At 41.7% G+C, this 104,935-nt stretch overlaps 5 protein-coding genes across 12 annotated transcripts; 4 read left to right on the top strand and 1 right to left on the bottom strand.

Moving 5' to 3' along the window:
• The first annotated feature begins 1,924 nt into the window (after nt 1-1,924).
• Nucleotides 1,925-5,534, top strand: acp5a (acid phosphatase 5a, tartrate resistant). The gene is made up of 6 exons (XM_083766188.1): nt 1,925-2,018; nt 2,922-3,012; nt 3,115-3,314; nt 3,444-3,568; nt 4,348-4,693; nt 5,197-5,534. The coding sequence occupies exons 2-6, from the start codon at nt 2,922-2,924 to the stop codon at nt 5,458-5,460; spliced, it is 1,026 nt and encodes a 341-aa protein (XP_083622314.1). The 5' UTR covers nt 1,925-2,018; the 3' UTR covers nt 5,461-5,534.
• A 13,609-nt stretch (nt 5,535-19,143) lies between these two features.
• On the top strand, nt 19,144-22,108 carry syce2 (synaptonemal complex central element protein 2). The gene is made up of 4 exons (XM_083764898.1): nt 19,144-19,249; nt 20,026-20,137; nt 21,142-21,256; nt 21,821-22,108. The coding sequence occupies exons 3-4, from the start codon at nt 21,170-21,172 to the stop codon at nt 22,007-22,009; spliced, it is 276 nt and encodes a 91-aa protein (XP_083621024.1). The 5' UTR covers nt 19,144-19,249; nt 20,026-20,137; nt 21,142-21,169; the 3' UTR covers nt 22,010-22,108.
• Nucleotides 22,109-22,479: 371 nt separating this feature from the next.
• gcdha (glutaryl-CoA dehydrogenase a) lies at nt 22,480-30,032 on the bottom strand. The gene is made up of 12 exons (XM_083765859.1): nt 29,946-30,032; nt 29,440-29,548; nt 28,737-28,772; nt 28,413-28,553; nt 28,038-28,100; nt 27,584-27,754; nt 27,146-27,275; nt 25,788-26,004; nt 24,741-24,844; nt 24,495-24,620; nt 23,794-23,954; nt 22,480-23,056 (listed from the first exon to the last, which is right to left on the bottom strand). Exons 2-12 carry the CDS (start codon nt 29,540-29,542, stop codon nt 22,983-22,985), a joined length of 1,326 nt encoding a protein of 441 aa, XP_083621985.1. The 5' UTR covers nt 29,543-29,548; nt 29,946-30,032; the 3' UTR covers nt 22,480-22,982.
• A 2,738-nt stretch (nt 30,033-32,770) lies between these two features.
• On the top strand, nt 32,771-60,526 carry slc44a2 (solute carrier family 44 member 2 (CTL2 blood group)). 3 transcript variants are annotated; one of them, XM_083765854.1, is made up of 22 exons: nt 32,771-32,923; nt 39,417-39,465; nt 41,008-41,081; nt 41,951-42,035; nt 43,182-43,266; nt 43,955-44,080; nt 44,251-44,311; nt 44,923-45,049; nt 45,592-45,675; nt 46,569-46,681; nt 46,849-46,980; nt 49,238-49,337; nt 49,618-49,710; nt 51,135-51,219; nt 51,592-51,854; nt 52,275-52,369; nt 53,826-53,929; nt 54,009-54,082; nt 54,613-54,683; nt 55,683-55,771; nt 56,460-56,544; nt 59,433-60,526. In XM_083765854.1, the coding sequence occupies exons 1-22, from the start codon at nt 32,887-32,889 to the stop codon at nt 59,543-59,545; spliced, it is 2,145 nt and encodes a 714-aa protein (XP_083621980.1). In that variant the 5' UTR covers nt 32,771-32,886; the 3' UTR covers nt 59,546-60,526. The 3 variants fall into 3 exon arrangements, with proteins under 3 accessions (XP_083621980.1, XP_083621982.1, XP_083621981.1); XM_083765856.1 differs by lacking the exon at nt 59,433-60,526 and adding an exon at nt 56,922-57,538; XM_083765855.1 differs by lacking the exon at nt 32,771-32,923 and adding an exon at nt 36,580-36,655.
• A 5,455-nt stretch (nt 60,527-65,981) lies between these two features.
• Nucleotides 65,982-93,684, top strand: LOC310859359 (ral guanine nucleotide dissociation stimulator-like 1). 6 transcript variants are annotated; one of them, XR_014569294.1, is made up of 20 exons: nt 65,982-66,117; nt 66,949-67,192; nt 73,514-73,806; nt 75,251-75,307; nt 76,732-76,776; nt 77,325-77,494; nt 77,605-77,762; nt 78,438-78,749; nt 79,473-79,576; nt 80,811-80,895; nt 83,086-83,160; nt 84,180-84,266; nt 85,320-85,352; nt 85,474-85,595; nt 85,792-85,887; nt 86,646-86,781; nt 88,503-88,757; nt 89,227-89,341; nt 90,524-90,815; nt 90,898-93,684. XR_014569294.1 is itself a non-coding variant. In XM_083765849.1 (19 exons), exons 2-19 carry the CDS (start codon nt 67,043-67,045, stop codon nt 90,679-90,681), a joined length of 2,451 nt encoding a protein of 816 aa, XP_083621975.1. In that variant the 5' UTR covers nt 65,982-66,117; nt 66,949-67,042; the 3' UTR covers nt 90,682-93,684. The 6 variants fall into 6 exon arrangements, 5 of the variants coding, with proteins under 5 accessions (XP_083621975.1, XP_083621978.1, XP_083621976.1 ...); XM_083765849.1 differs by having other exon boundaries at nt 90,524-93,684; XM_083765850.1 differs by having other exon boundaries at nt 65,993-66,122; nt 90,524-93,684.
• The last annotated feature ends 11,251 nt before the right edge of the window (nt 93,685-104,935 follow it).

The following is a 104,935-nucleotide window of genomic DNA, read 5'->3' as shown; positions in this document are numbered from 1 at the left end:
CATTTGCACTCGCTGCCCCTTCCATTTGTGGGGCACATGGCTCGGACATCTCACTAGCCAGCCTAGAATGCATGCAGTATGATGGATTGGTCAGTCAACAAACTACTGCTATGCACAGCTTTGTGCAGCAAAGCAAGGGGTGGTGGTGGAAGTGATGGCACTCTTGGCAAAAAGGCTAAGCAAAATGTAGGTTGGTTGCGCAGGACAAATGATAGATTAATGGAAATGTCCTGCACATGGACAGAAATAGTCTACTTCGTCGTACAATAAAAGGGATTTGTTAACAATCTAGTGCTAAGCACAAAAGTGTGGTTCACTGCACCTGTGTGTGTGGGATGCTGGTGTGGAATATCTGCTTGCTGGCAGAATCTGCCAATGCTTTTCAATGGGAATGCCATTTGCAGATTTCGGCAATCACTATGTTGAGAATATAAGTTTGTATCCTGAATGTTCACAAAGAATGTGCTATGGTTTTATACAATGCTATTAAACTACATTAGCAAATTAACTGGCCAAACTAATGGTTGATTGAGCTTTCACATTTTTACAAATGGTTGGAATGTCAACGTAATTTAGATTAACACTGTAGAAAACATGACATGGAATCATGTTTTGATGAGGGTTTCGGCCAATTCTTTTTCAATTTAACTTGCAATCAACAATGGATTTACTATATATATTAGTATATTGTGTTAATTGTCTCCACCAGGCCGAAGGCATGGGGGGAGAGTATGTTTTGCACTCCGTCCGTCCGTGTGTGTGTCCGTCCGTCCGTCCGTCCGTCCGTCCGTGTGTGTGTCCGTGAGCAGCTAATCTCGGCCACCGTTAACCCGGTCGATGCCAAAATTTGCACACACACTCCCTGGATGCCATCGATGAACCTCTGCCCCAAACTTTCCAGAACGGCCTGTTATAGCGCCACCAGGAGGCCGCTTTGTGCAAAACAAGTTTTTGCACAGTACACCTACAGATTTTGTCCAAACATCACGCAAATTGGTACACAGTCTCTCTACAGCCATTCAACGAAACCGGTCTTTCAGATTTCTCAGACTCCATCCTGATTGGTTAAGATTGGCTTCCAAAGTTCACAGGAGTGCTCAGTTTCAAACAAAATGCTGCAAATCATGAACACATCGCGTGATTTCTGTGAAATTGTGCACCCACATTCCCACTAGGCCGAGGACGAAATGCCACATGAACAATTTCAACTCAGCCTCAAGGTGGCGCTATAACTGGCCGAAAAGTGTTTTTACCTCTAACTGCACGGATCTGTGGATAACTTTGTATGCCAACTCCTAGGCAAGCTGCAATGTCCTACATTCCTATCCTGGTGGAGACCTGTGCCCAGAAGGGCACTTTTTCTAGTTAACACACTGTGTTAATGCCCTCATGTTCACAATCTAATAACATTTGAGCAGCAAAACATAGGCCTATTGTATATAAAACACCTTGAACTTACACTTAACATATAGCTGAGGCTTCATCGATGTCCATCTTTGACACTAAAAGGAACTGACTGAACTGCAAAGTGGTCATTTAAACTCTGAGTATAAAAAAATGCTATTGGCGTCGCAAAAGAGCCCAAATCCAATGAAGGTACAACCAGGACTACCAAAGTATGAAGTTGGCCATGTCTTGACCAGCTTTTATCACAAATACTGACTCATTGAAATAAAATAGAATTAGCACACGTGCATGCATGCATACATACCCAACCATGGAAATGAAGGAAAATAAACACAATGATCAACACTAAGGTGGAAAAAGTTGAGTGTGGACACTAACTATTATAACCACTGTAGGTCACATGTAGATGACCCTATTGTGCTTAGAGTGAATCAGGGTGTGAGCAATGCTCATGCACCACTGGCGTGGCGTGTGTGTGTGTGGCCTGGGACTGGCCCGCCATGGGGCCGCTTTCTTCTCCTGGGACAGACGATAAAAGCAAGACAAGTTGGAGAGGCGGTGCAGACCGAGGGCCCCTGCAGCCATCCCGAGGACACTCAGCATTGTCAACAGTGAGTGTTATATTCCTTATACACCTGCTCTCTTTATTTACCTCCAGCACATGCATGGTTCACTCAGCTTGGTATTGTGGCTGCTTTGGAGAGGTTATCCTTTAAGATGAATAATCAGTTGGATAAATATCCCTGATGTGATCCATGGTCAGGGCATCAGGCAATGCCCTTTTGATTGTTTACTGTATACATATGATACAGTTGATGATGCTGCGTGTTTGGTCGTGTAAACTAATTTAAACTTTTAATTTGATTTATTTGTATTTATATTTGTTTATCTTGTCTATCCTTGTTTTATATTATGTTTCTGTGTTCATATATATAATGTCCATGCATACGTATTCTGTTGTTGTTGTTTGTGTTTGTTTTTTCTGTTTTCTGTATTTGTAAAAAATCCAAATAAAGTACAGATCATAAAAAAACTAAAAAACTGTGAGTGTTACCTCAAACAAAGACTCAAACTATTCATGCTTCTGATTTAGTTGTCCGGTGTCTCACTTTCAATTCTCAATTTTGTTGTTGTTTGTTGTTTAATGCTCGTTCTACTTTTGGCTTTCACGAGCTGTACTGTATAGTTGTTCACTGAATGCATGTCTGATTTGTAGACCCAGCTGCCCTCTTATCTTGTGAGGTGTAGGGACTGATGTCTGTGCCCATGGTTTGCAATTGCTTTGATTAGGCTTGATTGGCTCCATCTGGGATCTGTCAATTTCCTGCAACCAGACAAGGCATTTAAAGCCAGGGCTTGTACTACTGCCAGGTAGAAGGGGAAATACCTACAGGACAGTATGGTGTGTTAAGATTTTGAGAAGCACTGCAGTATAGTGTATTCCTTTGACTGAATGAATGTGTATACACACACCTTAAAATGCCTTCTATTACTTATTGTGCTTTGTGTTACAGATGGCACTCACCCTGTTGACCACACTATGTACCATCCTGTCTGTGGTTTACTGCTATCCAACTGCCTTTCAGGACCTGGAAGAAAGTTCTAGTAAGTAACGCTTTCCTGCAAACTGAACTAGAATGTGGACATGACGGTTGCACTGAAATTCAGAGGATCCAAATGTTTGGTCTTTGTTCTCCCTACCTACAGGAAACAGAAGTTCTATCAAGTTCCTGGCAGTGGGAGACTGGGGTGGAGTGCCCCATCCCCCTTACATCACCCCTGTGGAGAAGGCCACGGCCCTGGAAATGGGTAGAGTTGCCGAGCAGATGGGTGCAGATTTTGTTCTTGCCCTTGGTGACAACTTCTACTACACAGGCGTGGACAGCGTAGATTCTCCTAGGTTCAAGGTTAGAAGCACCCCCCCCCCCCCCCCCCCCCCAGAAAAAAATAATTCTCTTCCAAGACAAAATGCATGTGTTAATTGTGATAACGTCTCAATTATTTTTCTTGTTTTTTCTCTCCATCTTTCAACATAGGACACTTATGAGTCTGTATATACAGCAAAGTCTCTTCAAATCCCCTGGTACGTGCTTGCTGGCAATCATGACCATGCAGGAAATGTCCGAGCGCAGATGGAGTACAGCCGCAGGTCTGACAGATGGTGAGTAATATTTAGCCAATTTCTTAAGACCTGAGGCTGATTCTAAAAAAAAAAAAAAAAAAAAAAAAAGGCTTCTAAATTGAAACCTATGCTTCTATGTCAGTGGTGCTGAACCTTTTTCATGTCAAGGACCCCCAGAATTGTCTGTATTTGGCTGTCGACCCCCATCTGAAAATGTGATTGTCCAGGGACCTCCCAGAAGCAAAGACTTGAGCACGGCCATTGCTACGAGATGGATAATTGATGTGATAATTGTGATTAGAAATCTCAGGTTTTGTCTGACTGCAGCAGTACTGTTTTTGGCAGCAAATTTAGGTTTTAGATGTAGTCTCTTGAATAGTTAGTAGTTTTAGTCTACTAAATATCATAAGATTTGAGTCTACTAAATGTACAAGTGATTTAGTCGACTGAAATGTATTTTGGTGGGCCTTGATGGCGTCGTAATGACTGTTTTTATTTTTACATTTGCTGAAAATAGCTGATCTACAAGCTCACAACACGTCGCAGCGTGATGTGTTGTGAGCTTGTAGTTCTGCTATTTTCAGCATGCAACCAAGTGTAAAATGACTTGTACTGGATCTCTTGTCCACTAGTCTCTTCCTATCATTTTTGTCTAGTTTTATTGACTATTGTCAATATATTTTAGTTTTAGTCATCATAGCTGAGTTTTTATCTAGTTTCCATTTTAGTCGACAAAATCGACACTGGACCGCAGCCCATCATTGTTCCTTGACTGTGTTTATTTTGACATTTGGCTGCACTTAAATACCTTCTCACAGGCGCTTCCCTTATTACTATTACGAGCTGAACTTCCGCATCCCAAAAGTGAACAAGACCCTGAGCATAATCATGCTGGACACGATCATGCTCTGCGGCAACTCTGATGACTACGAGGACGAGAAGCCCAGGGGTCCACTGCGCGCGGTGGACGCCAACCGCCAGCTCATCTGGCTGCAGGAGAGGATGGCCCAGAACAAAGCTGACTTCCTGCTGTTGGCGGGCCACTACCCGGTGTGGTCCGTGTCGGAGCACGGCCCCACGGACTGCCTTCTGCAGAAGCTACGGCCCCTGCTGGTCAAGTACAAGGCTACCGCCTACTTCTGTGGTCACGACCACAATCTGCAGGTGGGTCAGTGGATTGTCTAAATCAGTCATTTTCAACCTTTGAGTGGTGCAACCACTCTATAGACAGCGCTGTGTGTGTGTGTGTGTGTGTGTGTGTGGCTGTGTCCTGCCCCTTTGTCTGCGTTATAGCGTTTGTTCACAAAGTGTCACTGTTGCACAGCCTGACACTGAGGCCAGGGAGGAGGGCTTGTACAATACAGTACAGCACCACTCACTTCAGACGGGTCTGATTTTTCATATCAAGGCCCATTATTTTATTTGGCATTTGATCCACAGACCACCATTTGACGATTTAGCCTGGCAGACCCAAAACTGAAGAATACTTTATTATCGTTGGCTTAGCCTTTGTCCACAATTCAATGCGGTTGGCAAACATTGATCAAAATAACAATTCTTCTAAATGTTCTAATTGTATAGACTTCTTGTAAATTAAGTAATGCTGATGTTTGACAATGTAATTTGTATGTGCTGCATAGATGACTCGAGTTGTGTTTTTGTTTTAGTACATCAAAGAAGCTGGTGTGGGATACGTAGTGAGCGGTGCTGGAAACTTCTTGGATCCCGATGTCCGTCACTGGCACCACGTTCCCAAAGATACTGTGAAGTTCTTCACTGGCCAGGCGTCCACACTCGGTGGCTTTGTCCATGCGGAAGTCACCAAAAACGAGATGGTACTGACCTTCATCCAGGCCAGGGGTACCTCTCTGTACCGCACTGTGCTGCCACGTCGGAAGATGGAAGAGATTGGCCAAGTATTAGAACTCTAGTGTATTGAAGAACCGGCATTAGCACTTAACATAAAATGTGATTTTTATTAAATTGTTTTAGATAATATTTGCATGAGAAAAATATTGATTGATAAGAATTTTGTCTTCAATAAATTGGTATGTCACACTTTATATCCATATCCTGTGTTTGTTTGTTTTTGCACATCAGTTGCCCTGATAAATGTGTCACATCCACTATGGGGTCAAGTGTTACATATTGTTTTCTCACCGCCTGGCTTGTCATAAAAGGATTAAACTGGCTGACTGCAGATTGTCATTGAAAGTTAAATTTAGCCAGGGCTGGCTAAATTTAACATGGCTCCATTGAAAATTGACTTTAGAGGCACATGGCCTCTACAGTGTTGCATAAGTGACACTAGTGAAGCATGTTTATTATTATTGCTGTACAAATTGAACTGCTTTTCCATGTGCTGTTGTCTCAGCTCTGATATGTCATCATCTCATCTTTAACTTTAGCCAATTGGGATGGGTTACTGTCTGAGTATCGTGTGTGTAGGCTCTAAGCTTAACAGACCAGGAAGGTCAGGAACGGGTCAGGTGGTGAGACTCACTGAGTCACTAATCATTGGCCATGGTCAAGGACGGGTATGACCTCCTAACCTGGCTGACGTAAGCACATGGTCCAAGATGAACTCTGAGTCTCTCATCCAATCACACGCATGTTTTGAGGTATGCAATGGGAGTGTGGTCTAGCCAGCCAATGGGTTGCTGTTGAGTGATCAGTGAACTTGAGGAACTTGAAGATTTGAGTGTCGTCTTCAGACTTGGTGATTATTATAGGACCGTTTTCTCTTCACATGACCTATTTCTGGGCGGGTAACTTGTCTCTACAATACATGGCAAAATATCTCATCTGCACCTAGATGGTAATTTCCGGTTGCTCTGGCTTTCATTCCTCCACTCTGATTGTCCTGTGTGATCATCTGATTCCCTTGCTCAAAGTAATAAAAGGATGTTCGCTGTATAAGACGTTAAGCTGCATGCTTAATCTTCTCTCCCTAATCCCTCCACCAATCCCTCACAAAATAAAGTTGTATAATCGACATGGTTAAGAACTTGGCTGAAAGAAAAGTCCCCCAAATTTAAAAACAAGTAAATAAAAATATGACTTGACACTTAACCATACATTTTGGTTTGAGGGGCAGAGTAAGAGATAACGAAGCACGAGAGAGAGACAAAGCTGGAGAGCAATAAGTGAGAACAAATGTGTATATAATATACCGGTATTTTATATACACAATGCAGGAGGCAGCAGGACGTTCCATTATTGAAAACAAGCGCTTCCAAACTTTGACACTTGGAAAAATTAATCACCTGCACAGAATTTCTTGACAAAGTACCTCAACATGTCTATGGTGGATTTTGTATGAAAAAATACTTTGCCACTCAGGCGTTCCTGTATAACTTCAGGGTACGATGACGTCACACGCATATAGCCTCTATTTCTACAAGGGCAGCACGGCCATGGAGGTCTCACAACTCACATTTAAGATGCTCCAGTCCAAACTTTATACAAAACGGCATAAAACTATACGCTTTGCCCTTGCAGTCTTCTTCGGGTCAACAGGTGCACATGTTAACCTAAAGAAGACCGTGTCTGTTTACTTCCGGTCTAATAAGATTTGGAGCGCCTTCAAACTGAGCCCTTTCTTCCTGAACTTAGAACAACAGCTATTACTTTTGCTCAAGTCAGCCTTACCTGTCCTTGAGTCATCTCCACTAATTGAATTAACACCACAGTATCAGCAGTTAATTAGCTGACTCAATCCTCCTAAGGCCTGGAAGTAACTTTAGTAGATCAGAATAAGCCACGGCCATCAGGAAACAGTATGTCACACTAGTCTGTCACACAATAGTGTAATACGTCTTCAATCAAGTGAGGTGTGTAAAACAAAAAAGAAAACAAATAGCAAAGACGTGAATGGTATGAAGTACTGATGCCTGGGCACGTCACATTAATAATGTGTGACTCTGGACACCCAGTCCGAATGTCATGTATTTGGTGTATAGTATGTGCAGTGCACTATAGACCAGTGCAGTGGTTCCCAAACTTTTTAGCTCAAGACCCCAAACATTATTTTCCCAATCCAGTGAAAATAGCAGATCTACAAGCTCACAACGTGTCGCTTGTAGATCGCCTATTTTCACTACTTCTTAAACATTTGTTTTCTAATTTATGGAATTTCTTAGATTTTTCTTTCATTTCTTCATGAAATTACTGGAAAAACAAATCATTGATTTTTTTTTGTAAAGTTTAAAAAAAATGTTTTGTAATAATAATGATTAAAACTTAAATGTAGGAAAGTCTATTGCAGTGTATACAGAGACAGCCTCGGGGATGGGCTTCATTGGCGTCTTTGGGGGTGGCTGATTGTAGCAGGGGCTGTTGAGGCCGCCGGGGAAGAAAGAAGGCATGTATGGGATGACCGCCAGCAGAGGGCTGGCCATGGGGCTCTCGTTTGGGGTGTCCATGATGGGAATGATCACAGCGTCCTGGTCCCACACATGGAAGGCGTTGGGGTAGGAGTGCGTGAGAGCAGGGGGTATGTGCACTTTGTGCAGTGGGGAGACACCACCATCCGACCTGTCGTCTTTCTTCAGGTCCTCTTCAAGGGGACCCAGCAAACAGTCTGTTGAAAGGAGAGATAACGGCCATATAAGCATTATACATTAAAGCAAATGGCGCAAGCAGAAGAATATTCCAGACATAAGTATAAAAAGCAGTGGTCCGGAATTCAAAATGTACTTGAAATAAATAGTGGAGTATGTACAATATTTGGATCCGAGATGTAGTGGAGTAGAAGTAAAAGTACAGAAAATTGGAAATACTCAAGTAAAGTAAAAAAAAAAAAAAATCAAAAAGCTACTTAAGTACATTACTTGAGTAAATGTACTTACTTTCCACCACTGCTTAAAAGCAGGGTTTGGACATCATGAAAATCGGGACAAAAGATTTTTGTAAAGCTTGACCAACCAAATCCAGATGTCATGATATTGTGGGATATCTTTCTCGTGACATCTGTTGGCCAAGTCAAAGTTTGGTGTTAACGTTTTGTGACACCCACCCATCCCACATGCCAATTTGAATACAGATTTTACACACCATATTGCTCCATAGAGTTAAGGTATTCTAAAGTCTATGGGTCTGGACGATAAAGGCATGGAGAGTGGAATACCTGTCATATCCAGCATGAGGTCCTTGATGAGATGACCAACTATTGCATAAGCCACAGCAACCACTACAATGGCAGCCATCAAAAGGTAAAGAACGGGTTTGGGGAAGTGAATAACGTCCTTAGGAGGAGGCTTATATTCCTTATACAGAGGCTCCAAACTGTGGACCGAATATTGGAATGAATGTCCTCCAACATCTGTGTAATTAAAGCTGTCCATGCTCTCGCTCAGTGTTAAAGACTCCCACTTCCTTTGGCTGATTGTCGTTCCATTGTTGTATCCAGAGAAAGGGTATATGGATCACACCAGATGATTAATCCTCTTTAGGAAGATAACGGACCTAAATTCACAGCAGAATGAATGTTAGTTCGTCTGCAAACAAATCCCTGTTTATTACTGTTGTTATTTAGGTTATTTAAGTTATTCTTTTGTGATCAAGTTATTATTTTATTTTCTGTTAAAAAGGTTTCCCCTGGACCGGGCCGGCCTAGCGGTCCAGGCACCTAGGTTGGTAATCCAGTCTGACAGTGTGTTGCGGGTTCGAGTCCCGATCCTTTGCTTCCCACATCTCTCTCCCCGTATCCTGTCAACCTACTGTATAGCTATCAATTAAGGTAAAAGTAAGCCCCAAAATATCCTAAAAAAAAGGTTTCCACTATACCCCCACCATACAATGCCCACAGATTGAACAAGCATAGACAGGAATTGTATTTGTGAGTGACTGATGGAATCTCACTGGAGGCAGGCATTGTCCAAAACACAAGCAATATGAAAATGTAAGTAGCCTAATGTATAGATGCTTTTCCGTCAGACTGTGTGGATTTTGCAGGCTACTACATCAAGTAGTTGAGTATGCTTTGAATAGCTACAGCTAAAATATCTGACACAGTATAGGCACCAATAAGGAGAAAATAAATCAACTTACATATCAAAGGGTAATAATTCCATCAATGAGATGAAGGCACAGCTATTTTCAAAGTAGGCTATAAACTGTGATAAACATAAACATGCACTTGATAGATAATGTCTTGTTTCTGTGTCATCTTTCTGTCAATCTGCCTTCGAACCCCTCACTGAGCTGTAAATAGAGCGCTTTGAGGTTGGTTGCTGACTGACTGCTGTCCACGGTTCTGAACTAATCTGGTCTGTGTGTGTCATGTCATGTGTGTGTGTCTGAGGGGGGGAGTTAATCCTGGGCGCGATCAACCTGACAGAGATGATGAGATAGGCATCCCATATATACCAACTTAATCCGTTGCAAACAATCAACCTCCTCACCCACCTCACCTCTGCCCATTTTGACAGACTGGAATGGCTTAGGGTTGACGAGTACAGCATCTTGCAATGGGTCTGGTCGACAAGATTTGCTACACCACCAAGATAAAGATACCCATGTACCTGTCTTAAAACTTCCTTAATGTTAGGCTACGGAGCCCTATATGTAATGGCATTTCTATGGGACCCCAATTTATATTGTAAAATCAATGTTAATTTAACTATAGGGTCCATTTGGTTCCCTTTGTACACTGTCTGAGCCATAAGTGTCTGTAATTCCCTCAAGGACCCGTGGGGGTCCCCGGGCCCCACCACTGGCTTAGAGGAGGAAAGTTACTAGCCATGATTATGACAGTCATGTTTCAGGGCTAGAACTATAACTAAAAATGCATCGCATGGATGCACCTGGGACGTATCCTCAGTGATGTTTCCTGAGGTCAACAGGGTTTCGGGTCTACCAACATCATACCCCTCACTCAGGCGACCCAGCGGCAGCCGGGGTTGATCAAATCCTGACTTACGTCCCAGTAGCTATACCCTCGATCAGTCCATCAGGGAATGAGCAAGGCCACACAATCCGTTGCTCCGGAACTACTCTGCCGGGACTGGGAGAACCAAATTCTGGGGCGTGGAAGGACTAGGCTCTGTGGGTTGACTCCATAGAGCAGGGGTACAGCAAAAAGTCTGGTGTTGAATTGACTCTCACAGAGTCCATTTCAACTCTTTTTCAGACTCTATATATGTCCACACTGTCTAGAGTTAAATTAACACTTTGGAAATAGTTCAACATTTAACACTAGCCCAAGAGTTCCTTCTTTAACTCTTTATCAGAGTTAAAGTGTTTTGACAAATAACACTGTGCTGAGTTAAAGGTTTACTCTATATCAGAGTTAGATAACACTGCTCTGAGTTAAAGGTTTACTCTGTACCAGAGTTGGATAACACTGCTCTGAGTTAAAGGTTTACTCTGTACCAGAGTTAGATAACACTGCTCTGAGTTAAAGGTTTACTCTGTACCAGAGTTAGATAACACTGCTCTGAGTTAAATGTTTACTCTGTACCAGAGTTAGATAACACTGCTCTGAGTTAAAGGTTTACTCTGTACCAGAGTTAGATAACACTGCTCTGAGTTAAAGGTTTACTCTGTACCAGAGTTAATGAATTGACTCTCACAGAGTCAATTTCAACTCATTTTCAGACTCTATATATGTCCACACTGTCTAGAGTTAAATTAACACTTTGGAAATAGTTCAACATTTAACACTAGCCCAAGAGTTCCTTCTTCTTGAAGTAATTAGACAAATAACACTTTAAATCAGTTTAAAACATTTATTAATTGTCATTCATTCCAACATTATAAACACTATTTAAGCACTTGAAGCATCACTTTATGATCTATTATCCTTCTATTAGGACAACTGGCCCATTTACAGCATACTGTTGTGTATGAGGTCTGAAGCTAAACACAAGATTATAAAAATAAAATATATAACAAAATCACTGGCTAAAATGCATGATATGGCCCTTGTGCATTACGGGGAAACCTCCTTTTTTCCCTCAGTGGTGAGAATGGGGTTAACAATGAAAATCTATGGTTTCTTGGGTTGAACTTGAGTGTCGAGTAGACAACTGGACATTTATTGTTTGTCATGCAAGCTATTTACAGAGAAGTTTTGATGAGCATCATGCATTCAGAGTATCAAGAAGTGAGGCAAGGTGTATAATGAAACTGTCTGAGCTGAAATGTTCTACACCGTTTGATGTTCGGGTACAGTGTTTCAGATGAAGGTTTGTATATATATATATATATATATATATATATATATATATATATAACTTCATTCGTAATGTTTGAATGATGCTCAAACTTCTCTGTAAATAGCTTGACAAAAATAAATGTGGTCTTTTCTCAACACTATGAACAATGTAAAAACCTGCATGTCAGCCTGGCTGAGAATAACTTTACCCACTTCAATTCAAAGAATGCCATTATGGTCTGGTTCAGCAGCAGGGCTCTCAGTTCCACAACTCTGGGTGTCTCTCATTTTCCCATCATCGTCTTCAGGAATGTGTAGAAGATCACAAATACAGCATAGTAAGACTCAGTATAAAATAGCCTGTATCCTGCATCCTAGACTCACTAAATTGAGAAAGGATGCAATCATGTCACCCTCCAGGGGTCCTGGGATGCAATACTGTACTCTGTCGTCATTGAAGTCGGACACATGACATGTCCCTGGGAAAAAGACCACCCGAGGCCCCGGCACCCATTACATTGAAAAACTATTTAAATCACTGAAGACACATTAAACACAAAATGTGCTTTGAAAGTTCAAATGTCCCGAGTGAACGGTTTGCCTGGCATGGGATGAGGTGCTGATCCATGACGATGTAGAAGCTGCCGATCTTGCTCTTCTGACGCCCAACAGCAAGGAGGTACTGCCGTGCATTCTCCTGGTTGCGTAGATGCTCTTCCAAACTGCAGCATAACTAGGGTTGAGATAAGGAAACATTAGACACGAGCTAAGGTGCAGATGTGAATATCTTGCCACTCTCTCTATAGTAGGCTACATCGCACTCTGCGAGTTGACATACTACCAATATGCTAGACAGTAGACACAGATGATAGTGTAACAGGGCTGTTATAAACCAAGAATGAAACACAGCAGTGAAGTCTAGGAAAAGCAGCATTTCTCAGAAGAGAAGAGGAGGAATTACTTTTACATGAATGAAAATCACATCCCTGAAGACTGACATTATTATTATTTTTAAATCTCCATAATATCATTACCTTAAAGACATCACAGGGATTGACCTTTGGAGACTTCGGGCCCCAAGGTGATGGTGGAAGAAGATGAAGCAGCATCATCATCAGGGAGGCCATTTCTGGGCCGTAGGCTAAGGACAGTCACAACAGAGAGAACCAGAGAATTAGTTGAGGAAGAGTTCATGCTTTCACATCACGCCTAGCCGACAAGCAAGATTACACAAAATACCAAACCTATTTTATTTTTATGATTGAATCGCATGGTAAATGGTGCATTTATATAGCGCCTTTGTCCAAGGTGCTTTTATTACATTCACCCATTCACACACATTCATACACCGATTGCGGCGGAAGCCATGCAAGGCACCAACCAGCACATCGGGAGCAATTTGGGGTTCAGCGTCTTGCCCAAGGACACTTTGACATGTAGACAGGACACAGGAGGAGCCGGGATTCGAACCGCCGACCCATGGATCATTGAGCCACAGTCGCCACAATGGGCCATAACATTTTGGAGCCGTTCCGACGGGTCACCACATCTAGCCAAATCAATCATATAGTGATGGAATCTGTAACTGCAATTATTGCAAATAAGTTAAAAGAATACAACTCACTTGATGCAGCATCAGGATCACTTCCTGGGAGACCTGTGTTGCTGTGGGCATCATAGAAGTGTTCCTGAAAATGAATAAATACGTGGCTCATAAGAAATCTCAGAACTTAAACTGTCAATGTCATGCACACAGCTTTATGTTACATCATGCAAGGAGGACATGCTAGTGTCATGCAAATTACTATTATAGCCTGTATGTGGTCCAGCTAAAATAAACCTAGAACATGTTCCCTTACAAAACCCATCCCCAGGACTAGGAGTTCAAATTTGATGTGCCAAGCCCATGATATGCGTAACCGTAATGTTACCTTCCTTCATGGAACTGCAGAAAATCAAGCAGTCCTTCAACTTTATCCAATTTCACATACTTCTGCATTTGTCTGTACCTGGACCAGCATTTTTTATCAGACCTGCAATAAAATATATAGTAAATGAACACAACTACAAATGAAGCTTAGAAATATATGCAGTATAGTAGGCTACCAAAAACTGCTTTTGTTTTCTCCCTTGTGAATTGCAAAACCGTCATGATGGTAAATCATCATGATAAAGTTGGAGACTACCGGTACATTAGAAAAGTACCATAACAGTATCTTATCTTAAAGTAGCAACAACATCCTACCTTACCACTACCACCAGAAGATCAGTCAGGGTCTAATTTTAATGTTCAGTGATTCTTCTACACAGAAGGCAACACAATGAGAATTCTAGAGTGAATAAGAATAATGTAATGTTCACTGTTTGTAGCCTTTACAGTTTACAGCATAAACTTGTATTTTTGGCACCAAACGGCCAGTCGGGCCAGACCATGGACTCCATGGTTTGTGTAACATATTCACCATTAAGTCAAGACAAACATTTTGTAAAACCTACAGGCCTACAGTCTCCTACATCTCCGTGGATGTTTCCTTGTAGCTACATTAATGCAGTCTGCAGCACACATTTGTAATTATTTCAATAAGTCTGCACTTACCATGAAATCATGTTAGAAGAACACACATTGAAGAAAATGTGACTTGTCCACCATGCATGTCTGTTGCTGTTCTCTCTGTGTTCTGTGTAACTAACTGTTCTCTTCATCAATCAATTCAAACTGAAATGCAGGTGTGGGCAGGAGGAGCTTAATTACATCTCTGATGAGTTGGGTTAACACTTGTGTGAACACCATTTAAATCAGAAAATGTTGAAATTACACTTTGGGAGTGGAAATCAACTCTGGATATAATCAACTATTTAAAACAACTCCAAACACTTAACCATTACACCAGATAGTGTTAAAATTACACTTTTTGAGTGGAATTAACTCACTGAGTTGGGTAACAAATTTCAATTCTCCAATTTTTGCTATAGGGCCTACTAAAACAACATTTGTTTAAGCTGATTTTATGAATATGCAGAAAATTCATGTCAATTGGTCAATGTGGAGAATCACCTCCAGGGTAACGTGGGCACTTTTACAACTGGGCCCAGCTTACAGTACAGTATTGTATCATACATTACAGTACAGTACAGAAAAGTAGAGTAGCATTTTCTGGAACTAATAGCTCCATATATTTTTTTTAAATCTGAAACTTCACTTAATCCATATTGAGAGTAAGCCGGATGTAATGGCAACGGGCCTGATTTTTTAGGACACTGATAAAGGTCAAAGGTCAGCAAAAAGACTGCAAAGCTGACCATTTTCTGGAACTAATCACTCCAGATATTTTTTTTAAATCTGAAACTTCACCCAATCCATATTGAGAGTAAGCCGGATGTAATGGCACTGGGCCTGATTTTTTAGGACACTTATAAAGGTCAAAGGTCAGCAAAAAGACTGCAAAGCGGGCAATCTTTCCCTCTCAATAACTCCACAACGATAAAGACTTGGGGTCTAATTTTGATATATGTTGTTCAGTTTTTCGAGACGATCAAGTGGATATCTTGTTTGTCCTGGTACGACACTTTTCAAAACTTCAGATCTTACTTCAGGATGGTGTTAGGTTGTACACCTATATGTACCTTCCGAAAGTGGAGGAAGCCAACTTAGGAGTGGCGTACCGGGACAACCAAGATATCCCCTTGTTCGTCTCAAAAAACTGAACAACATATCTCGAAATCGGAATCCAACTCTTAATCGTTTTCGAGTTATTAAGCGAGATAGTGAACCTGTAACCCTAATCAATTAAGAGAACCGTATGTCCGTGTGGGAGGAAACTTATATTGGTGTTTTCAGCGGAACGAGCTGATCAAGAATCTGGTCTCGGTTTTGCTCTACGACCTCGGCAACCCTATAACCCTAACCCTAGCACGTTTTGGTGGCTGTGTTAGGGTTAGAGAACAGTAAGACCGTGTGTGAAGAGAGTTATATTGACGCGTTCAGGGCGACGCGCTGATCAATAATCTGGTGTTTGATTTGGTTTTCGACCCTTACTTTTCCCTGTAGATACATATTTATGATTATCTCTAAGACGATTTGACAAAACTTTACAATTCTGACATATGTCAGTCTACCCACCGATACGAATCGGTCGGTACCAGGCCCGAACCGGTGGCATGCACGGTTTGTGCGTGATCTTAAAAAAGCAAATATTAAAAATAAATATAGAGCAGGCTTCAATTTGAGGCCTTCTGCATCAAGTGAGACCCCCCTCCCCCCAACAAGAAAAAAAGAAAAGAAATTTAAATCAGAAAATGTTGAAATTACACTTTGGGAGTGGAAATCAACTCTGGATTTAATCAACTATTTAAAACAACTCCAAACACTTAACCATTACACCAGATAGTGTTAAAACTACACTTTTGGGGTGAAATTAACTCTAGGCTGAGTTTGGTAACACTGGCGTGATCAACTCTTTCAAATGACTCCAACACTGAACCCAATTTAAATCTGAAGGTGTTAAAATGACACTTTGGGAGTTGAAATCAACTCTGCAATGTTTAACCCTGGAATTTTAACTCTCCAATTTTTGCTGTGGGTAGGCAACCTTTATTATCAGAAGAGCCATTTTGGCCCAAAAACGTATTACAATTCTATCTGGAGCCGCAAAATTATGTTTGCTTTAATGAAGCAAACTTTAATTATTTGGGTTTTTTCTGGTCTTTCAATATTACATTTTATTGTTTGCTAATTTCTCAAAGCATATCAAGTATACTGTACCAGGCAGTATGCCAGCAGCATTGGTGGTGAAAGAATAACTTTATGCTTCCTACAAATAAATTATGATTACATGTAAAAAAGAAAAAAAAAAAAAAAAGAAAAAAGAAAACCTCTTATTCCTTTTCATACTTTTTTGCCGTAGCAACTGGGAGCCACGGGAGGAGGGCCTATAAGAGCCACATGTGGCTCTAGCCGGTTGCCTACCCCTGCCATAGACTCATGAGTATGGTTGACTCCTGTCCGGCCCCTCCTACGTCCACTCCTGCTCTCACCAGGCCCAGGACCTGTGCGAAAGTTACATAACATGAACAGGCTATATCAATCTAATAAAATTAGCCAAAAGGTTTTGCAAGATTATTATTATTTTTTTGTAATTAAATCTATGGTTTTGTTTTGGGGTGTGTGTGTAATTACTAATTAGCCTACTTTATTATTTTTTATATTTTTTATTTTGGCGGAAATGGATTCATCCAGAAGAGTAGAAAAATATCAGACCTACAAGCTCACCGTCGTGGAGCCTGTAGTGTAGATCCATAGAGACATATGTGTAGATCTGCTCGGCTTCAGGCGCGCGCGACACCGTCTGTCAACACCATCGATGATCGATCTGGCGCTCAATGTACACATTATCTGTTTGTTGTGGAGAGGTCAGCTACATCAAACCTGTTCATTTAGTTTTAAAGTAGCTAAATACAGTAAGTGCGTGCATTTATAATGGCCTTTATTCTTCCCACCGTAGGCCTACAGCATATTGTGACGATAGTTGTTATATTTTAATTAAGCTAATGTGTGAAGTTTTTTGTAAGCATGTACAACACACAGTGACACACTGACGTTAACTTTATGCGTTTGCTTTACGTTAGCTTCAAGCTAACTAATATGTATTGCTTTGCTCCCGATGAAACATGATGTAGGCGGCGGCCTAAAAACTTTACATTTAGTATAACCTCAGCTAAAATGTGCTCTACCTGGCTCTAATTCTGATTAATTGAAAATGGTGGACCCTGTTGTAAACAAGTGTAATGCTTTATGGTGTCGTCCACAATTAACAGTTTTTGTATTGAGTTGTGCTTGAAATTACTGCAATTCTGCAAACTGTTAAATCAATCAATCAAAACAGCATGCTGATTAAATCACATCAGTTGATGAAATTGAACTGAATATTAAAAATATATAATAGGAAATAGGCTATATCTTTACTAGCTTACTTTTGTTCTGTCAAACAGGTGGATCATCCCAGCAAGACATATTTTCTCAGGTTATAAGGCGAAACTTCCATAGTTGTGGAGGGAAAATGGACTTTTTTGCACCTTCTTCAAGTTCAACTCCTACTACTATGCACGATATTGAGGTTAACGTTTGTATAAAAATATCAATAATAGTTACTAGGCTCATTAAGTTAATTTAATAGCAGACATAGATGAATAGATGAATAATAAATGTGTTCTGTTCTGGTTTATTTTTATTGATTTTGTATTCTTGTCTTTTCAGGCACACACACTCACACAGGCAACACAGGATGAGAGTCTGTGCACTGAGCAAGATTTAACAAGACGGCGGTTTTCATCCATGAGCATGCCAGACACTCAAGACCAGCAAATGAGGTATCATGTCATTTCCATCCATTAACCCCCTGCAGGGGTCCTTGAGGGAGTTCCAGGGGGTACCCAGCTGATAGTTAGGAACCCTTATGGGTCTGTAAATCTGGGAGTTGTACAAATGGAACCAAATGGACCCATTCCATTTGTACACTCTCAGAGTTAAATTAACATTGATTTTACAATATAAATTGGGGTTTCAGAGATAGAAATGCCATTTAATGGGGGTCCATAGCCTAATTCATGTCAAACTGGGGGTCCTTGAAATAAAACGGGTTGAGAATCACTGCTAGAGTCGTAAAAACATCTGCTCTTATGGGTGTCACTGGAATATCTCTTCAAATGGGGGTCCGCGGCCTAATTGGTGTCAATTTGGGGATCCTTGACATGAAATAGTTTGGGAACCACTGGCATATACTGTACATGTAGTCTTTTAAATTATGTCATTTTATGATTGTATTAAATTCCAACCATACCATACCAAAATGCATAGGTACCTCATAATTGTTGTACAGTACATCTTATCTGCACATAATCATTCAATAATCATTAATTTGTGCTCTACATTTACCCATCATACATATCGTTGCTGTCGTTGCATAACTCAATATTTGAGGTTTTTGGCATAAATCAGTGCTATTGAACACCCTTTGCATCTATGTGTTGTTTCGAAAATATTGAACCAATAGAAAGTAGTAAAAAGTGCTTTGGACAAAACCTCTTAACTCCATTGGACCCTCAAAATGTCTTCTAAAGCAACTCCACCACTTCTCCCCCTCTCATGGAAGTAATTGACAATATATAAAGTTAATTTCCTGAAAAATGAACATTTTGGAGTTATGAGGTTTCTTCCCGACAGATATATATTGGGAGCAGTGGCTGCCATTATTACAACACCTGGGTAGTTGGGGGTTAAGTATCTTGTTCAATGCTCAGGCACACTTCGACATATAGACTGGGTGAGTCAGGGTAAAGTGCTTCTGAATGGTCAGTTATCTTGCTCATCATGAGATTAAATTTGGTGCAGGTGTGTTACTGTACATGTAGATATATTTAATTTATACTATATCGTTTCTTTTAATGATTGCAGTACAAAGATCGATATCATCAGCAGCAAAATGCAGGACCTGGTTTATGAGATCAACGAGAGCCGCACCAATGAACTGAAGATGGACAGCTTTAAGGACATGATTATGGCGAAGGTGACATCAACTTTCTTTTGTTCTTCAGAAGCTATACTGCCCAGTATTGCCATAGTATTGCCCAGTATTGCCATATACCCAGTATTGTCATAGATTCTATTACATAATGCATCAATTAATTCCCATTTTATGTATATTATTTAATCCTCAATTCTTCTGGACTACGCTCTACAGCTGCATCCATACTATTTTCCACACTGCTCAAACGCATATACTGTAGCTATTGCATTCAGAATGTACCTTGGCTTGCACTATATGTTGAGTTTGTCCTTGTACCGTGTCAATTTATGTATACTGTTAGTATGTCTCCACTTCAATGGCACCAAATACCAATACATTTTGTTTAGTGAGTATTGCAGTGCTCTGATTCTGAAGACTGCCATTTTGGTCAAAGCATATATAGACATTAACCCATTCTGGGTGGGAACCCCTTTTGGTGTTTTAGCTGTTGAAAAATAGCAGATCTACAAGCTCATAGTGCGGCACCAAGTGAAAATGTGGCGCAAATCTTTGAATATATATTCTTTCAGAGAGAACGTTTTTAACTCAAATCTTTGCTTCTGGGAGGTCACTGGAACAACATATTTTGAGATGGGGGTCGGCGGCCAAATACATATAATTCTAGGGGTCCTTGACATGAAATAGTTTGAGAACCACTGACATGGAAACATAGGGTTTTTCAGAAAACTGCCAGGATTTAGAAGACATTTGTAGAATCATCCTCAGGTCTAAATGGGTTTAAGTAAGCATTTTTCCCCCTCCCCGTCTCCACTCAGGTGACAGACAAGTGCGCGGAGATGAAGGAACACATGTACGCAGTGTATGAGGTGAACAGCCATGACATGAAAGTCAAACTGCAGGAGCTGTCAGAGGTGCTGGAGAGCTGCAGTAAGCTCAATGAAGAGCTCCAGGAGGCCAGCCAGGCGCTGGCGAGTCTCAGAAAGGGCCTTGACCTTGTCCCGACACCAGAACACCAGGCAACACAGAATGAGAGGTCTCAGAGATAGAAATGCCATTTAATGGGGGTCCATAGCCTAATTCATGTCAAACTGGGGGTCCTTGAAATTAAACGGGTTGAGAATCACTGCTAAAGTCGAAAAAACATCTTCTCTTATGGGTGTCACTGGAATATCTCTTCAAATGGGGGTCCGCGGCCTAATTGGTGTCAATTTGGGGATCCTTGAAATAGTTTGGGAATCACTTGCATATACTGTATGTGTTCTGTATGTAGTCTTTTAAATTATGTCATTTTATGATTGTATTAAATTCCAACCATACCATACCATACCAAAATGCATAGGTACCTCATAATTGTCATAAGTATTGTACTACTCTGTTTTTAGGTTATAGATTTTTTTTGGCATAAATCAGTGCTATTGAACACACCAATATTGAACCAATGGAAAGTACTGTAGTAAAAAGTGCTTTGGACAAAACCTCTTAACTCCATTGGACCCTCACCACTTCTCCCCCTCTCATGGAAGTAATTGACAATATATAAAGTTACAACAACAACTTTGATGAGGCAGTATTGCTTTGTTTTAAAAATATAAGGTTTTCTTAATTTCCTGAAAAATGAACATTTTGGAGTTAAGAGGTTTCCTCCCGACAGATATATATTGGGAGCAGTGGCTGCCATTATTACAACACCCGGGTAGTTGGGGGTTAAGTATCTTGTTCAATGCTCAGGCACACTTCGACATATAGACTGGGTGAGTCAGGATAAAGTGCTTCTGAATGGTCAGTTATCTTGCTCATCATGAGATTAAATTTGGTGCAGGTGTGTTACTGTGTAGAAGTCATCCTTCCGTTTCATGAAATCGATTATGTATTGTTTATATCATGTAGATATATTTAATTTATACTATGTCGTTTCGTTCAAATGATTGCAGTACAAAGATCGATATCATCAGCAGCAAAATGCAGGACCTGGTTTATGAGATCAACGAGAGCCGCACCAATGAACTGAAGATGATGGACAGCTTTAAGGACATGATTCTGGCGAAGGTGACATCAACTTTCTTTTGTTCTTCAGAAGCTATACTGCCCAGTATTGCCATAGATTTTATTACATAATGCATCAATTCATTCACATTTTATGTATATTTAATCCTCAATTCTTCTGGACTACCCTCTACAGCTGCGTCCATACTATTTACCACACTGCTCAAACGCATATAGCTATTGCATTCAGAATTCCTGTACCTTATTGGCTTGCACTATATGTTGAATTTGTCCTTGTACCGTGTCAATTTATGTATGCTGTTAGTATGTCTCCACTTCAATGGCACCAAATACCAATAATTCTGTTTAGTGATTATTGCAGTGCTCTGAGCGAAAGTTTTTAACTCAAATCTTTGCTTCTGGGAGGTCACTGGAACAACATATTTTGAGTTGGGGGACGGCGGCCAAATACATATAATTCTAGGGGTCCTTGACATGAAATAGTTTGAGAACCACTGACATGGGGTTTTTCAGAAAACTGTCAGGATTTAGAAGACATTTGTAGAATCGTCCTCAGGTCTAAATGGGTTTAAGTAAGCATTTTCCCCCCTCCCCGTCTCCACTCAGGTGACAGACAAGTGCGCGGAGATGAAGGAACCGATGTACGCAGTGTATGAGGCGAACAGCCATGACATGAAAGTCAAACTGCAGGAGCTGTCAGAGGTGCTGGAGAGCTGCAGTAAGCTCAATGAAGAGCTCCAGGAGGCCAGCCAGGCGCTGGCGAGTCTTGACCTTGTCCCAACACCAGAACAGTAATGTTTTCATGTTTCTGAGTTATGAAATGCACATTAGCTGTGCTTTTTCTGTTCATGGGCTTCTTATGCCAGATAAGTTTCTGCCTTTTTGAATCTTTGAATTGACCTCTCTCGCTCTCTCTGGTGTTGTCACTGCACAGCGGTAATTGCCATTTGTTTGTATACAATGTTTTATACACTACCCCTTACTGAACTTATACTGGCAATATGATTTTGCTTTATATATACGTTTGGCCTTTGTCTTGTCACAGTTTAAAGTTTAAACCGTGAAAAACTTTAAACTAATTAAAGTATGTGTTAATGTACTTGAGTGTATTACTTTATTAAAAAGAAATGCACTACAACTTGTAAGGAGGAATGCGAGTACAATTTTTAAGAGCCTTTATTGTGAAGAGATTACAAAAAAAAACACCAAGCTGAATCCTATGCTGCACACGATGGTCACAGATGGGATAAACTTAACACAATTAAAGTTTGTATTCAATGTGCAAACTCCAATTCGGTCTCTGACATTTAGACGTCATATTTGTGCAATGCCATATTCTACTAAAGTTGATTAACTTTAAATAATGATCCACACATAACCATATACAGTATCTCAGCTACATTCACTTAAACTTTTTGCATCCATTAATCTACAGTAGGCTACAAAGAATTACATAAATCAATCAAACCTTCTCAATCAGCATGCCACACTTTTGAAATGCACGTTGTTTTAACCCTTGACTCAAATGACACTACAAAATGAATATCACGCTTGGACCCATTGCCTTGTTAGATTGACCCCCCTTTAACATAAATAGAGGACACACCACACGTAAGGAACTAAGGATTACACATCTCCAACAACAGCAGCTTGAAAATGCACAACTGAGGTATTGTTTATATAAATAAGCCTACAAAAAATGACCTTACATATCCCAGGTAACATTTGCCCAAACCAGTCCATTTCCGTGAGAGGAGATTGGAAGGGTTTACTTCCCGACAGTGAAAGACTGCAGTCCAGTGATGGCTCTGCCAAGAATCAAGGCATGAATGTCATGCGTTCCTGTGGAAATAAGACAACATAATGATCAGGTTACATTTTTAGTACAAAGATACAGAGATCATACATTTAAACATGCTTTATTCAATCGTAAAGCTATCATCTTCATTTCTCCAGCAGCAAGTATCAGCCTTCAATATTTTGAACACTGCTGACCCCTAGTGGACCTTGTACTACACTGGTATTATGACGGTTTTTATTGACAATTTGATTTGATTGACAAATATTGACACAATGATATAGTTTCATCCAGGGGTCTTCAACAGGGGGGTCTGGGACCCGTCCTCATAGTACAATACAAGGGGGTCTCCAAATCTCCAAAACTTTTGTGTGACTTTATTGTGGGACTTTATTTTTTTAACCCTCGCATCCCTATTCTGAGGGCATTAGCCAAAAATAGCAGATCTACAGACATGTGAGCTTGCAGATCAGCTATTTTCTTTAAAGTGGCTTGGTGTACAAGGTAAAAAGAGCGGACCAAGTACCAAGCCAAAGGTCACATTTACATTACATTACACAAGTATTGAAGGTTTAAGTGGTTAAATGTTTGAAAACACACATTTAACATGAATCCAATGTGTAGTGGGGGTCCCTGCTTCATCTCTCTCAGCTAAGAGGTCCTTGGCCTGAAAACGTTGAAGACCCCTGGACTAAACTGTGAATAGATGCACTTGACTACCGGTAAATGATAAAGATGGTTAATATATCATTATTCCTGCATGCATTAGTTTTTTGCATACCCTCGTACGTGTTGACGGCCTCTAAGTTCATCACATGTCGGATGATGTGGTACTCGTCTGCAATGCCGTTTCCTCCCAGCATGTCTCTGGCCTGTCTGGCAATGTCCAGAGACTTACCACAGCTGTTCCTCTTAAGCATGGAGATCATGTCTGGATGTGCTCTGTTAGAAGTGCAGAAAACATCTGCATTACTTAACTTACAAGAAGTCTATACAATTAGAGAATGTAGCAGAATTGTTATTTTGATAAATGTTTTGACTGTTATCTCTCCTACTGGTACCAACATCAATACAGCACGGAATTGTGGACAAAATCTTATCCAACGACAACAAAATATTCTTTAGTTTTGTGTCTGAGAGGCTAAATCTCATCAAATGGTGGTCCGTGGCTCAACTGCCAAATAATGGGCTGTGATATGAAAAGGGATGAAAACCACTGATTTATTGTGAAGCAAACACAGTGTCCCTTGTAGAAAACATGGAACACAGAACACACCAATGTTGAGGAGGTGCTGACCATGAGAGAAAACAGTAGTTTAGGAAAAGCAGTCGCACACTCCCGCGCATTTATCACAAGCCAACATTTTGGCTTTTGATAAATAATGTTTTGTGCAAGTACTTTCCCTGAATTACATTCATTACATACAGTCTGACGATGAATAACAAAGCTACATTCACATTGGCATCATGAGAGAGACTCACTTCTTCTCATCAATCAGTCTGCCTAGTGCTAGACAAGACTGCAGCCCGATGGTGATCTCTGTCAACATATCTGCCATCTTTTTCTGCATCAGCTGGTTCCTGGCCAGTGGCACTCCGAACTGGATTCTAAACAGACCATATTATAGACGGTGAGCTCCCAACCATTTCTGTTCAGCTCGGGCCACAATATCTGGGGTATGTTATTTAATAGTTTTTCCAACACGATATTACTTTAATGTCATGTACCTATCCAGAGTGTATTGTCTGGCAGCATGGAAACAAAATTCAGCAGCTCCAAGAGCTCCCCAGGCAATGCCGTAACGGGCATTGTTCAGACAACCAAATGGACCCTGGCAGTGGGGAAGGTTACACAAGACAACACGGAAAACAAAAACAGATCAAACAACTGGATTTAGACAGAATTGGAATGCCCTGAGCTACTATACTTAAGCACATGTGTATGAGCCATGAAGGGACTTGGGCGGCGGTGGATCAGGGGTAGAGTGGATGGATGGTAACCGTAAGGTTGCCAGTTTGAACCCGGGCTCCTCCAAAGTTACTGTCGAAGTGGCCTTGAGCAAGACACTGAACCCCTAATTGCTGCTGATGTGCTAGTTGGTGCCTTGCATGGTTTCCGCTGCCATCGGTGTGTGAATGTGTGTGTGAATGGGTGAATGTAATGCACAATCTATGTAAAGCGCCTTGGATAAAGGCGCTATATAAATGCACCATTTACCATTTTATATAAATGCACCATTTACCAAGGGTGTTTATTTGTATATGTGCACTGGATTGGATCATTGATCATTGATAATGTAATGCATGGAGGCACCGCATTGGCACTGTGCTGGTGGGAGTGTCTTTGTGGGTGGCCTCCAGCGGCTATACATAATGACCCTCACCTGCTCACCTGATGGCTGGGTTTACTGTAGTAGGGTGAGCTGGGAGAGGTTAAGAGGTATATATTCTGTTGTCTGCAATTTGCATTTGCTCACTGTTTGACTTACAGTATCTCTCTGCACATATGTATATATTCATTAGAAATTGTATTGAAATATTTGGTGCACTGAAAGAGAAGTAAATAATTGTAAACTTATGAGCTAGAGTGCTAGACTGTTGGATGTGAGTCTTTTTAGTTGCATGTCATTACAGTTTTTATCTCCCAGGCTTATCCTGCCGGCTGATTATTCACTGGGGATTGCTATGAGCCACTATAACATGTTTTTCTTTTTTTTTAAACAGCATCTTTCTGTGTGTGCGCCCTTTACACAAGAAATATTTACAGTGACTTACAGCCAGGCCTGAAACATTGGGCAACAGGTTCTCCTGGGGAACCTCCACGTCGTCCATCACGATCATTCCAGTAGCAGAAGCCCTCAGGGAGAATTTGCCCTCAATCTTAGGTGTGGAGAAGCCCTTCATTCCACGCTCTAGAATGAAACCCCGCACCCTGCCATCCTCACACTTGGCCCAGACCACTGCGATATCTGCCACAGGAGAGTTGGTGATCCTAGCAGCGCAGACAAGCGGGATGGTAAGCATCATACGGTCAAAGAGACTCTGTCATTACGAATTATAAACAGATTTGTTGGTGACAGCTTGATGGGTTATGGGTTTTGATTGAATCATTGGGCACGCCATTTACAAAGGGGTCACGTGGTGTTGGTGCTACGTCACTCAATTTAGTATCAAAGCCAGCTGTTCACCTGCGATGGGTTTCATGAATGGAATGGAGAGGGGGTGAACGGGGGACAACTACATTGTTCACTTTTGTATTCTTTTTTTTATAGTTCATAGTAGCTGGTCTCTGCCAACTAGTATTCATAGTTGTAGTGCTCAGAGTGAATGACCCTTAAAGCTGCTATAAGCAATAATCTGTCCAAAAAAAAAAGCTACGAGCTTGTAGGTCTGCTATTTTTGAAAAATCTTGAAAATGTGGCACAAATCTTTGAATATATATTCTTTCAGAGAGAACGTTTTTAACTCAAATCTTTGCTTCTGGGGGAGTCTCTGGAACAACATATTTTCAGATAGGGGTCGGCGGCCAAATACATGAAAAAGGTTGAGCACCACTGACAGATAGAAACACAGGTTTTTCAGAAAACTGTGATGATTTAATTTTTTTTAATTTTGACGTCAGGCCTAAATGGGTTAAGCCTTAACCGTTAAAGAAGGGGTCATATAGTACTGGTGTGGAGTTACGGCTTCTATATATGGATTTCTATGGAAGCTATTTTAGTAGCTCTTTTCTTACATAATGCGTTGCTGTATACCAAACCTTCACGTGTAGCACAGGTCAAGGTCCCGACTCCCCACCCGTAGACAAACAGAAGTGCAATGTTGTAGCTACCTGTCGTTCTTTTCACAGAGATGAGCAAACTATGTGTGTCTGGAAATGTAAATGATTCCTAGTTTTTTCCATCATGCTGTGGTGTATTTTTAGTCAAATCGGCCCCATCAAACATCCACATTTCGAGAGCACATTGTCTAGGACCGATATCCATCTATAATAAAGTCATGAGGACACGTTTTGTCCTTGGCCCATTCTAAATCAATGCACAGCTTTTAGTAAATTAAGCTACCGGTACTGTCTACATGAGTGACTGTCTACCTACCAGGTCTAGACTCTAGACTCTAGACTGTCTACCTACCAGGTCTTGGCCCCATTGATGGTGAAGGTGCCACTGGAGGGGTTGTATTTGGCCTTGGTCTCCATACCACCGGGGTCACTACCATGGTTGGGTTCTGTCAAACCAAAGCAGCCCAAGATCTCTCCACAGGCTACACACACGCACACACAGACAGACAGACAGACAGACAGACAGACAGACAGACAGACAGACAGACAGAAACAAGCAACAGAAGCAGATCGTTTTGTGTTTGTGTTGTATTGTGACAATGATTAGGCCTATAGTCCCATACCATTATCAACAATGCAACAGGTTTTTTTTTTAAAGAGGGAACTTGGAGAAAAGGAAAAACAGGAAACACAATAAGGGATGCTATAGCCAGGCACTCTGAATTATGCAATATTTAATAGACTTGGATATCCGACCAACTGCATATCATTAACTTCCCTATAGTCTTACCTAGTCTTGGCAGGTACTTGTCCTTCTGTGCATCTGTTCCATAGGCGTTGATGGGGTGCATGACAAGGGAGGACTGAACGCTCATGACTGATCTGTAGCCACTGTCCACTCTTTCAACCTCTCTGGCGATCAGACCATATGCCACATAGCTGGTGCCAGCACAACCGTACCCTGAATGACAGGCAGAGCAGAGGAGGTTAGGACTGAGACCAGATTCTACAAATGTCTTCTAAATCATGACAGTTTTCTGAAAAACGAGACCCATAAATGTACAGTAATTGGCCGCCGACCTCCAATTTGCGCAACAATTTATACAAACTCGTAGCGCGGCCCTCAGTGCTGCACTAGAATTAATTAGTTGTATATCCATAATATTAACATTAATATAACATAATATTGTTTATTCAGTATATTTCATGAATGAGATACAGTTATATCTCTTGATTTTCTATACCTTTGATCGTTGGGCCCAAGACACCCAATTCTCCCATCTCTGAGACAATCTCACGGTGGAAATCTGTGGGTGGGGGAGCAAGATTCAAACACTCAGTGAAGCAATGTACAAAAAGAGCACAAGTCAGGTTCGATTGTGTGAAGGTTGAGTTGCCTTGATTCTCTTTCGAATGCATTACGTCATTAAAGGTATAAACTAAAGCCTACGGTAATTATTTTATATGTCCGTGTCCCTTGACGGAAATAGAAAATTGCTTATTTACTTCCATTGAGCGACACGGTTGTATTGTATGATAATTAGGCTTGAGACACCTTAATATGACTTGCTCCATGTAAGTCCAAACCAGGCATATCTGTTTTGAATAAGAGAACTCACGTTCATTTCTGTTGGCCATGAGAATGCGGGGCATTAGTTTATCCTGGCAGTAGTCGCGGAAGGAGTCTCGGATCATAACCTCCTCTTCCGTCAGCTGGCCGTCCAGGTCCAGGGCGTCACGCCAGTTAAACGCCACCTTAGCTGCAGGGGGACAAAAGCAACTGTTGTCAGCTATAGTTTTGAACTGGGTTATTGTTAGGCCTGACGTCAAACTTTTAAAAATGCCTTCTAAATCCTGACAGTTTTCTGAAATACCTATGTTTCTATATCGGTGGTTCTCAATATTTCATGTCAAGGACCCCAAAAAAATGTTTATATACTTACCAGGCTTGGGTGGCATTTTGACTTCTTCTTCACCTTCTAAAGGAGGAATAATAAATTATAATCATAATTTCAAGAAGACAAACCTTTGAAGAGTATATAAAATGCTGCTATATTTACTATTAGAAACTGAGAGTCTACCTTCCTGGAATACTTTAATTTTCTCTAGATTACTATAGTCTATATTGGTGAGACTCCTATATAGTTTAGATGGCCGTGTGTTATATGTTTAACCACATACACCAATAGGTGTATATCTATACTATTCTGGGGACGAACCAAACGCTCAGAGAAAATATCTGCTATCAAGCTCAGTTGTGAGCTTACGAAAATGAAAGCCTGCATGGTACCGCGGCTATTGTAGATCTCATATATCCGGCAAAGAGATCCGGGGCTATATCTTGCGCCACCCCTTAACCCTTATCCCTAAACTTATTTGCCATTTTTTTACTATTTAAAAAAACCCTTTTAAAATAGTTCAAATAGCTGATCTACAAGCTCACAACATGTAGATGTAGATTGACTATTTTTAAATGATTTTCAAAATAGTAAAAAATGGCAAATAAGTTTAGGGATAAGGGTGGCGCAAGATGGAGCCCCTGGTGTAGAGGGAAAATGAGGGGACAAGTAGACCCTGTGGTTTAAGTGGTTAAGAGACGACTGCCTCAGTCCAGCATGTTCATATAATTTCTGACTGAAAACCGACCTTTCTGGGCTGGTGCAGCTGTGCCATGTGCTCGGGATGCAGTGATGGTGACACATTTCTGTGTGTTGGATAGCAGCCGAGAGACAGCACTTCTGACAGCCATGGATCTCTGACAGTGACATGGGATGAGGTGATTAAAGTAGCCTAATTATGCATCTAGATCAAATGTTAAATATCAATAACTCAATCAGAAACATGTTGAGGAAATGTATACCTATATATGTTCAAAATGAGATGATTCTGTTTTCTGATCTTTTTTAATTTCATATGCTTACTTTATTTTGTAGGCTATATCATTAAATGACGAGGGGGGACTTTAGTGACATAGGATGGTTATAATAAAATTTGCTTCAACAGCATAGAGCAAACGAACATTTTGTACTTTTTTTGTGTGTGTTATAGCCTACATGACGATTTAGACAGCAAACAATCCTGCAGTAATGCATGCATTTGGCATAGGCAGATAATTAATACAACAATTAAGAATATTAATAATAATATGCTACCTTTTTTCTTTAGTTTCTTCAGTGAGCTCGCAAAGTCGCAAGTTTCGCTTATGACAAGTTGCCAATCCCGAGCAACTTTCAAAGTTGTTAAAGTAACAAGTCGAGTCAGACTACGTCAAACCGGTAATATGACAAGCATAGTAACTTTTTTCCTCCATGATGGCTGAGGCAAGAGGAACATTAACTCAGACTATAATATTATGCAATGCAAACTAAATAGAGTTAGCGTAGGCTACTTCATTACATGATTATACTGTGTAGCCTATGTCTTCTTGACTGTTTAATTTGTTATGTCATGCATATATTGCACATTTAAAAATGTAAATAGCCTATTTGCATATCTGGAATTTACTTTGAAAACTATCCTCACTCAAAATGGCTTTTCTACATTGACGTGTGGGCAGCATATGAGAGGGGTGTTGACTCACGCCCACGTCGTCTATTGGCCTGTAATAATAGCGGTTCACATGTTCAGAATGTTTGGATGCATGCATGTGTAGTGTACTAGTGTTATGTACATATGATACATCTTTGGTAAGTGACATTGCAGCAACTGCAAGTAAAGACATGTGACAACAGAGGCCGATCGTTTTGTGTTTATTTTGGCCAGACAAAGATAATGTTTCAGCTTTAGTGGCCTTGATCGTCAGAGCATGTGTCAAGAGTTTATATATTAATTGGGTTTCATCATGGTGATTGAATCACCAGCTGTTGTGGCTGTGAGGGCAGTCAATCAATGATCTGATTCTACAAAACCATGGCAACCAATTCTTTAAGGTCTTCTTAAAGAGACAACACAGACCAGTCTAAGAAAACTGCACAAAAGTGAAATATCAGTACAGCTTACTACAATTTCTGAAGTAATTAAGCGAAGATCAATGTACAGAATACACTTTAGATTATTTAGAATATTATAATGGTAGGCCTACTGGGGAGATAATTGGTGAAAAATCTCAAACAGAACTAAACAAACAAACAAAAAACAAACAAACAATAATGTGTCTTTGCATAATCGTCTTTAAGTTTGATGGTTATATAGGCTATTAAGCATATGTGTCTGTCTGGAGACATAGTAGAGTAAATCTATCATATTCTATTGATAAAGCAGATAAACATGTTAATAATATTGCTTTTATCGTGTTGTCAAAGGCAGACATTATTTCCTTTTGAAACCTGACGACCACCCGAAACAATTGTGTGGTTCAAACTGATGTATTATTTATCTACAAAGGACGGGCTATGCTATCATGCACATGACACCTGGCTCAAAATAGGACGAGGTATTATCATACGCAGTGTTGGGGAGTATTAAGCTACATGTAGCTGAGCTACGTAGCTGAGCTACATTTTGCTGTAGCTTGTGGTATTTTAGCTACATTCATATTTGTGTACCTCGTCAAGTAGCTCAGCTACCTTTTGGGTCATTTTTTGTAGCTTAGCTACTCAAGTTACAAGCTACAATTTTGGGCAATAACATGAAAGAAATATATTAATTTTGACCATTGGTTGCTGTGTTAATTCTTGTACTAGAACCCCCTTTGAAAAATCAAGGACTGTTCCTTTTTCTGATTGCTTTGAGGGCATATCAGCACTTGACAGCTGCCTCTAATTGGCCTCTGATTGGCCCTGGTATCACAGGGTGGGAGGGGTCTCCCAGGGGGGAGCAGGGGTCTCCTAGAGGGGAGGAGGGGTCTCCCAGAGGGGAGCAGGGGGAGGAGGGGTCTCCCAGAGGGGAGCAGGGTGGGGGGGTCTCCCAGAGGGGAGCAGGGGGAGGAGGGGTCTCCCAGAGGGGAGCAGGGTGGGTGGGTCTCCCAGAGGGGAGCAGGGTGAGGAGGGGTCTCCCAGAGGGGAGCAGGGTGGGGGGGTCTCCCAGAGGGGAGTAGGGTGAGGAGGGGTCTCCCAGAGGGGAGCAGGGTGGAGGGGTCTCCCAGAGGGGAGCAGGGTGAGGAGGGGTCTTCCAGAGGGGAGCAGGGTGGGGGGGTCTCCCAGAGGGGAGCAGGATGAGGAGGGGTCTCCCAGAGGGGAGCAGGGTGGGGGGGTCTCCCAGAGGGGAGCAGGGGGAGGAGGGGTCTCCCAGAGGGGAGCAGGGTGGGAGGGGAATCCCAGAGGGGAGCAGGGGGAGGAGGGGTCTCCCCGAGGGGAGCAGGGTGGGAGGGGTCTCCCAGAGGGGAGGAGGGGTCTCCCAGAGGGGAGGAGGGGTCTCCCGCATGTACATTCTCAATTTAACGCTGAAAAATAAAAAGTAGCTGAGCTACTTTGAGCTACTTTTTCCATGTAGCTGTAGCTTTACAAGCTACATCTCTCCAGGGGTAGCTATGTAGCTTGATCAAGCTACTGCCATGGTGAGCTACTTGTAGCTTTACAAGCTACGCTTTCAAAGTAACTTGCCCAACACTGATCATACGTTATGTCACACACTGACAATGTAGTGTAGGCTATACTGCTGTGCTGTCACAGCAACATATTCTGCATAATTAATTAATTCAAAGCTCAAAGGTGATCATTATCATATGACTCACTCTTCTGACTTCTCATCCCTCATCTGTTGCGTTTTTGTTCGTAACATACTTCTAATAAATATTGTAATAATAGTATAAAATATATATAATAGATTATTTGGATGATGATTGATGAATCCAGTTCTCATCCACACATTCCTTCAAAGTGTCGGTGAATTAACAATATTGACGTTGTGGCTCCGCCTTTGTGCAGCATGATAGGCCAGCACAGATGTCAATTAAGGACTTCTTGGTTCTTATTGGCTCCCTCCCCACTTTCCCATAGATTGGAACGCTCTGGGTCTGCTCCGGGGAGGGGAACACATTGGAGGCTTGGAGCAGTTTATTGATGCATTTTCCCCCACAACATTTCCATGGTAACTAGTCTAGCTGTCCCGTCCAAGATTATATCAACGATTTGAAGCCAAAGTATAGTAACGAGAATGGAAATGGAGGAGAAGACCCCCGACCCTAAATATGGTAAGAAGAATGCGTTTCTTCATTCACTGTTCCTTTGCTTTTTCCTGTGAAAACGACTGGAGAAAGAAATGGAAACAATGAGTGTAGTGGATGGATTTATGGGTGTGGACCGCATGGATCTGACTAAAACTGGTCAAGTGGGCATCCTCACCCACACCCAGTCTTACGTTTGTGTTTTTACTTTCTCTAGTAGTGATTTTAATCTGTAATCTTGGATCATTTGCATACCGATTGACTGTATATTTTCATTCGCCAACTGTAATGAATTAAGATGAGACGGATTCCGCACGGAGACGAAATTGTGGTCGTATTGCCTCTCTGTGTAACGGCCGCCTATGCAGCAAACACAACGGCGAAGCAGTAACATAAAACCATATTATAGTTCTGTCTTTTTCTGCAACATTTTGTGTAAATCACGATCACGTACGTTATAACAGTGACTGAAGTGGCATATTTTGTGGAACTTGAAGTAGTTCGCATTTCTTCGTCTCGTCTGTGTAGAGTGTAGACTATATTGATTGAGGCCGGCCTTATATTTACACTGTTTATTACAATTAGGTTTACATCGTTTTCAGATTAGCTATTCAGTAAATCAACACTTGTTACAGAGAAAGTGTTACTCTAGCTCAAATATATCCTTATACACTTATCTTAGCCATATTATGTGCTGTTGTGCATCTCCCTCCCTCTGACAAAAAATAAATAAATGCTGTAAGGTAATTTCAAACACACATAGGCAGGCTACCCCTTTTGCTCACATCCAAGTTTTTACATATAGGCTATATTACGCCAAAATTAATATTCTGTAATAGCCATGACATTGTAGAACATTAGTAACACACTACACACATGTATGGGTCACTCATGCATGCAAGGCTCTTATCTCCTAAGAAGATCCATGACACTCAGCAGCCCACCACAGCAGCATCAGCCAGTGGTTTGTGTGTGTGTGTGTGTGTGTGTGTGTGTGTGTGTGTGTGTGTGTGTCTGGGCAGGGCTGCTGGTTATCATATGAACTGTTGAGTCATGGAGTTTCCTAACTCGTGTTTTTCTTGGCTTAATACTCACGTCATTGTCATTACATGTTAGCATTACCGGCCCCTTACCACAGAGCGCTCTACAGTAACCCAGTCTCACCAACAGTACTAGCTACTCTGCCAGAGTTGTTGTTATTATTATTTCAGACACTCAATATACTCCAGTCCAGACTCACACTTAATCCAAGTTACGAGCACATCCTTTCTGGATGTTCTTTGATGGTCCGTGTGTGGAATTTGTCCGTGTTCATATGTCTGTTACCACGTAAACATGATTGTTTTACACCGCCACCCGTCTCCCTCCCTCCAGAGATCTGTGTGAAGGTCTCTGTAGAATACAGACAGGCAGCAGCAACTACAACTCTCTCACAATTGAATTGAATGTTATGATTGCAAACATCCAGTTTTAGCCATTTTTCACAAGCCTGCATCTACAGAAGAGGAACTAATGCATTATGCAGGAGAATGACTCATAGTCAGAGCTTGCCTTTGAAATTACGCTGTGCTGTTATGATTGTACTACATTGTTGATACAATTGGCCTGTCCCTTTTTTACACTCTCAGGCAGAGTTACAGTACCGTATATTGGCACTAACATTTTCCTAATTTGGTAGGTTCTCCCTGGCAGGGGCGTCATTTGGGTCATCAGGGCATGGCGATTGCCACCTCCTAGTCTTCAACATTTAACCTCAAATTCCCCGTTATTGTCCTCGATTCTGAATAGCTTTTGCAGATTAATATGATTTCATCCTAATTGATACCCATCCATCTGTATGTGACACGAGTTATAATAATTTACATAAGCATTTCATCGTATGCAACCATTCACTTATTAACCACTTTCAACCGTGGCATCTCAATTTCGGCAATTGTCATTATAGGCGAACATCTTCAAACATTTTCTCTTTTCGTCCCAAACAAATAGCAAACAAATTAGCAATTTTAGAAATGGGGCTTAAATGGTAAGTTAACCTATTTTTTTGTTTGCCACCCCCTATTTCTTCCTGATATTACGCCTCTCCCTGGCTAGGCGTGGCGAGGCTGGGGCAGATTAGAGCCAGGCAGGCTGCTGCTTGCACAGAGCTCACAGTGTCTCTCCTTGCCCACTCTACCCACTCAACAGCCTGAGTCAAGGGCCATCCAGTCAGCTCCAAGCTGGCAGTGGCAAACACTTGGATACATTACAATATACACACACACACACACACTTGCACAATCAATTAGTGTGTGTATGTGCAGTTTGTGCACACATTCGTTGCACTTGCGCGCACGCACGCACACTCGCACAAACATAATACGATTCCACATTGGCCACACAACAACCCATTAAAGTAGACAGGGAAGGGGCCATCTGATAAGTCCTGTGGACCCATTAGTTCACACACATCAGTCATTCATGACATCATCACTTCCCTTAAAGCACGCACGCACAGTCGCACAGACACACAGACACACACACACACACACACACACAGTCACACACAGTCACACCTCCTAACTGTCAGTCAGCGCCGGAGGAGGACGATGGTCAAGTAACCAGCACTGTCCTGTATGGAATGGCGAATCGTATCATGTCACATGGCAGTAGAGGTGGGCATGCCACATTGCCAACATTGTATCAGCATGATGTGCTTTGAGTGAACATTTAGGATGGTGTTATCTCACATGCATCAAACCGTATAGCTCAGCATGCCGCCTCTTAAGTGTCACTCACTCACGCACATAGCAAAATAATCAAGTCATTGTCTTACAAATGCTGAAAAAAACTGTCTTTTTTCATAGGTTTTTTTCTTTGACCCTGATGGACTGAGTATGTTTAACTAAACGTGAATTACATCAATTGTAAATTGAAGGTGACTGCATGCGATGGCACTTGAAGCTGAGGGATATTGGGCCAAATTACATGCGTCTACGAGTAGAATGTCTTGACTCTAAGATTAGAAACCAGAAGTTGAGAATACACTATGAGAAGCCCCATATGTCACTCTCGATGGACAAAGACTTAGCTAAAGTCTGTCTTCCTGTTACATGGTCCTGTTACGTCTAGTACTATGATGACTGATGATTGTGCCAGTTTTAAAGAATGTATAGCTTCAGGCCTTGCGTTTCTAGCTCAGCTGAGTACATTTTCCCCACTGATGACTTGACTACACCCGGCTCTAATTAGAGCCATGACACTGACACATGATTTGTGTATATGAATATTGAGCTAGTTGACAACAGAGAGAGTTTAAGAGCCTTATATTTACTGACAAAGAAGCCACCAATCTTTGTATTAAGGCCTCCCTCTCTACTCTCAATTCCCCCCGCGCAATACTCCTCTGTGTGTGTGTGTGTGTGTGTGTGTGTGTGTGTGTGTGTGTGTGTGTGTGTGTGTGTGTGTCACAACAACTCCCCTGACAAAAATTTAGTTGAGAGAGGAAGAAATGACACCAAACGAAAGGAAGAAAGATAGAAACAGATAGAAGGCGGACTGATACTTGAAGTGTGAAATAGTTTTTTGACTGAGAGGAAAAAGGAAGTGAAGAACTGAGGGCAAAGTGGCAAACTATACAGGAAATGAGACATTAGAGAAAAAAATAGCTCTCTATATAACAACACAACACGCTGAGGAAGCTCCAAATCTGTTCATGAAACACGCTGAGAGAGAGAAATAATAGTGGCTGCCTGGCTGGCACGATGAAAGGCAAGAAAGGTACCGTATAAGAGTCTTTAAGAATTCTGTAGGTTGGCTGGTTGAACTAGGATGTTGTTGGTCTTTTTTTCTTTTTTACATAGTTAGGACTTGTGATATTATATACCAGTGGTTTTCAACCAGTAGTCTGGGGACCACCAGTGGTCCCTGAGGGGGTTCCAGGTGGTCCCCAGCTAAATGATGGAAAGTTAGTAACCAAATGGATCCTTATAGACGTTAATATTATGGTACAGTTTCCAGTAAGCCTTCTTTCTTCTCCAAAAATGTATCCGATGGGGGTAAATGAAACCGTTATTGTTATGTTATGCCAGTAATGCCACTGAGGGCGTGTATGCAGGCTAGGGGAGTGTGACTCATTGACTAAATGTTATACTGTATCTCTCTCTGTGACAGTGGATTATGGGATGTCGACAGCTACATTAGTGGTCACTTGGCCTTTAAGATTACAGTCACAGGGAGGACAGTATTATAAGATGCAGTCTCAGCACGTTGAAATGTGTAAATTTAAACGTGACATGACATTACAGTGTGACATAGTGTTATTATGGCAGTCTAGCAGGATCACACCAAGACCACATCATTTACATATTATGTTCAGTTTCAGTTGTGCAGCTGTGCCATCATTATGTGCCATTTTCTATATGTTATAGATAAAATGTTGCACACATTACACATTTAATGTGACGATTAATTGTCGCACAAATAATTGCGATTATTAACACTAGAACACTAGAACGTATGAATACAAATCTAATTTCTGTTTGGGTTCTTAGGCTTCACAAAGATTATTATTTTTGGGAAATGTTTGAAAATGTATGAAACATTTTCAACGTGGAAACGATTATGACGATTATGCAAAAATAATTGCCAGGCATTATGTCAAATAATTGTGATTAGGTCAGTGGTTTTCAACCAGTGGTGGCCAGTGGAGAGTTGGTATTAAATGGAGTGGATCTTTAACTCGTGAGAGTGTAAAATGAAACCAAATGGACTTGGTTTCATTGTACTCTCAAGAGTTAAGTTGTTGTTAAACAAATGCATTCCTTAATTTGCAATAAGTCTACACAGAATGTAGAAGAATTGTCATTTCTGTATTGATGGTACCACATCAATACGGCATTGAATTGTTTATCTAACCACAACAAAATATTCAAAGTATTGGGTTTAAGAGTCTAAATGTCATCAAATGGTGGCCCGCGGGTCAAATGCTGAATAAATAATGGGCCTTGACAGATTAAAATAGGGTGCATTTTTCATCCCAAAACGCAGTTTATAGTTAACCAATTCTGGGCGGGAACCCCTTTTGGTGTTTTACCCCCTCAGGCCGGGAACCCATTTTTGGGTTCTGTACAGTATGTACAGTATTCAAAAATGTTTTAAAAATATATGCTGCTATATCAATATTTGAAGTTTTTCAGAAAACTTAGGTCAGGATTTAGAGGCGTTTTTAGAATCGGTCTCAGGCCTAAAACAACGACCTCTGCAAGTCTGCATCCACGGTATGCACTACTGTACTGTTTTTTATTCTAGTTTATTTTGCTAGCTTTAGTTATAATAATCATTTCTTCTTCTGTTCTCTACATGAATGTAACCACATTATAACCATATAAAATGAAATGAGAGTTAAATGCTGCAATTTGTAAAAAAAGAAAGAAAAAAAAGGCAAAATATGACTCCTAACGTCGTTGAAGTGGGATGACCCTGGGACTCATCTAAAAGACCATCCCGGGACTCATTTAATTGAAAACCTATTTACATGACTGCCTTGATATGAAAATGGTTGAAAACCACTGGATTATAGGTGATTATGACAGGCCTAACCGTTGTGTGACATATAGTATGGTGTGACTTTGCTCCTCTCCTCTGTGCGAGGTGTTACCATGGTGGCAGGGAATGTTCACCGGGAGCTGTTGGTCTCCAGGGAGTCATTCTGTGGGTTGCTAAGCATGTCAGTCTGATGGGAGAATCCTTTTGTTGTGGAAAAGGTCCTTGCTTTTGGAGCCGTAACTATTGATTACATTTCTTAGTGATTATTCTATTGATTACTTTTTCGATTAATCAATAAAAAAAATAGTAAAATACGTAAACAAATCAGCACGATGAAATTCTGATTGTCTATCTATAAATGCACCAAGTCTCTGTATGTACGGTCGTCTGTAATCCACAACGTAACTCGTAAACCGTTCGACCCACCGACTTTAAAGTTGACACACCCGTTCCACACCACCACAGGGTGTGGTGCCCGGTGTCGAGTACGTCGGATCGCCGGTTGTCCAGAACGCTGGTTGATTCTCAACCCGTTTAATTTCAAGGACCCCCAGTTTGACATGCATATTATCTACAGAACCCCATTTAATGGCAATTCTATCTCTGAGACCCCAATTTATATTGTAAAATCAATGTTAATTTAACTCTGAGAGTGTACAAACGGAACCAAATGGACCCTAACGCGTCACTCTCAGAGTTACAAACCCATAATGGTCCATTTGGTTGAGGTTCCTAACTATCATTTAGCTGGGGACCCCCTGGAACTCCCTCAAGGACCCCTGGGGGTCCCCGGACCCCACTTTGGGAACCACTGCTGTAAAACTGCAAACTGGACGCGTCTTTCGGAAAACCGGCGGAATAACGCAGCTAAAGAAATCTGAAAAACGCAGCAGTGTGGAGGGACCATACGTGTTGGTTACAGGTTGAAATAGTGGCTTACTGTATACTTTATAGTGGACAATAACAAAACATGTCATTTCTTTTCCGAAAACAGGGGATTCCAGGAAGTTTGACCCTACCTTCAAGGGACCCATTAACAACAGGTAGAGTGTCTCTATTCTCAATTTCTCATGTTATGTCTCCATCTCTTCACCTAGAAAAGTATGATGCCATTGACTGTGTTCACATCTATCTTGTCACCATGTCAACTTCCCTTGTCTCAATGCAAATAGTGACAATCTTTTAACAACATTAACTCGGGCGTTCCTATTTTGGGCAAATTTGGGCCTGATTCACTAAGATGTTCGTAAATAGCGTGTAAATAAAGTGATAAGCACAAACTGACGTGCCATTCACAAAACAGCGATACAGTATGTATGCGTTAATGAAGTAAATAATAGCCGACACTCACATGTAATGAGAATAAGAAGTTTGTTTACTAAGTTTAACCTCATGAGTCATGACCAAAGGCTAATAAAACATGGAATGGATATTATTGAATCCGCCAATATCCTTTTATCAGAGCTTTATTGATTACTGAGGGAAATTTTTTCCTTTGGACGAACCCTCCACTGTCCTACATCGGAATTGGAAATGGAGTAATGGACTCAAAATGGACCCAGCTAGATTTCATCCATGCTGTGTCCTGTGTCTCAGCAAGTGGATTTCACGTGTAACATGACATTACAGTGTGACATAGTGTTATTATGGCAGTCTAGCAGGATGTTGGTCACACCAAGACCACATAATTTACAGTACATATTACTGTTCAGTTTCAGTTGTGCAGCTGTGCCATCATTATGTTTCTGTATGTTATAGATAAAATGTTGCACACATTACACATTTAATGTGACGATTAATTGTCGCACAAATAATTGCGATTATTAACAATTTAAGTTTTTGGCAGAGAACACTAGAACGTATGCATACAAACCTAATTTCTGTTTTGGTTCTTAGGGCCGATTCATACTCCTATTTGTGTAAGCCAGGCTTTTCTCAAATATCAATATAGGATAGTAGGCCTACTGCTGGTGCTGGTATAGAGTGGATGAACAGATAGATCTGGGTCGATGGCTCGGGAATATATCTTTTATCTTGTTCCCTCTTTGGATTGCAATTTATGAATCACGTCCCTTCGGTCGCTCTTGATATCATTTCGTTTCTCCATTATCTCAGATGAATGAGAATAGCATGACTTGGTTCTCCTATTTATTATTTAGCAATTGAAGAACATACCACATGAAGTCATCAAGCATGCCATTTCGCTACTGTATTTTTGTGTGTGTGTGTGTGTGTGTGTGTTGAAAAATGTTGGGCACATAAATATTTTATTGGAGGTTTATTGGCCAAACTTTGGCACTAATGTAATTGATTGTGCGTGATTCTAATGACATACGCAAGCCGTGGTGCCATGCATGTCTGCCCCTGAGCTATAATAACAGACCAAGATGTAAAGAAATTTGTGACAATTTGTCTTGCCATCATCATTCATTCTCTTTGCAGTTTCCACATTAACCCTGCCGTCCCTATTATATTTACTATGCTGTACTGGACTTTAAAAACACAAATGCTAATTGTTTTTTCTCCCATTTCTCGTCTCTCTCTCTCTGCTCTCTCTGTGCTCTCTCTATCTTGTGCTTTGCCAGGGGTTGCACAGATGTCTTCTGCTGTCTTCTCTTCATTATAGCCTTACTAGGCTACTTTGCTGTGGGCATTGTTGGTGAGTCCTCTACCTCGCTAATGATTTCTGATACGATACCCATACAGTAAACCTGTGTTTGCTTATAGTCTATATGAATTACATGTTGAGAGCTTGCATAGCCTACTTAGCATACACAACCTTTAAAATGAACCTTGTGATGATTACATGTAATGATTAATAGTTTTTATTTTCTATATTTATATTTTATCAGCTTCCCATCTCAATTTAGCAATTCTGACATTTTCCAAGTCCCCTTGTACTGTAGTCCCTAGTCACTGCTGACCGGGTGGCAGTGGTTTTATCAACCCTTTTCATATCATGGTCCATTATGTATTATGCATTTGAGCCACGGACCACCAAGTTGTTTTAAAAAACAACTTAATACATACCTAAGTATGATATGAGCATCAAAGCAATATTTTAATTACTTTGTAACATGCATTCCATAAATTCCATAGGGCTGGACCACACATGGACATATTCCATCATCCACTAGCAATGGGAGTTGTTGACTTTGAGTGAAAGTCTTAAATGTTTTAAAGATTTATTTATTTGTTCATCCCATTCTGGGCGGGATTATGTTATACTTTAGCTATTGAAAAATAGCAGATCTACAAGCTCATAGCGCGGCACCGAGTGCCGTGCTACGAGCTTGAAGATCTGCTATTTCTGAAAAATCGTGAAAATGTGAATAGGGTTTTTCAGAAAACAGGATTTAGAAGACATTTGTAGAATTGTCCTCAGGTCTAAATGGGTTATTTAACTAAAATGTATTTGATTTTTAGTTAAAGATGGCAATTATAATGTGTTAAAATGCATATTTGTCTTATAGCCACGGATCCTTTAAAAAAAAAAAAAGCACACTCATGTTTGTCTTCCATGTATAGCCTGGTCCCAGGGTGACCCTAGGAAGGTCATCTACCCCACAGACAGCAGGGGACAGTTCTGTGGCCAGGAGGGAACGCCTCTAGAGTAAGTTCTCTCATCTTTAGACCTGTGTTTAATTTTTTTAAGTGGTGCAAACCACTTCCTTAAGTGATTATGTGTGTGGGTCTCTGCCTGGCTGGGTCTCTGCCTGGGTATGTGTGAGCACGAAAACAGAATGATTGTTTTTCACCACCTGTGCGCAACCTAACACACACACACACACAAACACACACGCACATATTAACTGTATATATGGTGATTTCAGGTGTGCCGGTACAGTACAGTGACAGTACAGTACAGTACAGTAGAGGGACCCCCACACAGTAACTCTGTCATTTCTCAACCGTTTCGGACGCGGGGCGGCTCGCCGGAATCGGGCCAGCACCCTGGGTGTGTTCCTGTGGGTCTGGAACTCCCCCCCGGGGACCCCCACACAGAGTTGCACCACTTACTTAAAAAAAAAAAAAGATAATTCTATGGTTTATTAGACCTGTCCTAAAATGTACTATTAGCAGCAATTTAGGCCTTGAGATTGAATCAATGCATACTGTACAGTACTTCTGATGCCTCCTATGTAAAAGTAGGGATGGAGCTCGTTAATTTATATTGATAAGGAGCACCTTATCGTCGATCTTGCTTCTTGATCCGAGCTTTTATCGAGACCACTATTGAGCGTAATATTTGTGGAAAGACGTGAGACGACAAATTCTGAACAAAACTGGTATGCTGACCACCACAACCATCTAAAATTCAATGATGGTGACAAAAGTTACAAATATTTTTGCTTATCATTAACTCAACCATTCATTAATGTGCAATAACTGTTAAATGGCTTTATATTATGAATAGTACTGTAATAATTAAGTTATAATCTCCATGTCTCTTCAGCTCTTTATAAACAGAAAATGCATGTTTATTTAACCAAAAGAAACATCACTTGCTCTACATTTTACTAGGCCTTCAAATACAGTACTTTTCTAACAGATGGAAGGCAAATTACCTTTTAACTTTCGGAAAAGTATATTGAAGAAACTGTCATTTTGTTTCCCCGGGCAGCCGCTGGTTGGCAGGTATCAATACACTTTTAAACCGACATGTTTGTGCCAACGTTGTGTGATTAGATTTATGACGTCATTGGCCGCTATGCTCCATCCCTATTTAAAAGTGTTCTCTGTCATTCCTGCTCAACAGGAAGAAGCACCTGCTGTTCTATTTCAACATCCTGAAGTGTGCCAGTCCCCTGACGTTGCTTGAGTTCCAGTGTCCTACCACACAGGTCAGACATGCCCCTACACCAGTGGTTCCCAAACTTATTCATGTCAAGGACCCCCACATTGATACTAACTAGACTACGGACCCCCCATTTGAAAATATATGCCAGGGACCCCCATAAGAGAAGATTTCTACGGCTCTAGCAGCGATTCTCAACCTTTTTTATTTCAAGCACTAGCAGTTTGAGACATGCATTAGGCTACGGACCCCTATGTTTAATGGCATTTTTATCTCTGGGACCCCAATGTATTGTAAAATCAATGTTAATTTAACTCTGAGAGTTTACAAATGGAACCAAACGGACCCGTTAGGGTCTGTTTGTACACTAAAGGCTCATACATAGTCTGGATTTTCGGTGGTGGGGTGACCACCGAACTACAACATGACGTCACGAGCCGCGATGAAGAGCAAACCACCGCCACCGCTCCAGCCCTGCTCTCTGTTTTTACTCACCACCGCTCAACGTTATTTTAGCTCCGGTGGTCAGCTCACCACCGGAGCGGTGGTCACCTCACCACCGAAAATCCAGACTATGAATAGGCCTTCAGAGTTACAGACCCACTACTGAGTTACAAACCCACTACTACTACTACTACTACTACTACTAATGATATCTATCTATCTATCTATCTATCTATCTATCTATCTATCTATCTATCTATCTATCTATCTATCTATCTATCTGCATACAGTTATGTGTGGAAAAATGTCCTACGAAGCACCTCACATTGCTCAAAGCGGTCTCACAATTAAGCACGGCAGAAGACCAGGAGTATTACAAACAATTCTGTAAGGAAGGTGTGGACTTCACCAAATTGGTGAGTTACATAAAAAAAGAAATGATGGTGGGTTATGTGCTATTAAAAATACAAATATGTTTGATGTTCTGGGGTGTGAGACTGTAAAAGGTTACATGTTTAATGACGCCTACACAGTTTTGCTGTGTACAGTATGATTCCTCCTGATGTGCGTCTGGTGTGTATTTCAGAGTGTACCTGAGATCCTTAGGGATGGCCTCTGCCCCGCCATGCTCATGCCCAGTAAACCCTGTGAGTAAAATTCCATGTCACCAGTCACCTGCGTATCGTCAGTCACTGTTGGGCATAAAACCTGTATCCCCGTATTTCATCTTTTTTTTTTTTTTTTTAAGATATTTTTTTGCGGCTTACGCCTTTATTGATTTTTTAAAGGATAGAAAGTAGGCTGACAGGAAACGGGAGAGAGATGGGGGGGATGACATGCGGTAAAGGCCGTGTCGGGTCCGGGAGTCGAACCCGCGGCACACCGCGACTGGATCACCAGCCCGGTGCCCAGACCGTTACGCTACGGCCTGGGCCCGTATTTAATCTTTTTATGTTTCGGGGGTAAATCAATGGCGTGTCATGCACAAGTATTTCAAGTAATGGAAGTAGCAATCAATAGCATCAATCTACAACCTCACAACATGTTGCGATGTTAGCTATTTTTATATATATTATATTTTTTGAAACATTTTTAAAGTGAATGTGGTTAGGTCCGTCAGTGGGATTTAAAAATATACCGGTACATGCTTTATGCCCGATAGCAATAATATTTACTCATACTGTATCATACACTCGCTGTGTACTGTGTACAGGTATATGGTGCTATTGTTTATCTGTGAAACGTCTTTCCTCCCCAGTCACACGTCGCTGCCTCCCTGCGTTGGGAACGATGAAGGGCGGGGTGGTGGTGGTGGGCAACGAGACCATGTTGAATGACGGAGAGGGGAAGAATGTCAGCGCCACTGATCTGCTCGACGCATCAAAGTGAGTCGTGGTTACAGTTACACACCCGTACGGGGCCATTTGGAACCCACTCTGGACACTTTGAGACCCACTGGTGTAGCAGTGTTTCCAGTGAGCCAACACGCTCAATAGCAGCACCCTGACCCACTGGTGTAGCAGTGTTTCCAGTGAGCCAACACGCTCAATAGCAGCACCCTGACTCTTGTTTGACCAGAATGGAACAGAGCCTTCATTAGTATCATGGGTAACACCTGTGCTGCCTGTCGCTGCGCTATCGCCTCCTACAGGTTAGTCTGCCTGTTCAGCAGAGAGCGAACTGGGAAGGATAGCATGTTCCTTCACAAGCGTGAGGTATCTGTTTTAGAGTGCTATTTACAACCACAGAGGTTGTAAATATGCAATATTGAATGCCCTCTAGAGATCAGTGGTTCTCAAACTAACAACCCCTAAAATTATGAAAATTGCCTGTGAACCACTGTTTTAGATGAACCTTGAAATTAAACATCTCTCATATCTTCCGAAGTTGGAACTGGGAAATATCTTGCATTTCTTTTCCTCCACAGGAAGTCCAATGTGGTTGTTGAAGCTCGCCAGGTGGCCATGAGGATCTTTGAAGACTACACTCAGTCCTGGCATTGGATTCTGCTGTGAGTCTCATCATTCTTTGGACTTTAAAGGATGACACTGGTGGTCTGGCATGCTTAGCCCATTGATTAGAAGTGTATTTGACATTACTGACGACCATGTTCCAATCCATACCTTGGTTTGTTTGATTTCCGAGGAAGCCACTGGATTCTGTTAATTGCTGTACAGAATTGATAACTACTTGCAAAGATTTGAAATTGGCTTAACCCATTTTGACCTGAGATCAGATTCTAAAATTGTCTTCTAAATCCTGACAGTTTTCTGAAAAAGCTATGTTTCTATGTCAGTCGTTCTTTGATTTTTCAAAAATAGCAGACCTACAAGCTCGTAGCGCGCCACTCGGTGGCGCGCTATGAGCTTGTAGATCTGCTATTTTTCAATAGCTATATTATAACATAATGCTAACACCAAAAGGGGTTCCCGCCCAAACTGGCTTAAAGAAAAGTAATTAAACAACACTAAATATCATTGCACCGTTACACATTTTAAATTATTTATTTAGACTTTAGATTCTGCTGACCTGACAGGAAGTCTAGATTAACCACAACCTTTTTTTTGTCATAATGCAATGTAAAGTTGACCACTCCCTTACGCCCTAGACTGTATACTTCGTCGTGAGATGAATGGTGATAATATCCGATCTACAAGCACACAGCGCTTGTTGGGCTATGTATGAAAAGGCCTTCTTGCATTTCTTTTACGTTTTTGATGAAACTGGGTTGAAAGTGGTTAAAACCCCTGTGTTTGTGTCCACTCTCCACAGTGGTCTGCTCATAGCCATGATAGTCGGCCTGGTTAAAACCCCTGTGTTTGTGTCCACTCTCCACAGTGGTCTGCTCATAGCCATGATAGTCGGCCTGGTTAAAACCCCTGTGTTTGTGTCCACTCTCCACAGTGGTCTGCTCATAGCCATGATAGTCAGCCTGATCTTCATTGTCCTGCTGCGGTTCCTGGCCGGTGTCATGATCTGGGTGATGATTGTATCGGTCATTCTCGTCATTGGTTATGGTAAGTCTCATATGTCTGGGCATGTATATAAAAAAAACACATTCTTTTCTCTTTAGCATGTCCAAAATAACATGCAAAGTATAGTTTTTGCTTAGACTGATCTGCCCTCCAAATGTCATGACAATTATATATTTTTTAACTTGGATATCATTATGTGTGTGTTTCAGGTATTTTCCACTGCTTCATGGAGTACAGGAGTCTGAATGGAGGGCCTGGAGCTGACGTTACCATCCGTGACCTAGGCGTGCAGACGGACTTCTCTGTCTACCTGCAGATCAGACAGACCTGGCTGGCCTTCAGTAAGCATTCTGTCACTCTATGGACGTCAGACCAAATCCAACACTTAACCGCCATTGACGGCCCCCAGGACGTCAGAACCGCGTTTTTCAGTGGTCAGAAGATCGCTCTCTGCCAACATATGAATGGTTCTAGGTTTGCTAGGAGACTGATAGAACCGGGAATGGACCGGCAGTGAAAGGTCCGTCTAAGTCCGCTTCAATGTAAATTGATTTCCAAAAACGCATTGACCTCAGGACTATTTTCCAAGATTGCATTTTTGGTCAAAATAAAGCAATAAGCCACGAGAGGTCTCAGGTTTATAATGGCTGAGAGGCGTGGTGAGTCTCCAACCCTCTCAGACATTATAGAATACATGGTAAGCTGGGACATCGTGTGGCTTATTGCTTTTCTAAAACGGTTACAAACAATAAGCAATATTAACATCATGAAACTATTCCTAATTCACAAAAGTGGTTACCGGTACACTTTGCGCCCACCAGAGAGAGCCGCTTCCTTGTTTACTCAGGGAGTCCAGCCAGCCAGCCAGGAATAGGAGGCGCTTGCTGTCTTTACAAGGCTGCCCGGAGACACACATTCACAGTCATATTAGCGCGAGCGGTGCTTAGACGCCCGCATGGCCAGAGTTTGTAAAGCAATCAAGCGCTTCCCTTCCCTAGTTCACTAACGCACCTGGGATTGATATGAACTGATTTAAGGTGTAGATTATTGTGAGATTTACTACGTGGTCTAATGAGAAATCATTAGAAATCAGAATCAAAGTATTGGGACTAACCGTTTTAGAACAAGCTTTATTCAACGGCCCGTAACTAAAGAACTGATGATTCGCATCACAAAATGTATTTGCTGTGTGGAAGAAATGACGAATCGGCAGTCTCTACATGGCATTTGTTTACATCCGGTTCACGCCTCGGGTCCCAGAGGCCTTCAAAACACCTGATTTTATTTTTGGAGAATTGTACCATGTGACTCTAAATATGTTCCATGCATCTCTGTACTGTACCACTACTATTGTAGCCTCGGAAACCCAGACGTTTTTATTTCTGGGACCAAGTAGCGCAAACGTCGATCACTCTCTGCTGATTTCTGATCGTCTGCACCTTAGTTATTTTTTTATTTTGTTTATATATATTTTTTATCCCACGATTTTGTAACCCACTTTTCACCCCTGTGTCAATCATCTAATGTGATCCTGGGCTCTACACACCCTCCACCAACCTAGTCCCCCATATATGGGGGACAAGGGGAGAGCAACGGACTTGAACTCATGCTTCCTTCATGCCTGAGTGTCCAAGTTGCTCCTTTACACCTGACAGGGGGGAGTTTCCCTGGTTGGACGTAGCACGTGGAAGGAACACATTATTCCAACCAGTTCCTTTCACCTCCATCAGGCGCCCCGGCTGGCCAGGGGGAGGCAGTTTAGTGACCAGGATTACTGCATGTTTTTTGTGAGGGTACCTACCCTAGGGGACACGGGGAGAACATGCAAACTCCACACAGAAAGGCCCTTTCGCCAACCGGCCTTCGGGTATGGGCACTGATGACGCGGAGGAGGAAACACACCGCCAGCACCCACAGCGTCCCAAGCGGGAATCGAACCCAGGACCTTCTAGCTGTGAGGCGACGGCACTACCAACTGTGCCACCGTGCCTTGCACCTTTGTTAAATTGACGCACATACGTACACTCCTCTCTCTCTCTGTCGCTCTAATTAATTAGTCTCATGTCACGCAGCTGCGTCTAGATTCTCCCTGCGGATCCTGCCGGGAGCTGCCTATGCCATAGAAAGCATAGGTGGACCCCAGGCTACAACTATTGTAACTCGTGCCACATTGTTAATAAAAACCTAAACTATTCCTTCGACGTGCCTTTGGGTGGGAGAAGAGAGTTCCGACAACGACAACCTACCTCAAACCCTGCCAATCTTAATCCGGTCGTTTTCCACATATCAGACCAATGACTGGTTGGAAAAGGCGTACGGAGCCCAATGACATCACTGTCCTTTTTGCAATGACGCTTGTTTTTTTTGTTTTTTTAAGATATTTTTTTGCGGCTTACGCCTTTTATTGATTTTTGAAGGGACAGACAGTAGGCTGACAGGAAACGGGAGAGAGATGGGGGGATGACATGCAGTAAAGGCCGTGTCGGGTCCGGGAGTCGAACCCGCGGCACACTGCGACTGGATTACCAGTCCGGTGCCCAGACCGTTACGCTACGGCCTGGGCCTGCAATGACGCTTGTTGTTCTTCTTTTTGCCCAGTGATCATCTTGGCGATTGTGGAAGGGGTGATCATCCTGTTGCTCATCTTCCTCCGGAAGAGAGTGCTCATTGCGATCGCCCTCATCAAGGAAGCCAGCAGGTCAGTCTCATACAAGCCTTTACTACCAACTGTAGTTCTACACAAATTATATACTACAACTGAACAAATGTGAACGGTCAGAACCTCAATGAAAAATATCTGAAAAAATAAATTACCTTGTACAAGCTCATAGATCTATTTTGTATACTTGTTGTACAACGAAATATATAGGGCTTTAGTGGTTAAACATTGTGTTTGCTTGTTTGTTTGTTTTGAAGAGAGCCATTGATTCACAAAACCACCAAGTATCATCATTCTGTTGTTCTGTTTTCTCTTGCAGAGCTGTCGGGAATGTGATGTCATCGTTGTTCTACCCACTGCTGACCTTTGCCCTCCTGGCTCTCGTGATCGCCTATTGGGCCATCACTGCAGTGTATCCTAATGTTGTGAAAAGAGATGCAACGCACTGCTACCCAAAGTGGGGTTCGGGGACACCCAGGGGTCCTTGAGGGAGTTCCAGGGGGTCCCCAGCTAAATGATAGTTTAGAACCAAATTGACGCTTATGGGTTTGTAACTCTGAGAATGGACCCTAACGGGTCCATTTGGTTCCATTTGTACACTCAGTTAAACTAACAGTTATTTTGCAATATAAATTGGGGGTCCCAGAGATAGAAATGCCATTAAATGTGGGGTCCGTAGACTAATGCATGACAAACTGGGGGTCCTTGAAATTAAACGGGTTGAGAATCACTGCTAGAGCCGTAAAAAATCTTCTCTTATGTGGCTCAAATGGGGGTCCATGGGCTGATTAGTGTCAATTTGGGGGTCCTTCACATGAAATGGTTTGGGAACCCCTGCTGTAATGTACTGGTTCACATTTTAGCTCGAGAACCAAAAGAGAAATTAGACGTTTGCAACCGGACCAAAACTAGTGAAAATAGCCGATCTACAAGAGCAAATGTTGTGAGCTTGTAGATCGGCTATTTTCACTACTACTTAACATTTGTTGTTCTAATTTATTAGATCTTTCTTTTATTTCTTAAAAGAATTACTGAAAAAATAAAAATAGAAATTAGTTTTTAATGCATGAACATTTTAGCTTGAAACTATTTTGAAATAATAATAATAAACACAATGTATGAAACAAAAGATAAACCACCGACCCAATGTTTGGGCAAATCGAGTGGCAAAGTGACTTTAACGTAGTTTAACGTTGTATAATAATGCAATGCAGATAGGAATCATCCTATGACGTCATGCGCATACCGTCTACACTACAGTTATGTAAGCTTACCGGCATGAACATTATAATTATTCCTTAGTTTGGCAGTCTTATATGTACGTACATCCTGTGGGTTTATAGAGGAACTGAACTTTGTCGTCACTTGCATGGGAGGGGGAGGGGAAGGGGTTGACCTAGTTTCTGAGCCAAATGTTGCACATTTTGGTTTGGTTAACCACCCAAATGCAGTAATGCATTTTCCATACCGCCGCAGTCCTATGTACTGTACAAAGCTATTGGCGGATGCTTAAATGTAAACTGCATTGAAGCGCAAAGAGTGTTTTCATTTTTAGCACAGGGGGGCCCAAGAGAGAATCAATACCCTCAACGCTGATATATTGTTAATGCCCTGCTCTTTGAGTCATGCAGGACAATCAGTGTTGATTTTGCCGACTAAAACTATGACGATTTTATTTTTCACTGAGGCAAACTAAATAAAGAACTAAGCTACGGTGACTAAAACTGAGTCTAAATATACTGACAATTTTCTAATTTTGCTGTCAAAATCAACACTTCTAAGTACTACAGTATCCTCTAGTGAGATGAAATGATCCTTGACCCGTGCTGTGACCAGCTTCCTGTCCACCTCCAACGAGCAGGTCTACAAAGTGTTCAACACCTCTGAATGCGAGTTCTCCAGAGACACCTGCGATCCCAAGGTATGCCACTAGATGTGTATGTGTAATGGATGTGTAACTAAACTAGACTAAATTTGACTGAGGGACTGCAATTAGAGTGGGAATCATAGCTTCAAATTGACATATTGGTTGTTCAGTTTGACCCACCAGTTTTGGAGATATGGCTTATAGAGTAATGTCTTGCAGAAAACAGCGAGTTGAGAAAACAGTCTTGAAAGGTTTACTTTTTCTTTTTTTATCCACCAAAATCACAAAGGCTAATTTGATCTTTGGGACACACAAATAAGTCTGTGTGTCCAAAAAGTAAAACGTAGTTAGTTACTGCACCTTGGCTTTGTAGGGCAGTATATATATACTCAACATCATTCATATTTTCCCTTGTCTTTCCTCCAGACATTCAACACCTCCAACATCTCAGCCCAGTGCACTGACGCAGAGTGCCTGTTTGCCTTTTACGGCGGCGAGACGCTCTACCACAAATACCTCATCCTGTTCCAGTTCTACAACATCTTCCTCTTCTTCTGGTGTGCCAACTTTGTGACGGCCCTGGGTCAGGTGACGCTGGCCGGCGCCTTCGCCTCCTACTACTGGGCCTTCAAGAAGCCCGACGACATCCCCGCCTATCCCATCTTCTCCTCCCTGGGAAGGGCTCTCAGGTAGGCCGTGTGCGTGTGTGCGTAACTTTGTAACATCTTGTAACTTTGTCTTAACCCATTCAGGACGGGAACCCCTTCTGGTGTTTTGACTTTTAAGCATTTTTATGTTATACTTTAGCTATTTTTGAAAAATTGTGAAATTGTGCCGCAAATCTTTGAATATATATTCTTTCAGAGCAAACGTTTTTAACTCAAATCTTTGCTTCTGGGGGGGTCCCTGGAAAAAAACATATTTTCAGATGGGGGCCCGCGGCCAAATACAGATAATTCTTGGGGTCCTTGACATGATAAAGGTTGAGAACCACTGACAGAAACTTAGGGTTTTTCAGAAAACTTTTAGGATTTAGAAGACTTTTTTATTTTTAGCATCGGCCTCAGGTCTAAAGGGGTTTTTAAACTGTTCTGTTTTTTGCCCTCCAGGTATCACACAGGCTCTCTGGCTTTCGGCTCCCTCATTCTGTCTCTGGTGCAGGTCGTCAGGGTCATCTTAGAATACCTGGATCACAAGTTGAAAGGTAAGCTGGCATTAATGTAGATTCTGTGTTGTGAACTTGTAGATCAGCTGTTTTGACTCATTGACTCGGATCCACAAGGGTTACAGTAGGATAAGATCAGAGCCATCTAATAGAAGAGTTACGATATTGGGGGTAGTGTTGTTTTTGGCAGAAAAGTGAGATTTTAGTTTTAGTCGTAGTCTCTTGAATGGTTTTAATTTAGTTTTAGTCACATTTTAGTCACCCAGAATGTTTTAGTGTTTTAGCCAACTAAATATCATAAGATTTTAGTCGACTAAATCTACAGGTGATTTAGTCGACATTTTTTTTTATTTTAGCTGTTGCCTGAGTCCAATGCATTTCTGCCTAATTCCGGTCCAGGACTTAATTGTCCCTATTTGTTGTCCCCATTCACAATAGAAGTCTATGTAGGAGACTGGCTGGCCCCTTGAAGTGAAAGGAGTTTGCGTAACTCTGTCTATATATATACTCTGGATAAGATAAGATAAGATCAACCTTTCTTGATCCCCGGGGGCAAGATTCGGTGTCATAATAGCAAAAGCACTGAGCCTGAAACACAGGAGAGATACAGGTCAATGTACTGTAGGTTTGTAGATTCTGTGTTGTGAGCGTGTAGATCAGCTGTTTTCGGCAAAGAGATGTGGTGTAGCACCACAGTGCCAATTCAGATTCAGAGCTACGCTATTCTGAATCATTCAGAACGTGCATACATTGTTGTTAGTGGGAATGAAAACATTGGCGCCCCACCGGAAGAGGAGGGCCTAAGGCGGAAACAAACGGGCCAACCATAGTTATTTAAAAAAAACAGATGCCTCATTGGCCGCAGCAGTTCATTGGAGCGACGTGTCTCCATTGAAGGCAGGAAGTCAAGCGGAAGTGCTGAAGGCATTTGCTGAAGGCACACTGCATCGCTGCCCAGAGTGGAATAGTACGACACTAGTGTTGACTCCCATTCTAATAATGGTATACGGAAGTGCTCATTCTATCTCAATGGGATAGTTCCAATGTTTGGAACTATAGCCCCGCTTTGTGGCGAGATCAAAGCGTGTCGCCACTCTTACTATTCCACTCGGTCGCTGCCCAAGTGACCTGCTCATGCGACTCCTCCATGTCTCTCGCTGCCACTAAAGTGACTACTGTAGTGTCCAATCACAACGTGTCTTTTCCGGGACTTCTGTTACGCACGCAAGGAATCTCTGGAATATTGTGCCTTCAATTTTGACACGCGCCCCATATGTCTATGGGGCGAACATCCTGCTATCCACATTCAGTTTGGTGCCGCTGCCCCCAGAGGCAAATTCAAAGGAAAACAGAGCGCTGTCTTTGTTTTGCCGGTGGGTTCCCAGATTGCTCCAGGGTTAATTGACTGCATAGATTTGTGGTGTGATTGATTGTGTTCTAATAAATAATACATGGTCACACAATGCATTATTGTTGCTTTTACCTCTTTGCCCAGGTGCTGAGAACAAGTGTGCCAAGTTCCTGCTGAGTTGCTTAAAGTGCTGCTTCTGGTGCCTGGAGAAGTGTATCAAGTTCATCAACAGAAATGCATACATTATGGTGAGGGTTTTGGACTTTTTGTATTATAGAAAAGCCAAGTTTATATTTGTACAATTGACATGAATTACTTTCTCTCTAGGTTGCCATCTATGGCAAAAGCTTCTGTACCTCAGCACGAGACGCCTTCTTCCTTCTCATGAGGAACATTGTCAGGTAGGGTTCCTCCTCCTCTGCAAGAGGATCTATCACCTTCAAGCTTTGGTTTAAATCAGTGGTTTTCATACCAAGGTCTATTATTATTAGTGTGGTTGCCAGACTATAGTTATTGTCACACTTTCTTATTTTTCTTTTTCTGGAGTAACCTACCTAACTTCTGCTGTGATGCTCCAAGCTTTGCATAATGTTTGTAGTAGCTAATTGGCTGTTGTTGGTTATGTAACCAATCTATGTTTTAGACAATATTAGTGGGAGGAGCCTATGTAAGCGACTGCGGCAACCACACTTTGCAATTTTTCAAAATTGCGACTTTTCTAGTTTATCTCATGATTTAGCTGGGGACCACCTGGAACCCCCTCAAGGACCACTGGTGGTCCCCGGACCACTGGTTGAAAACCACTGGTTTAAATTAATATGAATTAATCTTTAACATGCAATTTAATCAGAATGTATTTCCTTTGTTTGTTTGTTTTCCTATTGTTTTCCTAATCTGTTTTACTTTCATTTGAATTTAATCTTGTATGCAGGGTGGCTGTTTTAGACAAAGTGACTGACTTTCTGCTGTTCCTTGGAAAGCTCCTCATTGTTGGAATTGTGGGTAAGGAAATACTTAGTGTAATGGTGTTGTCTATAAATTATGTCAAAGTAGGAAATCTACCGTATTGTGAGAAGCTTTAGAATTATTCCTATTTCTAATTCAAAAAGCCTCTACACACTAGTTTACACTTCACTCTCCCTGTACGCCTTCTAATTCCCGCCACCTTCTGTCTCAGTTGCGAGCACCGATTTCACCCCGGATTTGCACCAAAGGGGTCACGACTCGAGCTTGACGTGCTACTATGAGTGACACGTAAAACCCTAATAGGGCTGTATTTTGCGTGTCTTAAGTACCAGGTCTTATTACTTAACTTGAGTAAACTAAAGACCTGGATGCGTGATCAATGCTCTTTGGCCACTCGGAATAGCCAAATGGCATTGATCACGCCTCCAGGTCTTTAGTTTACTCAAGTTAAGTAATAAGACCTGGTACTTAAGACACGCAAAATACAGCACGCTGCAACTCTATCATTTGTTACCTGTCAATAAATTAAATGCATTATTCTTCCAAAGCCAAAGTGCAGTAACTGCGTAAATAATTTAACTGATGTAAATCGCAGGCAGTGCTAAATTGGCTACTTAGGCCAGTGTGTCGAAAAACGTAGTTACTTTGGCTTTGTAGGGCAGGATTGAGAGCCCTTTGTTGACCTCCAGACGGGAATTAATGTCATGGAACTACACGCCAGTAGCAAAGGGTAGGCCTACACAATTTATTAGGTGTGTGTTTGTATTTTCATTTGCAAGATCCCATAATTGATATCCACATGAAATACGTTACATTTTTTAGTTGATCCATTACAGTAGGCCTGCAAGGTGTAGTTATTAATAAACGGTCGATATTTGTACTGTACGGGCGTGACCATTTGGGGCAAACCCGGGCCGATATGAGTACTCGTGTTTCAGTTGATGCGAGTGATTGACCAACATATGGCTACCATGGCGGACACCCTGGATAAGAGACAAAATGCCTAAAATTGTGTTTGTAATTGTTTCGATACAGGGGTCTTCTCTTTCTTCTTCTTCTCTGGAAGGATTAAAGCCGTAGAAGATGCCGCTCCGTCTCTCAACTACTACTGGGTGCCCATATTGGTGAGAAACGTCTCTTTTGGTTCAAGACTCTGCTATGGAGATTTAGCCGTAGACAACCAGAGAACAAGATGCCTCTATTCCATCTCTGTCAACTGTGTAAAACAGAGCAGCAGCTTTCTTTTAACACATTAGGACCTGCTTCTACAAATGTCTTCTATATGTCAGTGGTTCTCAAGCCTTTTTATGCCAAGGACCCCCAGAATGATATGTATTTGGTCACCAAACCCCATCTGAACAAATGTTGTTCCAGGGACCCCCAGAAGCAAAGATTTTACTTAAAAAGGTTGCTGTGAAAGAATTTATATTCAAAGATTTGCACACATTTTCAAAAATAGCAGATCTGACCTTGTATATCTGCTACTTTCAAATTTTAAAATAATGGTTAATATGGTTAAAAGCTAAGGTGACACAGATGCGTTCCAGGTCTTAATGGGGTAATGTAACACTGTGATGGAGACAGTGGCCTTGAAAACTGAAACTGAAACTGGGAAGTCAGGGTTCGATCTCCGGCCGGGTCATACCAAAGACTGTAAAAATGGGACCCAATGCCTCCCTGCTTGGCACTCAATGGGTTGGTTTGGGGGGGTCAAATCAACTTGGCTCCGCTCCAGGAGATGGGTCAAATTTCACTGCGGTAACGTGTGTGACAAATCGTACGACTTTGACTTTGATTCTTGTGTGATTCCAGACGGTCGTGGTGGGCTCCTACCTCATCGCCCATGGCTTCTTCAGTGTGTATGCCATGTGTGTGGACACGCTCTTCCTCTGCTTCTGTAAGTGACTCCTTCATAGTCATTGATTGATTGTTTGAAGTCATCGGAGAACAACTACGGTGTTTTAGTGTGAAATCCTTTTCCTTCCGCAGAGTGATCTTAATATCGGCCTCTGTGCTTTTTAATCACTGCTTTGGTCTCCGTTTGTTCCTGACATGTTTCTGACTTCTCTTCTCTTTGTCTTATCTCTCCCTTCCATGTGATCACATTCTCTTCTCTTTATTTCCACACCTTTATTCCCGCTTTATTTTTACATTTTCCTCCACATCATTTTGTTCCGTTCTGAATTTTTACGTTGGCTCAATCAATCAATACACTGACACACACACACACACGCACACACATACACGCGCACACACACACGCGCACTCAAAAAGGTGAGGACCTGGAGAGAAACGATGGCTCCGCTGCGAGGCCTTACTTCATGTCGCCCAAGCTCCTGGAGATCCTCTCTAAAAGCAGGGGGGTGGATGAGGAGGACGGAGGCGCGCAGGCGGCGGAGGCTGCGGAACGGGCCGAGGAAGACACCCCTCTCCAGCAACAGGACAGCGAGATCCAGATGAAAACGCAGGCCGTCCTCGGGCAAGACAACCCCGACGAGGAGCAACCCCTGAAGTCCAACGCAGAGACCGACAGCCCTCGCAAGGAGGAGGAGGAGGAGAGCCAGACGAAGCCGGAGGAGGTCGTTCTTGCGGTGGAGGAAGAAGACCTCGACGACAACAAACAGGACGTCCCAGAGATCACGCAGCTCGTGGAGGAGGAGGAGTCCAAGGAGAAGGAGGCTAAGCCGGAGGTTCCTCCTCCGCCTGGAGAACCTGGAAAAGAAGAGACGGATGAGAAGAAAGACGAGAAGTTGGAAGCTAAAGAAGAGGATCCTCCCACTGCGCCGCAAGAGTAGACAAATGGGGGTCTCTCAACATACGTTATATGCTGAGTGGAACAGCTGTATACGTACCCGACCAACGATGTGATATGGACCCGTTGAGTGTAGGCTATTGATCATTTGCAGACCGCGGCCATGTTTCCATCACGCAGGGCAGTTGAGTGATATCTAACAAGCACTTCCAAACTCCAGCACTTAGAAAAAGAATCACCTGCAAGGACACAAAGTAGCTCATAACATGTATACAGTGGATTTTTATGAAACAAACACTTTGAGGATAGTTCAAGCTTTCCGTACAGCTGGTGTTGGTGAGTTTGACGTTGTTTAATACAATCAGACAGGACTTTTCTGTTTGGATGTATGGGCTGCCAATGGAAGTTGCACCTAGGTAGCACCTCGCCATTAACTTATATGGTAAGATGGCCGCGGTCTGCATATGGAGAATACAAACAGCTTCGATACATATCACCTTTGCTATTATGCCAACGGTTGGCCTCAGTGCTCGTTCCGTTTCGGTGATGGCTGTCGTGGCGTGATTGTTTCGAGTTGCAAGTCAAAATCCCTCTGGTGCATCTCTGTAGCTTGAAAAAAATATTGTTCTGTGATGTTGGTCCGTATGTAGACAGTGTTGGTTTTTATATTGTGAGAACCTATAGAATATTGTTAAGTGCTGACTCTGTGCCTGACTAACTATCATTAATCTTAAACCTGTCAATTGAATGCACTACAGAACCGTGATATACCATGTTTACACTCTTAAGCAACACATTTCAATCCACGGCGAATATCTCTCACTGTTTGCCGTAATGCCAGCTAATGCCAAAAGGTTACCAACACGTTTCCTATACTTTATAAATATTAGATATTGTACAATAATTGCTCTGAACCTGAATTGTATTTACTTATTTATTTACGTAGCTTCAGTCTTGTAGAGTGGTTCTCAAACTTTTTCATGTCAAGGACCCCCAAATTGACACTAATTAGCCCGCAGACCCCCATTTGAAAAGACATGCCAGGGACCATCATAAAAGAAGATTTTTACGGCTCTAGCAGTGATTCTCAACCGTTTAATTTCAAGGACCCCCAGTTTGACATGCATTAGTCTAGGAACGCCCATTTAATGGCATTTCTATCTCTGGGACCCCCAATTTATATTGTAAAATCAATATTAATTTAACTCTGAGAGTGTACAAATGGTTTCATTTGTACACTCAGAGTTACAGACCCATAAGGGTCCAATTGGTTCCAGACTATCATTTAGCTGGGCACACCCTGGAACTCCCTCAAGGACCCCTTTGGGGTGTCCCGGACCCCACTTTGGGAACCACTGTTGTAGAGACCCCCGGCCAAAGGTTACTTGCCTGGCTGGGATTCCCGGTATTGTATTGCCACCTACTTGCCTTGGTATTTCAGTCAGACTGGTGCAAAGTGCTGTGACTGTGTTGCCACGACGATGCAACCATGCTGACCTCTTAAGACTGCAAACCCCTGTTTACCAACCCTACTTGCCTTGGTATCTCTTTCTCTGTCATTTTCTCTCTTTTTGTCTCTCTCTCTCTGTCTCAGACAGTGCTGCATGGTGCGTGAAACATTGCCTATACTAACTTCTCCGTTACTAACATCTGATATGCTTTTGTACAGTTTTGTCGTTCGTCAACATTGTGAGCGTTGTAAGTAGATTTTTCACTGACACTTAGATGACATTCCATATTTATTGGTTGTAGTTTCTTGATTAAAGGTACTTGTATTAATCACAATAGTTCTGTTATGTATGTGTAACATGGATGAACGTCTTGATATTTGGCATTTTGGATGAAGGCAACAGGTGAGTTCAGATATCCAATTTAGCTTTCTTTAAACTTTTTATTTCCTAATGTCATAGAAAACAAAATGTACTCTAAATAGAAATAAATGAATACAAGCAAAGCCGAGTTGATTATAATGCTACTTGGTGGTTGAGAACTCTGTTCAGTCTCCCCTCTCATTGGTTTTCTGTCTGTCACAGTGGAAGACTTGGAGCGCAATGACGGATCAGCAGAGAGGCCATACTTTATGAACCAGAATCTGCTCAGCGTACTGAACAAGAAAAATGAAGATCAGGCAAAAACTGTGGAATAATAAATATTACCACGTAAAATCCCCATGTTAATTTACCTCTGAAGAGTGATTACGGGTCAATTTAGTTCCATTTGTATACTCTTCTGAGTTAGATTAACAAAGGATTTTACTGTGTATACCTGAGAGAGAGAGTGTGTGTGTGTGTGTGTGTGTGTGTGTGTGTGTGTGTGTGTGTGTGTGTGTGTGTGTGTGTGTGTGTGTGTTTGCAACCAAAAACAGAACAAAGTAAGCGGTTTTGTTACCAAAGAGAAGTGCCATATCTTAGTTTTGTATGATGTATGTGCCTTAAATATTAGTGACGATGCAGATGACAGAGTTAATCTGTCTCACAGAGATGTTGTTACCATAACCAGCTACTGTCATTCGGATTGTTTTGTTTCCAGGATGTCATTGTTGGTTGATTTATTTAAGCTTATGGCTTAAATACACCCAAGGAGATTAATTTTTTATCACAGAAAACAATACGGGAGCTTATGCCTGTTATGCCTTTTATGAGCTTATGTAGGTTAGAGAAGTAACGATGAATTTAAGCATCAATATGTTGCATAAATTCCTTGACCTATAGGCTTGTTTTGCTTCAGTATGTAAGTATTGTGAGTTTTCTTTTTAACTCAACTTTGTTGTTTTCAACTCCGTAATGCTGCGTATAATTGCAAGCTTTGAAGGGTCCATAATTCTTCAGTAATGTTACCAGTATTATGGGAAATGTATGTTAATGTTTTTTTTTAATGTTATTAAGCATATTGCATTTTGCACTGTTTAGAAATTAACTATTAATGTTCCTTTAAGATGTACTGTAGGTTACAATATTTTAAGTTGAACGAACTAATCACATGAGTGTTTTTACTTTGCCTTGAATGTGGTTCATTTGAATTAAGTTCATTTTTATAAGTTCGGTCTTCGGTGTACATACTTTTCCATTGTGTGCAAAATGTTCAATGTAAATTTTGGTACAGTAAACTGAATTTAATTATAAATAAACGTACGTTTTCTTTTTACACACATTAGTACAAATACAATTAAATTATCAGAAAGACCACTATTATCTTTTGTGTAGGCCAGTGGTTTTCAACCAGTGGTCCGGGGACCACTAGTGGTCCTTGAGGGAGGGGGTAACCAAGGTCCATTTGGTTTCATTTTACGGTCTCAAGAGTTAGACGTTTGCCTGTTATCTCTCCTAATACAGCATGGAAATGTGGACAAAATCTTATCCAATGACAACAGAATATTGTACGTTTTGGGTCTGAGGCTAAATCTCATCTCAAATGGTGGTCCGTGGACTCAAATAAATAATGGGCCTTGATATGAAAAGGGTTGAAAACCACTGGTGTAGGCTTATCAGATAAATGAAACCTGTGTAGGCCTATTTATCGGGTCGATTTAAAGGTATATTCAGTGATTTCACTCAAAAAACCTTAGGTTTCGTTTTTGGCTTGGGACCCAGCCTTTCGTCCAATCAGGATAGAGAGTCAAAAACGAAACCTAAGGTTTTTTGACCCCCAGGGGTTAACTGGGGACAGGGAGGAACTCCTTATATGGTCAGCACACTCTATAGTAGGGAGGATTATCACAACAAAACAAAAAAATAAGTGATATTTGAATTAAGTGAAATCACTGAATATACCTTTAACATTCTAACCACTAGACATGCAACATCTGACTGCCACTTACTTACTTTAATAGCCCATTTTCACCAAATAAAAATATGTTCATCCTGTGATGTAGTGATGAAGTGTGCTCATTCCATACTACTCAATGCCATTGTCAGGTTACAGGTGGCTTTTCCTGCTATTCCCAAGTGATTGGCCATCAAAACGGTACAACAGGTTACTTTACGAATGATGACCTGATGAAGATATGTAACTGAAACATCAAAACGTTGTCGGTTTTTACCTGCACCCTGTTGATGCTAAACTGTGCACACACACTCCCTAGATGCCATGATGAACCTCTGTTCCAAATTTTCCAGAACGGCCTGTTATAGCACCACCAGGAGGCCGGCTTTTGAAAAACACATTACTCCTCCAGATTCTGTCCAAAAATTCCATCCTAATTGGCTAACATTGGTTTTCAAAGTTTGCAGGATTGGCCCATTTTGAACAAAAAGCCTCAAATCATGAACGCAGCGTGCAATTTACGTGAAATCTTTCACAGACTTCCCTGAGGAATATATCCCACCCTTTTCACATTGGCCTGTTTTAGCGCCACCAACAGGTAGATTTTTGCTAAATAAATTTTTGGAATAAAATGCCTCAAATCATCCAATTGCCATCCAAGGTGTAAGAAAAGAAATGGCACCAGGGCAGTCCACAACCTGACCTGCCCTGGTGGAGACATGTACAGTACCCCAAGGGGCACTTTATCTTGTTTGCAATGGACCAGGAGCCTGGAGGTACCTTATGCAAGCTGAGTTGGAGCTGCAATACTGGAAAACGACACTCGAGGGCAGAAAAACAGCGCAGACTGCTGACGATTGGCTTGATTGATTGATTGATTGAAAATTGTATTCAGTTTGTAGAATTGTACAGTTCGAGGAAAGCACAGGTCAATTTTACAAGGTATACAAAGGGGATTGAAATACCCAGAAAAGCACAATGGCTTGTTTACATTGGGGTCCTCCAATGCTTTCATTGATTGATTGATTGAATACTGTAACAGTTTGCAAAAAGCACAGTACATACAAAGGATGCTAAAATGATAACCCAAGAAATCCGGATGGCTTGTATTAAATTAATCGAAACATTTAAAGATAGACATTAATATGGAACAACATATAAAAGTAGTAATCAAAGGGAAAAGTATGCACTTTTTATGGGGGTCAGTTATACGAATTGCAGCCAAAAGTCTCTTTTTAGAGCGGTTTTAAAGGAGAGTAAGGAGTCACACTTTGTTATGAATGTTGGTAGGGCATTCCACATTTCGGTGGCACAGCAGTAGTTTTAAGCCCTTGTTTGAGCCAAACCTCCAAATCTGTGCTGGTGGAGCTCCCTCTGGTGTTGTGCTTGTATGGGTCTTTAACATTTTTGAAGTAGTTTGACAGGTACAGTACATGGGTGTCTCTGTGGTGTCTACTGTCTGTTGTGTATCTTGTAGACCAGGCCCATTGCAAGTTGCTGTACCCTGAGCCTTCCCACCACCGTAGCATAATGAGCAGGGGTAGATGTGTTGCAGTTGCAGGTGTGAGGCCAAGGCAAGCAGTAGCCTGACCAGGTTGTTTTGGGATGTCTGAAGCCTTGTTCTTAAGGCCTTTGTGATGCTACAGGTATAATACCATGAGGTGCATAGAAAATAAATTCGTATTGTCTCTGCCTAAGGCGTTTTCCTTAATAGTTTATGCGGCAAGCAAGTATTTTTCCGCCAGTTTTCCTTTGTTTGGTGCCAGTTTAATTCTTCCCGGGTGCAGTGAAACTAAAAGAGTCAAGACTATAGTTGATATTCAGACAAGCTGTCGTCATGCTTACTTACTTAGCTTATCTGTGGGAGCTAAATGGACAGCCCACTGATAGAATGACTTTTAAATGTTTGTTCTTGACCTCTTGATTACTAATGTGCCTTGTGTGTGGTTGCAGGACATGCTGTACTGGGGGGGGGGGGGGGGGGGGGGTGACGTTATGATGCAGCTATGACACTATGTCATTTACTGTTGACACTTGCTAGACTTGCTTGTCTGCCAGAATTCCTATCGGACACAATCTTTTAAATTGTACAGCGACTGCCACTGCTTTCACTTCACCTGATCTATTTGTCACCAAAAAAAAGCACAAAAGGAACCAGTGGTGGAAATTATAAGTGCATTTACTCAAGTATATCCAATCCATTTATATAAGGTTAATTATTTTGCTACTGTGGCTATTTGTTTGAGGTAGCCTACACAGCCACGTGCCTTTGATGATGGTTACATGTATATTTAAGTGGGTTTGTTTTCACAACAGAAATGTTCTCTGCCGCATGTTTCATTGTTGCCTCAACAATTTTCCTCTTCTTCTTTTTCACTGTTGATAATTAACACTTTGCATCATGGTGAAACCATACAAAAAAGAATCCTGTTGTGATTTACTCATATGCAGCCAAGCCCCAATAGACCATGCATATCGGGAGGGACAAGTTAGTTTGCATTGTCCCTGATATGTCCACCTTGCAGACATAGCCTAGTGAAACTGCAATGCACAAAAAAACAGCTTAATGTGATGTATTGTGTGTGACAATAATTACCTTTATTCTTTGGTGACCCTGACAATGCTGTTAGGAGGTTACAGATGTCAAGTCAGCATAAGCATACTGTACATGGGTTATCATATTCTGCAATTACAATATGATACAGTCAGTAATCAATGCAACAAATTGGGCTTATTTATCAGCTTCCTAAGATAATATGTTATCATATTATTAGGGCCTGTGTTGCGCTAAGTCTAAGACTAAGTTAACTCTTTCTCATTCAAGTAAAATGTTGTTTCAGCTTGTTTTTCCTCAAGTCGGGTAGGTGTCATGTGAACTAATTAAGCTTCTTCATCCATGGTCTTTGTGGGAGATGCACAGTCCTCGTTCCAAAACATATGCCAGCAGCAAGTGATGGCTATTATGCAAAAGGCAGATACACCTTGCATCACCAGGCTTTCATGCACACATTTTTGCGAACAGTGTTTTATGACATTTAGAGATGGATTGGAGGAGAGCATGTCTGATCACATTAATATCAAATACTGTAGGCCTATCTAAATATTGAATCAAGCAACTTAAAACGGCCTGTGTTGCACACACACAAAAGCCTGATTGTGTAGATGTAGTGGCAAAACAGTAAAAGTACAGGATCAATAGCTCAGTACATGGTTTCCAACTGGGGCCTTGGGCTCTGACATGCCACACCAGATGTTTTGAAGGAGATATAGGCTTAGGAAAGGACATGGAAAGAACATTTTGGAAAACAAGAAGTTTGTTGCCAACACAGCTATCAGGAGAATATTTGTAATCCATCTGACGTTGTTTAATTGGATCAGATACCTAAACGGAAAGTATAAAAGGGACAGATTTTTAGGATGTGCGGGGTCTCCTATACGATTACGAGTGGATACTCTGTTCGATTGCTGCCTAAAACCTGCTTTGCAGCATGTCTAATAAATACTTTCTAAGCTTGATCAACTGGACTTCCTTCAACATAGACATTACAATATGATTCCAGTGTGTTTTAAATTGTTTTTTGGCTTTCGCCTTTTTATTTTATATATTTTATGGAGGGACAGACAGTAGGCTGACAGGAAATGGGGAGAGAGATGGGGGGAAGACATGCAGTAAAGGCAGTGGCACACTGCCAGACTGGATTACCAGCCAAGGTGCCTGGACCACTGAGCCATGGCCCAGGCCTCCATAAGTGTTTTAAACCCCCTTTAACACCTGCAGAGTTGGGCAGAGCTGGATTGTGGTTAAATAAGAAAAAAAAATATTTTATACCAAAACACCCTTTCTTAGGCTACATAGATACAGTATAACAGTAAACACTGACAGTGATACTTCTTCTGGTATAGGGTTTCCTATCAAAAATATATGCTACTTTTTGAAGTCATGTGACTAGAGAAATAGTCGGGTGGATTTGCCTCAGATTTGGTTAGAAGCCTATAGAAATATAATAATTTGAATTGACATTTAGCATGCCTCTACTCAAATCCATGGATTTCACTCTGAGGTACACATATCTTTTTTGAATGGTAGACAGCTTTAATTAGTAGGCCTATAAGATTCTTATTATTATATATAAGATATATATGCCTGCCTGGGGCACAAATGGCACTGAATACTATTATGCAAAAGGGGTAAATCAATCAGACACGTCATGTGATGCATCTGTCTTCTATTGTGCTTCCTGACACCGAGTTTCAAACAGTCGCGCGCGGCGCTTACATCTCTTTCTGTCTGCGATGTGACCAAACGTCAAAAAGATGGTCGCGTTGTCGATAACCAGACCAGACGAAATAAAACGCCTAGTAGGCCTAGTCAGTCTAGGTTTTTCCGTAGTTGCTCATTTTCCGCCATACGTATATAGCCTACCTGCAGGTAAGACATGCTATAGGTAGCCTACATTAACACACCATAACACCACACATTGGCAATAAGTGAATCTGTGTCATCTGTAGACTTGTCTGTCTTGTCCATGACAGACGAGCGTCGAGCAGAACATCAAAGATTGTATTGACAGATTAAAACTAAAAGACAAATCGAGCCTACTGGCGTTATTTGGAGAGGAAAAGAAAGAGGGCAGCGTTTTGATAAGGAGTACTGACGTGGAAGGATCGGATCTGACAGAAATGCAGGCCTGCCTAAGTAATAATCAAGTGGGCCATATTAGAATGTCAGACAATAGAAGCAATGTGGCAGGAGGACATTCCATCCACCACACAAACGCACACACAGGTCGTGTCATCACACCGACTCAGACAGTCCTCGTTCTCAGTCTATCCTGTGTGTGACGCATAGCCTATACTGTATCAGTATCACTGCTTGCTTTGTTTGAATAATTTCTCTTAATATGGAGTATGCATTTTAAGGATGTTTTACAAGAGAAGACACTGGAGAAGAGAACAGTTAAGTGGGTCTCTTTAAAAACAAGTGTTTTGAGTGTCCAAAATGTTGAACTATTGAGTGAGTTTATGATTTGGGACAGTATTGTAACCATAATGGTCCTCTGCTCTGGATTGTGGCTATATTGTATGTCAGTTTCCTTTGGGTCAGTGGGCTATCTGCTCATGTACATGTTCCAGGATCAGGCATATTGTTGTACAGCTATTCTTAGATTTTACCACAGCATTGCATCATCATGTTTTGATGTTGTGTTTTATGAAATAGCCACATTGATTGTTCAAAATCTATATATTTAGCACATTTTGTCAGGGTTATACTTTAGTGGTGGTTGACAGTTTTTAAAGAAGGCACTATTTGTTTGATTCAACAGTTTATCCATACTGTGATTATCTATAGGTCTGAAATGTAGTGCACAGAATTGACTTGTTGGAGGAGTCGGGAATACTTTTTAATATGCCCTATGTTATGAAGAGAGTTGTCTCTTTGAATTGGGCTAATTTCTCAGTGGAGTCATTTGTAATTGGGGTCATCACGCTTGTAAAACCAGAATTATAGCTAAAGATGTGTTCTATGTGTCATAACCGTCATTGTTGGTCGGTCTTAACATGATTGTATTACAGTATATTTGACAAATGTTAATGTACTGTAATCTGTATGACTACCGGTACTACTGTCTCAGCTTCTCGAGGATTGTTTTTCTCATAGAAACATGAGAAAGAATTGGAGACAATAGCTTTCAGTATGCTTCAGAACACTTCTCTTTGAATATTGAACTATTCTTTATTATAACAGAGTTACTTTTCTAATTTGAATGTTCCGTCCCTGTTACACAGATGCCAGAAGCTATGGTGGAACTCGGACACAGGAGGACCTCTGTAGTGTGACACCAAGCCACAAGCCAAGTTGAGCTTCATTCTGCAACAGGACATGAGATCCACAGGCCTGAGGTCCAAAGTGGGGAAGGTAAAGAGGCTGCTGTTGAGGAGGGGTCATTCACTGGATATCCACACGGACATCGAACCAAGCGTCCGGCTAAGGAGCTTCCAGTCGCTGGACACTGATGATGGACAATCTGAGGTAAGTCACGAGAGCCTTGCTATGTTATTGTGTTTTAACTCTTGTATTGGGAATGTTTTAACTTGATTTTAACAGATCACTCTTATAGGGGAAGCTGAGTTCATACATAGCCTTATGAATACTTTTAGCAAGGAAAGTATGCCGTTTAACTGGTATTGAACCTGAAGAGTTTCATTCCATGATGAACACTGGAGTGGTGACACCTGTTCTCATCATTGATACTTGACAGTACAGCTGCTTGAAAACATGAGATCATGTGAACAATAGGATGGACTTTGCTTGTTGCTTCCTCTAGTTCATACATAGCCTTATGAATACTTTTAGCAAGGAAAGTATGCCGTTTAACTGGTAAAGAACCTGAAGAGTTTCATTCCATGATGAACACTGGAGTGGTGACACCTGTTCTCATCATTGACAGTACAGCTGCTTGAAAACATGAGATCATGTGAACAATAGGATGGACTTTGCTTGTTGCTACCTCTTAACGTAGAACTGATTTGTTACAGGCTTTCACAGTACACTGAGTTACAAATGAACACATTTACACTGGACTTGACAGTGTGTACTGTCTGTATCTTTCAGAATGACTAGTCTATTTAATGTGAATGTATACTTCATCGTAAGGGATTCTTAGTTGAAAGATTGTTATTTTTAGAAAGTGATACTTTTTGTATGACAAAGTATAAATTAGGCATTAGTGTACTGTACAGCATAATGGCTACCATGGTGAACGATGCTGGTTTGACGTCAGATGCTAGCTTACCTGTGAACTATTGCCAAATGTTTCCATTCAGCTCTACAGTTTCCCTCAAAACGGCATGAAGAGCTATTTGTGGAACTTGCAAAAAAAAGGAAGTGTTCTGTCATTCCTGGAGTGCTTTTTTATCCCGATAAATGGTGTAATTTCAAATATGGCTATATATAAGGTCTGAAATGAATAGTTTGAATGGAATTACAAGTTAATTCTAAAGATGGATGATTGATTGATTGAATATTTTATTAGGCAACATATAAATGCAAACAGCACAATGTACAGTCAGGCATTTTTGTCCAAAAAAGGATTTCACTGAAGAAAAGATGTGGTGTGTGCCTACAGTATGTGCTTGTGCATGTATTGCATGCTATGCACACTACGTGCTTGTTGTGTTGACCTGTCACCTCATCACCCATTCATTTATCAAATGAACACTAATTAAGCTCTCGGTGTTCCTTTTATCCTCTTGTTGGATGGATGGGTTTGGAATTTCCGGTGGAGAGGTTGTGAACTCATTAGTAGACAGTTCTTTCCAGTCTCCTCGTTATTGCTAGTAATGTGTGCTATGCCTAACGAGAAAAAAGAAGCCTGATGATCAGAATAACACTAAACACGCTTACGTTTTTTCTACTCTAGTTCAGCTGTTTTCAACAGGTGGTCCGTGCCGTGGAGGTATTGCATGTGGTCCCTGACCATGCATTTTGTATTGTAGGATTTGTTGTTGTGTTTTAATTGTCTCCACCAGGCCGAAGGCATGGGGAGAGAGTATGTTTTGCACTCTGTCCGTCCGTCTGTGTGTGTGTGTGTGTGTGTGTGTGTGCGTGTCCCCGTCCGTTACCAGCTAATCTCCGGCACCGTTGGCCCGATCCATGCCAAACTTTGCACACACACTCCCTAGATGCCAACGATGAACCTCTGCCCCACATTTTCCAGAACGGCCTGTTATAGCACCACCAGGAGGCTGACTTTTGTAAAACACATTTTTTGCTATTACTCCTCCAGATTTTGTCCCGCAAATCGTTACACAGTATTCTCTATAGTCATGTGCTCAAGACGGATCTGTCCGATATTTCATATATTGAAAAGAAGAAATAAACTGTCCTGACTGTATTCTCTGAAGGAAGTGGGTGGGTGCAACCAGAGTAATCTAGTAAGAGAGTGGCGACACGCTTTGATCTCGCCGCAAAGCAGGTGTCTATGGGCTATAGTTCCAAACATTGCTGCTATGGCTGGAACTATCCCATTGAGATAGAATGAGCACTTCCGCATTCCATTCTACAATGGGAGTCAACGCTAGTGTCACTATACTGTCTTAGATTACCCTGGGTGCAACATAGTAAGAGCCACAGTATTTCCTTTGTGTACTAGTGGCAGGTCTTTGGTGTTGATCTGTACGGAAATCTGTGGCAGCACATTTTCTCTTCCAATCTAGTGCAGTTCTTTCTTTCAGCCAAATAACCTAACTGTGGAACTTTGAAACATAATGTGATAGACATTGAACTTTTCTACTATGGCCTACCTACAGTACACCATGCATGTTAGTATAAACTAGATAAATTGCCAAAATGTGGCATGGACCGGGTTAACGGTGGCCGAGATTAGCTGCTAACGGACGGACGGACGGACACACGGACACACGGACGGACGGACACACGGACGGACGGAGTGCAAAACATACTCTCCCCACATGCCTTCGGCCTGGTGGAGACAATTACTATACTGAATTGGCAGGTAGCCTATATGTTTGCATAAGGAATTTGTCATGATGAGGTTGTTGATGCATAATGCTGAATGTAAAACCATTTATTCGAAACAAAGATAACCATGTAAAGAAAATAGAAATTGTATTTGATTGTAGCAGCTGATATAGCAAGTAGATCAGGTGTTTTCAACTTATTGTGAACGAGGGACCACCACCCTGGCTTAGAATCAACCTGGGGACCACTGTTGTGTTGGGTGGGGATATGGGCTAAGATTTTGAGCTTTTGTATCACTTGCTATGCATCCCATGTGTATTCATCCCACTGTTTCTCAACCAATAATAATGACTCAACCAGACAATCCAGTGCACTTCCCCTTCTTGAGATTCTAACTCTTTTCTTTTGTATTTCTTGACCTCCAACTTGTCAGTAAATGACTACATGGATGGTCATCATAGGTCACCAGGTCATTCAGTTCACCTACATTAAATGCATGGTCAGTCATCCTTTTCGTGGCGAGATGGTATTCTTGTGAAACATGTGGTTAAAAAACCTTTTTCAACCCTTTTCATATCAAGGCCCATTATTTATTTTGCATTTGAGCCATGGACCACCATTTGATGACATTAAGCCTCTCAGAGTCAGACCCAAAATGTAAGAATATTTTGCTGTCATTGGATAAGATTTTGTCCACAATTCCATGCTGTTGATCAAAATAACAATTCTTCTACATTCTCTAATTGTGTAGTCTTCTTGTGAATTAAGTAATACAGATGATTAACAATTATTTAACTCTTGAGAGCGTAAAATGAAACCAAATGGACCCGTTTTGTTTAATTCAAATTTAATTTAATTTCAATTAAATTAAATTAATTTCATTTCAAATGAATTTATAACTCAAGAGTTATAAAGATCTATAGCCTAAGGGTCCATTTGGTTACCAACTTCATTTAGCTTCATGGGGACCACCTGGAAGGCTGGAACCCCCTCAAGGCCACTGTTGTATGACGTCCAGTTGCCGTCACACCGCCCACACCTTTTTGACAAGCAGCCTGCATGTGAGCCACACGAACCGTTTGAAAGTCATAGCCTCGGGTGTCGCTCAGTCTCAACGAAACTTCTGCGGAAAAGTTTAACCTTTTTCTAAAGGACTTATTCATTCATTGCCTTCTAAAGTTCTCTTTCGACTTTCGAGCCTCTGGCTATAATGTTAATCGCACGTTCTGTCGCTTTAACGTGAATGAATGCACGTTATTGAACGTGGACGGACTTAGTTAACGCACATTTAAAAATGACTTTGATGGCAGATGTAATTTACAATTAAAATGAGGAAGACTCAGCGACAGCCTGATCCCCTACAATAAACATCCTGCCGAACGAACGGCCACTCGATCGGCTCCCTCTGGGAAAAAAACAGTGGACCTTTTGCGCAGCTTTCCCAAATCTACAGTAGGCATATGGGGAAATGGCAAATATCAATGGTAGGTTATAATTAAACTTGTTTTTGTTTGCTTCGTATATAATCAATATAGAATTTATGGAACATCTCTATAGTTTATACGCCTACAGGAAAACTTGCTAACTTTAATTTGCGCGTGCTGTTCATATCTGTTGAACAGAATACGTCTGTTCAGTGTTCTAAGGTTCAGATTCATTCAATGTAGGATAGGTCTGTGTCATATCTGACATGTAAGAATAATTAAGCGTGTGCATGTTGTGCATGTGCATGTTGCATAACGCTATAGCAGCAAGCAATGCTGTTTTCACCATATTAGTATTTCTTTTTTTAGGGAGAAACTTCTTTAAAATTGAACCTTTCCACAGTAGGCTGCAGCCTGCAGTGTCCTGTATTGCCTCGCATCTTATTTTTGGATCAACGTGATTTCATGACTTGAGTCAGACAGTGATTGAAATGTATCATCACATCACAGTGTGATCTAAAACATTGTTAGCAAAATATTTCAGTTGTTAGGCTACCGTTTACTTGACTCACTGAGCAGTCAAAGACTGCCAAACATGCTGTCATCATCACACAGCTATCAGCTGAGTCTAATATATGGCTCTTCACCAGTCAGTGGCCACTTTGAGTTAAAAAAGTAATATAACATTGAGTCTGACTTTTACTTGGGTAAATTATTTTCACATTTGGACAGTGCAGTCTGACTCAAATATGCCAGGCTGTGAATGTGATAAAATGACTCAAATGTAGGCTATATATACACATTTAAATTATGTAGCCTTTCTGGTTATTGTTTAAGGTTTTTCATAACCTGTCGAATAAATTAACATTATAGATAGGAAACTAAGGGACATTAGATAATAATAATAAAGCTTTATTTGTATAGCACCTTTTAAGAACCAGTCACAAAGTTCTTTGTCAGAGAATATAAAGGGTTGGTGAGATAAAAAGGGTTGGTATATGGAGTATTAAGTATTATAATTCAGGCGTGGCCCCACTTTGGTGTGATGTTACTTTTGGTGGTGAAGTATTGTTGGAGTAAACAAGGATCTGAGTTATCACGTCACCTTCAGATTGTCATTGCAAGGTTTGTAATGAATGTTTATCTCTGAAAGGGGAGTGGTGCGTGCGTTCGTTTCCACAGCTAATCTCTACGGTTTTCACTACGATAATGGAAAATGAATACAGCATCTTGCCAGGCTAGCCAATTACAATGCTCCTGTCCCTCCTGTATGGGATGTACTGGAACTAGCCAATCAATAATCAATACTTTTTTTCCAGCCCATTTTGCTAACCTATGGACACATACAGTATGCAGACCGCGGCCATCTTACCATATAAGTTAATGGTAGGGTGCTAACAAGGTGCAACTTCCCATAGGCAGCCCATTCATCCAAACAGAAAAGTCCTATCTGATTGTATTACACAACGTGACGTCAAACTCACCAACATTGCAGCTGTACGAAAGGCTTGAATCTTTCTCTTTCTATCCTCAAAAGTGTTTGTTTCATAAAAATCCACTGTAGACATGTTATGAGTTACTTTCTGTCCTTGCAGGTGATTCTTTTTCTAAGTGTTGCAGTTTGGAAGTGCTCGTTAGACATCACTCAACTGTCCTGCGTAGTACCACCTATTTTGAATTTGCACATAATGCAGGAGGCTGACAGGAAATGGGGGGGGGGGGTAACCAGTAAAGGCCGTCGGGATTGGGTGTCGAACCCGTGGCACACTGCCATACTGGATTACCAGCCAAGGTGCCTGGACCGCTGAGTCACAGCCCGGGCCCTGACTGCTTGTATTGACTGATGAAACAATTGCCATGTCGTGCAGTAATATAGAAAAGTGTGATGCATCGTATTTATGTAATCGTTACCTGGTGAATCGCAAACTAATTGAATCACGAGGGCAGTGCCAATGCACACCTCTATGTCCCTGTTGAAAAGTGATGCATGTGCATACTCTCTGTAGTGTCCAAGCCCTATGCTTGAACACTGGTTAACTGACGGCAAGGAGGTTGTTCAGACGTGTGATCAAATGAACTGAAGTCAAAAACGTCCGTTGAGTTAATACAATATATTTATTTACGCCGTTGTCCTATACTTCAGCACAATAAATACAATAAATAAACGGTCAAACGCTACACAATACACATAATACAATACACAAACTGTGTGCCTCTGCCACTAGGCTTAAATACCCTGGGTAACCATGGCAACTTTGGCCTCACCCATGACCTGCTGTAATGTCATCAATATATATACACCATTTAAAATCAGTAGACATCGTATGGCTCTTACACTCTCTATTCCAATCCAAAACGTATTCAGACATTGTCTCTCCGAACAACCTCGGTTCGCAACACTCAACCCCAACCATCATTTTCTTCTCTTCTCTTCCTCCTTTTATAGGATCCAGTGCAGGAATGGGGGGAGGAGGTGGAGGATGGAGCTGTGTTTGGCATCACGCTGCACAGGGAACTCGCCCAGCCGCTCATGGAGACGTCCGAGGAGCCGCCCCCGGCCTCCGGCTTCATCCAGTATCACACGGTGAAGGTGCGCCGACTGAAGGCCGGCACCCTGGAGCGCCTGATCACCCACCTGCTGGACCCGGAGCATCGGGAAGCCGAATTCACACGTGTCTTCCTCTCAACCTACAAGGCCTTCACCTCCACCAGCTCCCTCATTGAGCTGCTGTTTGAGAGGTGAGAGACCACCTGACTTCCCGCTGTTTAAAGCTATAGGGCTTTAAACAGCTTTACACATTTAACTTGACGATTTATCCTTCATTCACACTGACTATTGCGATTTAATTGTGTTTTTTGGCATTGACCATTGGAATATATTAATTAAAAATGCACAGGGCACATAAAATGACAAATAACTGAAAAATACAAAGAAATTACTGACTTATTAATTAATCTTATACTATAAAAAATAGCGGAAGTAGCTGATCTACCAGCTTACAGCGCGTCACGAAGTGACGTGTTGTAAGCTTGTAGTTACAACTACATAAGCAACTCCAACCTACCTACTTACTGATTTATTTAATGAGCAACGTAATCCAGTCTATTAACTACCTAGCTGATCCTTCACACGCCTTCATGTCAAGTACAGCATGTGGTGTAGTACTCTGCCGAGTCTGCCCCAGTTGACTCGCCATCAGGCTGCTTTCGAAATGTTTTGTTCTTTAAAATAAAAAAAACAAATAAAAGAATATATAAACAAGGCTGCTTTCTGTGTCTTCAGAGTGTTGCCACGCTCAACCGCCTCCTCCCTATAGCTCAACCTGCTTAGATCTGCTATTACTGTTTCTATTCAGCCAGGCCCTCTCCAGCTCCACTTCCATAGATCTGCACTGTATGTGCTTTTAGGTGGATTATGTTACTCCTCCTGACCAAATAATATGCACACGAATATGCAGGGAGACATAAAAGCAGATCTAGTCTACCAAAACTATTGTCATGTCATAGCCATCAATCAACCTTTTCAATCAATAGGTGAGTTGTCCAAACTGAAGTGGTTGAAATGTGGCTATGAGTTTTGCTGTGGTGCCGCATTGGTTATATTTTGGCATGGGATACAAAATGAAAGTATTTAATTTGACTCATCTTAAATGAGCTGTAACTTGTTTCAAAGCCACTTCGTGCCTTGTGGCGCATACGGCTTTCACAGAGTGCTTCCACTTTTCAGGGTCAGCTGCCACAGTCCTCACTTCAGACCATGATTTCCATCCTGCTTCTTGTCTTTCTTTCTCAACGGTTGAAACCTCCAGGTGGTCTTTGGTCTTCCTTTTCTTCGTTTTCCTTCTGGTTTCCCATGTTACTGCTATGTTGCGGTCCTGTCGCAGTACGTGTCCAATAATCTTCTATCTACGCAGCTTCACTCAGTGGCTTCATCTCGGCTCTTTCTAGCAGGTCTTTAGTACTGACGTGATCTTGCCAACGAAAACCGAGTATTCTTCGTAGGCATCTAATGGAACGCATCAACTTGCCTCATCAACTTTGTTCATTTTCCATGTTTCACATCCATATAGCAATACTGGCATCACCACCGTCTTGTACAGTTTTAGCTCGGTTCTTTTTGTGATGCTGTTTTTGAGCTCCAGGTCTTTTTCAGTCTGACAAATGCAGCTCTTGCTTTTGACAGTCTATTCCTCAGGTCCTTCGTGCAGCCACCTCCCTCTTTGCAAATTGTAGCTCTCAAGTAAGTGATCTGCTCTACCTCTATCAAGATCTTGTCCGTGAATTGATCTGAAAATGTTCCTGGTTTCTTGCATTAATCCTCACTGTTGTATGTTAATCCGTAGTCCTACTCACCTGGCTTCTTCATCCATTTGTCTTGTGGTGGAGAGCAACGCTATTTCTAGATTGTTAAGTTTTGATGTCCATGTCCATTGAATTCCATTCTCTCCCTTTCTAACTGTTCTTCTCGTTACCCAGTCCATCACAATCAAGAACAAGAACCCTGACATATATTGCATCCTTGTTTGATGCCGGTTTTAATGTCAAACTACTAACATATTTCTCCCATGTCTTCTACTGCACACTGGAAGTCTTCATAAAACTTTCTAACCATTCTAACAATCTTCTCTGGGATTCCGTACTTCTTCATAATTTTCCACAGGCTTTCGTGATGAACGGAGTCGAAAGCCTTTACGAAAGTCTACAAAGGTGTCGTTGAAATCTCATTCCTCATCTTCAGTTATTGGATTTTCTGGTTCTACTCTATTGAACACTTCCTTTAAGTGTTCAGTCCATCTCAACTTAACTGCATCTCTTTCACTAATGAGGCTACCATCCTTAAATGAGCCTTTGGTATTAATTCTACTCACTGTGTGTCTCAGTGGCAGGCTGCGGGAATCTCAAAATGCACCTGCCGATGACAGTTAGGGTAACCTCTTAACCCATCCATTTTGAGCGGGAACCCATTTTAGTGGTTACATACATTATGTTATAATTTAGCTATTGGAAAATAGCAGATCTACAAGCTCATAGCGTGCCACCGAGTGGCGCGCTATGAACTTGTAGGTCTGCTATTTTTGAAATGAAATGATTTAGAACTTTTTTTTTATTTCGACATCAGGCCTGAATGGGTTAATGAACCATAGTGAGGCCGATATACAGTATAAGATAGGTGGAGTCTCTGGTAGGAGACTTGCAGAGTGTCCTTTGCCGCTTAGTTGCTAATTTATTTGTTAAACAGACTCCCTCATATCTGTGCTACTGGTGGCAACAGGTTTCCTATGGGCTTAAAGTGATGTCACTTTTCAGTACAACCCTAACTGCTCCCAATGAGTGTTGGTTCCTTGCATGGTTGCCTCTGCTGTCTGTGTATGAATGTGTGCGTGAATGGGTGAATTTAAAGCAAATTGTAAAGCGCTTTGGATAAAGGTGCTATATAAGTGCAGACCGCTCTCTGATTACCATTTAATTGTTAACTGTATTCTGTTTTTTTCTCTTACAAATCCATCCATCCATTACATTACAGGACTGTAATTTAACAGGAAAAAATAATTGAATCCGCGATGTCTTTTGAGAATAAATAAAGGTTTGACTGAATGAATTTCAGCACCTCAATTTTAATGTTTTTTTAGCTGATAGGTAATTTAGTTTGGTCTCTTTCCATAGGGATGACTTGGTCTCCAATCTAGATAACACTGTCTGCCTGAGAAGGTAAGAACAACTATTATTTATTTAATAAAGAATACAATTAAACAAACTATTGGGATTTCCCTGACCAATGACCATGGTCCCCACTAGCCCCCACAGAATGTAATAAATGTCCCTGACCAATGACCATGGTCCCCACTAGGCCCCACAGAATGTAATAAATGTCCCTGACCAATGACCATGGTCCCCACTAGGCCCCACAATGTAATAAATGTCCCTGACCAATGACCATGTTCCCCACCAACCCCACAGAATGTAATACATGTCCCTGACCAATGACCATGGTCCCCACTAGGCCCCACAATGTAATAAATGTCCCTGACCAATGACCATGTTCCCCACCAACCCCACAGAATGTAATAAATGTCCCTAACCAATGACCATGGTCCCCACTAGGCCCCACAGAATGTAATAAATGTCCCTAACCAATGACCATGGTCCCCACTAGGCCCCACAGAATGTAATAAATGTCCCTGACCAATGACCATGGTCCCCACTAGCCCCACAGAATGTAATAAATGTCCCTAACCAATGACCATGGTCCCCACTAGCCCCCTGCTGCCAGTGATCAAAGTGTGGCTCCAGGAGTTCAGTGAAGACCTCTACGAGCCTCCTGAGCATCCGGCCCTCCGCCTGCTCTGTGGCCACCTGAGACCTCGCCTCTGCTTTAGACGACTGGCCCGCACTGCCGAGAGCCTGCTCAAGAAGTTCCAGGAACGAGGTACACAAAGAATAGAAGATGGTTTTTCCATAAAGAGTGCGTCGAATTATGTGCAAAGTTGTTTGTTTTGAATTAAGTGAATTACGAGAATGGTTCCATGTATTTGGTAGATTGCACCTCGTGCCGTGAGTCCACGTCAGAGCAGTTCCTCTGGCCGGTTCCTCACCGGGCAGAGGAACACGGCTGTGAGGAGGACGGAGGAGACGGACTGGGTTTCATGGACTTCCTCGTCAAGGACGTGGCAGAGCAGCTGACCAGATTAGATGCCGTGAGTATTAATCTGCAATCACTATTCATTTCTACAGCATTGCATTAACAACATCCAATGTACTCCCCAAAACTCTCAGAGATGCATCCAGCCTCCAAACCTTCCAAACCGACCCCCAAAACCCACCTATTCAATATTATATTGCTTTCCCCTGCTAACTCATTCCACAGTTTTTATTCCATAAACTTAGTGTGTCCCCCTCCCCCCTAATAAAGTAGTTTTTATTTGTTTCCTCATAGCCCCCATGTAAGGCATCTTTGGGTACTCAGAAAAGCACTATATAAATTTGAGATATTTATATAGCGGGGCGGCGGTGGCTCAGGGGTAGAGTGGCTGGATGGTAACTGCAAGGTTGCCAGCTCGAACCCGGGCTCCCCCAGAGTTGGTGTCGAAGTGTCCTTGAGCAAGACTCTGAACCCCTAATTGCTCCTGATGTGCTGGTTGGTGCCTTTCATGTTTTCCGCCGCCATCGGTGTATGAGTGTGTGGGTGAATGTAATGTACAATCTATGTAAAGCGCATTGTATAAAGGCGCTATATAAATGCACCATTAACATTTTATTATTATTATTATTAACAAAAATATGAACCTAATTTCTGTTTATTTCTGGGTGTCTTACCAATTTCCTCAATCTGCACTTGAATGACGCGTCCTCCTTGCTACTTCTCCCTACAGGATCTGTTTGTGCAGGCGGTGCCCTTCCATTGCCTCGGCTGTGTCTGGTCCCAGCGGGACAAGAAGGAGAACCGGAACCTGGCTCCCACCGTGCGCGCCACCATCGCACAGTTCAACGCCGTCACCAACCGTGTCATTACCTCGCTGCTCTGCCCGGTCATCACGCCACGCCCCGCTGCAACCTCCTCTCCTCTCTCCTCCCCCGTGTCGCGCTGCTCCTCCCCCCATGCCACCCCAGGCTCTCCCTGTCCTTCTCACACCAGTCCCACTCGCAGAGCGCACGTCATAGAGAGGTGGATTGCCATTGCCCAGGTCAGCATCAGTTAGAATATTATTAATACACTTAATTCAAAATAAAATAAAACATTTAATACACCTTGCATAACCTTGAGTATACTGTGCTTTACAGAGAAAAGAATGTTTGAAAAATGTTCACCTATAATGACATTTCCAAAATGTGTGATGCCGTGTTGAAAGTGGTGTCACATGTAGATGGTCACATGTAGATGGACGGGCATCGATTGCAATGAAATCAGTTTAATCTGCAACAAAAAGAAAGTGGTGCTGTACTGTACTGGTACTGTATTCTCTCTGGCTGTATTTTGTGTGTGTGTGTGTGTGTGTGTGTGTGTGTGTGTGTGTGTGTGTGTGTGTGTGTGTGTGTGTGTGTGTGTGTGTGTGTGTGTGTGTGTGTGTGTGTGTGTGTGTGTGTGTGTGTGTGTGTGTGTGTGTGTGTGTGTGTGTGTGTGTGTGTGTGTGTGTGTGTGTGTGTGTGTGTGGCTGCTCAACAGTGCCATCCAGCGGTATTGGCGTGGTACTTCCGTGCTCACAGACAGACAGACAGACACACACACATAGTCACGTATAGGAGTGGCACTAGCACCACTCAAAAAAACATTCTGAATCGGGGACAATATAAAATAACTGAATTTTAGGTTAAATGTGAAGACTAATAGGGGGTGACAATTGCCAGCCCCTGATGCCCCAAATGATGCCCCTTGTTTGTTGAGTGAGTCCTGACAGTTGTCTCTGTAGGAGTGCAGACAGCTGAAGAACTTCTCCTCCCTGAAGGCCATCCTGTCTGCGCTGCAGTCCAACGCCGTCTACAGACTGAAGAAGACCTGGACGGCTGTTAGCAGGTCAGAGAGACACTGTTTAGGCCAGTGGTCTTTATTCAGCATTTGAGTCACGGACCATCATTTGATTCGATTTAGCCTCTCAGACCCAAAACTTGGAATATTTTATTATCATTGGATAATGATTTTGTCCACAATTCCATGCTGTATCGATGTGGTAACCAACCAACCAGTATATATGAATAGAGAGGGCATCCGAGTTCTCCTCCCATCCACTTGCATTAAGTTGCTCAAAAGCGCATGAGGCGATTTCACTCCTCCTTCCGTGTAGGAACAGAGTGCATTCTTGGATGGATTTGCCCCAAACACATGAACGCGCTGCCGTTGAACGTGCACGAACGCGCACGAGCGTGCTGCCGTCGTGAACGTGCACAATGATAGTCAACGGACCAGCGCGTTCATGTGTTTGGGGCCAGGCTGCAATACCTTCATTCGGCCACTATGTCCATTTCGCCTCAGGGTTTCCTCTGGGTGCCCTCTCTATTCATATCCACACTTTTCCTGGGCTGTGTGTGCTCCAGTTCCTGTCGATTTGATCCAATAAAAGCCAATGAAACTGGTCAGATGACCAATGATATCCAATGAAATCAACATGAACTGGAGCACACACAGCCCAGGAAAAGTGTGGATATACTTTAAGTAACCAACAGGCAAACACCTGATGGAGGGGAAAGGAAATGGTTGGAATAACACGCTTCCGCTCGCTACTTCCTACCGGGGAAACTCTCCCCTGTCAGGTGATAAGAAGCGGCCTGCTCACACCTGATGCATTTAATAGAAGCATGAGCTCGTTTCGGGGCTTTCCCCAGGTTGGCAGAGGGAGAGTAGCACCCAGGATTATGTGTCTAGACTCTTGAGAGCGTAAAATTAAATCGTTCATTTTTCGCTCTCAAGAGTTGAAGATCTATAAGGGTTCATTTAGTTACCAACCCTCCATCATTTAGCTGGGGACCACCTGGAACCAGCGGATTTATATTTATTTGGAACTTAACTAGATAAAAATGTAATAATAATATATAAATCACTCACAGATGAGATTGAAAATGTATTTGGGGAGAACACCATGAGAGATAGGTACGTAGCACCCCCTCTCCTCTTTGATGAAAAACTGAGTTTCTGTGCTGTTTGGTGTGCTGCTCACTGCCACAAATAAAACAGTGTTCCTATCGTTAAGAAGTTGCTGTGCCGAAGCTTATTTGAACTCACCGTTCATTTATTATAATATCTTTGTTTTCAGGGAGAGTATGGCCATCTTCGACCAGCTGTGCGAGACCTTTCCTGATGAGAACTGTGTCCTGACCAGCAGAGAGTTCTTGGTGGAGGTACAAACCGTCGTGTTTCCACAAAATGTTTCTCTGTCCAGAGAGCTGTCTGTCAGACATAAAATACAGGTTGTGCAAATCACGTGAATGGTTGATAGTTGTTATATAAGAACCATATACCATGGCTATGTATGAAGTCTGCCTTTATACAGTTCTATATCAATCACTCAGCAGACGCTTTTAATCCAGAGTGATTTACAGTAAGCAAGAAGAAAACATGGTAATACATCAAAAACATAAAAAATTGTCATCAATCATACGTAGAATAAGGACCTAAGAGAACACTATGTCTACATAGAATGCTATCTAAGTTACATAAGTTGAGCCTTTGGATACGCCTGTAAGGTCGTCGAGGCTAGGACAACAAGTGCAAGTGCTACATAGCTGATTTATTTGACATTTACAACAGCTAGTTTAAGCTTCTGTTTAGGGTAAAAAAATGTATACGTTTATTGACCCATTTAGACCTGAGGCTGATTCTACAAAATGTCTTCTAAATCATGACAGTTTTCTGAAAAACCCATTATATGTCAATCGTTCTCAAACATTTTCATGTCAAGGACCCCCACAAATATATGTAATTGGCTGCCGACCACCATCTGAAAATATGATGTTGTTCCAGGGACCCCCCAGAAGCAAAGATTTGAGTTAAAAACGATCGCTGTGAAAGAGTAATATATTCAAAGATTTGTGCCACATTTTCACGATTTTTCTTGCTAAAGTATAACATAATGCTTAAAACAAAGGGGTTTCCGCCCTGTGAGATTCTCATCAGAGCACCTTGGTTGCTGGCAAGGCCTCTCTCCCGAGCCCCAACGGCCTCTACTATACTGGGCAGAAGCCTCCCTCAGGTGCACATCCACTCCCACAGAGATGCCGATCTTCAATGGTCATAATATTCTATGACACTCATCAATAACCGTTCCGCTGACATGTTTATGTTGAGAACCAGAGAAGTGCATGAGACTAATGAGAGCAACAGGAGATTGTGACCAGCTGCTGTGGAGCCAAACACTCCAAACAAAAAACATATTTGAACAAATAAAATGCACATTTGGCATTCTATAAATGTTCCCACTACACTTCCATGCCATTATAGGGATTGTGTGTGTGCAGGCAATCGTGAACTAATTCTAGACATGTTTCTTGTTATAAAATTATTCATAATTAATTAATTTATAAAAAATGTAAATGTATATATCTTTTTCATGTTGCTATATTTGGTAGCCGTTTTATAAAAGCAATAACACAACTCCAGGCCATGGTATATTATAGGTCACACCTAATGTTCCTCTGTCTACAATATATTCCATCTTATAATAGCCACACCCCCGGTCAAAAGCAAATGATAAGAATGTTTGCACAAGGATAAGGCTGTAAAAAGGGCCAAAGAACAATTGCAGCTTCAGGGCCAATGCAAATACATTGAGCTAGAAATAAGGGTAGATTGTTGGAGACAAAATGCTAGACATTGGACAAGCTCAGCTCGGTTGATTAGCTCTCGCTCGAATCAATTTAAGTACACACAATATCCACATATATCATTTACTGTGTATACACCTATTAATGAAGCCAACACAATATCTATAATAGGACAGATGTAGAACACATGCTTAAATGTGTGTCTGTGGATTTGGCATCTGCCTAAATTATGGGACAATTATGGGACAGCAGCCCAACAAAGTAGTTGGCCTGCTGTACAAAATACTATATAACAGTGGTTTTCAAGGCCCATTATTTACTCACCATTTGAGCCACAGGTCACCATTTGATGACATTTAGCACCTCATGCCCAAAGCTAAAGAATATTTTGTCCACAATTCCATGTTTTGTTACCATTAGGAGAGATAACAGGCAAACACAAATATTTTACAATTCTCTAATTGTGTAGACTTCACTTCTTGTAGATTAACTAATGCAGGTGTTTAACAATGATCTAACTCTTTAGAGTGTAAAATGAAACCAAATTTTCATTTTACGCTCTCAAGAGTAAAGGATCCATAAGGGTCCATTTGTTTACCATCGCTCCATCATTTAGCTGGGGACCACCTGGAACCCCCTCAAGGACCACTGGTGGTCCCCGGACCACTGGTTGAGAACCACTGTTACATAACCATCCGCAGCATGTTATTTTCTAACAACCATGCACTCAATGCAATCAATCATCAATTGTGTATTTTTCTGCTTCAGGATGGGACTCAGACTGAGGATCACATGACATCTGACCCTAAATCGCCCAAACACTGCCCCATCTCCAGGCAACTGGTGAGAGTGATGTTCAGACTTGATGCTATTCCTGTGGATTTTCCTTTTTTTTAAATCCAAACTAAGACCAAAATAGAGTAGTCTCGCGTAGCCAGGCAACTAATTCCACAATCTCCGAATGGTACATAGTCTGAAACTACACGTCCCAAAATTCGAGCAAGGAAGCTGGCATTTCCGTCCATAATTTTTTTTTTTTTTTTTTAAGATTTTTTTTTGGCTTTTCTGCCTTTATTGATAGATACAAGTGAAGAGGGAGAGAGAAATGGGGAGAGACATACAGCAAAGGTCGTCATGAACGGGACTCGAACACGCGACGCGCTGTTAGGCCAGAGCCTATATGTGGCATGCGCCCAGACCACTAGGCCAGTAGGCGCCCCCATGGAAATATATTTTAAAAATATCTTTATTTGCTAAGCAGCAAGCTATATATGCATAGATGATTTATATTTATATTAGGATAAATTTGCGCAACTGTAAAGACGAAACGGACACGGGGAGGAGACTTCACTTTCCGCTTTATCGCTTGATCATGATCAGACCTTCCGTTGCTCTAGACTGTATGACGGAAGCATTTTTTTAAAATAAAGTATTAAGGACAATAAACACAGACATTACACAACAAGAACATAATAACAAACAAGATGACGGAAGCATTTTTGAAATTGTGGGAGGCAACAGTCTGACCACGTGAGACTAAAAATAAAGTGGATGTTTGAGTTTGCCAGCCAGTGCAAAAATGAAATGCAAGTCTATATTCGTCCTGCAGGGCTGCATCAGCAGTTCTACTTCTCTAAAAGTCACATGTAGTTGAACTATACTCTAGGATAGAATTACAGAAGATGTAACCGGTAAACTTGAATAGACCAGTTCCCCCTTTTTTTTATTGAACTGCCATAAACATGACCATAAAGATATGTAAGAAAGGACAAAATGTAATTAAATTAAAAAGGATTTTAAGAATTATTATGGTTGCATTGATTCTGGTAAAATGTACGCTGTATTCTGCTCCTGGTTGTCAGAGTTCCAGTGGCGGTATCGTTCCTTACCTGGGCACGTACCTGACCGTACTCACCATGCTGGACACCGCGCTTACAGACAACGTAGAGGTGAGAACAAACGCATCACAACGCTGTCTGTGGATCACAAACCCTATTGTTCAGGGTTTTTTCAGATTTCAGATTTTTATTGAATGGATAGTTGAGATGCAGCATCTCATTTTCAAGGGGGGCCCGTGACACACGAACAAGATACATAAAATATACAGTACACAGATACAGACAATTTACAGCTCAGCCTCTCCCACCCACCCCACCAACCACCACATCATCAGTAGCGATTTCATGAGTTTTTTCAATGGCAAAATAGAAACTATGATAACCTACTACTCTCTGCCCCTACTGGACTGCTTCCAAATGTGGTGGTCTCAGAGATGGCACAGATTTGGCACACCCAAATATATATATGGTCAGTTTCTCCCCAATCGAGCTCTCTGATTTTACTTCAATGATAACTTCCTCAAAATCAACAACATGTCCCCTGGATCCAGTTCCAACTAGATTACTCAGAGGTTCTGCCCCCGGTTGGTACAGTACAAGGCTGCTCAATATGATTAATATGTCCCTGGTGACGGGCTACTAGGTAGCTGTAATCAAACCAAAAAGCCTACTCTTGATTCAGGCATTCTAGCCAACTATAGACCCATATCAAACCTTCCATTTATCTCCAAAATCCTTGAGAAAGCAGTCGCCAAACAGTTATGTGACATAACAACAATTTATTAGAAGGCTTTCAGTCAGGTTTCAGAGCAAACCATAGCACTGAGATGGCATTGCTGAGAGTTGCAAATGGCCTCCTGATTGCAGCAGATAACCTCCTCTCTGTACCTGGTACTTCAAAAGCATAAACAAGGTGAATCAAGATGTAAATGAAGGGAAGTCCTAAAGCGACTGAAGGATGAAATCGATCTAAGAGATGGAGGAAGATTATTCCAATCAAATGGGGCTTTTTAACAGAAAGATTTCCGTCGAACCTTGTTGAAGATGTTTGGTATTTTAAAGTAAGGGTATTGTAGATGTCTAAGTGGATATGATTAACTTTGTACTAAACGCACTTTCATGACACAGTGTAATTCACCGTATTTATTTATTTCCCTTTCCAAGGGTGGGCTCATCAACTTTGAGAAGCGCAGAAGGGTAGGTCTCGCCTCCTGGATGAATGCTACTAATATCACCAAACATGCAAGACATTTTAGTTCTTTAAACTACGGCGTTCTTATCTTATGTGGTTGATTTTTGATTTTTTATTCTGTTCCAGGAGTTTGAGATTCTCTCTCACATCCGCCAACTGCAGGGCTCCTGCTCACAGTATAGCCTCCCGGTGAACCCTGATATAACCACCTGGATACAGGCTCACACACTACTCACAGACCAGGAAAGGTGAGGCACGCACGCACGCACACGCACACACACACACACACACACACACACACACACACACACACACACACACACACACACACACACACACACACACACAGACTGTACCACAACCACATGCACATAAAATAACACAACGGATGGATAACTTGGTGGCATTACTTACTGTATGTCTCGTTGTGCTGTATGTCTCTAGCTATGAATTGTCCCGAGGTCTGGAGCCCCCCACGGACCCCTGTCCCAGTTCACCCAGCTTGTGGAGCCACCGCCTGCTCGCCAAGAAACATGCCACGTAAGTCTGATATGAGTCTTAACCTGTGGGCCATACTAGTACTGCCCCTTCTGACTACAGAGATGTAAACTCTCCTCCTTGCCTGGTAACGTGGGTCAGTTATTATGGCTCTACATACTACAACAACTAAGTGAACCGCACTGTGCTGTGTTGCACATTTCACAGGTTCTGGAGTGGTTTCCATACGCCAGTGGTTCCCAAAGTGGGGTCCGGGGACCCCCAGGGGACCTTGAGGCAGTTCCAGGGGGTCCCCAGCTGGAACCAAATGGACCCTTATGGGTCTAGACTAATTACATTGCTTTTACAATATAAATTGGGGGTCCCAGAGATGGAAATGCCATTAAATGGGGGTCCGTAGATTAATATGCATGTCAAACTGGGGGTCCTTGAAATTAAACGGGTTGAGAATCCCTGCTAGAGCCATAAAAATCTTCTCTTATGGGGGATCCCTGGCATATCTTTTCAAATGGGGGGGGGGGGGGGGGTCTGCAGGCTAATTGGTGTCAATTTGGGGGTCCTCCTCGACATTTAAGGGGGACCCCCAGATAATTCTAGGTCCTTGACATAGACATTTTGAGCACCACTGACATAGAAACATAGGGTTTTCAGAAAACTGTCAGGATTTAGATGACATTTGTAGAATGGTCCTCAGGTGTAAATGGCTGAGACGTGGCCGTCATGTTGTGTTGCAGGTCACGGCCAGCCAGTGACATCTCCAACAGGAGGACCCACTCTGACCAGATCATGTTGTGTTGCAGGTCGCGGCCAGCCAGTGACATCTCCAACAGGAGGACCCACTGTGACCAGATCAGCGTGACGTCCTCTGGCTCCAGCGGTTCAGAGATGGAGGATCTGTCCAGCCCACAGCCTTCGCCTCTCAGACTCAAACTCAAGGTGTGGACAGACAGTGGTCAAAAATTATTTTTCCTTTCGCTTTTTTGAGTGGCGCTAGCCCCTCCATAGATGCCCAGCTTTCCGGGTTTGTGTATACACAAGCATGGAAGACAAAAGTGAGGACGCAAATTGTGATTGGCCGGCGTGATTGGGTGGGGAGATGTGCCATTGGTAGAGCATCGCATAACGATTGTACCCGTTGTATATATGTGGCTGGTAGAGAGGTGTCGGACATATTGCGCATTAATCGAGAGATAGAATATACTTGGACCTCTTAAAGGTATTATGACATGATTTATAACATAATTTTCAAAACATTAAAAGTCTTGGCCATGGTCCTTCAAACGTGTCTAAAAAGTTTGAACACTCAACTCCACTCCAGTATTTCTTGACACGAGTTTTTGTGCATGTGTAAAGTTCATCCTGAGAAGCCATGGAAAAACACATTATTTTAGCCTGTAGATGTCGGTAATTCCCCCTTTCCTGTCAACCCAAGATGCCTACTTTGACAACTTGGTAGGAACGTCGTCAAAAATAAAAGAGTCATCTAGGCCAGTTGGTATCCAGTGTAAGGACTTGTGTTGATTGACACAGCCAACAACAGAGCAGATTGATTTTTCTCTAGAAGCCATTATTAGTAAGTATTACAAAGAAACAAAGTCGTGGTCGACAATGAGGAAGCGGAGAAGAGAGGGTAGGCACTAGGCAGGGAGCAGAGGTGAGGGGGCGGAGTTTTAGCCGAGATCTACGTATATCTCTGCCGTCCAACCAGATGAGACATTTTTGCATAATTATTCACAAGAGTCCAGACAGCAGAGAATACACTGAATGTTCAAACTTCGTTTTCTTTGGTGAAATTGATGTCAAGAAAAGCCAAAAAAGCCAAAAAATCTACAAAAATGTGTTTTAAATGTCACAATCCCTTTAAGCTATTCCCGTGGCTGATTTTGTAATGGCAGCAGAAACATGGAATAGTTGTGATTTGTGAATGACCACAAATGTTGCAGTTCAATCTATACATTTAAGAAAATGTTTAAAAATATCAAACATTATTATAAACATGCATTATCTCCACCATATGATTCTACCAAATGTCTTCTTTTGTTGGCCTGTTGTATCAAAGTTTTGTTGTCTGTTTTGTTATTACTTGTATTAGTGTAATATCAGTTAAAAAGGGTAGGCACTTGGCTAGCTAGGGTAGCTGCGGCTTCAGCCTAAACCTTTACAGTCCAAACATCTTCTGTGAAGTTTGCAGTAATATATCTACTGTACATGTGTACATGTACATGTTTTAACCCATTTAGACTTGAGCTCGATTCTACAAAATGTCTTCTAAATCATGACAGTTTTCTGAAAAACCTGTTTCTATGTCAGTGGTGCTCAAACTATTTCATGTCAAGGACCCCAAAAATGATATGCATTTGGCCGCCGACCCCCATCTGAAAATATGTTCTTCCAGGGACCTCCCCCAGAAGCAAAGATTTGAGTTAAAAATGTTCGCTCTGAAAGAATATATATTCCAAACTTGCGCCCACATTTTCACGATTTTTCAAAAATAGCAGACCTACAAGCTATGAGCTTGTAGATCTGCTATTTTTCAATAGCTAAAGTATAACATAATGCTTAAAACACCAAATGGAGTTCCCGTACTGAATGGGACCAAAATAAACTAGCAATTCATGTGGTCAATTAACATTCCGTCCTCTGTGCTCTTCCTTCAGTCTCTCTCGGGCTCTCTCCACAACGTGGCGGAGGACTTCTCCTGCTCCTCGTCGTCTCCCAGTCCCTCCATGTCCTCCTGCAGCTCCTCGCAGCCTGACCTCAGCTCGCTGTCCCTGGTGGTCATCAGCCCCGCAGACTCCTCGTCCTCCTCCCAGTCATCGCTGCCCGTCTACAACAGGCAGGTGGCTGACTCGTGCATCATCCGGGTCAGTGTGGAAAGTGAAAACAACGGCAACGTCTACAAGAGCATACTGGTAAGGAGGAGACGTTGATGTCGAGACGTATGATAATTGACTTGGGTTGAGCACATAGTCTGAGGAAAGTTAAAACAACAGAAAATACAAGATACGTCTCTGGCCATACAGCACTTCACCGGCGTAGGGTCCATCGTTTAGAGCTGGCCCAGTCTAACTTCGAAGAGAGGGGGTGAAAAAACAACAAAAGCAATGCAAATATCTGTTTTAATAGATATTAAATTTGCCCAGTCAATCATTTGATCCATGCTACACGCCTGCAGCACTTAACTCTTAACTGTAACAGCTGAAGATGATCTGATGTAAGATTATTCTCTGCATGTCTTAATAATTATTGGGAGATTTACTAAATGTTTTAGTCTGTTTGAAACGGTGGCACATGTGCTCACTCTGGCAGCATTATCTTATCCTGCTATTAATAAATGAAGAAAATGTAAACATGACATAACATTTTTTCTCTCCTTCTCAGCTAACGAGCCAGGACCACACACCCCAGGTGATTCAGAGGGCTCTGGAGAAGCATAACATAGAGGGTGTCAGCTGTCATGACTTCAGTCTCAGTCAGGTGCTCAACCATGATAAAGGTGAGTCCACAACACCACCGCCAGTCCTTTGACAGTCCAACCACAGTCTGCTGGGCTGGACCTGCCTGCTCCATAGAGTATTAAAGCTGCACGGGGTTTCCTCGTCATGAATCCACGGGTCCGCCTGCAGTCCTTCCTCTTACCACTAGGGCCCAGCGCTTCAACGTTGTAGTGCCTAGCTGCGGGCCCCTTGGCCTGCTCACCTTGAGGCTTGTAAATACTGCTCCATTCCTAGAATCGGGAGGATGGATATTGTTAGGGTTAGGACAACTCATGAATGTATATATATTTATTGAATATAAAATGAGCAATATATTTATTATGATGGTTTATTGTGGCCCAATGAACGACGACTGCCCTGAGTTTCCTGACTGGAGATTTTACTGGAGGATGTGGGGAGTAACATATTTAAAAGCTCAGATGAAAGATGAGCTGAAAAGATGAAATGACAAATTACATTAAAATATATATATATTTCCAGAAGCAAAATGAATAACAAACTACAGTTACCAATGCAATAAATAAATAAATTCTCTCCAATAAGTAAACTAAAGTATACACAAGGGCCGTTCAAATAACAAAAGAATACTCTACAGTCGACAGGAGCCGTTCCTTTAACAGGTGACACACAGGGAATCATGATTCATATTTTTTCATAAGGGCTTGCTGATGTAATCACACATTACATTTGGCAATATAATAAGTAATTGGGCTTTTGACATAAAATACACAAAGATTATGACCACAGTATGCTCTGAAAGTATACGTATAGTATACATATTAATTTCATTGGTGCTGACACGGGCACCGCTCACGAGGAAGTCCCACATTAACCAATATGTGGATGTACTCAAGAAAGACGCAAAGCACCAACGAACTGGCCAGATGTATGGAGAGAGAACCGGAGGACTGGAAGCGACGATGGAGGGCTCGTCTGAGAACGACCTAGAGATATTGGCACTTGAAACCCTAATCTTTTACAAATGTGTCTTGCAATGTTTAGCTGATATACAAGCTTTTCAAACAGAATTTCAAAAATGTTGCCTATAATAACGTGCCGAAATGGGGGAGCCAGAGTTGAAGTAATGCGTTAATCTTGTTTAAAAATGTAATCGTAGATGAGCACAATCTTCCTATTCCCTTCCCTATCGTAATACCTTCCTGTTCTTCTTGTCACTTCAGAGCTCCAAATCCCTGACAAAGCAAACGTATTCTATGCAATGTGCACTTCGGCCAACTATGACTTTATCCTGCGCCAGCAGCGCTCACGGAGCTACGGCAGACATTTGGGCTCCTCTTCCAGCCCTGGGACTCAAGCCAAGGGACGCCAGGCCAAATGAACGGCGGCCACTCTCCTGGCTGGAACTAATTGGAAATAATTGCATCTGGAAGAGTTCAGTGAAGAGAACCAATACTATGTTGACCTATGTTCCTGCAGTAGAATCAATACTATGTTGACCCCTATGTTCCTGCAGTGAAGAGAACCAATACTATGTTGACCTATGTTCCTGCAGTAGAATCAATACTATGTTGACCCCTATGTTCCTGCAGTGAAGAGAACCAATACTATGTTGACCTATGTTCCTGCAGTGCAGGGAGAGAAAAGCACTCCTGAAAAACTGCAGCCTCACGAGACAGACCTGGTGCAATCACCCACTAGTTCTCTTTGGGTGTAAATGCTGTAATATTTCCCTAGTCACTGAGAATGTTGAGTTAAAATGACCTTACGGCTCTATTCTCCAAGACGCTGATTCCCCCATCTACTGACTGGAATTCACAAGATCTAAATTGCAAGATGGTGAGTGAACACATACTGTATATGGGCTTGGCTTGTCGGAAAACATCTGGGCATCTGAAGAGCGACGCCAAGGACTAGTGCTGCACGATTCTTGCTCAAATGTGAATCTCGATTTTTTTTCCTCCACAAGATTTGAGATCACGACTCGTTTTTCCATGTAAATAAGTATTGTCTTTACTCTGTAGTTGCTGAACATTACTACGTTCAAAATGTGGCACCTGGAGCCAACTACTGTGGCTTAAAAACAGACAACATCAAAGTGCTTGACCTAAACCTCTCAAAGTCTCTCTCTTGTAGCAAAAACATAAGAGTAAGTTAAATGAATTGGACAGCCAACTATAGTGCTGCACCATAGTTGCTCAGATTTAGAAATGAGATTACACGTGTTGGAATCTAGATCAGTCTTCTTTCGATGAATCGAGCAGGACACATAAAGGTAAAATGGACATAACGGAGAAAATAAATCAGCAGTTCTCTCAGTGAATTTTGTCAAATTCATTGGATAAATCTGTCCACATTTATACGCGCAATGTTATTTTTATATTAATAATTTTCCTTTTGCCAAGATGGGCAACTAAATATCAGCCAATAATAAGCTTTGGTATTTCGGGAGCTTTGGAATTCTCAAGTATTAACAGAACTCAACTGTAGCAGTGACCTTTCATTTTGTTCTAGAATACAGTTGTCCACAGCCGACACTAGTTATTTAAATACAGGGATAAAGGAATGGTCAACCGGTGTCGATGGCACTCTAGGGTGGTAGTCATACTTTTTTTTTTTTTTCAGAATGAAAGGTACAGAATAAAGACACCTGGATTCTCTTGCCATGTAGTAGTAAGATCCTGGTCACTGTTGCCATTTAATCTGTATTTCATATCACACACGGGCCTAGGAGAAAAAACAGAAGAAGCATGACAGAATGATGGGGATGTCTGTCATCCGTTAACATTGAATTCCCACAAGCATCCGGATTATTCATGGGATGGTTTAATTGTCCTTAACCAGTGAAATGTGGCCAGAACAGTAATGTTTTTGGTTTCAACATTACTGATTAGACAAAGGTCTGTGCAGTGGACATTCCTAGCATAATTAGGCTGTTAGAACTAGCAATGGTAAAAGTAATTAATTCATTTTCCGAATTGTTTTCCGTAATTGTAATTATGGTTATTGTTTTAATACATTTTTAACTTCTCGCATTTCAATGTTTAGGTTTTAAGAGTGCATTTGTGGCATTTTATGTAACCATGTTAGTTTATATACCTTTATTTTTGGTAAGGGATTCTCAACCTCATTAGGGAGAATCATCCTCTGACTCTCCGTGAGTTGTTACACTATAACCCTTAGTAGTGGGTAATAACATAATTGGTATTTAATGATTACATGTTGTAATGTCATGTCCAAACAGTATGAAATCATGAGATGGGATGTCTTCTCTGTTTATGTCATTTTTAATATCCGTTTTGTGTTCTATTTAAGTGCCAATGTCTTGAGTACGATCTCATCAAGTGACTACATGTGCATGTGTGTATTATTTATGCATGCTGGCTTTCTAATTTAACGGACTGTCTTGTGACTATGCTTGTTATTTATATAGTAGAGGAGGTCTTCGGTCGAACTTCCTCCTACATATTTATGTGGGCTGTGGGTCACTGTTGCACTTTCCCCCCTTTAAATATACTCGTTATAATTTGGTCATGGAGGCCGATCATCACTTCGGTCTGCAATCAAAGGCGAAACATGCTTTACTTTATTTGTAATTTTTTTTATCTTTTATCAGTGAAATGGGTGTTGTTGTAGCTCACTTTATTCCTTATCGAGACTTGATGGGGTATAAAGTGGCGTTCTATCATCCTCTAAACTCTCTGGGATGATATAAAAGATATATTTGCAGACATAACTTTTTCTTTATTTCTCTGGCCTTTTGATCAGTGGTTCCCAAAGTGCGGTCCAGCCGGGACCCCTAGGGGTCCATTGAGGGAGTTCCAGGGGGTCCCCATGCAAAATGATTGTTATAGGAACCAAATGGACACTTATGGGTCTGTAACTCTTGAGTGTGTACAAATGGAACCAAATGGACCCTAAACGGGTCCATTTGGTTCCATTTGTACACTCTCAGAGTTAAATTAACTTTGATTTCACAATACATTGGGGTCCCGACTCCCAGAGATAGAAATGTGGGGCCGTAGCCTAATTCAGGTCAAACCTGTGGGTCCTTGAAATTAAAATGGTTGAAAATCACTGCCGTGAAAATATTCTCTTATGGGGGTCCTTGGCATATATTTTCAAATGGGGGTCCTTGACATGAAATGGGTTTGGGAACCACTGACTGATCATCGTCATTCGGTGTGTGTTGTGAGCCTGTATGTGCTACTTGTTTAATTTCCATACACTAGGCATTTTATTTATAGCAGAGGTTAATCTAAGCACTTGTATTTCATTGTCCATTTTTGTGATGATGAAACAATAAAGGCAATTTCCTCAATCGGTTGCTCACTTGTCCACAATGTCCACGGTAGGGTTGTCCCAATTTGTTCACGTGATCGGAAATCGGGGCTGATTGTGTCATTTTCAAATGATCGGAATCGGATCGGGAGCCAAAGAAACGTCATCGGGACATCCCTAGTATCAATATTATACCCATATCATGTCTGATATTGTCTGATTTTGGATATTGTACTATTGTGATATGACATAAGTGTTCCATAAAAATATAAATATCGGATCGGGAAAAATCGGTATCGGCATATACTCGAAATCAAATGATCGGAAACGGATCAGGAGCAAAAAAAACTGATCGTACAACCCTTGTTCACGGAGTGCACATTTTGTTTATTTTTACCTTTTTTAATTGCTATTTAAATTATGGCCAAAGTTGGCATAGATCTGTGACACTTTCTCAATTGAACAGAAGATACAAGTTGCTAATTGGTTAGCCTCGGAAACCTAGACGTTTTTATTTCCAGGGAGAAAGAACGAATTGCAATTTACTTTGCAACTCTGGCTATTCATCCCTTTGAACTTGTAATGACTTCAAGCTACCATGTGGTGGTGCTAGAAAACAATCTTTGTGTTTTTACAGTTTTCCATTAGTAGGGCACTGTGATATCAATGGCATAAATAAACCATGCATGGGCAACTGGTGGCCGCCACATGCGGCCCCCACCTTCACTTAATGCGGCCCGCAGGTTAATATCAGAATACTGATTGTATTGATTTCAGCTGTTACAATTCCAAACATGCAAACATGGTCCGATTTAATTACTTCAGCCTATAGTCCTATTTGTAGCTTAATGGGTATAATATTAAAACGCTATTGTCTTTTTTGTCCAATGTAATTGTATTTGGTTCATAAAGTCAACATAACTATAACTAAATGCAATTGAAATAAAATAAAATTTTACTTTTCAGGATTCCAATAAAAAAAGAAAATCAGGAAAATAACTGATCTACAAGCTGCGACGCGTTTTGAGCTTGTAGATCGGCTATTTTTGTGTGGAAATTTAGCCTAGTGGCCCTCTGGAGTGGGTGGGGAAATATAGTGGCCTTCTCCGGCTTCAAAGTTGCCCACCCCTGGCATAAACCATAGTATACTAATAAATATATTGTCTGGTATCATTCTTACCGAAGCAAAAGTCTTTTGACCAATAATAAACACCAGAATTACAGAGATGTGTGCCGTTTTTAGAAGCAGCAGAGAGATGATGAACAAAGTAGTGGTGGGAAAAGAAGAAAACAAAAGACTGCTCGACACATAATCCCGCCTTTCTCCTACCTTTAGTGACCTTGTTGGCTACGAAATCTGGGAGGTCAGAGTTCAAAGTGGCAGATGTGCGTATCCTAGCAACGGGGATAGCCATGAACCTCATGCCCTCACGTAGGCTGTCTCTCAGACAGTCGACACACACACGCACGCATGCACACACAGCCCTAAGAATAGCACCCTGCCCCTCCCCTTTTGCCTCCAGGGGACCCCCAGGGGTCACAGGGTCGTGACCTGTCTCCCCTTTCTCTGGCCTGTGCTGCTTTTGCACTTAATCAGAGCTCCCAATTTCCATCAACACACTCCTCCATTCCACCTCTCAGCTTTCGCTCTGTGGAGAGGTGGTATTGCACACTTTACATGTTGTTACATGTTGTTTAATAGCTGTCACATAACGTCCACCTGAAGAGGACTTTCTCCACATGTTCTTTCTGTCTGTCTGCTGTTCTACATCCCATATTGCACCTTGATATTCTATGACATATTCTAGCCTTTCTCTGCAGTACTTGCATTGTACTGTTGTGTATAGATTTAACATTTTCAGCCGTTCTGATTGGTCCCTGATGATGACTGACTAACCAGCAGGCTCTTTCTGCCTTGTTGTCTATCCTGCCTGGTTCCAACTAATGGTAGTTTGTGTTAAATTTGCTAAAACATTTTAAAATACATAATTTATGCCCAGTTACTAGTATACTGCATCTGAGTTGTTCCTTTACTGAAACTAAATTTAAAATAACAATTGAATACACTAAATATCAACACGAAGCAACTGAACAACCTGTTATGATCAGTGGTAGTGGATGGAGAGAGAGGATTATTGTCTAACCAAGAAACGGGAACCAATGGGTGTGAAGAGGGGAGAAGACCACCAGCGGTGCCATGTGTGTTAAGTGAATTGACAATTTTCATCGCGGCCATCTTGCCATGAGAGTTTGGAAACACTTGTTTTCAATAAAGCAAAATCCCACTGCCTCCTGCATTATGTGCAAATTCAAAACAGGTGGTACGCAAGGCAGTTGAGTGATATCTAACGAGCACTTCCAAACTGCAGCACTTAGAAAATGAATCACCTGCAAGGATTGAAAGTAACTCATAACATGTCTACAGTGGATTTTTATGAAACAAACACTGAGGATAAAAGAGAATAATTCAAGCTTTTCGTACAGCTGCAATGTTGGTGAGTTTGACGTTGTGTAATACAATCAGACTTTTCTGTTTGGATGAATGGGCTGCCAATGGAAGTTGCACATTGTTAGCACCTTGCCATTAACTTATATGGTAAGATGGCCGCAGTCTGCATAATGGTCCATGGTTTGTAAACCTAAGCATATCTGTAGTTATGAATGATTTCTGAATCCTGGAGACTGCATTGTGTGTATTTTGTCTTGCCTAACACACACACACACACACACCCTTTTTTCCCCCTTCATTTTCTCGTTTTTGAGCTAGCACAAACACCTACTGAACATGTGGTTGTCAGGATGCCATCGCTGTAACCCAGTGTCCTGTGCCCTGTCGCTGCCTACTTCACAAACGTACAGTATGTGAAGTACAGTAGATCTTCTGCGATGCTATAGAGCAGACAGATGGGTGGAAATAGCTGAGACTAATCTAAAGAGGTTAATCCATTTAATAGCAACCACAAAGCCTTGCACTGCCCATTCTGCCCTGGCAGAATGGTACCATAGTTATGTCACCATCAACAGCCAATAAGGGACCACCATTCTTACCCCGACATGCATGCATGCTACATACATACATACATACATAGTATGTATGCATGCTACATACATACATACATACATATATATATATATATACATATATACATACATGCATACATAGTATGTATGTATTATGCATGCTACATACATGCATGTATGTATGTATGGAGATATCTGTCAGTAAATGTCCTTTTAATGACCATAAATGTAGTCCTTTGCATGGTTTCAGTCCTAGTTGAGCTCCAGAGACTTCCATTATAAAATGAAAGATACATTCTTTCCAAAAATATAAAATGTATTTGAAAAATATGCACCTGACCAGGCCCCGACTTTGACCATGAGGCTCTTTTCATGGCATCCCCTTTCTGTCTCTCTCTCTCACTGACACAAAGTTAAGTAGAAATGCAGAAGAAAGGTAAAATGGTAGCTTTTGTATTTGAAAGATAACCGTTTCTTTTCACGGGTCAGGCTTTTTAGGGTCAAGCTAAGTTGGCCGCTCAGTGTTGTATTCATCTTGTCTGATGAATAGTCACTTATTGTTAGTGTGGAGGAGAATTCTGGCAGTTCAAGCAGACCTGTAATACACATGCCACACAACATCGTGACATGTTAGCTTTGAATCTAGCTAAGGAGCTGTCAGATGTCACCCTTTACGCGTGCATGCACACACGCACGCACATTTGAAATGTTTATTTATGTCCACATAATGAGAAGTACAGGAATACCTTGTACAAAGGACATAAACACTGCCAGTGCAGTTTGATAGTGGGAGAGCAGCCAGTTACAATGTGCATGGACGGCAAAGCATCGTTACATACAGTACAGCTGACATGTCGGACACAGGGCAGCAGACATAAATCATGGATAAAGGAAACAACGCCTCCTCCAAATTGAGCGGCTTCCTATAATGGCTGAAACTGAGCAATACCTCGCTAACTGCTTGGCTCTCCTTTTGGAAAGGCCGGCCATTTGTAAGCCCCTCACAACCAACCAATGCACATGCCCTAGGCTGCCAAAGATAAAAACTAAAAGTTTACATCTGTAGCCTAGCTGTGAGATGGTCTGCATTAGCTGCTGATACTTCAGCACTTTGGTTAGAAAGGCTTCTTCCAGGCTATAGTCAAAGGTACAGCCGACCTCGAGAATGAACACCGGTCTATGGTTTTCATTTACAACAATGACATCAGAGGTGTTAGCTGAAATGTTAGAGAACACAGAATCATCATTACACAGGTTAAATATCCTCGGCTTCACAGTAGAATGCTTATAAAGCATGATGGAGGACCTGAAAATGGAAGAGATGTCTTTCGATATCAAATCCACTATTCTGTCATGCCTACATATGTAAAGGCCCCTGTAAACATGGCAACCATTTAAGATGTGGGACATGGTTTCAGCTATTTGTTCATGGCCATGATGGATACAGTGAGGAGCATGATTGCCTGGAAACCAGATGGAGAGATTAAGTTTAGAAGGTAGAACCTGTAATCTCGCTTTCAAAGTAAAAACAACAATGCACTCATCAATGGCAACATTTTTTAACACAGAGTGAGAGACACACACACACACACACACACACACACACACACACACACACACACAGCCGCCTTGTGAAGCATTCAAGTAGGTGTTAAATACTTTGTGTTTTTATGTTTGTCCGTTAGTCAGACCACTGTGTCCATCAACAGCCATTATATCTTATCCTAGTACTCTTGTGCGACGACACTATCAAGACATGCACTCACTCAGGGATTTGGGCCGTCACACGATGGCAATTGCTTCACATTTAACGTTAAAAGTCTGTCATTGTCTCCAACTTAATTACTCTGATTTCATTGTGTGTACTAGTAATGACAATTACAATGTACAGATTAGGCATTTAGCAGACGCTCTTAATCCAGCGATTACATTAAGCAAGAACAAAAGCATGACAATACATCACAAAAAGTAGCTATCATGAATCATGCGTAAGCTATAAGAACGTAACAGTGGAATATCTATATAATGAAACTATGCATATAAACTATACATATATACTACTATACATATATACTATAAAGTGCTATGACTACATAAAATGCAATTCTAGAGCTGTCTACATAACATGCTATAAGTGTATAAAATTCTATAAAAAGTGCTATCTAAGGGGATAGGGCAAGTGCTACGGGCCATGATGGAGTCTGAAATGGTGGGTTTTCAGACTACGGCTTTGTAATGTAGCTTTATATTGTATTCATTTATTAACCACTGTCAACGTGGCATTCCAATTTGGGGAATGTCATTACAGGCGGACATCTTTCAAACATTTTGTCTTTTTGCCACAAACAAATGGTGAGCATAGTTGATCTACTAGCTCTCAACGAGTTCGAGAGCTTGTAGATTTCGCCATTTTAGAAATGGAGCTTAAAGAACCACTTCACCACTTTTCAACGTATCTTCATATAATAGGTCCTCACTAATAATCATGAAAAATTCAGCAATTTTTTTCTACTCGGTCTGTGTCTCATAGGAGGGCTGTGGGCAGTTCAGAAACCGTCTTCCAGTGACATCATCGATGGGGAATACAAGCTACTGTAATAGCAACTGCAGGCTTTCTAGTCCTGAAAAGTTGCAATGCAAAAATGGAAGCCATCGTTCTCGTGATAATCAAAATCTTGTTTAAAAAAACATCTGCCTAATGATGTCACTGGAAGACTGTTTCTAAACTGCCCACAGCCCTCCTATGAGACACAGGCTGAGTAGAAAAAGATCGTGCCATCATGATTATTAATGAGGACACTGAGGACCTATTATATGAAGATATGTTGAAAAGTGGTGAAGTGGTCCTTTAATACCTCTATTTTGCCACCCGCTATTTCTTTCAGAAATTACGCCTCTGCACTCACTGTAAAATGATAGCATCGTTTATCAAAATCAAGAGCAAGAGTCATTTTGTGGAATGGGGTCAACCTCACCATAGTAAGTGTGTGTGTGTGTGTGTGTGTGTGTGTGTGTGTGTGTGTGTGTGTGTGTGTGTGTGTGTGTGTGTGTGTGTGTGTGTGTGTGTGTGTGTGTGTGTGTGTGTGTGTGTGTGTGTGTGTGTGTGTGTGTGTGTGTGTGTGTGTGTGTGTGTGTGTGTGTGTGTGTGTGTGTGTGAGAGAGAGAGAGAGAGAGACTAGTTACCAAGATGATTGTTTATAGTTCAATAAAGTCAAACATCCTTACTGGTTGCTAGCTGAGATGTTTTGCAAGGACATGGAAATGTATTTAACACAATATATCAGTGTTTCTCAAAGTGGGGTCCGACGGGGACCCCTAGGTGTCCCCAGCTAAATGATAATTAGGGAACCAAATGGGACCATTATACGTAGGTCTGTAACTCTGAGAATGTACATAACCAGTCCATTTGGTTCCATTTTGTACACTCTCAGAGTAGTAGAGAAAGAAGGGATCCCGCACACTGTCACACTTGCAGAATTAGATTTATTGAGCAACGTTTCGGTCGTTCAGACCATTGGTTCCCAACCTTTTTATACTGAAGTACCTCAGAGAATATCTGGCTCTCCAAAACCGTACCACCATAATAACTAATGTTAAAATACAGTGTATACCTGCCCTTTTTGTTCCATTCCTAAACCAATAATGCTGCTGCTCTGACAAAACTCTGTCTATATTCACTAATCGGCACAACTGATGATATTTCTAATGTAATTAATCCATTCTCAAATCTTCTATTAACGGCTAGGTGTGCTGTGATGCCCATTTCAGCATGGCTGGATAGCCTATTTCAACCAGCTCAGAAGAACTACCTGAAGTAATGTAAATATTTCATTCCACCTTTTGTTTTTTTGTTTTTCTTTTCGGGGCGACTCCTCTGTGAACCACCAGAGGGGGGCTCAAGTACCACCAGTGGTAGGCTACTAGTACCAGTGGTATAGCTACTAGTACCAGTGGTAGGCTACTAGTACCAGTGGTTGGGAACCTCTGGTTCAGACCTTCACCAGGCGTCTGCCTGATGAAGGTCTGCCGGTTGCCTTAATAGTGTGAGATTTATAGATTTTGGGGTATAAATAATATATTAGAAGCTTTTAATCAATAATTGATCAATGTCACCATGGTCCACATGCTGTACAGTGTACACTGTAAAATAATAATAATAATAATAAATTATATATAGAATGGATCACCATCCTAAAATACACCATGGTGTTTCACTGCATAGAAATGGTTGAGCTTGTACACGTGCACGCACGCACACACACACACACACACACACACACACACACACACACACACACACACACACACACACACACACACACACACACACACACACACACACAGCTTACTTCCTCAGCAATGTTCACACATGTACAGGATATGACATAACCCAGGGGTGGTTTGGTTTAGGATTGCATAACATCATTGCTTAATCATGCAAGCACGGATGCACACACACACACACGACACAATTTGGAATTCTCACATTCTATATTTAATATTTGCTGTGCTGCCTGTAATGAGATGTATGTCCTTTCACTGTTATGTGACTGTGGTGCTATAGCTACTTATTTGCATAATAGCTTCAGTAGTTGTACACAGTAGGCTACAAGTTGTACAAGCTCTTTTCTGATTTATGTGAAACTGGAAAAAGTGCCCCTCGGGGCGCAGGTCTGCACCAGGAGAGGATTGTTTGTGACATAACAGTATTATGTTATGTCAGTTACTGTATGTTATGAAGATGAATGCATGTTGTGTTTTCAATAAATGGCTGGCATAGGCCTATACATTATGCATGACAGATCTGGCGTGATTAGGCCTACATGACTATAAAGATCAGGTCTACCGACTTGCGTGATATATCGATAAAATCTGAAGGACTAATATAATTAAATGTCCTTCCTGGTGGCGCTCTAAAAGGCCAGCCGTTATTCCTTGGCCTGTAGGGAAGTCTGCATACGAAGTTTTGCGCAGATCGGTGCAGTTATATGTAAAGACGTGACTTGTCCTGTTATAGCGCCACCATGAGGTTGATTTGAAAAATGTCAGTTGGCATTTCTTCCTCAGACCAGTCACGTGACATGTGTACCGAGTAATATAAATAAATGGATTTAGCTCAAATCTGCCTCATGGTGGTGCTATAACAGGCAGATGTGGAAAAATGCAGGGATAAGGTTTTTCTAGGGAGTGTGCATACAACGTTGTACACAGATCGGTGTGGTTATAGATAAAAACAGGAATTGGCCTGTTATAGCGCCACCGTGAGGCTGATTTGAATTTTTTTAAGTAGCATTTCGTCCTCTGCCCAGTGGGAATGTGCGTGTATAATGTCATGGAAATCGTACGTTGTGCTCATGATTTGTGGCAGCCAATCTTAGCCAATCGGGAATGGAATTTGGGAAATGGGACAGATCCGTGTTGATCACATGACTATAAGGATATAGTGTATACCGATTTGCATGATGTATGGATAGAATATTTATGAGTAATGAAATGTGTTTAGAAAAAATCTGCCTCATGATGGCCAACATAACAGGCTGTTATTTGGGGCAGAGGTTCGTCATTGGCATCCAGGGAGTGTTTTGCAGACCAACATTGCCGGAGATTAGCTGTATACAGAAGGACGTACGGACACACACACACACACACACACACACACACACACACACACACACGTGGACACATGGACGGAGTGCAAAACATACTCTCTCCCCATGCCTTCGGCCTGGTGGAGACAATACATTGCTTTAAAGTATCAGGCCTATATGAGAGAGAGAGAAAGAGACCTTGTTGCCTTGCCTCCATCATTGTTATGATTCCACTAGTACATTATTTGTATATGCCATTTGTCAATTCTGAAAACAGTGCTCATAATATATCTTAGTTCAGAGACACGCGCTCGCTCGCTCATAATATATGGGTGCACTAGACTGCAGAGCATACATACACATTACACAAACACACCTGACCTATTTCTTGCTATTTGACAAGACAAAGGCAGTAGGGGATGGGTCATGGCAGACAGACAACAGCAGCCAGCCAAGTATGTGCAACAGAGGAATCCTTTCTCTCCCCCCCCCCCCCCCCCCCCCTCTCTCTCTCTCTTTCCATCTCTCTTTCTCTCTCTCTCTTTCCATCTCTCTCTCTCTCACGCTCTCTCTCTTTCCATCTCTCTCTCTTTCTCCCGTGCCAAACATCAGCCCCCTTTTTGTGCCAAGATATGTGCATATAATAAAGACTAAATCAATTTACACCTATAGGCTAAACGTTGCTTTAAAAAAATATATATATATATATTTTGTAACCCATTTTTTCCTCCGGTGCCAATTGCCTAAGCTGTAATCATGGGCGCTATACTTTCCCTCTGCCAACCTGGGGAGAGCCCCGAACTGCGCTCATGCTTCCTTCAATGCATGAGGAGTGAGCAGGCCGCTTCTTACCACTTCACAGACTGGGCAGTTTCCCCAGTATATGACGTACGTAGCGCGCGGAAGGAACATGTTATTCCAACCAGTTTCGTTCCCCTCCATCGGGCACCCCTGCTGACCAGGGTTCAGTCAGTACAGTACCTATACCCCTATAGGGGACACGGGGAGAACAGAAAGGCGCTTTCACCAACCCCACCGAAAACGTTGCTTTGACCCATTTCCGTTTGATTCAGTTCGTCTCAGCAGTGGGAATGAAGTTGTCCCCCTTGTCCAGTCTGCTGTTGATTATAACAACTTCACGAAGAGCATTCAGAGATGGTGTAACAGCCCCTCCCCTCTCTGTTGGCCTTGGCTCAGAATGCCACTATAGAGCTTTCTCTTCATTGTACAGAGAAGAAAAATACTGAGGGTTTATAGACTAGTCTAAGATTACAGAACAATCCTTGGAATCTGAAATACATATCGCTTGTACCGGCAGGTTTTTGACGGGCGCTGCCTATAGTCTGGCTTTCACTTGTGTGATGACGTCTTTTGTGGCAGCCATAAATCTATGGACTTCTAACGTTTGTTTCAGAGCACTTTTATCAGACATAGAGTGGCAGCCAAGCGTCTATGGACTTTTAATGTTTGTTTTAGAGCACTTTAAACAAACATTTACCAGGCTCTCCTCTCACTTCACACGAGTGTGATCTTTAGATAAGATTTTTTTTTTACAGCTAAATGTTACATGCCGGAATATTATACTCACTACATGTTATCGCACTTTATTGCGCGTGACTAAGCATAGTTATGTGTGTTGATGTGTTCACATAATTTCCTACTGCAGAACGACTTACACAACACTCCCCCCCCCCCCCCCCCCCCCCCACACACACACACATAATACACCCATCCACCAACGTCATTCTTCTTACCCCACTTTGTGCTGCTGAGCTGACCTACATTCAGCAGCGCCATTACATAACCCAACCAGTTACATAACCAACACTGTAGATCACTGCAGGCTTTTAGTGCACCCTCTGGCCTCTCCCACCGACTGCATGCCTACAACCAGTGTCGTTTTCGTCGACTATTAAACACTATGACGAAAAACGTTCGTCGACTACCTTTTTTCACTGACAAAACTACATGCAAACTAAATAAAAACTAAGCCTTGATAACTCAAACTATGACTAAATATATACCGTCGATTTTGTCAACAAATAAAAACTACCGTAGACTAAAATGTTAGGAAGGGACTAGTGGACGAGAGATCCAATATAACGCCAGGGCTCCACTGGGCGCGTCTGCGGCGCGTCTGCGTCGCGTCTCCGTCAGTGTCGGGAATGTGCCCTTTTAATCAATGGAGGGTGGCTCCACTGCCCGCGTTGCGTCGCGTCTCCGTCACCATAAAATTGAACCGGTTCGTTTTTTGACGCACGCACGCGTGACGCACGCGTGACGCAACGCGCCCAGTGGAGCCCTGGCGTAAGTCATTTTACAATTGGTTGCATGCTGAAAATAGCAGATCTACAAGCTCACTTGTGAGCTTGTAGATCTGCTATTTTCTGCAAGTCTAAAATCAGCCATTATGACGGCATCAAGGCCCGCCAAAACATATTTTAGTCGACTAAATAACCTGTAGATTTAGGGATGTTTTACAGCCTTACATACCTACCTCAAACCCTAACCCTAACCATAACCGCAAGCACGGAGCAGCGCATCCCTCACCAACCTTAATCCAGTCGTTTTAACGGACCCCTCACCAACCTTCATCGGGTCATTTTAACGGACCCCTCACCAACCTTAATCCGGTCGTTTTAACAGACCCCTCACCAACCTTAATCCGGTCGTTTTAACGGACCCCTCACCAACCTTCATCGGGTCATTTTAACGGACCCCTCACCAACCTTAATCCGGTCGTTT

This window comes from Protomyctophum parallelum (genome assembly GCF_964188405.1).
Source record: "Protomyctophum parallelum genome assembly, chromosome: 5".
NCBI classification, from domain to species: domain Eukaryota; kingdom Metazoa; phylum Chordata; class Actinopteri; order Myctophiformes; family Myctophidae; genus Protomyctophum; species Protomyctophum parallelum.
Note: the sequence above shows the minus strand (reverse complement) of the source record. Positions and strands in the feature narration are given on the sequence as shown.

Bases quoted from the DNA above. Each gene is read 5' to 3' on its own strand.
- acp5a (XM_083766188.1), top strand. From the start codon at position 2,922: ATGGCACTCACCCTGTTGACCACACTATGTACCATCCTGTCTGTGGTT. The intron at 3,013-3,114 runs GTAAGTAACGCT...CCCTACCTACAG, and splicing joins GGACCTGGAAGAAAGTTCTA to GAAACAGAAGTTCTATCAAG. The intron at 3,569-4,347 runs GTGAGTAATATT...ACCTTCTCACAG, and splicing joins AGCCGCAGGTCTGACAGATG to GCGCTTCCCTTATTACTATT.
- syce2 (XM_083764898.1), top strand. From the start codon at position 21,170: ATGCAGGACCTGGTTTATGAGATCAACGAGAGCCGCACCAATGAACTG. The intron at 21,257-21,820 runs GTGACATCAACT...GTCTCCACTCAG, and splicing joins AGGACATGATTCTGGCGAAG to GTGACAGACAAGTGCGCGGA.
- gcdha (XM_083765859.1), bottom strand. From the start codon at position 29,542: ATGGCTGTCAGAAGTGCTGTCTCTCGGCTGCTATCCAACACACAGAAA. The intron at 26,005-27,145 runs GTAGGTAGACAG...CTGCGCTGCTAG, and splicing joins ATCAATGGGGCCAAGACCTG to GATCACCAACTCTCCTGTGG. The intron at 23,057-23,793 runs GTATGCAAAAAA...TTATTTCCACAG, and splicing joins GGCCGTCAACACGTACGAGG to GAACGCATGACATTCATGCC.
- slc44a2 (XM_083765856.1), top strand. From the start codon at position 32,887: ATGGAAATGGAGGAGAAGACCCCCGACCCTAAATATG. The intron at 49,711-51,134 runs GTATCCTAATGT...TGCTGTGACCAG, and splicing joins TATTGGGCCATCACTGCAGT to CTTCCTGTCCACCTCCAACG. The intron at 51,220-51,591 runs GTATGCCACTAG...TCTTTCCTCCAG, and splicing joins GAGACACCTGCGATCCCAAG to ACATTCAACACCTCCAACAT.
- LOC310859359 (XM_083765849.1), top strand. From the start codon at position 67,043: ATGAGATCCACAGGCCTGAGGTCCAAAGTGGGGAAGGTAAAGAGGCTG. The intron at 73,807-75,250 runs GTGAGAGACCAC...TGCTTTTGACAG, and splicing joins ATTGAGCTGCTGTTTGAGAG to TCTATTCCTCAGGTCCTTCG. The intron at 85,596-85,791 runs GTGAGGCACGCA...GTATGTCTCTAG, and splicing joins CTACTCACAGACCAGGAAAG to CTATGAATTGTCCCGAGGTC.